The sequence below is a fragment of the Nicotiana tabacum genome, chromosome 14 (genome assembly GCF_000715075.1).
Source record: "Nicotiana tabacum cultivar K326 chromosome 14, ASM71507v2, whole genome shotgun sequence".
NCBI lineage: Eukaryota > Viridiplantae > Streptophyta > Magnoliopsida > Solanales > Solanaceae > Nicotiana > Nicotiana tabacum.
In genome coordinates, this window is record NC_134093.1 from 10,781,923 (window position 1) to 10,926,101 (window position 144,179).

Here is a 144,179-nt window from a genome sequence, read left to right on the forward strand (position 1 = left end):
TTCATGTGTGCAGTGTAACTGTTAAGGACATAGTGTCCTTAACTTTATGAGTGCTGTGTAAATATTAAGGACATGATGTCCTTAACTTCATAAATACTGTGTAAATATTAAGGACTAAGTGTCTTGTATTTGCACATTCCGTTGTTAAACTTTAGGACATCATGTCCTTAACTTCATATGTTCAGTGTAAATGTTAAGGACACGACGTCCTTAACTTCATGTGTGCAGTGTAAATGTTAAGAAAATAATGTCCTTAATTTGTATTTGCACCTTCTATTGTTAAACTTTAGGATCTCATGTCCTTAATTTCATATGTATAGTGTAAATGTTAAGGACATAGTGTCCTTAACTTTATGAGTGTTGTATAAATATTAAGGGTATGATGTCCTTAACTTCATATGTGTAGCATAAATATTAAAGACACGGTGTCCTTAACTTCATGTGTGCAGTGTAAATGTTAAGGACATTATGTAATATTTACACAACACTAATGAAGAAAGGGTAATAACGTCTTTTCGTATTAATTTTAATAGAGTAGTGGCTATTTGTGCTCAGCATTAAGAATACTAGATAAAAACTAAATACCATGTTAAAAAGTGGTTATCCCACGCCATTTCTTCTTTTAGTTTACGAGGCTCAACAATATGCGGGGCCTAAAGCTAAAGTTTAATATGAGGCCTAAATTTTTAAAAGAAAGTTATAAGATTGTTTTTATTTGAAATCTATTCTTCTAACTTTTTCAGATACAAAATTATTAATAATCTTTTTTATAATTAATTTTTTTAATAATTCCTTTTCAATTGATAATATAGCCAATTTATCATTTAATCTTTCTTGAGAAATCGTTGATCTTAGATAAGATTTTATAGAGCAATAGAAGTATAGAACTATTAGAAGCTTAAAAGTATTGTTGTGCACTTGAACTAATGAAATCTTGGAGAAAGAAGGTAAGTAAGAATATCAACGAGAAAAGACATAAAATATGTAGGGGTTTATGAAATATGAATAGATTGAAAATAAGAAAGAATGACTTGGACAAATTAAAAAAGAGAGTAAATTTTTTACACGTTATCTAATAAAAGAGTAAAAAGTAAAAAATTAAAACGTTAGGAAAACTATTCATCTACCCATTTTTAAGTACGTTATTTTATTACTTTATTTATATATCTAAAGAGTTTCTTTCTTTTCATAATAAAAAACTCTACTTTTGTATTAAAAGTACAAAATATTATTTTTTAAATACCTATAAACCTATTATTTTTTTAAAATGGGGCCCCAGGGGGCCTAAGGCATAAGCCTTACCTTCCATAACATTGGAGTCGGCCGTGCTTGATATATTTAACTGAATTTTTTAGAGAAGTGGTTTGGAGGGGTTTTTTTCTCTCTAATATATTCGCTATCTGAAGAGAAAAATTATCCCGACATTAGGTCGTTGTTTGTTGGAAATTTTACCTCCTATATCAAAGGTATACACCCTATTTATTATAAACCAAAATTATTTTAAAATATTATTTTTTATAGTTACCTTTTATATTTTATAACAAAATATGTATTTATGGTATATACTATCATTGAGGTATGAAATATGTTGTTTATGGTTTTCCTTTCTATTTCTTTCAATTTCAATTAACACAAGATTTTCTCTCATATTTCTTCTTCTCTATCTCTCTCTTTCTTTCAATTAACACACGACTCTCTCTCAAAATCCCAACAAAGATTTTCTTCTTTCTCTCTTTCTTCCTCTTCTCTCTCTGTTCGACCAGAATACCTGCTTAGTTTATACGCCGGATATTGCAATGGATTTGTACTGCTTAGTTTCTACGTCGGATATTTGCAATGGATTTGTACTGCAATATTAAAAAGAAAGAGACTGCACCTTTCTCTACGTCGGATATTGCAATGGATTTCTCTACACAGATAATGTAATATATTTTACGCCAGAGAAGATTTGAGGGCCGCGATTTTTGTTCGTCTCCATTTTTTGTTTTAATATAATGTATACAATATTTGGCTTGGCCGGAAAATGCCATATTCCTTCTTTGCTATTTAGTCATGTACAATGATACAAACACATTATATTATGTACAAATTTACTCAAATACATTATATTTTTGTATAAATATATTATTTTTTGCCTGTATTTATGTATTTTGAAGGTTTATATTTTTTTAATACAGCTGAATACACATGTATTCATGCATGAATACACGATATAAATATTAAAATACACTGAATACAAATATTAAAATAGAACAGAATATAAACAGTAAAATACAATAAAATATACTGAATACAAATAGAAATACAGTGAATATAACCAATGAAATATACTGAATACAACAGTAATAACATGTATTAGGAATAACTAAAACACTGTTAATACAAATTTATTTGAATACACTGAATATAAAATAGCGAAACAGTAAATACAAACATTGAATTAATGAATGCAATAGTAAAAAAATAGTGAAACACACTAAATACTAAAGTTAAATACAACAGTTATATACAACTGAAAAATTATTATAATTAATTGGGTTGATAATGAGGCATGTAAGAATTGATTTTGTTGAGTTATATTAGGAGTGTATCACGCTAATTGATATTATTTCCGTTATCAGACAGCTGGACATACTTATTTTTAAGGTGATTGTCGTTATTGTATTCATGAATACATGTCGCGAATACATTTGAATGCATGCGCGTACAACTGGACTGCCCTGATTTTAGTTGCTTTTTGCTGCTGTATTCATGAGTACAACAACGTGAATACACGTGAATGCATGCACGTACAACTAGACTGCCCTGATTTTAAGCGTTTTTTTGCTGTTGTATTCATGAATACAACCTCGCGAATACATGTGAATACATGTAAGTACAGCTAGACTGCCCTGATTTTAGGCGCTTTTTGCTGTTGTATTCATGAATACATCAGCGCGAATATATGTGAATACATGCGCGTACAGCTAGACTGCCATGATTTTAGGCGTTTTTTATTGTTGTATTCATGAATACAACCGCGCGAATACACTATCGTAATAACTGAATAGTAGTTATAGGAAGTAATTATGTATATAGTAGATATAAAAAGTTAATATTCACGAAAATAGTGATTTATGAAAATTACTCTCGTTTGTTTTAGCAACCTTAGGCATTTGTTTCAGTGACCGTAGGTCGCTATTTGTTTCCGTGATCTACTTTAATTGGGCTGTGGGTTAATTGGGCCTTTTGGACTTTGTGAATAACGTAGGGGTTATCAGGTGGCCCAATTTCAGGCTGCTACTTAGCCCATTCCCTCTCCCCTTTGTATTCTTTTCTTTTTTTGGGCTTATGATAGGATCATTTTGTAAAATATAGATACAAAAATGATAAAAGAACTAAATTCAATGGTAGGAATATATAAACAAATAAAATAATTCAACAGATGATAAAATGTAGTGTTATAATATGAGAATAGGACTATATTTTAATTTTATGAATATTTAATATGGAGAAGTGACTAAAATAAGAATATAATTAATTACGAGTTCTTGTTTGGAGAAGTAGGAAATAATTGTGATTGATTAATGGAAACAATAATATATTTATTGAGGAAGGTTAATATGTGCCTTCAATATTCGATTTGAAGTAAAAATGTTGATTTATTTAGAAAAGGTATAAGAATCTCATAACCAACCAAAAAGAAATAGCTTTTTGTGTACGGTCAAAACCGATTCTCAGTCATGATGACCGGTCGAGACAATGATGTTTCAATCGAAGGGTATCCACATGACAAGCTCGGACGAATTCCGAAGTAGGGACGTCGAGTTTCGCGCTATAAACGGCAAAACTCGATATCATTATCGAGCCCGTATTCGAATCGAACTACGGGGCAACACCGATCGATACGGGCCCCGAACATCGATGTCCCAAGGCAGAACCGAGCTCGGACCAAGACTGGGGGTTTGACCTAACACCGAGCTCGAGCCAGTGCCAAGCTCGCAGACAAGAGTCGTTATAACCGCACCGAGGGAGAGAATCTTGGCGAGAATCAAGGAAGAGACAAACCATCATGGGTCCTCCACTATATGTATTATTTTATAATATTGTTATAGATAAAGCAGTGATCCTTTACTATAAAAAGGGGGATAGACTGCAATAGAGGCAAGTTCTCCAAGATACATTAAGATTTCATTGTGCTTGTTTTTCTAACTCATTTCAGTCTTTCCGTCCATCATTCCCATTTTATAGCAAAAATATTTGTATTGTCATTTTGTATCAAAAGGATTCGCATACCCTTGAACCATATCTAAATTTAACATTATCCGATTTTTTGGATAAACAGTTTGGCACCCACCGTGGGGCTAAGGGTAACAGTGATTGTTTGATATAAATCTACAGCACACTCCAGCTTACAACTTCAAAATGGCTCTACCTATCGACCTCGAAGCCGGCCTTTAAAATGAAACCAATAACTTAGCGCCCGGGGCCGGAAAGCTACCTGACAACGGCAACGAGACTCGAATCGAAGAACCCAAAATTCGAGTCGAAGTACCGGAAAGAAGCGTTCAGGGCGGTGCTCGACCCATAGCCCGAGACACCTACAGCACGGGAGAAATCGGGGTCAGCTTGCGTATGATTTTTGAAATGTTACAAGCCCAACAAACATCAATAGCTCAGTTGCAGAGCCGAACTCATATGCAAATCGGGCCGAACTCCAATCCGCTTCTTCGAGAAGTCACCCCCAGAACGGAGCCTGCCGTAGTGAAATCAAACGAGCAGGAATCGGGGATCACTCCTGAAATTGCTAAATTGCTCGAGGAACTCACAAAACGAGTCGAAGCCAATGACAAAAAAATGAAAACATATAACGCTAGGGTCGATCAAATCCCGGGGGCTTCGCCAATGATAAAAGGGCTCGATTCGAAAAAATTCATACAAAAGCCTTTTCCTTCGAGCGCGGCCCCAAAACCAATCCCCAAAAAATTTCGTATGCCCGAAATTCCCAAATATAACGGTACGACCAATCCTAACGAACACGTCACCTCCTACACATGTGCCATAAAAGGCAACGATTTGGAGGATGATGAGATCGAATCAGTGTTGTTAAAAAAGTTTAGAGAGACCCTCGCAAATGGAGCAATGATCTGGTATCACAACTTACCACCAAATTCCATCGATTCTTTTGCCATGTTAGCAGATTCGTTCGTAAAAGCACATGCTGGTGCCATAAAGGTTGCAACAAGGAAATCAGATCTCTTCAAAGTAAAACGAAGGGGTAACGAAATGTTGAGGGAATTCGTATCCCGATTTCAAATGGAACGTATGGACTTGCCACCGGTCACAGACGATTGGGCCGTACAAGCTTTCACCCAAGGACTGAACGAGCTAAGTTCGACAGCATCACGTCGGCTGAAACAAAATTTGATCGAGTACCTAGCGATAACTTGGGCAGATGTACACAACCGGTACCAATCAAAAATCAACGTTGAAGATGATCAATTGGGAGCTCAGTATGGGCCTGTATGTCAGAACCACACAACCACTAAAAATCAGAGGAAAATCAATAGAGAACAAAGGTCGAACAGAGACCGATACCAACCGTACGACACAGATCGGATGAACAACGGTTCAGCACGTGATGCGGTTCGAAACAACCGAAGGACTGATCGGGGACAAAATTCTCGGGGACTTATGAGCAATAGAGGCTTTGATAAATATGACGATCCTATAGAAGTCCCTCGATTATCGGAGTATAACTTCAACATTGGTCATCCGCCATCGTATCGGCCATCGGACGCATCAAAGACACCAGATGGCCTCGACCCATGCAGACTGATCCTGCCCAAAGGAATCCTAATCATATGTGCGAATATCATGGCACCCATGGCCACAGAACGGAAGATTGCAGGCAACTAAGAGAGGAAGTGGCCCGCTTATTTAACAAAGGACACCTTCAGAAATTTCTGAGTGATAGGGCGAAGAACCATTTTAGGAGCAAGGAATTCGGTAAGCAAAACAAGCCAGAAGAACTGCAACACATCATTCACATGATCATCGGCGGCGTCGATGCCCCTCAGGGACCGATGCTTAAACGCACTAAAACATCGATTGTGAGGGAAAAGCGATCTCGAACTCAAGATTATACACCCATAGGGACTTTGTCCTTCAGTGATGAAGATACAGAGGGAATCATCCAACCCCATAATGATGCACTGGTAATATCCGTACTCATGAATAAAACTAAGATTAAGCGTGTGTTAATTGATCCAGGTAGCTCGGCCAATATCATTAGATCGAGGGTCGTAGAACAGCTCGGCCTGCAAGATCAGGTCGTACCCGCAACTCTAGTTCTAAACAGATTCAATATGGCATGTGAAACCACCAAAGGCGAGATTACCCTACCAATTAACGTGGCCGGAACCATCCTGGAAACGAAGTTTCACGTGATCGAAGGTGATATGAGATATAACGCCCTTTTCGGAAAGTCGTGGATCCACAACATGAGAGCCGTACCCTCGACCCTACACTAGGTCCTCAAATTCCCAACATCGGGAGGTGTCAAAATAGTGCACGGAGAACAACCGGCCACAAAGGAAATGTTCTCCGTAGAAGAAGCAAAATCAATATCCTCGTCTTCGCCGATAAAAGGATCAGGTTCAGAAGGAGACACAATCGGAGAGCAGAGCGCCAAATATCAATCACAAACATCGGCTTCGACCCAGCCAGGTAAGCAGAACATTGAAAAAGATGATGACGACCGATGGATCCCTCGATCCTTCATAACCCCCGATGATTTCGATGCCACCGAATCAACAATTGAGAAACTAGAGCAAATCATACTGATCGAACACTGGCCCAAACAAAAGGTATACCTGGGAACGGGTTTGAGCCTCAAACTCAGGAAGAAACTCATTCAATTTCTTATCAATAACATTGACTGTATTGCCTGGTCCCATTTAGATATAACAGGGATCCCGCCGGACATAACAACGCACCAGCTAAGCTTGAACCCTAGGTTCAGTCCAGTGAAGCAAAAAAGAAGGCCCCAGTCTGAGGAAAAGCACGCATTCATAAAGGACGTGGTAACCAAACTTCTCAAGATAGGGTCCATTCGGGAGGTAAAATACCCCGAATGGTTAGCCAACGTAGTTGTAGTACCTAAAAAAGGAAACAAACTTAGAATGTGTGTGGACTATAAGGATTTGAACAAAGCATGCCCCAAAGATTCTTTTCCACTGCCCAACATCGATCTCATGATCGATGCCACGGTCGGCCACGAGATCCTCACCTTTTCTCGACGCCTATTCAAGGTATAATCAAATTCAGATGAACCCGGACGACCGGGAAAAGACTTCATTTGTGACCCGACATGGATCATATTGTTATAACGTAATGCCCTTCGGGCTAAAAAATGCAGGAGCTACTTATCAACGCCTAGTAAACAGAATGTTCGAAGAACAAATAGGTAAAATAATGGAAGTCTATATTGATGACATGCTAGTTAAGTCCCTGTGCGCAGAGGACCATTTGGCCCATTTGCAGGAAACGTTCGAGATTCTGCGGAAATACAACATGAAGCTCAACCCCAAAAAATGTGCTTTCAGGGTCGATTCGGGCAAGTTCCTTGGCTTCATGGTGTCAAATCGGGGAATTGAGATTAACCCCTACAAAATCAAAGCCATCGAAGACATCACCATCGTGGACAGCGTGAAAGCTTTACAAAGGTTAACGGGAAGAATTGCAGCCTTAGGCCGGTTTATTTCTAGATCATCAGATCGAAGTCACAAATTTTTCTCCCTACTCAAAAAGAAGAACGACTTCGCATGGACACCGGAATGCCAACAAGCATTACAGGATTTGAAACGATATCCATCGAGCCCATCACTGCTTCACACTCCAAAAATCGACGAAAAAATATACTTGTACTTGGCGGTATCGGAAGTCGCCGTAAGTAGTGTCCTAGTCCGAGAAGATCAAGGTACGCAATTTCCCGTTTATTATGTAAGTCGGACCTTAGGAGAAGCGGAAACTAGGTATCCGCACTTATAAAAATTGGCACTTGCGCTGGTAAGCGCATCTAGAAAGTTAAGGTCGTACTTTCAATGTCACCCTATAAGCGTATTAACCACCTGCCCACTCCGTAATATTTTACATAGGCCTGAACTATCAGGCCGATTGGCCAAATGGGCCATCGAACTCAGTGGGTACGATATCGAATATCAACCCCGTACGGCCATCAAGTCTCAAATTTTGGCAGACTTCGTGGCCGACTTCACGCCAACCCTCATACCCGAAGTCGAAAAGGAACTCCATTTGAAATCGGGTATATCGTCCGGGGTATGGATCCTTTTTATGGACGGTGCTTCAAATATAAATGGGTCCGGGTTAGGCTTTGAAATCCCCCACGGGTAACATTATTAGGCAAGCTATTAAAATCATCAGATTAACTAACAACAAAGCCGAGTATGAAGCCATGATTGCAGGTCTCAAACTAGCTAGAAACTTGGGAGCAGAAGTCATTGAGGCGCATTGTGACTCTTTGCTGGTGGTGAGTCAAGTAAACAAAACCTTCGAAGTCCGAGAAGGTAGGATGCAAAGTTATTTGGACAAACTTCTTATCACTTTACACCATTTCAAACAATGGACCCTATGGCATGTTCCACGAGAATGGAATAATGAGGCCGATGCTCTTGCAAATTTGGGATCGTCGATCGAGGTAGATGATTTGAGCTCGGGGACTGTCGTTCAACTTTCAAGATCGGTAATCGAAGATGGGCACGCCGAAATATATTCTACTAGCTTAACCTGGGATTGGAGAAATAAGTACATTGAATACTTAAGAAACGAAAAGCTCCCTTCAGACCCTAAAGATTCCAGGGCCCTACGGACTAAAGGTGCTCGATTCACGTTGGCTGCGGACGGAATACTATATCGAAGAACATTCGATGGACCGATGGCGGTATGCGTGGGACCAAGAGATACCAATTACATCCCCCGGGAGGTACACGAGGGCACTTGTGGCAATCACTCTGGTGCCGACATATTAGTTCGAAAAGTGATCAGAGTGGGGTATTATTGGATCGATATAGGAAAGGATGCGAAAGAATTTGTTCGTAAATGTGACAAATGTCAAAGGTTTGCGCCAATGATCCATCAACCCGGAGAGCAACTTCACTCGGTCCTATCCCCATGGCCATTCATGAAATGGGGAATGGACATCGTCGACCCTCTGCCATCGACCCCAGGTAAAGCCAAATTTATTTTATTTATGACTGACTATTTTTCTAAATGGGTTGAAGCGCAAGCGTTCGAGAAAATAAGAGAAAAAGAAGTTATAGACTTTATTTGGGATCATATCATATGCCGATTCGGGATACCGCCGAAATAGTGTGCGACAATGGGAAGCAATTCGTTGGCAGAAAAATCACAAAATTCTTCGAAGATCATAAAATAAGGAGGATATTATCAACACCATACCACCCTAGTGGGAACGGTCAGGCCGAATCAACGAACAAGACTATTCTTCAAAACCTGAAGAAGAGATTGAACGACGCGAAGGAAAAATGGAGAGAAATCCTGCCCGAAGTCCTTTGGGCATACCGAACAACGTCAAAATCCAGTACGGGGGCGACCCCATTCTCCTTAGTATATGGTTCTGAAGCATTAATACCAGTCGAAGTCGGTGAACCTAGTCCCAGATTTTGATTCATGACGGAAGAATCAAATAACGAGGCTATGAACACCAGCCTTGAATTATCGGACGAAGGACGAGAAGCTGCCCTCATCCGATTGGCCGCCCAAAAGCAACGAATAGAAAGGTATTATAATCGAAGAACTAAACTTCGCCATTTTAAGCCCGGAGACTTAGTATTAAGAAAAGTCACCATCAATACTTGGAATACAAATAAAGGAAAATTAGGACCAAATTGGGAAGGACTATACCAGGTGCTCGAGAGCGTTGGAAAAGGAACATACGGGCTCGGCATCATAAACGGCAAATATCTATCAAGTAGTTGGAATGTATCACATCTAAAACGGTACTACTGCTAAGGTACGACCTTTCCGTATTCATCTAACTGACCCATGCAGAAGTCCGAACAAGAGCTGAAGAAGATCTTTCGCTTAAAAGCACGCGTTGCACTCTTTTCCCTTAGACCGGTTTTCTCCCAAATGGGTTTTTCGGCAAGTTTTTTAATGAGGCAACCATCGATCGTGCTGCACTTTTGACAATATCCGAGGCCTCTTTCCAACCGACCTCGAATACCGGGGGGGCATCAGGGCCCTCAAATACATCGAGTTCAGATGCAAGAAAGTCATCTCACAACAATAGGGTTCCAACAGGAAAAATTGTAAGAGCCAAATGGTCAAAATGAACCATGCTCATATAGATTGGCCCAAACATAAACACATGTGCAATGACTTGAGATTTATTGTGCAACCAGAATTAAGCCTACGGGCAACTTTCATTCCGAGTTCGAAATAATCACTCGAATATTAAGCGTACGGGCTACTTACATTACTTCGAGTTCGAATCATTCACTCGACTAAGCCTGCGGGCTATCTTTATTTCGAGTTCAAGCAAACACTCACTCGACCATTGCACCTACGAGCCACATTATCTCGAGTTCGAAACATTCACTCGACCATTACGCCTACGGGCTACTTACATTACTTCGAGTTCGAATCATTCACTCGACTATTAAGCCTACGTGCTACTGTTATTTTGAGTTCGAGCAAACACTCACTCGACCATTGTGCCTACGGGCCACATTACTTCGAGTTCGAATTATTCACTCGACTAAGCCTACGGGCTATCTTTATTTCGAGTTCGAGCAAACACTCACTCGACCATTGCGCCTACGGGCCACATTATCTCGAGTTCGAAACATTCACTCGACCATTACGCCTATGGGCTACTTACATTACTTCGAGTTTGAATCATTCACTCGACTATTAAGCCTACGGGCTACTGTTATTTCGAGTTCGAGCAAACACTCACTCGACCATTGCGCCTACGGGCCACATTACTTCGAGTTCAAATCATTCACTCGATTATTAAGCCTATGGGCTACTGTTATTCCGAGTTCGAACAAGCACCCACCGGACCATTGCGCCTACGGGCTACAATATTTCAAGTTCAAAACATTCACTCAATGGCTAATAAGCTACTCTTACTATGAGTTTACATTAACTCAACCAGTACATTACACCTACGGATTATGTTCCTTCAAATTTTGAATCATCGACTCAACAAGCAAACCCAGGGGCTACAAATCTGATCGATCAGAGAGATTACAAGGTCAACATTCGATCAAAAGTCTTCACAAAACAAAAACAAGTCGACCTCGTTATACATATATATACAAAAATTGCCTATGTGATGAAATTACAAACATGAAGAATTAGACATTAAGCTTCCAAATTAAGCTTCCTAGTCAAGCTCTTCCCCGTCCTCAGATCTGCTTTTGCTACCATCATCATCATCATCATCAGAGGCCAAGGCTTCAGCTTCTACTTCGAGCTCTTTTGCCTTTTTTACATATTCGGTAAGGTCGAAACCTCGAGCATGTATCTCCTCGAGGGTCTCCCTCTGAGACCTACACTTGGCAAGTTCGGCAACCCAATGAGCTCGAGTATCGGCGGTCTTCGCCGCTTCCCGGACCTCCATCTGAGCAGCCTCAGCATCAGCCCGATATACAACAATGGACTTATCCGCCAAGACTTTCGACGACTCAACCTCGGCCTTAGCCTCAACAAGTCATGTTTCAAGCTCCTCGATCTTCTTAGCTTGAACCGACCCCTTTTGCTTGGCACTTCGAAGTTGAACGTCGGCCGATAATAATTTTGTTAAAATGGTTTTTTTTTCCGCTGTCAGGCGGTCGAGGATCTCCTTCCACCGATTGCATTCAGCTCGGATTTGATCGACTTTTTCTCGAAGTAACCCGATCTTCTCGATCTTTTGCTGCAACCGAGACAACGAAGGGTTAACTTCCATGGTTGAGTCAGACCCATACTTTAACAGAACGAGGCTCACCTGCTTATCGAGCTCAACCCCTTCGTAACGGACCTTAGCCAAATCCACTTGGAGGTCCTTTATAGCCTCATCCTTTTGGCTGCAAAGAAGCCGCATGGCATCTCTCTCACCTGAGACCTTCCGGAGCTCGGCCTCACACTGGCTAAATCGACTCGAAACCTACTAATGGCATGCACAGTAAGAAACATGAGTCAAGTATGTAAAAGGACAAAGAAACCAAGTATGGAAGAATCATTACCCGAGTAACGAAACGCTGAGCCTCCTCTAATAAATGAGAAGTGTCACCAATATCACAACCATCTTCGACTCCAGTAAAACAATCCCTAAAAGGGTCCCCTACACCAGAGCCTTCGCCGATATCAGGAACCTTCAACTCTCAAGCTTCCTTCAACGCCTCCTCAGAAAAAGATGAAAGAGAAGGCGAATGACCCATTGTCATAGCCCCGAGCAAATCACTCAGAGTACTCCGGTCGAAACTCAGGTCTTCGGAAACAACCCCGGCAGTCACAGCCGCCATCGGCTCGGGAGCTCTGGCAACCTCGATGGCCTCCGTAGATTGGACTACCATAGCCGAGGAGCTATTTTCTCCTTCTTCTTCTTCTCTCAGTCGATGGACCGAGTCAATCGAAAGGGCAATTACTTTTCTCCTCACCCTTCGAGTTTTAGGCTTAGGGTCCTCTGACCGAGAGGAAGCTCTTCGCTTCTTATCTTCCCCCTGTTTAGGGACTTGGGACTGGTTTCCTTCTTCACCGCTCGAAGGCCTCAAAGCGGCATCCCTGGTTACGCCTGCACAAAAGGAAATCGGTAACGAATATAATGCAAAGAATACTTCGAAGGAAACAAAAAGCAAACCTCACCATGGTTCTTGGCCTCCCATCTGCCTTTTGCCAAATCGCGCCAAGCGCGCTCGACGTAAGAGGAGGTCGAGGCTAACTTTCGAACCCAGTCCTCGAGGTCAGGCACCGCTTGTGGAATCCAAGGGGCAACTGAACATCAGGGAAGGACATCAGAAAAAATCGGAAAAGGACATGAAAAGTGAACAAAAATCACTTACGGTCAAAATTCCATTCTTCAGGGAACAACATCTTCTCTTCCGGAATGAGATCACGGCTCCTCACTCGAATATAACGACCCATCCAACCCCGATCCTTGTCTTCATCGATGCTCGACATCAAAGCCTTCGATGCTCGACGATGGAGTCTGATTAGTCCTCGAAAGATCTGAGGCCGATACAGTCGTATGAGGTGGTTCAGAGAAAAATCTAACCCCCGGCTTTGATAGAGAAGAAACGCAACAAGATCATTATACGCCATAGAGAGGGATAAATTTGGTCAAGGGTGACTTGATACCTTTTGCAGAAATCAATAATCACCGGGTCGATGGGTCCCAGTGTGAAGGGATAAGTATAAATACTTAAAAATCCCTCTACGTAAGTGGTAACACTCTCATCGGAAGATGAAATTTACAACACGATCTCGGAACCCCAGTTGCAGTCTTTTCGGACGGCCTCGAGGTGATCCTCCATTATGGAGCACGTATACATCGATACGTGTTCACATCGATGCGAAACAGAGGAAGGATTCTCCACCTTAAAATCGGTCTTCAAAGTGCACGGGCCAGGAACATAGTCATGAACTGACGGCTCCACCGTCGCGTTATCATCAGACGGCCGTGAGAAATAAGCTTTCTCCTTCTGAGGTACGGTTTTGGAAGTTTTCGCCATTGATATGAAAGGAAAGAGTGTAAAGGAAGGTGAAGAAATAGACAACACCAAAATTATGGTATGGGCGGCCCCGTAGCAACGAAATAGAGAGGATAGATAAGAAAGTTTGGAAGAAGAGAAGGCGCAAAAGTGGTAAAGGTTGTATGGAAAGACTATTTATAGACTAAGGCATGACAGTTCGGTATCGGCGGTGGCTGACCACCGTCTGACACACATTAAATGCTTCGGTAAAATCGAGTCGATGGGACAAATATCACATACGTCAAGATCGGGTTCGATAGAAACGTCAGCATAAATTTGATCGAGCCGCATATCCTTTCTGAGAAACGAGGGGACTTTCTGTGTACGGTCAAAATCGATTCTCAGTCATAATGACCGGTCGAGGCAATGACGTTTCAATCGAAGGGTATCCACATGACAAGCTCGGACGAATTCCGAAGTAGGGACGTCGAGCTTCGCACTATAAACGACAAAACTCGATATCATTATCGAGCCCGTGTTCGAATCGAACTACGGGGCAACACTGATCGATATGGGCCCCGAATATCGATGCCACGAGGCAGAACCGAGCTCGGACCAAGACTGGGGGTTCGACCTAACACCGAGCTCGAGCCAGTGCCAAACTTGTAGACAAGAGCCGTTACAACCGCACCGAGGGAGAGAATCTTGGCGAGAATCAAGGAAGAGACAAACCATCATGGGTCCTCTACTATATGTATTATTTTATTATGTTATTATAGATAAAGTAGTGATCCTCTACTATAAAAAGGGGGATAGACTGCAATAGAGGTAAGTTCTCCAAGATACATTAAGATTTCATTGTACTTGTTTTTCTAACTCATTTCAGTCTTTCCGTCTATCATTCCCATTTTATAGCAAAAATACTTGTATTGTCATTTTGTCTTAAAAGAATTCGCATACCCTTAGAATCATATCTAAATTTAACGTTATCCGATTTTTCGGGTAAACACTTTTAAATTTGTAATACCTTGGCCTTTGGACATAATTTCGACTTATATGATTTTGAACTAAATATCTTATATGAATGATGTGAAACTTAGTCAAGTCCATGGAATTTAAGTAATCGCGAAAAAGAATGAACATAAAGCTATCATAAGTACCAATCATCATCTTAGTGTTGGATCGTGACACAATAAAAAATATATAGGCCCAAAATTTGTGACAAATTTTGATATGTTTGAATATGTTAGTTGTCTGTGGTCCTTCACTTGGTGATGGCGTAGTGGGAGAAAGAACCATGAGATTTTAAGTTCAAATTTCTACGGAAACAAAAAAATACTAAATAATTTATTTTCATTTGCTCAAAAAAGTTATCCTATATATCTGTTGATAGGAGATAGTTAAAAAATATCCGTTAAAATTAATCTCCGTGAACAAATTGGCGATGATGTGAAGTTCTTCATGCATGTTCAAGTTGTCGGCGACAATGAAGGCAAAAAATCGTACATGTAATGACAAGTAACCATTGATTAAAACAAACTAATGCGAGTTATTATAGCTAAATGAACTCGGGTTTGAGCATTGGCAATGAGAAATTATGGTATGAAGTAGGGTTGTTCATTTGGATCGGATATCCAAAATCCGAACCGATCTGCTCAATCTCGGATATTTAGATCGGATTTCGGATTATGTTTATTAAAATTTTAAATATTCGGATCAGATTCAAATTGGTATAATTTTAACCCGATCCGATCTGAAATCCGAAATTATTAGGGTATGTATAAATACTAAACTTTAATTTTGGATAGTTAGTACTTTCTTTATATTTTTCTTTAAGTTATTACCTTTACAATTGGTGGATTTAGCTATTTTGGCACCATAGTACCCTCATAAACATAAATTTTTCTTGATGTATTGCCTCTTTTATAAAAAAAATATACGTATGAGTTTGCAAATATTTTCTTAGAGATGTAATATTGATAAAAGGGATGAAAAGAAAAGAGATGTTTGCATTAGCACATAACACAGAAGAAACAGATAAGGCAAATGCATTAGCCGATTAGATTAGCAATAGCCTTAATAATACATATAATCCGATCTGAAATCCGAAATATTGATCCGATCCAAATTTTAAAATCCGATCCGATATTAATTCGGATCGGATTCGGATTGCATTTTGTAGAGTCCGAAATCCGAATCCAAAATGTGTTAAATCAAATCTTATCCATGCACAACCCTAGTATGAAGTGCTTTTCTCTTTAATATATCTATGGTGTCGAAAATATAAATTAATCGAGTCCCAAAACGGATAATGGACATCCGATGATAAATTAATTGCAATACCACAACAATTATTATTTGGGGATGTATTATGCATTTGTGATCAGCAAGAGGAATGAATTGTTATTTTGTTGTTTCATTTTTATTTTTCTAAAAACATTGAAAGAGACAAGTCAATGGACAACAACTACGAAAAATAAAAGAACCCAATCCGCTTTAAATTTCTTTATTTTTTTCCCTTTCTTTTTACTTTTGCTTTACTACTTTAAGATAATATTTTAATTCAACGCAATCAAGATGAGTGTTTAAGGTAGACTTGTGTCTAAAATAAATTCCGATCCCCCTGGAATGCTCGTTAATGTTCTCTTTGATTGTTTAAATTTTTACAATTTCTTTCGCAAACAAAAATGGAAATACAAAAAGAAAATTAATGAAAGTGAACGGACCACAACAATTAGATAATCCTATCACATGTCCAAAAAGAAAAAACAAGAAACCACATATCCGATGGGGAAAAAAAAAAACACGTCCAGATTAAATATGTTGAAGTTTCTAGTTTCACGAATGAAATATTAACACCTCAACATAATTTCTTCCTATATGTTCAAATCTTGGTGGACAGATACATTCGGTTTCTATATTCATTGAAGATAATAGATATCATGCGGAATTAGTCGAGGTACACGTAAGTTAACTCGAAAATCATAATTATAAAAAAAAATAAAAAAATACTAACATGATTGTATCAATCATTTATAGACACAGGGTTACGTTGCTCCTAAGGATCGTATACATTAAGGAACTACTATAATAGGTTTCAAACCACATATTATATTAATTTTAGATTTTTAAGATTGTAAAGTATTCCAGTAAGCTCCCCCACCATCCATTAAAAGAAACAAGAAAAAAAGTTGTGAGAGAAAAAGAAAAGGGACAAAGCAGAAGCAATATGGTAACAAAACGCCAAATATTGGAAAAGTTTGTCTAAAAGGGAAAAATTAATGGTGTATTAGCTTCAATAATTTTGTTTTCTCTTTATGCCAGTAAATGTCCAATTTTGCAATCATAACATCACTTTAGAATGAATATACGAGAGTGAGGAGCGTATTTACTTCACAATCACATATTTGTGAACTGCTTAATTAAAGAGTAATGGGTTCTAATAAAGGTAGTTGAATTTATGATATTAAAAAAAGAAGAAGGGAGAGAACGTCGTAATATGTATGCACTTTCAAAATCTAGCTATAATACTTTATATCAAACTATTGTTTACCCGTAAAATGGTACAGTTAAATTTGTAACGCGATTTATAGACAAGCGAATCGTTTCAATCGTAAAATGATAAATAAATTAAATAAAATGTAAGATTTAGCGTTGAAATCGAGATAAGACAACAGATAGCTTAGTTCCGGGAGCAGAGCTTCCGAAGGCACTAATACAAATATCAATAGACAAGAAATAATGTATTATTGAACTTTTGAATAATATATAACATAAGTTTGTCCGAAAATTTGTGTCCCTTACAATGGTAGTTGAAGTTACTATTTATAGTTACACCTAGGGAACAAGATCCTATGACCAAGCCCCTCTTAAATGACAATTACGGGGGCCATTGAAGAATGTGTAACGGCAGGCTATGAATGCCAAAATTCTCTATAACGGACAGTTTATTTAATATTGCAGAATATTCTCCATTGAATGCTATCGGCTGCAGTGACAGAGCCAAAATTTTCATTAAAGGAAGTCAAAATATAAAGAAATAAACTCACCAAGAAGTCAATGGGTGTCATTATATAGTATATATACATATTTTTTAAAAAATTACCGAGCTAAACAGTGTAATTTTCCGAAGAATCCGCCACTATTGTCTAACGAAACACTAGAAAATATTTCTCCGATCGGGTGGTAGGCATTCATTTGTCTTTATTAGCAATATTCCTTTCGAGGGCTTTCCGATACCAATCGAAATTGCTGCCCCGGTCTTGTTTTACACTTATCTCGCTTTCCGTCCATCTCCGGTTCCACGTGTCGCTCTATTATACGAGTATTTAATATGAACCGATTTTACCCTATACAATTATATAAATCGAAATTTACACCAAATCATATGGATTTAAAACATTTAAGTAATAGTTCGAAACAAAATTACATACTAATTAACTATGAGTAATTACAAAAGTTCACCTAAAGGTACATATTACATATTCGTCGATTTAATATAAATATTATAACTACGTAAATTTTTCTTATCAATTTGTAGATGTCATTATATGACATGGTAACATGACTTTGGACACTTAACACTTACCATTAGTCCTCTTTTTACAAAATCAAACCATACAATTGGAAATATTAGACCTTAAGATTTTGCAAAATCAAACATAAGTCATTCGTCAACCTTTGATTATGAATTATTCAGTTATTTGACCATGAAAACAAAGGGCCCCGCAAAGCTGAAATTTTTCTATTCAGTTAATTATCATTTGAATTAACGTTTGATCCAGTTTCGTATGTCAAACCATCTAGATGTTTATTATCTCCATAATGTAGCACTTTTATTTGATTTTATTTATTTTAAAAAGTTTTTCAAAAAATACTTCAAAAGGATATTCTGAAGGAAAAAAAGGTTGTCTCGTATTAGTTTTTTATATTTAAACCGATCTCTATGTTCGTGTGATGTATGCTATGTTCTTGCGATGCACGATGCAAGAAATATCTTGTGCCAAACATTAAAAAATGTATATCAAAAGTAATAAATTTTCACGTTCATATATATTCTAAAACTATTTGTTACTAAATATGTGTGAATTTCATAATCAATTAAAACAAAAAAAGAAGAATATATAAAAGTCATTCAATAATTGAATTAGAAGGATACGTGTTTTGGGGGAAAAGGAACTATTGGCCTAATCATAAAAAGGAACTAATGGCCTAATCATAATAATTTACTCATATTTTTGTTTAATCCTACATAAATTTATAGACTATTTTGGTATAAACAATAGAAAATAAAATTATAAGATAAAACCACCTCTTGATTTTGAAGTTAATAAAATTAGAAGGATACGTCTTTGGGGGAAAAGGAACTAATGGCCTAATCATAATAATTTACTCATACTTTTGTTTAATCCTACATAAATTTATAGACTATTTTGGTATAAACAATATAAGTTAAGACTACCTCTTGATTATAAGTTAATAAAATTAGAAGGATACGTCTTTGGGGGGAAAGGAACTAATGGCCTAATCATAATAATTTACTCATATTTTTGTTTAATACTGCATAAATTTATAGATTATTTTTGTATAAACAATAGAAAATAGAATTATAATTAAAGACTACCTCTTGATTTTGAAGCCGAAAAAAGGATGTTAATTATGTATTATCCACTTTTAAACTTATTCTAATTTTTTGTTTCTTTAAGATATTGTTAGGATGGCATTGGAATATTACGTTGTATTATGGCTTAAGAAATTCTTTTTTTTTTTCCAGTGACATTTAAGAAGTTCTATTATTAGTTGATAACAAACTCTTATATTTTAGGCACTATAACTTAATTCACATTATTTTATGTTTTTAAATTTTTGTATTATTAGTTGGTTTCAAACTCCTATATTTTAGGCACTAGTTGTTACCGTTTTTATCCCATATATTTTTTTTTTTTGAAGAAATAATTCAATTGTGAAGGGTATAAAAGTCGGTTAATATTTTAAAAATATTTTTGCCGTTCAACATTTAACGTTTCAACATTCGTACTTTTATAATAAATAATAAACTAGTCTTTATGTACGTTCGTTACACGTAAATTTTCAGTCAATTATATATAGTGAAAGAACAATGAATTAAACTTTAAGTAAATTATATACAAGAAGAGAGAGTAATAGTAAGGCAGTTGACATGACAAAATATAAGTAATAATTTTTTAAGTGCTGAAAATCAATGTCGTTACATTAACATATACTTGATTTCAAAATGATTGAATTTTATCTCAACCAGTAAAGATAATTTTATCTCTACCCAAAGTCAAGCTAATATAATTTAACATGAATACTTTTGAAAGGGCCCTCAATAGTTCATACATGGTGCAATTCGCCGGTCTCATAATTTAACATTAACATACTTTTGATATCAGCGTTTTGTTGGTCATTGATCGCCAAGTTTCACTTGGACTTCTAGTTCAAATAGAAGAAGAAAAGGAAATCCAAGTTTCTGTCGTAATTCAATCAAGTTTTAACTGTTGAAACAACAAAATGATGGGAAGATTGTGAGCTATATATATACATATACATATATACACACACACACACACACACACACATATATATATATATATATATATATATATATATATATATATATATAAAAGATGATTCGTGATTTCACGACACTCTGAAGAATCATGATAGATTTGTTCGGTAGGAAAAAAAGCATTTTAATTGGATTGAACATCCTAAATATTGTGTGTTAGTTTAAATGTTACAGTTATATCCAACATTAAAGTGCTTCATTTCAAAAAATAAATTAACTTTTAAAGGACATAAAAGTCGGTTAATATTTTAAGGATATTTTCGTCGTTCAACATTTAGCGTAAAACATTCGTGCTTTTATTATAATAATATAATATAATATATAGATAGATAAATATATATATATATTTTTACTACCGTTTGTATCTATTTTTGGGAATACCTTGTGGCTTTTTATTTTAGTTTTAATTTAATTTTTATCAAAACTATGTTTTGCAATAGGGTGGCAAAATCAATTTTGAGAAAAAAAATATATTTCTTAAACATTTACGATTACTTTTATCGTAATATTATATTTAGATACTTTTTAGTTATAGAAAATATTTTAAAAATAAACAGGATGCTGTTATTTCTAAAGGTTTCTCATGGTTTATATGGGACAGAATCTGGTTTATAGTTGGTTTAAGAAAGCGTTTAATTTTGACTTGTGGAAGACTAAGATCTAGTTGTTAATCAAAACGCCACTGGTTTTGAAACCTTTTAAAAAGAATAATTATTTTTATCAAACAGCTGTTAAATATAAATTAAATTTTTGCTTTCACATGCCGTGGCCGACACTTGACTTAAAAATTGGTATAGCTGTAATTGTCCCCTCATTTCCTTGGTCTTTCTTTTTATATATATTTAATCTACGTCATAGACATACTTTCTTTATGTAAATCATAATCAAATTATAAAATCTAATCTTAGTGGTTATAAACTAAAAGCGAAAATTATACATTATTAATATAATTAAGCAATAAAATTTATTTGAAAGATATCTGTTAGTTAGAGGTCCTTTGGTCGGAGGAATTGAGAATCTCAGTACACATTTATGTGTTATTTATCTCATATTTGATCCTCATTTTCGTTCCTATTATAACTAATATTGATATAAATTATATTATACTTTAATTTTACACCGACATCATCAGTCTCCGTAAAACAATCTCTCCATTATAATTGATGTATAGAGTATATGTAAACTACCGCCATATGTCTTTCAATTCGTGGACAAAGTTAAGTAAAAACCTATAGTGTAGGGATTAAACACAAAATTAATAATTACTGAATTATTTAGTGCATATGCTTTCCGTTGGCGAATATTCAGTTTATTGCATTAAAAATGAAATATATCGATGTATATATTATAAAAGTTTGTAATTTCACTTTTGTTTTTAGTTTTTAACAAAATTAAAAAATGACAATATGAACTCAATAATATTTTGTTCTTTTAGGTGCTTTTCCATAACGTTGATCTTTGTATAAGTTATTGCTTATTAAATCCTAATAAGAGGATTTAAAAAATGAAAACTAGCATAGTTACGCGCCTTACAAAATAAAGGAATCCTTCAACAATATATATATATATATATATATATATATATATATATATATATATATAACAAAATTTTTATTTTATCATATTTGTACAATATAATTTACAAAATAAGTGAATTCAATTGAACCTTTTTCAACACACTTAGTTCTGCCGAATCTAGTATAAAAAAAATACCGAATAACAGTATAAAATTATTCTTAAGATAAAATGTTAATCAAATGCAGTGTAAATAATACTGAATTTTATATAAAAATTCTTTTCTAATTGGAATAATCAAACGAAAACGTGATGTTTGGTTTTAGATTTTACCAAAAAAAAAATGGTTTTAGACATCAAACGCGATTAGATTTCTAGTGGTAAAAATATAACAAAATCGTAGAAAGGTCTAAAATGGATGGCCGTCAACCACTTCTTTTATGACTTTTTGGCCTACCCCTTGATTTCTTTTCAATTCAATCTTGATGGCCCCAAATCCTGGTCTCGTGCGGTACTCGACAAAGAATTTTGCTATCTTAGGACCTTTTCCCACTCAAGTTTCCCATTATTATTATTAGCGGCGATCGACCCAGACTTTTGTGCAAGCGGATTAAGACAAATATTAAAATTTATCTAACAGTAGAAGTAATATTACTAGATAAACAAACGAGTTTTACCCTCAGCTCTTTATGTTGTTTCATAACAAACCTCAACAAGTATTTGTATTTACTCTTTATTTTCTTTTGATGCCATGCTCCAAAAAAAAAAAAAAATCTATATATGTACCTTTTAAAATATAACCATTTGTTAAACTTCAATTTTTTAAAACTGTTTTACTTCACTCAAATCAATTCAACCTATACCAAAATACTAAGTAATCTACTTATTTATTAATTTTAACAAATTAACATGCGCTACAATATTTATTGTAACAATCTAATCAGTGCTAACAATTAATAGAACTAAAAACTAACATAAAATTAAAGATTTTAATAGTATAAGAATTTCAAATAATTAAACAAGAAACTGTAAGGAAGCAAGAACTAGGAATTGGTAAGGAAAACAGTACGAAATATTTGAAACATTCAAATTAAAAAAGGTGTAAATTTAAGACATAAGAATATTTGAAGAAATAATAAAAGATAATCACTATTGATAAATTGTACAATACCTTCAGCTGGGAACTTTTAAAATAGTAGTTCAGAAGAATTGAACGCAATAAGAGCAGTAAATCTAACCACTTTTAAAATAAGGAGAAAAAACCTGTAAAATTCTAAGAGCAGCAACTCAAACTCTGGACATTCAACTTAAGATGACCCTGCTTGAGCCATCACGCCAATTCTTTGGATGCATCAAGCGGGTTCAACTTGTTATTTTTATACGTAATTTGTTTCTCATAATTTTCACATAAAAATAATGTGGGTCCGCCCTTGATTATCCAATCACCAATTTTCTTGATCTTTCGATACTAGACATGCATCAATCCCATATATGGTCTTACGACTTTGGGAAAACTTGTATTTTGGTTTTAAAAAATATATATACATGGATTAAGCTTTGTTACTAACAATGATCCAAAAATTAAAATTGATACTAGTAAGTATTAAAATTGAGAAAAAAGAACTTGACTGTCTTACAATTCATCAAAATCAAGAAATCAATTTAAAAAATACAGAAATTCTTTTTTTTAAGAATTTAATTAAAAGTATATATTTATATTATATGCGTGATAATTCTTTCTTCTTCTCAATCATTATATAAAAAAAGGAAAAATATTTTGCCGAACTATTAATTTTATTGTTGGACATATGATTAGAATTTAGAGGGGATGGGGAAAAAATAAAAGAATATAGGGTCTTCCTAAAAAAAAAAAGAAGAAATAAAGTTGTTTTTATCAAGATTTCGACTTGTATTCTAGAATCTTAGGTACTTTATTTCTTGTTGGAATACCAAATGGTTGTTTCTTTATGTGACTAATAAGCTACATCGTATTTGAAGTCATTTAAATTAGTTACGAAATGTACAGTGAGTTCATGTGTAAAGATATAAATTATTTAGTTTGATTATTACTCTCCCGTCTCATATTATCTGTCATGATTCTCTTGTACATGCCCCTTTAAAAAAATAATTATCATGAGATTTTGATTACTTTAATTTACCCTTATTTATGTCTTAATATTTAATTTTTCTTTATTGATATTTGAACAAAGTTAGATGTTTGTAGTCTTCAAGTATAATTATTATTAAGAGAAAAGAAAAATCAATTTTGTGTTGAATTTCTAAAATGATAATTATTTTTAGTAACCATAACTGATAAGACGAGACGGATGGAGTAATAACTTGATTTGGTCAATTGGTTAATTTCCTTTTGAGCTAATTTTCATCCAGAAGAAAACTGGTAACTATCATTAATTAAATGGGTTCAATCAATGCATGCACGATTTTTCAAAGTAAAGAAGTTCAATTAGGTATCGAGAAATCGAGAAAATAAATATACATTCTAGTTCTAGAAGACGATACGCGTTGGCTATTATTGCCTAGGCATTTAAAACATTTATTCTTTAGGACATCTCCGACCTTTACCCTTATTTTGGTTTCCAAAATAGGGATTTTCTTATTTTGGGGATAACTTATTCCAACCATTCTCAAATTTTTCCCCCCAAAAGAGAATATTCTTTTTTTATATTCTTCTCTCTCTTCTATATTATATTATTATCTTTCATTCCAATTTTTATTTTTTAAATTTCATTAAACAAATTCCATCTTCTATTTTCATTAATTTGTAATTTCCATTAAAACAATTTCAAAGCGTTGTTGCAAAACTCCGAATGCACGTTCAACATTTTTTCGACATGATTCTTGTTTCATCGCAAAAATATTTCTTCTTTGCCGAACGTGGCTCACGAATAGTTTGCACAAGGGTTGACCATTTTGGATATATACCGTCAGCTAAATAATAACCCATATTATATTCTTGTCCTTGAATAACATAATGGGCGGGAGGAGCAGTACCTGCAACAAGATTGGAAAATAAATGTGATGACTCTAAAAATATTAATGTCATTATTGGTGCCAGACATACCAAAATATGCATGCCATATCCAAAGGTCATAATTAGCCACAACTTCAAGAATAATTATTGAGGATCCACTACGACCTGCATATTGTCCAGCTCATGCTGTTGGACAAATTTTTCATTTCCAATGCATGCAGTCTAGACTGCCTAGCATTCCTCGAAAGCCACATTGTTCACTGATGTGCAGAAGCCTTGCAACATCGTTAGGTGTTGGTGATCTCAAATACTGCTCGCCAGAAACCTCTACGACAACTCGGCAAAATCTCTTCAGGCTCTCAATTGCAGTCGACTCTCCAATTTTAATGATGAATGTGGATTCTATTGCCGATCCGACTCGTCGTGAATTTATGCGACAAGAACAATAACGAATAATGTATAAAAGAAGTCAACAATATTCACACTCACAACCACAACAATCCTCGGTCCCATTCACTCAATACTATAATGATTTTGGTGTATCTGGAAACGACATACCTCCCTACTAAGTTATTATGCTATTTACCATAGTTTCAATTTTTATGTATTTTAATTTACTGTATTTTCAATTTTTATGTATTTCCAATTTTAATGTATTTTCAATTTTCATTTTTCATTTTTAGCAACATCTAATATTTTATATTCGCACCATTCATTTTTTGAGATAATTATATATTTTTTGTACAATTATAACTTATAATAAAATTAACTTATAATTTTACATAAAAATAATAAATGCACGAAAATTAATTTATCAAAATTATACGCCAAAGCTAAGATGTAAAATTAATATTATAAAGATATTACATAAACATAATTAAGTATATATAAAGAGATAAATTAAAAGAGTTAAATAATAAAATAATAATAAAATATGCATGAATAGTGTACCCCATATTTGGAAGAACACTACTAATCCCCCATTTTGGGGGCAAAAATGGGGGAGGGTTGGAGCTTCATTATGGCAAAAGTTGCCCCCATTATGGAAAAATGAGGGAGGGTTGGAGATGACCTTAGCTAGAAATTTTCTCAACTTTTTATGTATGGATAATAAACCAAATTTAAAACGTTATGAGTTTTAATTTTGTTCCTTAATTATACAAATTGATTTTAAAAGGGAAATAACTTGTTCGTATTTTTGTTGCAAACGCCTTACAAATTCATTCCTCTTCTAAACTCATGAATATAATTTTAAGAAGATAGGTAAATTATTATGAGAACGAGTTGCCAAATTTGAGGAGAGATGCATAATTGACAACAAGATAATTTATGTTGAACTCCTAGTTTTTTTGTCAATTTCCTTACAAATTCCTCTCCTCATCTCCTAAAAAAGAAGAAGATAATTTTAAGCAAAATAGGTAAAAGATTATGAGAACGAATTACCAAATTTGAGGAGAGACACGTAATTGACGACAAGATAATTTAGTCGAAAAATTTCATTTAGTTTGACAAAGTAGAATGTCGTATATCAGGTTAATAATTTATTTAGTAAAATATTACTCCAAAGATAAGCATTAAGCATATAGAAAAATATAATAAATTATCATATGTCAAAGTATATTGTTACGTCCCACCTATTTATTCTTTAGTCCTTAAACTTTAGTGTTTCAAGGAAGTGTTATAATTTAAAGACGAATCCAAAATTTTCCTTTTAAAACATTTATCCAAACTAAAATGTTTTTGAGAATCAAGTTATAATTCACTGGTAAATTATTACTATTTCGTGTTCTATTTGTACAAGATTCAAGTCTTCCCTAATCATTCGATCTCTTTTTATTTTTCAATCTCTGATTTCCTTAATTATGTGAAAAAGGAAAAAAGTGGGTTTTCAAGCACAACAAAGCCGGTAATAAGCTTTACATAGTAATTATTGTTTTTTTTTTATTTAATTTTTTAAATTTTTATAGTAATTATTGTTACGGTTTGGAATTGACAGGAAATGTTATTTATTCATTACAGCAAATCATACATACCAAGGGATGTTATTATGGCTATGAGGAATGAAATAGAGCTTTTTATTTTTCCGCCAACCAAAATTGAGGTACCAATATATACTTTTAACTTTTTATTTTTACTTGGTCTTCCCAATATATACTTGTCATTAGAACATTAATTGTAGTATGTCTAGTGTTAGTAGTCAAGAACTCATACATTTAAAAGATGAAATTAATGAAAATGAGAATGTTTAGATTGATGTGTGCATATATTAGGAGACATAAAATTAGGAACGAAGATATACAATATAAGGTGGAGTGGCCTCCGTGGTGGACAAGATGAAAGAAGCGAGACTGAGATGGTAAGAGATGTAAAGAGCAGGGGCACAACTACCCAAGTGAGGAAGTGCGACGTATTGGCAATGATAGGCCTAAGGAGAAGTAGAGGTAGACCGAAGAATAATTGGCGGAGATGTGATTAGATATGACATGACACATCTTTAGCTGATCGAGGACATTATCCTAGATAAGAGAACATGGATGTCGAGTATTAAGGTAGAAAATAGGTAGTCCAAGCGATTTTTTTCTTTTCAGAGGGAGGTCGTGGCTCTAGTTTAGAACACCTTTTATTATTATTATTATTATTATTATTATTATTATTATTATTATTATTATTATTATTATTGTTATTATTATTATTATTATTATTAATTTTATTACTACTATTATTTTCTTTGATTTGATTATCTTACTATTTTTGCTACTAATACTTTTCTTTTTTCTAGTATTTTCATCATAACGTCTTTACTCTTGTATTTTTTAAACCTGTTTTAGAAATGTTCTTATTTAGCCGAGAGTCGAAAATAGCCTCTCTACCTCGCACATCTCACAAAATAATAAAGTATGCATACACGCTACCCTTTGTTATTCTATACTTGTGAATCACACTGAATATGCTATTATTATTGTATTAGAACCTCATTGTTATTCTACTATTTTAAGAGACAAATAATGAAGAATCATAACATCAATAGAGTTACGGTATATTGTCTATATGGTTTAGCGTTTGTTTTCTCTCATATTGAAATTCATGTCAAAATACTTGCTTTACTCTCCTAGCTAAGTTGTAAATCTTGTTCACTTTCTTTACTAAATATCCAATTAACAATATGGAAAGGATAATACAAAATTAACTCTTTTGGTAGAATTAGAGGAGAAAGAAAAATCAAAGTTTTAGGTAATCAATTTCACCGTCTTATCAAATATAATCACCAGTCTCTATATATCCCTCTTATAACACAAAGTGTTATCTAAATAAAATTTAGTTTAGCAAATTTTACATATGATGACATATATAGAAGTTAATAATTATTTTACATCTGCAAATTGAACTGGTACTTTCTAATCTTCCAATTTTATTTTATATCTAATGCACATATTTTAATAATATTTATATAATTTTTAAAAATTTATATTGATCTCATAAAATACATGTGTAACGTATCAAAAAACTATTATATACTTGTTGTTTGATTGAGAAATAAGTTATTCCATAATTAATGATCTCGAGACTAATTATTTTAGAATTATTATTTTACCTTTTCATAAGAATAAAAATAATATTATAATTTCACGATAATTAATTATATCACAATTTTATCCATTATTTCTAGTACAAAACCACCTGCGCTCATAATTTTTTTATCCAAAGCCATCGCAAATCAAAGAGTTCTCATATCACTATCCTTGTTGAATACTATTATTAAATTGAAAACTTCTCTCTCTCTCTGCAACTGTCCTTTCTCTTTCTCTTTCTCTATCTAGAAACTTTTGTTTCTCTCTCTACACATCAACAAAGAGTAAAATAGACAGAGAGAAGACCATTACATTAACCCCAGCCCCCAAAAAACTAGTCAGTATTTTTTCTTCTTTGATGATACACCTGGCAACTGTTTGACACAGTTTCAGAACTCCTGGTTTACACCTGTTGGATCCTCTCAATACTCAATACCCAAAAGAAAAATATATGCAATAAACCCAAGAAAAAGCCCCACCCCCCAAAAAATATTCTTTGATTAATTTCTATATACCCAGAATTGAATTTTGGGGAATCCCAAAAAATCCCACCTTTATAATACTACTGGGTTTATCATCATCTGGTCTAATTTTGGCTCTGTGTTTGTTTTTTCTGAGATTTTGGGATCAAACTGAATTTTGATCAAGTTTTGTAGTGTAGTTGAAGAGAAGATTAGTAGATTACTTATTTGTTGGGATTTTATTGGAAAACTTGAAGCCAAGTTTGGATTTCCCCCCCTTGTATTTGTTGGCTTAAGGCACTGTTTGGTAAATGGTTTTGAGGGCAAGTTGATTGGAGAAAGGTTTGGTCTTTTAGTGTTTTAAGGAGAATAAAAATGGTGAGTGGAACTTTGTTTCATTGTAGAAAGAACTCATGGCCACCTGAGGAATATATCAGTAAATCAACTTTACAATTGGTAAGTTCTAGCTAACTACCTTGTTAATTAGCTGGTAATATTATTTTTTGTAATGGACAAATTCTTTTTGTTGTTTATAGCCGACCTCAATTTGTTTAAGACTGAGTCGGAGTCGTAGTTGTTGCAACAAAATTTGTTGTTTTATGCCATGGAAAATAAGAACGGAGCCTTGCAGCAACAGTAAAGTGTGACTTATATGTTACAGGTTCGCCCCGTGCAAGCCGCCACTATTGCTTGCATTAGGGTGGGCAGTCTACATCATACCACGGTCTGCTCTTTTATGTTGTGTGAACGCGGGATGCCTTGTGCATCGGGCTGCTCTTTTATGCCATGGAAAATAATGAGACCAGTTGAATGTAATTGTGAATATATGCTGAACTTGAAAGCTAAAAAACATGCTTCACTATGCCAGGGAAAATGTTGTTAATGATGTTTGAAGTTGTTTTGAAGTTAATTGTTTTTCTTCCTTGTATGTCTTAATATTGGTCCTGCAACATAGTTCCAATTTTATCTCCTTTATTTTCGTGTTGTTTTATTTTGTTTGTTTGTTTTCATATTGTAGGGAGTTGCTTTTTGATCTTTCACTTTGATGATGTTCAATTTTTTAAAATAGTTTTAGTGATCTTGTGTTTTGCTTGCTGCAGTTTGATTTTGATAGTGCTGCACCACCATCTCAAGCTTGGAGAAGGAAACTAAATAGCCATGCTAGCAAGTTAAAAGAATTTAGTGTAACATTCACGGAGGCAATAAAAATGGTATGCATGTCTGTTTTAGGCTTTTACAACTATTGTCATATAGGAAAATTCCCCTGGATTTTGACTTGTTGCTTTGCCTTGTAATCTTTGTTTATTTTTTTTAGGTTCGGCTTGGTATACGTCTATGGTCATATGTAAGGGAAGAAGCATCCTATGGAAGGGTAACTTTCTTGATCTCATCTGCCTTATATAGATACAAGTATAATTTCATGCTTTGAATGAGTGCTGTAAAGTTAAGGGATTTCTGAAAGGTCCTACCATTCTCTTACATTTGCAGAAAGCTCCAATTGATCCCTTTACACGAGAACGCTGCAAACCATCAGCATCTCAGGGTGTTCCACTTGGAGGGATGGGGTTAGTGTATAGAGTATAAACTAGTGAACAGCTGTTCTGCCGTATTGGAATTCTTTTATTGATCTGATGAGATATCAAACTTATAACATCACAGGAGCGGCAGCATATCCAGAGGCTTCAGAGGCGAGTTCAAGCACTTCCAGATTCTTCCTGGAACATGTGAGACTTCTCCAATCATGGCCAATCAGTTCTCAGTAATGCTCTATCCCTCAACTCTATATTCTTTCAGTTCATATCTGTATTTGGATATTTTGATGCTGTTTTATGAACGAATGAGGAGCACTCGGTGTAAGCTCAAGATGTATGAGCTAGAGTTATACCGCTTTTATCTACAAACCACATCTTATATTTCACTAACAAAAGATTATCTTAGGACTAAAAGTAACATTGACACTTTAAACTTTATATTCTAATAACCTTTTCAACCACAAGATAGTGTAACCAACCTATGTTTGATTATTTATATAGAGAAAAGTAAATACTCATTGAAATAGTAGCTGAGTAACCTTCCAAAAAGTTACCACATGACCTCTGGTCAGAAATGTTTTGGTCACTGAATCTTGTCCAAAAATTTTCGGCCACGGGAAGCTTGTTGAGAGTGCCATCATTAATATCTTGGCGCAAAAGTTGCCGCTGGAACAATGGCCAGAATAGTGGCCAGAAGATATGATGAAAGGTGGCAGTGTTGCTGACTTGCTGGAATTGTCAATAGAGGTAAGAATAGCATAATTACGAAAAGAAGGAAAAACTTTGGCTGGACAGGCAATCAAGAGTTATAGCATGTGAGAAAATTAGAGGAGAGGAGACAAAAGATAACTCAATGATAGCGGAGTACAATACGCTATCCACATCTTATATTTACCTAATGAGGAACTAATTAATACTAAGTCTAACATTCTATGACACTATCAAATGGCTTTCAAAATAGCCCATCGTTGCTGGTGTTTTCCATAATCTTGATACTTTAAAAGTGAGTCAAATTTAGCCTTGTCATGGTTAACATAATGTTTTAGCACTCATAACGAAAAACATGGCAGATTGATAACTCGCTCGTAAGAATCATCATCCAAGAATTTCTACTAATTAAGCAGTTCTTGAACATTTAGCATATGCCTTATTTGAAGGTTGGCGTTTGAGTAGTTAATGAGCTGTAATGCTGCTCCCTTTTGACTTTTTAGAAATTGGCTAAAATTGGAGTAATAATGTTTATTGAGCGGTATTTGTTTTCTATGAGATTTTCCGTGGTGCGAGTGGCATCCAAAGTGCCTCATTGTTGTACGAACATATGTGAATTGAACGAATGCAACCACCTGTCTATCACTCTATCCTCATAGAGTAGTTGACTACACAGAAGAGGGGCTGGAAAAACAAAAATGAAAGAATTGTCCCCACTGATATAGACGAGAGTAGTGAGTCAGAAATCATGTTGCTTAGCTTGGAATCTTTCATCTTGAAGTTAGTACATGTGATGTCGGCAGGTACTATATATTGTTTTAAGATATACTGAAGGTGTAGAGATTATGGTGTTTTGTGTGTTAGTCGAACCAAAGACCAATCACAGTTTCATTATTGAATCAAATCCATATCGGGTTCAGAGGAATTTATGATAAAGCATTGTTGGAGATGAAGCGTTACAGAGCAATACACACTTGAAGGACACGATTCCATTGCAGATCTGTAAGTTGGGGCTAGCCGATCCAGCTGGCTTTCTAGAGCGAGTATATGCATTTGATAGAGTTAACAGTTCTGTATCGTGATATGCTGTCAAGTACCTCAAAAAAAAAAAAGTACTTGAAGCAGTTAGTTATAACAAGGCCTGTGATTTGTTGCTTGGGAAGACTGTTTTTTGTCTTGGATGTATGATTGAAGCACTTAATTTATCATGATTCTTCCTTTTTAATGCAGATTTTTATATCCCGGGATGGAGGAAACAAAAAGTATGCATCCGTTTTATCTCCGGGAGAACATGAAGGGCTAGGGTAAGGAACTAAGTTTCTGAGGAGTAATTTCAACTTCATCCTGACTGATAGTAGCCGACTGATAGTAGATTTCTTCATCTATTTTTTTGGGGGGTGGGGCGATGGGGGAGTGGAGGAGGGCGTTCTGAGAACACTTATGTTCCTTAACATCCATCTTCCTTCCGTTTCTGATATTTTTTATCCATTTCTTGCATTCATTAGCTAGATCACTGGAATCTTTGAACTAAAAGAAAAATCAACTTCCAAACTCGATCACATACCATATTTAGCAGAAAAAAAAAATGAATCTTCTGTTGAAATAAAGAGAAAGTTTAGCAGTTGATGGACCACCTTGCTGAAATTTGTCTCGAAGATAGAAAATGAAAAAAAGTCCCTTTGATGCCATACTGTTGGTAATTCAATTAAACTGGCACCTGTCGCTTTTGTGCTAATGCGTACAGGAGGTGTACTATGTTGAAACGAGGTGCGAATTGATTTGTTTATCATGAAGTAAATAAGCTTTACTCTGAAAAACCCTGACCTGATAGCTGAATTCCATTACATTTCAAGAGGGAATAGAAAAGGAGGGAAAGGTAAAATGAGAAGATTCTTATGTCTATATGGTCTTCCTCTTACAGGAAAGCAAGTGATCATGGTATATCGTCGTGGGGCTGGAATCTGAGTGGACAGCATTCTACATATCATGCACTCTTTCCTAGGGCTTGGACAGTATATGATGGTACTGTGCTACTCATCTAGAGTATTTCTTTATCTGATATGTTGACTCAGTTTCTATAGATTTCATTTTAATTTTTCCTTTCATATCCAGGTGAACCAGACCCAGAACTGAAAGTTTCTTGTCGGCAAATATCACCGTTCATCCCACATGACTACAGAGAGAGCAGCCTTCCTACATCTGTTTTTGTTTACACTGTATGCATACTTTAAAGTCCTGCTATATAACCTTTTTATGCTGCTTCTCGTTCTCTAGAATCATGTGATACTTTAATCTGATGAAGTAACTGTAATTCAATGACTTAGAAAATAAAATTGCCATTCTTATGATTCATGACTTCCCTTTGACCATAATATAATTCATACATCTATTGCATGATCACGAAGTGAAACACAATTGAGGATGCTAAATGCAACTTTGCAGCACGAGCTATCATCTATGAAGATCTTGTCTTGTGGTGGAATTAAAAGTCACGTTAATGGTTCATGCGGATCAATATTTTCATAAATGCTATCTTCAATACTCAGAATCGTAAATGCCAATTATCACTTTTTGCATTCTTTATTCACCATTAGCTGTTTCTCTTTGCAAGAAAGTCAATTGTGTCATTTGAGGAAAAGTAAACATATTTGTCTCTGTTGGGGGGGATCAGTAATCAGTAGGAGTATCCTGCTATTTCTACTGTTATCCCTGTGTTATTGTCTCAGAATTTCGTTGTCACTTTTTTGAGCTATTTTACAACCCGATTTGAGTGTTCGGTATGAACTAATTTTTACCAAATTGTAAATTGTCTACACCTCAATCTATTCTGAACTCTGCACAATTAGAGATCTTGTCTAACGACGTTCTTTATTGTTTGTAATAGACCATATTTTTTATTGGCGTAGACAAGTGATAGAGCTATAGAAAGTTCTATTTATGCATGATACCTGTGATGTGTATCAAGAACAGTTGATAAGATTTTATCTATTTTACAACAGCAGCAAACCTGGTAGTTTCCCACAAGTGGGGTCTGGGGAGGGTAAGATGTATGCAGCCTTACCCCTACCCCTGGAAGGGAAGACAGGTTGTATCCGATAGACCCTCGGCCAGAGAACGACAAGATTTTATCTATTTTATCAACAAAAAAAAAATCAAGATCAGTTGATAAGATGATGACAAGACTTCAACAAATATCTTCCAACATGCTGTTTTTGGACTTTTTTTGATCCATAAATTTTTTGTAAAATGCAAACATGCGTAACTCTAATGCAAAAAGTCATAATTCTTTTGGAAATTAATGAAGTGATGTTACCTAATGTCAGCATTAAATTTGATCTGAGGGACTTAATTAACTGCTCCTCTTGTGTGCTTATTAGCGTCTTTCTTTTGTTTCTTTGGTAGTTGGTGAACACTGGGAAGGAAAGGGCACAAGTTAGCCTTCTTCTTACATGGGCGGTAAGTGGTTCCACACTTCTGGTTGTTGCGAATTGCGATTATGTTCGATTCAGTAAAATACTATGGGATTATTCAATATTCAGTCACAATTATTTGTTTTATACAGAATTCAATTGGAGGTGTCTCACACCTATCAGGAGATCACGCGAACGAACCATTTATGTGAGTATTTATCATTCAATCTCTTTTAGCTTCCATATACTTGTGGTTTTGCAATTGATTTTCAACCCTTATTTATCTTACTTTTGACAGAGGTGAAGATGGAGTCTCTGGCGTACTCCTACATCACAAGCAAGTCATCAAACCTTATTAGCTAGATATGACGGTTGGTTTGCAGATGTTCCTTGGTATTTTCAGTTTTCTAGTTGGTGAAAGTCAAGGAAAGGTTGTGACTGGAGAAGTGAAAAAGGGCAATTGTGGATCTCTAAGATGTCAAAAGTTACAAACAACTTCCAGAGAGACACTAAATATGTCTTCTTTTATCCTGACGATTTGACTAGTCAATAAAATACAAGATCTAGGATTAAGTTGGAGAGTAGTGTTTCATAGTGCTATCAAAATATCCTTTATATTTCTGGGCTCTTAAGTCTTAATTGATCCCTTCTCTTGAGCTAAGAGCTGCTGTTAAAACAAGGGACAGGCCTAATTCTTTCAGCCATTATAGAATAGTCATCCATTATTCTTTTTTTAGTATAAACTTTTGACCATCAAAGAACACATATTGGTTTTGGACAATTTTCCTCTGTTTTACCCATACGAGATATGAGGGACTTCGAAACTTTTCTCATTTGAACATTTACTTTAATGAGACAGTTATCCACTGTGAGGTTTTGAAGCACGCGACCTGAACTCAAAGAGGCAAGGGGATGTCTGTGTACAGTATTAACTAATCCATATGACAGACTGACTTTTGAGTAGAGCAAAAGATTAAAATGATAACAAGCTTATATTTTCTTTCTGGTTTAGCAAGCTAGTGCTTTGTTATTGCTTATTACTGTACTGCCTTGATTTGGCGGCTTTCCCTCGGTGATGGTCTTGAGTTGCTTTTAATGAGGAGAAAAACATGGTATTAATTGCTAGTAACAATTATTGACCTTTCTGAGGGGTGTCCCTCTGGGGAAACTGACATCTTTGGTCATAACAAAAGGGAAAACGACTTTTATTCCATGCATCATGGTCGGGTTTTCCCCCCTCTTTTGTGGGCTCACTTTTGTAAGTTGAAATTTTGAGTGTCATGTTAACTCTTGTGTTGTTGGCTGGGCTGCAGGACAAAAGAAAATCCTCCTGTTACTTTCGCTGTAGCTGCATGCGAAACTCAGAATGTCAGCGTTACTGTTTTACCCTGTTTCGGCATGTCTGAGGGAAGCTGTGTAACAGCAAAGGATATGTGGGGTAAAATGGTTGAGGTAATAGCTTAAACTATTTTCTGATAGTTAAGACTTTTCGGTGCGTCATTGAACCTTGAACAGATGGTCCATTATCGTCCTTTTTATCGTATCTGGAGACAAGTCCTGCATCAGTCTATAGGGGTTTAAAATTTCTATCAACACTAGTTCTATTTGGCTTTATTATATATGTTTCTCATGATTGCCTTGTATGTTTTTTAAGGATGGGCATTTTGATCGAGAGAACTTCAGCAAAGGACCAAGCATGCCATCATCACCTGGGGAGACACATTGTGCTGCAGTTTCTGCAACCGCATGGGTTGAACCACATGGAAAATGTACCGTGGCATTTGCTGTTGCTTGGTCATCTCCTCAAGTTAAATTCATGAAAGGAAAGTCATATTATAGGTAATATTTCATATTATATAAATTGTGTTCCCATATTGTTAAAATTTAGAATTTTTGAGACTTCTGCATATTTACCTTTTGTCTAAATTCTAAAACATAAGTATTTTGATTATAAATGTGTTCAGCACAATTATCCTCGAAAATGTAAATCATAAGGAGGTGAATAGGCAACAAGAAAGGAATCTCTGTCATCATTATATCAGGAGTTCGTCATATTTTAGAGTCAAGTTTGTCAAGCTATTATCATATTTTAGAGCCGAGTTTGTTAAGCTATTAATTTTCCTTAAAGTCCTATATGTTAGGGGACACTTGTCTTATTCTTTTTCTTTCTTTTATTTTCCTTCTCCTTGGTGTGGGGGTTTGCTACAGGAGGTACACACGGTTCTATGGAACTTCTGAAAGGGCTGCTGTAGATTTGGTTCATCATTCTTTGACAAGTGAGTGTCTCCTTTTCTGCTTAGGCTCCTGTTTAATTTCTTAGTTGTGCTTACTAATTGATGGCGTTATTATTCTTTTACATTGATCAGATTATAAGCTGTGGGAAGAAGAAATTGAGAAATGGCAGAATCCTATCCTTAATGATGTTAGGCTACCAGAATGGTAAGTTTGAATGTTTTATAGAGTTTTTGCAATTGTTAAAATAGCATTATGCTTTTTTGCATTAGTTATCATCACGAGCATAAGCATAATTTGAGAACGGAAGGTTAAAATAAAATTAACATGAACAACTTTGCGATAAGATCTGTACGACTTACCAACACTGCATACATCCAATTACATAGAGTTTTTACCAAGATTTTATCACATAATATATTATATATACTCCTTGCTTTCTGTGTTCCTGCTTGTGGAAGATTCAAATAATTCCACATATGAGTGGTCCATTTGAAACAACTATATTGTGCGTAATTAAAGTAGTCCGGTAACATTTCATGATTTTCTTATAAACCACAGAACTAGTTGTTCATCAGTGTTATTTTGAAGTCAAACACGGTACATGAAGTGAGGTTGGAAAATACATGCTAGAGCCTATTATAGTGACCATTATTTTAGTCTTTCCTTTTGACACATGCCATTCGAGTGGTCAGACATGGAATGGGACAGGTGAAGAATGTGAAGGGAGAACCGCTGTTGCCTTTTCTTTTCTTATAATATTTTCCTGAATGTGAAGTGGCCCGAATGATAACAATTTTGAAGTTAGTTGTTTTGACAATTTACTTGTATTTTTAAATTGCTATTACTTTTATACTTTTTTCCTCTTGGAGTCCATGCAGACTTAGGGCTCAATGGAAGAAGAAAAAAGTATATAGGCGATACCGAATAGTTGGGAATATGTTTTAGTCATGTTAGTACATTTACTTTAGGTCCTAAGCTTTTTAGGAATTTTTTAGACTTGTCTGAGATTTATATGCCGGTAGAAAATGTTAAGGACTTCTAATACTTTTTATGTTTATTTGTATAAATTTGGCTCGAGTTTAAATGGATAAACATGATTACTGAGAATTGATATAGCAGACTCCAACTTGTTTGAGACTGAGGCTTAGTTATTGTATTACTTTTGTACTTTTCACTCTTTCTTCTAGCTATTGGTAGCTTGTTTACATTTACTGCCATTTACAAAGTTCATATTTCACTATTTTGTGTTTGTACGTTTTCATGAGTTGTAGGTGAATATTAGTATTTTATATGCTCTGTTCACATAGCGATCGAATGTATGTCTGGTGGAGTGCTGAACTATTACGACTTCTGAATTTTACAGGTACAAGTTTACACTGTTTAACGAGCTGTATTTTCTGGTGGCTGGTGGAACATTGTGGATTGGTATTCTTCTTTTCTTTCATTCTACAATATAAGCTTATTATTATCTTAATTTCTTGAATGAATCCCACATTATAAGTGCTATATTAAATCTCTCATTTTGCCGCTTGAAACGCCTATTGGTTCTGAATGGATGATTGGGTGTGTTTCCTAGTCTACACAGATGAGTAGAGGTTTTTGTGGGTTGAGGGAAGACACGTGATTGCTTCTGCTGCTCTCTTCTGTTATTCTTTTGAACCTTGAGTGGAATTCTTCCAAAGTCGGCAGCATCCTACTAAGTCTATAGTTTGTGGGACTCTAGGAGGAGTGGCCACGCGGTCTGAGTCTCTCAAAATTTTACTTGCAGAGTTGTAAGGAGGAGATGAAAATGTCCTGTGACTATTTTAGAGATCTTTATTATTTCATGGATAATCGGATAGTTATATCTTGGCAGTGGATAGGATTTTGTGGCATCTTCTTCGTCTCCTGTATTTTCCTCCACTACTTCAATCACTTCCCGTAGCGGGGTTACCAAAGTCTCAGGATATCATGCTTACCTTGAGTAGAAGGTCTCCATAGGAAGTCTCTAGATTCATAAATCTCTCTCTCTCTCAATATTCTAGTCTGTCCTTAAAATGTCACAACGTTATTTTACTCAGCTGAATCAGATATTTCAGTAGAAGCTCTAGCAGATTTGTATGAGTACGTACATCAAATAAACAATTTCATGTGAGAGAATTGGGTTTCATCACTCATCTGTTGCCTGGATATACTACCTGTTCAACATGTTGCTCTGGGAACAAAGAGTGGCTCATTATTCTTTTTAAATTCGTTAAATCATTAATTTGTTGATCTTGTCTTTACTCTCACTTTTGTAGACTCTGGTGTTCCTTCTTCAGACTCAGTTAGTACCAGAATAACGAGACCGAGCAATGAAGTCAAAGTAACTAAAGTCAAATCGAATTATAAAAATGGTGTACAAGTGGAACAGACGGCATATAATGGTTATGGGGAAGGCAACCATTTCTCAAGTTCTGATAAGATTTCAGAATCAATTATTACTGGCAGTGATGATGTGGGTAGGTTTCTATACTTGGAAGGTGTAGAATATATTATGTGGTGTACATATGATGTGCACTTCTATGCCTCTTTTGCACTTCTTGCTTTATTTCCTAAAATTGAGCTCAGCATCCAGCGGGAGTTTGCCAAAGCAGTCTTGTGTGAAGATGGAAGAAAAGTGAAGTTTCTGGCAGAGGGTAATTGGGGAATACGGAAGGCGAGGGGGGCTATTCCTCACGATCTTGGAATGCATGATCCTTGGCACGAAATGAATGCCTATAACATACATGATACTAGTAAATGGAAGGATCTAAATCCGAAATTTGTGCTTCAGGTCTATAGGGACTTTGCTGCAACGGGAGATTTCTCCTTTGCTACAGATGTCTGGCCTTCTGTATGTGCTGCAATTGAATATATGGATCAATTTGATCGTGACAATGATGGCCTAATTGAAAACGATGGTTTCCCTGATCAAACGTATGATACATGGACGGTTCATGGAATAAGTGCTTACTGTGGTGGTTTATGGCTAGCTGCACTTCAAGCTGCAGCTGCAATGGCCATGCACGTGGGTGACTACGCCTTTGCAGAAAAATGCAAAGGCAGATTGATAAAAGCCAAGACAGTGTTTGAGGCAAAATTGTGGAACGGCTCATATTTTAACTATGACAGTGGATCTAGTAGTAACAGTAAGTCGATTCAGGCCGATCAGCTTGCTGGACAGTGGTACATGGCATCATCCGGCTTGCCTGATCTCTTCGATGGCGTAAAGATCAAGAGTACTCTTCAAAAAATTTATGACTTCAATGTCATGAAAGTTCGTGGTGGCAGAATGGGTGCAGTAAATGGAATGCATCCAAATGGAAAGGTGGATGAGACTTGCATGCAATCCCGCGAGATATGGACTGGTGTCACGTATGGTTTGGCTGCCACCATGCTTCATGCTGGTATGGAGGAGCAGGCGTTCACTACAGCTGAAGGCATATTCATTGCAGGCTGGTCAGAGGATGGCTTTGGGTACGTTGCTATATCATTCTTCCCGTGTATCATTTGGTGAACTTTTACATGATAAATAGCTGGATGATATACAAGTAAAACATTAGGCAACTCCATGAGTTAATTTTGCTACTCCTCTTTATCAACATGACATCAGACTCAGACTCCTAAATGTTTGAAGCATGGGAGACACTACTTTTAAGTAGTACTATACATACTTTGCTTTAAGAATAGCAAGTGAACACACTGATAACAAGAAAGAGATCATACAGTACATATTTGATCGATTGGTTAGGCATAATTCTTGATTCATAACAGCATTATTTTTTGATAAATCCATAACATATCAAGTAATCCATCACATAAAACAACTACATTGCATTTTATCCGATCTTGTTGTGGAAATTGCCGGCACTCTCTCTTCTAATTTAACTGTGGCATATGCCCTTCTAGTGCATGCACTAAGTCTGGCCAAACAATGGAGAGATGTTGAAACCTAGGATATCTCTCACCAACAAATTATGTACAGTACACCATACCAATACCAAAAGTGCTTTTTTGATTGATAACCTTATATGTTAAATCCAGCAGCTGTGCAGAAGTAATTTCATTCATCAATACGTTTCTCTCCATACTGCAAATGTCCTTTAGCCTCCTAAAATGCTAAAGGACAGTGATGCCGGATGATATTTCTTTCCTTCATCACAACGCTCCAAAAGAATCAGGCCACCATACCTCCAATCTGTTTTGTCCCATGAACGGTGGAAATGTTGAAAATAAAAGGATTATCTCATTGGAAAATCCATTTTATTTTATCTACATTTAACCCTGGTTCAAACATCTTTTTGGTCTGTGACTTAATTAACTTGCCAACATATAAGCTAACAGTACAATTTGCTAGTTTGTGCTCTTTGCTTTAGGTTTCTTATGTGGCTTTATCTTTCCATTTTATCATGCAGATACTCATTTCAAACGCCTGAAGGTTGGACCATGGATGGACATTTTCGATCTCTGATATATATGAGGCCTCTCTCAATTTGGGGCATGCAGTGGGCGTTATCAATGCCTAAGACAATCCTTGATGCCCCTAAGATCAATATAATGGACAGAATTCAAGTGTCCCCCTATACTCCTCAGGAGACGGGCGTCCGCAAAATAGTCGAAAAAGCAAAATGTTCTATCTTTCGCTGTTCTTGCTAAGAGTTTTTAATCTTTTGTAGATATTCATTCCCTTACTTCCGTCTAGGGGAACAGCAAAGGTGGCTGTTCGACAAATCTCTTAACACAAAAGGCAATAAAGCAATCTCCAGTACTAGACTCTATATAGATATAATGACGAAAGTTAGTATGAGAATTTGGTTTTTGTTTATCAATGAGTATAACTTTTTAACAGACTCATTTCTTCTGTGTATATTGCACGATCAATGAAATTTTTTTGGTGCATTTGTACATAGGTAAAACTAAGTTTTACAGTACTGGACTGAGACGGGTTTAAATGGAGCAATATGGAGTCGCTTCGGGTTGAGGCATAGTTGTGTTTGTCTGGCGAAATCATTTGTTTTTTTTGTTATGTTGACGTGCATATGTTCTCAAATTTATGTAGTGATCTAAAATTTTGTCACCTATATTCTAGCATTAGGTCATTTCTAGCCAAGTATAAAAGACATATTATCGATTTAAAACGCTGATGGAAGATACTGCTAAGATTATACATCAAGTAAACACGCTAAGATTATACACCAAGTAAACACGTGTGATTTTGCTACGGCAGAAGTATACGGGCAGTTTAGCTTTGAAAAAACTCCTTAAGATCTATAAGAAAGATCTATAAGAGATGAAGTTTATAGTCAACTCCGTTTTTCAAATAACTTTTTTTCCAACATTTTGCTTCTTAGTCTTTTCTAGTGTTCTCAAATAACTTTTTTTTCCAACACTTTTATGTGGATAATGATGTAATATTAATATGATTGATAGTTTAGTTTATTAGAAATTGACGAGGCGAATTAGAAAAGGACAAATAATTTGTATGGCTGATTATTAGCCATGTCCCTTTGACTAAGGGGCGGATATAGAGCAAACTTTACGGGTTCCCGTGAATCCAGTAACTTTTGCATAAACTTTGTATTTGTACTAAAAAATTTATTAAAAGTATAAGAATATTTAGCTTGGAACTCGGTTCGTTGGTCCAGTTATCATGAAAATTAACTTGAGATTGTTATAGTAACTCATAAAATTAAAATTTTGGATTCGCATGTGTCTTTGAGTACATAAAGGGAAAATGTCCATATAATATCTTGCAGAATAGCAATCAAATTTAAACAACAATACCTTCCTTAAAAAGAAAAGAGAAATTATGGTCCCCCTTCACCTTTTCATACCCGACAGTTTTATGGTTTGGTAGTTGAATCCAAAGCAGCCGACTTAGTCTTTTTTTGGTACTCGTTTTGGACTAACTAATATGAATTTGTGAGGTAGAACGTCGATAAAGAGAAAAAATACTTTCTAACAAGAGCTTTTTCATTCATATAGTTCGAATTCGAGGGTTCTCATTAAGGATGAAATGGTTCTATCGTTTTCCTACAATCCTTTCAAAAAAAATGGAAGACGAATTTGGACTTATTATTGGTTCAAATTAATTATAAACATCAAAGATTAATTATAAATAGTTACTCTTAGTTTTTTAGTATTTTCATTTATATATTCCATAAAGATTTTGCTACGTATATGAACTTTCCTATCATTTTCATCTTTTTCTCTTTTCGTTTCTTACTCTTTCTTTTTCTATTCTTTCTATTTTGTTTCACTTAAGTTTCCACTTTTTTAGTACAAATATTTACTTTTTCAACACGAGACAACTAAGAAGACCATAATACCAAACTATTTTTTTTTAACTTCTTAGAACAATACAAACATGTACATATAATATTGTATGTACAACAAACACTTTAAGTGCATATTTTATTCTAACAAATATCACCACTCAGCTTCTGTGATGGCTAAGCATAACATGTATTCTATCAAAATCTCAAAAAAGAAAAAAATTTAGTCCACTAAAATTTGTTCAATTATTAAGTCCACTAAACTCCATATGTCCTCTAAAAAATTAGATATGAGAAGTTTCATTATAACAACCAATTAACCATAAACTAAACAGATGGAATAGTTGTATTTAATACTTCATTACATTTGTTAGAAATTTATTCAAAATGTAAAGTACTTGAAAATCTCGAAGCCAATGCGTATTAACTAAGAATAGAATACAATTAAATGAAAAGATGATGAATATAAAACATAATTAACTAATCAGTCCTCTCTTCTATCCATATTATTTGTCTTTTACAATTTTTCTACAATTCTTAAAGAAAGACATTTAATAGTCTTAATCATAAGACAATTTCTCTAAGTTACGTTTCACTCAATTAACACTACTAATTGGAGCACTAAGTGTAAATTTGAAAAATAAGGTACTATAATAAATGACTTTTTGTTTTCTTGCAATATTAAATATTTTAAACTAATTTTAATTTTGATAAAAAGACTAATATTTGGGACTAGAAACCGGAGTGAGTATTAAAGATTAGTTAATTTGATTGATATATTAGTTGGTTGTCATAAGACATGAAAGGAAATTAGTTTTTCAAAATCTATTACTCGCTCGTTCCTTCGAATTTATGTGAACCTGTTTGAATGAGCACAAAGTTTAAGAAAAAATAAATACTTTTAGAATTTATGGTTCTAAACAATTCAAAAAGGGGCCAGAGTATTTGTGTGATTATAAAAGTATGTTTAAGTAAAATTATTTCCAAATTTAGAATGATTATTCTTTTTGGAACGGATAAAAAAAAAAATACCACTAATCATCAATTCCGGTCTTTGCGTACTCCCTTAGCTGAACCGGTCAGTCCCGGTCCATCCGATTTTTATAAATCCCGATTCTCCTCTCCTTCACAGGTTTTCTACACTGCAGCAAAACAGCACTTACAATTAATTCTCTGTTGAGTTCTCCGGCAATCGTCAACCGGCGGCGAGTAAAAGTAATCTCATTCTCTCTCTAACGACTCGTAACTCCATGTTTTCAGCTTTCAGTGAAATCCTCTAATATTTTAGGTTTTTTTTTTTTTGCGTGTTTGAATTTGATTGTGAGAGAATTGATTTTAGGGTTGTCGAAAGGGAATTTGTTTTATGTTTTGTTTTACAGTTCTATTGTGATATTAAAAGGAAAATTATTGAATTTGGAAATAAAAATCATTTTATTTTTAGACTTTTCTTCAGTTGCATTTTGTTTGACGTAGTCACTGACAACTTTTTTCTTTGACTAAGATTATATTAATCGTTTTAATACATTTATTTTAATTTTCTAAACATCATATAAATGACTATTTATTTGTAGTATATATATTTTAATCCAACCCCAGCTATGCAATTCACACACGTCTTTTCTGAGTATATATAAACCTCTTGTTTTAGTTTCATAGGATCCTTGTACTATTTTCTTGAGCTGAAAGAAATCAACTTTACTGGTTACTATTTATTTCATACTCATTAAGGTATTGTGATTCTTTCTTCAGTTTGTTGCTAAGAATCTTGGTATGATATAAGAATTAAAGAGTCCCCTCCCGAGTAGTATAAATTGATCGCATTCAAGGGTGTGGCCTAGTGGTTAATGAAGTGGCATGAAAGCCATGAGTCTTAGGTTCGAATCCATCTGTCTAAGTCTGGGTGGACAGAGTTATGAGGTATTTGGAGAAAATAAAAAAGTAAAATCTAGTTACTGTTTTAAGGTGTTATTTTTTTGGGCTATTTACAAAAGTTTCTTCTTTATCAATTTAGGCATCTTTTGAGTTAATTGGTCAGTTCAAATATTGGGGTTTATGAGGCTTTGAATCGCTAAGTATTTTTTATTTTTTTATTTTTTTATTTTTTTTATTTTTTTTTGTTTGTAATTCTCATGTGCTTATCACAAGGGTTCCTCTTTTTTTTCCCCTTTCTCTTTCTGACATTTTCTTTGCTGCTAAACAAGATATGGAAGTAGTGGTGATGTTTTACTGTTCTGTGATAATAGTCCTTTGTCGGTTTTGTTTGTACAGACTTGTAATCATGGCTAGGAAGATGCTGATTGATGGAGAGTTGGACAAACCCGGTCAAGAAGAACAGCACTATGACTTTGATTTGTTCGTAATAGGCGCTGGAAGTGGTGGGGTTCGAGCTGGTCGATTTTCAGCCCAATATGGAGCTAAGGTATATAGTACTTCTGCAATTTGTTTATGGTTCATATTTTTCTAATTTAATGTTGTTTAGTAGTTAGTTCGAAACAATGAATCGGAGTCTTTGGGATCTTTCCATTCAACTGTAGCTTTAAGGTCACTTGAAATGGTTGAATTTTAATTGGTTTTGCTGATGGATATGGCAAATTGAAATATATGGTGAAGCTAATAAATGTTTGCCCCAGGGTTTATTTGTTGGTTATTTGGTCTTAGCGTCTTTATCATACATGAGCCATGAATTTCCATTCACATTATTGAAGAACAATGGCAAGCAGAATAAGTACCGAGTTATAATGATTTGTCCCCTTATTTATTGGTTTGAGTTTGCCTGAGCCGAGGATCTCTTGAAAACAATCTCTCTACCTGCACAAGGTAGGGGTAAGGTTTGGGTACACACTAATTTCCCCAATCCCATATATACCCTCCCCAGACCTCATATGTGGGACTGGGCATGTTGTTGTTGTTGTTGTTGTTATTGTTATTGGTTTCAGCGGTCTCTTCTGTACTAGCTTGACCTGATAATTGATGCCCATCATAAGTCATGACTATTCTATTCAGGTGGTATTTTAAGCTTCTCTTTGTGGAACTCACTTAAACAGAGCCTTAAGACTAGAATGATCTAGTCATAGATGGGTGGATGGAGAAACCAGTATAATCACATATTCATTAATTTAAGATGCAGCATCTTTAAGGTCTTATTCATCTGATGGCTTTAGCTGTTGGATTCCATTAACTGAAGCAATTTATAAGCAACATGCTTGATTAGAAATTTTGATGTTTTTATTTTCTCTCTTTCTCAAGGGTTGTGCTTTCAGTTGGTTCTGTTATATATGGTGATACATGTTTTTTCTTATTCCTTGGCAGTTCTTACCACACATGTTTACTTATCTGCTTTTAGTCCTTGAAAAGAACTCTTTCAGTTTTCCTTTTCTCAAGAATTTGATATTGGTGTTTGAAGGTTGCGATCTGTGAGCTTCCATTTCATCCTATCAGCTCTGAACTTAGTGGGGGAGTTGGTGGAACGTAAGTTTATCATGCTTTGGCTTATAGCCTTTTAAGTTGCAGACCATTTTGTGTTTATGGCTTTTTTTGTGTTAGTTATAACTACAATTGAAAATGGGCTCTCTTTCTTGTAGTCTGTATGTTGCCTGTTAAGAATAAAGATTGCTCCTCATAAAACAATAATTATCATGTGGTAGGAACATTTGGTAGCAGTATGAGAATATACTATCTCCCTTATCAAAAAAAATGAGAATATACTATCTTGAGTATCATCCATGCATATTTTTGAATTAAAAGAAATATTAGTGGACCAGCTTATTCTGCACAATAAAGTAATATCGTATGCCACTATGGGAACATTGAAGATGTTGTCTGTGAGGAATACAAAATTATCCATACTTAACACATACCAGTATAACTGTTACTTCTAAATTCTAATTAGGTACAAGTTTGTTTTATGGAAGTGACTTTTCAGAGTTTAGTTATGTATATAAGAAGGTTAAAAATTGCAGAACAAAATTCTACAATTTTTAATAAATATATCATTATATGTGACATTCATTGAGATTTTCATCTCTTGTTCCATCAATGTTAAGTAATGGAGCTCTGTGATAGAAGAGTTTGCAAGTTTTCCTATCAGCTATTAGATTCATTATTGAACCAAAGGGAAATCTATGTCAAGTTTCTTTAAGTTAGTCAATTGTTCTTGATAGTAAAACTTAAGTCCTACTTTCATTTTGTGCAGGTGTGTTATTCGTGGTTGTGTTCCTAAAAAGATTTTGGTTTATGGAGCAGCCTATGGGCCGGAGCTGGAGGTGAAACTTTACACCTACAAAATAGTTTGGCTTACAGAGCTACCTATTTCTATTTCTCCACCTCTTACCTTAGTTTGAGAACACATAGAGTGTATGGGATATGGGTAATTTGGTCCCTTAATGCTTTTGGGTGACCTGCAGGATGCAAGGAATTATGGATGGGAAGTGAATGAGAGAGTCAACTTCAACTGGAAGAAGCTTTTGCATAAGAAGGTAGTTTAAACTCCTTTGAGAACTGTAACTTTGTACGTGATGGACAGAGTCAGTACTTTATCTAAAATTCTGTTTTAGAACTTGTCATTTCTCTGAGGAAGTCCAGTGGAATAATTGTGGAAAGTTTGACCTCATCATATACAAGAAATTGAAAAAATTATTTTGATTGGAGTCAACATCATCTGGCAAAATAAAACACACAGTAGATAGCTTTTATACGGTATTCACTGTGGAGTCTATTATGTGGATGCCTCATCAAACTTATTTCTCTTACATGCAGAAACAGAAATTTCCACCTTTATACTAGCCCGTGTTTTCCTTTGAGTGATAATATAAATTCCAAAATACAAATTTTGCTAATGTTGTGTTGCAAACTTGCAGACCGAGGAGATTGTACGGTTAAATGGGATCTATAAGAGGCTACTTTCAAATGCAGGAGTTAAACTCTTTGAAGGTGAGGGAAGGGTGATAGGTCCAAATGAAGTTGAGGTAATTCAACTGGATGGCACCAAGATAAGCTATTCGGCGAAGCACATTCTAATTGCAACTGGTAGTAGGGCTCATCGTCCAGGAATTCCAGGACAGGTGAATCAGATTCTTCTAAAATTCACAATTATTGCTACAACCTGGTTGAATGGAGCTTAATCTTTCAGGAGCTTTGCTCCCTGGCATGCTCATTACATCTATGAAGAACTTGAATCTAGAATCTGTGTGAGATAACTTTAGTTGGAAGTTTAACAATCTGCTTGTTGATTATCTTGCTCCCTCCTCGGGCTCCTTCCTCCATGGTTTCTCTTCCATCTTTCTTTAAAAAATATAAGTTCCGTAGTTTCTCTTCTATCTTTTCTCTTTGCTATTTTGCTGATTGTATTATCTTGTCCCCTTCTTTTCCTTTGGTTATCTTGTTGCATCTAATTTGCTCTTTTCGATGTCTTTTACTATTGTCTTTCTTTATTGTTTACTATATGTTGTGCAAATAGGAGCTCGCCATAACTTCAGATGAAGCCTTGAGCTTGGAAGAGTTACCAAAGCGTGCTGTGATACTTGGCGGAGGGTTTGTACATATCCATATCTTTGTTTTATTGAATTCATTTCCATCGATGAATTAGGATGTGAAATATTATTTTTACTTACTTGGTCGCAGGTACATTGCTGTTGAGTTTGCTTCAATATGGCGAGGAATGGGTGCAACAGTGGATCTATGTTTCAGAAAGGAACTCCCACTGAGGTGAAAATATGTCTTATTGTTCATCATCTTTAATTCTATTTTTCTAAAAAGAGTAAGTGGGTTCTTATCGAAGTGAGACTACATTTCATTGAATAAACTGCACTATAATTATGTAAATCAAAGTTAAAAGAAAAATGCTATTCTAGTGAATCACTGTAAGACATGAAGTTTGGTGATTTCTGGTGATTATAATTTATAAATTTGTGACACCTCATGTGACATTGTTATGTTACCAAACTGAATTTGCAGAGGTTTTGATGATGAAATGCGAGCTGTAGTTGCAAGAAATCTAGAAGGCAGAGGAATCACTATGCATCCTTGCACGACATTGACTAAGGTACTTTGTTTCCATGGCTGTATAGAGGCTGAACAGCTTGTTTTTTGGTGCTAGTTCCACAAGGAATTATTGAATTTTTCTGCATATACATAAGGTTTTAGTCTTCACCAATTACAGTTTGATATGACAGGGAAAGAAGTAAGAGAGAAATTTTCATCCTCTTTGTCCAGTTTGAATTGGACTGGAAAAAAGCAGATAGTTTACATTGATTGGTTATCCGGCACGTTACTTTCTAATCGCACTAGCTATCCTCTACCTACCCCCATCCCACCCACCCCAAAACAAAGAAGGCACTACTTATCCTTTTATGTTATGTTCTACTCCATTTTACCTGTAAAAAGAAAGTTCTACTCTATTTACCCGAAGAAACGTTTTCTTGTTGATTTTCATTGCTATGATTTTATTGCATATGATTCAAGTAATTGCATTTCATATTTTCTAGCTCTAACTGCAATTTAATATTTCAGCTTGAAAAAACAGAGGATGGTATCAAAGTGCACACAGATCATGGTGAAGTGATAGTGGCAGATGTTGTGCTCTTTGCAACTGGTAATTTTATATCATGTATATAGTGAATAGAAGGGCTGAAGTCAGAAGATGGTGACCAAGTCCATTGGGTTGGTCAAAAATATATTTTGGCTGTCCAAGTATCCTCTCCTCAATCCTCACAAGTTAAACTCGCATCTGGGAATTAGGTTCAGCACTACCATCAAATATAAAAGTGATTCCCAGCCATTTTACCTCTGGTTTGATTGAAATTTCACGACCTATAACCAATATTTTGACATAAGTTCTGGAATATATTTTCCCTATTGTACAGAATAAAGCATCAAGAATGACAGAAAATAGCATTGCCTATAAATATTAAATATTGTTAATCCAGTCGCTTAGACTTGCAGTGGAATACAACTGGAAGTTCCACCTATTCTTTTCTCCCCTTTCTATATTCCTCTCTGTTGCCAAGACTAATATTGAACCATTTTCTAGTTACTTCAGTGCTTGTGTCTCTTAACATTGCCTTTTTATCCTTTTCTTAAAACTCCCTTTCTCTTTCGGAATATTCTAAGCAGCTCAGTACTATGTATTCCAGGCCGTCTCCCTAACACAAAAAGGTTGAATCTGGATGCTGTTGGTGTTGAGCTTGACAAGATGCAAGCCGTGAAGGTTATTAGAACATGCTTTATCCTATTTATCGAGTTCCCTAATTAGTTTCTTCATGAAAATCTATGAAATGATGATTGGTGGGGGATTGTGGGTTTTGTTAGATGTGGTCCACATATTTGCAAATGTGATACTGATTTGAGCTATAAAGTTGAACGTGAAGTTTCTCATTTTCAATGGCATAAGGTCATCTATTGAATGTGTTATGAGGAATGAGATCTGTTGAGGCACTTGCAGGACTTTAGGGTTAACTGAGTATAATTTATGTGAAGTGTTTAGTCTGGTGGTTTTATTCAGCTGGGTTACTTTTATGTTAATGTGCACCCCTGCTCAACCCGTCTGCTGATCCACCGCGCACATTGAAGAGTCTAAAACAAGGGGAAAAGTTGCATTATGAGTCTTTAAATGCTACTTCCTTTTTTCCAGTGTATGAAATTCTAACGTTAGTTGGTTTCCAATGCTAGTCACTATGCATGGTTCATGTCAGCCCGTCTGCTGATCCACCGCGCACGTTGAAGAGTCTAAAACAAGGGGAAAAGTTGCATTATGAGTCTTTAAATGCTACTTCCTTTTTTCCACTTTATGAAATTCTAACGTTAGTCGGTTTCCAATGCTAGTCACTATGCATGGTTGATGTGGTTTCTTAATTTCTCGCTTCTAAATTTTTGTCAAAAAAATTTCTTGCTTTTAAATTGATAATATTCATTATTTATATTCAGGACTAACTTAAGTTTATGAACAATTGCTTCTTTTTTTTTCAATCAAGAACAGTTGTTTTTTTTTATTTAGAATAATCTCATTGAGGCTGTCGAAAGAGTTTTAGTATACAAGTGGTATACTAAAGTAGAGAAATCGCAAAACAAATACTAACAATAAAAGAGTAGAGAACTTGCACATGAAAAAAGAGAGTAGAGAACTTGCACAAGAAAAAAGAGAGTAGAGAACTTGCACAAAGATATGGTTTTTTTTCAGATAACATCCAATTATTTATACTATCAGGAATCTTGTGGATGCACCAAAAATTAACTAGAAATAGAAGACATGCCTTCATCTTTACAGATCATTTTTCACACCTTCGAACACTCCCCTATTCCTTTCTGACTTTCTCTTCAAGGTGCCTAGAAAGAGCCAAATGGAGCTACATTCCCATGCTTTGCATCTTTTTTTCTATTTTGAGGGTTCAGCTGAACACCACATTCTCTACTGTAGCCAGCATTGCCCACTATATTTTGATAGATTCAAGACCGTCCGCCCCAACTGATTACCAACTTCGAAGTGTAGCAACTAATTCACGTCTTTAGTGCGTTTTCACATGTAGAAGATTGCCCCTCCCCTTTTATACTTCCAACCAAGTGAAAAACATACCTTGCTTGGCGCTCTATGAATCTATACTAGTTAAGATTGTTTTAAATTAACAAAAATCAATCGACCTATATCATCGAATCACGAATACACTCTTTCAGATAATATGATTTCGTTAATTTTCTCTAGCATCAGTTTTGTAAACATGCTTCTGTTTCATTCTGTAGTCAATATTTCCATTTTATTGATAACTGTTTAGCAAATTGCTGTATTTCCCAGTGAAGTAAAATATTTTTCATGTTATTGTCTTGAGAGATACCTCCATGTTCTGTTCCAGGTAGATGAGTACTCTCGCACCAATGTGCCTAGCATTTGGGCCATCGGTGATGTTACCAATCGCATGAATCTTACACCAGTTGCTTTGATGGAAGGAACCTGTTTTGCGGTAACTTTTTCTTATGCTCTTATCTGCTAAGTTTTTTTAGTTGACCTTAAGTTGGATTGTCGTGTTCGCTACGGTTGCGCTTGTTGTTGTCATCTGAAGGATAATTTGCTTACTTTTGTTGTGCTTCATGACTGCAGAAAACTGTTTTCGGCAGAAAACCTACCAAGCCTGACTACTCACATATCCCATGTGCGGTCTTCTGGTACCTGTTTGATTTCTTGACCCCCCCCCCCCCCCTCTTCCTAGTCCATTATTCTTTATCAGTATAATTCAAACTAGTATACTCTACTCCATCGGGGTAGGGGTAAGGTTTGCGTACACACTACCCTCCCCAGACCCCACTAGCGGGATTTCACTGGGTCGTTGTTGTTGTTGTATAATCAATTTGAAAACGATCTTCCATTATATAGTTGTTAGAGTTACCAAGTCTCTTTGAGCAAGTAAATAACTGTGACCATCCGTTCATAGAGAGCTGAGTTCTAGAGGGAAAAACATGACACCAAAGAAATTGCCTACTTGAATTCCATCTCATAGGACAGCTGATGTAAACATTCTCCAAAGAAATTGGCTTCTTGAGTTCAATCTCAAAGGAAAGCTTATGGAAACATTTTGTAAAATGGTTTGAGCACAGCAGAAGTGAGTACTTATTGGCGATCAAGTCTGTTAGAGTTTCTAACATAGGGAATAGCAGGTAGTTTATGTATGATTTTGGAGAATACTCAACTCATAAGTTAGCTTTTAGGGTTGAGTTAGACTTAAGATTCATTTTCTTTACATCATAACAAAGTCAGACCAATCCCTGTTATGTTTCCAGATGTTGCGCCCAAATTATGTTATCCACACTCCAGATGTCCAGTACTGAGCATATGAGGGTGTTAGAATATCTCACATAGGTTGAGGGAATGAGCTGTAGTCTCTTTATACAGTCCAGGACAATCCTCAAGTCATGAGCTAGTTTTTTGTGGTTGAGGTAGACCCAAAGTCCATTGTCTTTACAAAATTGATGTCAATTGATGAAAACCAGTCAACGAAGTTGATGATTCTAAGAAGACTGTGGGTGAATTCTTTTAGTGATACCAAATTATCTAGAGAAGAAAATTGACAATAAATACCAATAGTGGCAGTTACATTAGCTCGGAAGCGTCAGTGGATACTAGTTTTAATCAGTTCTCATTTTCTTTATCACGCTTTTGAAATTGGTTGCTTCAATGTTGTGAAGTAGGCCCTTACCTGGTAGAAAGTAGTTCTTTGTGGTTAATCACTAAGATTATAATCTCGTTTCATATTTTTTGTTGGACAGCATCCCGCCTCTTTCTGTTGTGGGGCTTGGCGAAGAACAGGCCATAGAGCAAGTAAATGGTGAAGTTTCAGTTTACACGTCAACATTCAATCCAATGAAGAACACCATTTCTGGGTACCCACCAAATTACTTTTTAATTTGCTGTCAGTAGGTTGCCCCGAATGAGTATCCATTAGAGTCCAATATGTTCAGCTAATTCTACTTCCTGGCGTTTAAATTGGTTCTTGTGTGCAAATAAGCTAAAGCTACAATGGTGACAGATTTTTCTTTTCAGTATCTTTTTAGTTGTTCAAAATGGTAATATCAGCATATGTTATGAGTACTGGATATTGGATAACTACAGGTTTCTTGTATGTCGCATTCATGTGATTGAACAACTGCAGTGTTGAATCTTGGAGCCGTGTTATGCATTAAATCTTGAGCAGTGTTTAATTAGGTTCTTCGACGGCATGATGTTTTGAATTTTACACTAATAAGAAGTACAACTGTGGCAACTAATTCCTAACATTCATGATGTCACAGACGACAAGAGAAGTCAGTAATGAAGCTTCTTGTTGAGGCCGAGACAGATAAAGTTTTGGGAGCATCCATGTGCGGTCCAGACGCACCAGAAATCATGCAGGCATGTATTTTCTGCGTCAATGCTGCATATAATTTGTTTGTACACTTACCTTTTCTATGTTTTTGGTAATTTCAACCTTGAATATTTCCTCTTTTATGAGTGCCAGGATGAGTTTCTCAACTGTGAATAATTTGAGTATTATGCCATGTAGTTGGTGTCATCTGAGTCTTCATGGCAGAATAAGACTGCTCAATTAATTCTCATCGTCGTCCAGGGTGGCATCCTTTTTGTTCCATAAAATTCTTGACAGCTTCCGTGTGACCTATAGGTCACGGGTTCGAGCCGTGGAATCAACCACTGATACTTGCATCAGGGTAGGCTGCCTACATCACACCCCTTGGGGTGCGGCCCTTCCCTGAACCCTGCGTGAATGCGGGATGATTCGTGCACCGGGCTGCCCTTTTTAAAAATTTTGACAGCTTCCATCATTAAGCGACCCTCAAACAATGTCCTTTTCTCCTGAAATCGCTCTCCCTTTTATGCTTCATAGTTCACATGTTTTTGCTGAATGTCCTACTTATAGATGTTGTGCCCCACTGCCTGTCATCTTTATATGCTATGCTTTCATGTTTTTGTTGATATGCATCCCGTGTGTGTTTTCATTCTTCCGCTCATCCTTTTTGTCCTCCAGGATGGTAAACCTCACCGCTGAAACCCCACATCCAGGTGTCCCAATAGTGGCTTACCCCACTTTGCTTCCTTAAGTGAACCTCTAAAACCTCATGGTTAGAGGTGGAGGGCCCTTAATATTAGGTTATCACTCACTTGTCTTCATTTTCCCTGCATCATTGCTTCCCTACATGCACTATGTGAGCAAGTTTTGCTACCTCTTTCTCCCACTATTGGCTCCAAAAAGGGAACATAAATCTTCAGTGATTTTTCTCCCCAGTGCCTAAGAAATTAGAATTGCTTTTTGATATGGAGATGGAAGAAGGGCGTCAATCTCGAAAAATGAAATATTTGATTTTTTTCTCTTCTTAATTTAAGTAAATAATAGAATCAAGTGACAATAGTGGCTTCTTCTGGGATGACAGATGAGCTTTAAATTTTCATCCTTAATGCCCCTCGTGGATTTCTTCCTTCTGCCATTACTCGAGGGTTTCTATATATTCATTCGCTTGACAAAATTTTTTTCTTCCTCTAACAGGGCATTGCCATTGCACTAAAGTGTGGAGCAACCAAGGAACAGTTTGACAGTACAGTAAGTCTTATATTATTGTTACGATATCTTCCTAAAAGACTACTAAGTTTTTACTAATAGAATTGTTGTAGAAGAAACAGAATCAATACTTGATTTCATAGAATCCGTCCAAGGCTAGAAGAGGGATATGTGTTTAGATTTTGCTCCCTCTATACGGATTTGTGAATAATATTTTTCACCTTTTCAAAAAAACTACTTCATAGAATGGTTGCCCTGTAGGCTGAATCCTCATCACTAAAGAATGGTGATATTGAGTTGTTTCGTGTTATTTTTGGTTTCAGTATTCTGTCTTCAATAACCAAGCTATATCATTTTCATTTATTTTCCTTCTGTTTATTACTCCAGGTGGGAATTCACCCTTCAGCTGCAGAAGAGTTTGTTACCATGCGTTCAGAGACGAGGCACGTCTCTTCAAACAAACCAAAGACAAATCTATGAAGATGTAAGATGTGATGAAACTATACTACCACATAGATGGACCTTTGAGGAAAAAAAAAAATACTTCGTGCAATATTTACATACATATGTACACGAAAAAGGGTAGTGAAAAATCTATTTAACCCTTCATAGTTTTTGCTACATGATGCAGTTTTTATTGGTTTAAAATATGTTAAAGAGGACCAACAGAGAATACTGGCAATAGTAACATCTGCATGTTGAACAAAACTAGTTTGGTTTTTGATAATTGTATTAGCAGTAAATTTTCACTTCGCAATGATTTGGTGACAATATTATAATATAATTTACGCCTTTAGTATCTCTATCATCTTCAATTTATAATTTTATCTTCTTGTGTACCTCTTCTGTTAATCACCAAAACTATTAAGGGTTTCTCTGTATTTTTATTATACACATTTATATGCGTGACACTATCATGAAATAAAATACAGTCAGACTTCGCTATAACATCCCCATATAACAATTATTTACTACAAAAGCTATATTCTTTTCAGAACCGATTTTTATGTTATAATATATATATCCTCTATAACAACACTTCACTATAGCAATAAAAAAATATTGAAACAAATGAGGTGGTTATAGAGAGGTTTGACTTGTCAATGTTGTTTTCTTTCTAGCCCCTCTTAAATATCCACGTATACAATTTATCTCTGGTCTATCTACCATCAAAGGTGAAGAATCAAAAGTAGAAAACTGAAATTGAGATGAATATACAACTGCACATATATATCCACTAAACTTGCATTATCTTTTTGCCTTCACAAACATCGCAAGTTACGAATCCATGACCTTCACAATAGGGACACTTCATTCCTTCATCTATCCATTCCATAAACTGCTAAAAAATTTCAAGATAAGTTTCTCAAGCAATATTGATAGAATTAAAAATAGCCATATAAACTACAGTTATGGAAAGGTTTCAGAGTCCTCTAACCTGTTCCTCAATATTTGGTTCACCGGTCCCATCACATTCTGCACAAAAATAGAAGTTAACAGAAGATGGCTTTAAAAGACGCGATTTTGCGCAAGGCGACCTCAAAGTTAGCCACGGGAACAGATGATCACAGACAATGACTAGCATTCCGATGTACCTCTGGTGAAAATTTAACAAGTTACAAATGTTCCTTGATTTGATCTTTCAACCGCTATAATTCTCATGGGGAAAACTTACATTAGTTTGCTATCACAAGAACAAAACAATGTATTCTGTATTGTGAGGATTCATCTACACTTGACTTGTTTTATGCTGGCTGTCCTACCTACTGGAAGATTTCCTCCTTTATCCAAGATTGATTGGCAATGTGAGCACTCACGTAGGCGGAGTTGCTACCACAATAATCAAGAAATTCCTTTTTTCATAAGTAGATCATTCTCACAGTGACTGTATTCACGTGTTTGCCATTGTTAACTACAATTTGGATTACTAATTATGAGAAACTCAGGCTTCGAAAAAGGATAATAATAACAATGATCTTTCTTTTACCCAAACAACGTGCATAGTAAGATAGGGCGGCATCATCAGAAGGTTTGACAATAATCCTCCCATTATTCCATTTTGAATAAAAAATTTCATGTTCTTCAAAAATTAGTACTAAAAAGTGCAAAGACGAGAAGGGACAGAGTATATACCCATGCATAACAGGCGACCTTCTCCGCGACAAGTAAGACACTTCGTGGTGGTACTGCCACCAGTAGTCTCCGCCGGTTTCCTACTTGTAGTAAGTCTGGAAGGTTCTTCCCATCGGTTCTCTCCAAGGAGAAAGACTCGATGATGTGACACCTCGGTTTCAGACACACTGTCTTCTTTCACAATTGTCTGCTGAACTTCCTCTATTTCCATGATAGATGCAACTGGGGCACCATTTGCACTAGTCTGAGGAGGAAAGGACAACATTGGATTATAAACCTTATTAGTCTGAGATTGCTTATGATTTTACAGGATGAATCTGAATTAAAACATTGGCAACTCACTATGATGATGTAGTTTCAGTAGAACTCAATCCATACGGGCAAAGAATGATAAACAAGAAAGAGCTGTCATGTTTATCATTGTGATCATGTGTATCCAAGTCTCGAATATGGTCACCTTATTTATGCTAATTACTCAATGACACTGTTTACCCTCAGTTCACATAGCCATTCACAACCATTTACTGAATAGGTTTCCCATTCACCACCACCCTTCCCCTCCCCGCCACACATAATGTATGCCGAATAAATAACAAAAAGTAAGTGGCTAGTATCTAAAAATTGCATTGAATGCATTCTCTGTTTTTTTTCAAATTCGCGTCATATGTTGATCAGAGAAAGAGGTTGCTAGACTGAAAAAAGAAGAAGAGAAAGTAAGCGGTGGAACTTAGAAAGAACAATTCTTCGCATGCAAGTTTATCAATGCCTCAGCTATTTCTAAAGTTCAAGAGCGCCAAATGTCCTTGAATTTAGCAACCTATTTGTTGGCAGGAGAGATTCGCTATCAAGTAATGCATACATCCATAATCATCTTTTGGTATTGACAATGTCAACCGCATTAGAATTAACTACAGTGGCAAAAAACTAGGTGCAACCAGTCCCTAATAATGATTAATTCGCCAAGCAGTTGTCATTTGTCAAAGGCAACAAATGGGTCAATTTCCTACCGTTTTAGAAAAATGCATAATTTTAGTCACAATGACTCGAATAATATGGATGCAACTACTGAATTTCATAGCTACATTTCTTTAGGATTTCCTGTGAATGACACATCAAGAAATAATCATGGAACAGTCTCATGGAAGAATGCTCATTCAAGACCAGACAGGGCCACGGCTTATACTCTACGATGATGTCAGATAAACCTCTTCACTTAGCCAAATTACAAAAAGAAAAGAAAAAGATAAACCAAATATCTGGGATTAAAAGAGGCTTCGACTTCAAAATTTGTAGGGAGCCAAAGATATCAGTATAGACCTCTGTTATGTTAGTTAGAAGGGATAACACACCTTTGCTTCAGTTCCATCTGGTTGTTTGGGATTTTCCCTCACTCCGTCAATATTTTGCACCATATATAATGTTTCAAGAAGTTCTGAAGTCATAATCCCATCTTCTGGGACACCAGATGAAGCCTGCCCAGGGGGATAGGAGAGAACATATGAATCATATGTATATTACACACAGCTAAGCCAAATATAATTTGAGACTTTCCTGAAAATAAGATGGAGCTTAGAACATACCTGCCAAGTTTTCACAGCACTCTCAGTCCCACTAGTGAAGCTGGAGAATTCCATATCTTCCTCACCGCAATAAAAACCCAATTTTAACAATTGTTCCTAAAAAGGAGAAGATGATTAGGTGACACACTAAATTAGAAGGATATAGAACCCACAAAGGAGAGAGATGGTTAAGTAAATAAAGCAAATCAAGAACTAATCCATGAAAATAAGCCATAACATATGTGTTTATGTGATCCAATGCCATCCAAGTTTCAGGAGTCCACAACACACAGAAAAACTAATATGAAGTTGACCACAGGGAATAAGGAAGTCGAATGTATGAAATTTTCTGTAATTGTCAATCCATTCACTTAAAAAAATAAACTCAAGTATAAATAGTGACTCCAGAACACAAGCAGTAATATTTCTCTCTACTGATCAAAATAAAAGGACAAGAGGCTATCCTCTGTGTCACATCCATGATACCTCAGTAAAATTAGCTTGATTAATCATAACACTGAAGAAGAGAGTCATAAAAATGCCAAAAGAAGGAAGTGACCATATGAAAATATTATGCTTTTGGTGTTGATGTATATCTGAGACAATAACACTTCTGGTTTTAGTTTCCTAATAATTAAGTTCATCTGGTCCTTATAATATCCTAGATATCAAAGGCCACCATTGAGGTATATATCTTGGACTACTTGGTGACACCGGTACAAGGACTACTACATGTTGATGAAGATCACATGACAGATAAGTGCTGCTGAAGGAAGAAAGAAAACCCAAGTATTGGGCAAATGAACAATTGGGCAGCAATGAAATGATGGAGCTTCTGTTATTGGAGGTATTTTAATGCAATGTTGAGATTGCCAAACAATTAAGCCAAGAAACAAAAATTAGTATGTTTAATAGTTTCGCAATTGTATTTTTGTCTCAAAGACTCCTACAACTGCTGAAAATCCATTATGAAGACACAGATTTATGGGTCAACCTGTAAATTTCAGGTGCCTGTATTGTGTTTCAGATATAATTTTCGCCAGTCCATCTATTCACTAGACTCTGCTGTGTAGCATGACATGAAACCAAAAACACCTTCCCACCCAACTCACCCTCCAGAAAAAATCGTTGCTAAATCTCCTTTTAAATTAATTACTCTATTTACACGTAGTTCTCATTACCTACAGGTTGCAAGTGACAGCTTCTTTAAGACTACAATCTATTTTGGCACTTGTTCTTTAAACGGATCCACGGTGTGGGATAATACTGGGTATGTTGTTGTTGTTGTTGTTCTTTAAACGGATCGACTGCATTAACGTAAGCCATACATCTACTATATGTCAAAATACAAAATAGAGCAAAGAATCAATCAAACAAGCAAGAGCAATGAATTCACTACTTTAATGTGATAAAAAAAAAATGGTAACTCTAAGTTAACAGACCTGCAGCAGTCGAACTTCATCTCCTTCAGATCCCTTTCTCAATGGCCGCCTCTTCTTGGCTTCTTTACCCTCTCTTTCTGATTCTTTAGGAACTTCCCTAATCACCTTCTCCTGCTCTATTGCTTCCTTAACTATAACCTCATTTTCTTTTGCTGCTTCTAAAATTAATGGCACAGATATCGACCCGCTTTCTGTAATCACATTAACGTTCTTTCCCAGCTCCCCCTCCTTTAGCAGCTAGAAAACCAAAGAGAAACACACAGGAAAAAAAGATTTCATGTATGCACTAACAGTAAAACTGTTCAAAAACATAAAAACATCAAGTTAAAAGAAAAAATATGCTCTCCAATGACTAGAAAATCTTTCATTTTGTTTTTATTTGTGTTTGTTTTCCTTAAATTCTCAAAGCAACGGTAACACATTTACCAAGATCCAAGCATCACTTGAAACCAAACAAGCAAATCATGAATAATTTACCAATAGATTGCCATTTTACTAATCTCAGAAATTCGTGAAATTGTAGAACTTTAGTTTAAAGAAGGTGAAATTTTTCCAAGTTGAATTTCTAAAAAAAGAAAACGAGAAAAAAAATTTAAAGCCTCAAATGCATAAAATTTGATACTAATAAAGTTTAATAAACATGATCACACTCTAAAGAGTATACTGCTGTTTATTTTTTTGGATCATGAAAATGATACCACTATACTAATTATCTAAAAAGAAGTTAATAGAGGCCTTTATTATTAGAGTTTAAGTTCTATATACTAACGGTAAATAATCAATTAGTCTCTTCATAATCATTAAATGGCAACTTGGTAAACATAGTAATTAACCTGCTATCACGTGTTAAAATTCACTGAGGTAAATAGTCAATTCTTTCAATGAAAAGATAACTAAGTCTAAATAATCAATTCTAATGAAGCAATAATCATGGTATAAATCCAGAATTATGATCGAAAGAGCTTTTAGTAAAATATTAAGTAAATCAGTTTTAATAATCCAACTGGCCCTAAATTGGATGGTGTGGATTAGTCAAATAGATCCAGATGTACCACACACCTGCAATAATTTAGCAATATTAGCAACAGTCTCAGTTACAGAAGTTTCTGGAAGAGAATTCATCCTATTCTCAACCTCCTTTAAACGGAGCTGTAAACTCTGAATTTGGAGCAACAAAGCTTCTCGTTCTGCTTCCCACCGTTTCTCTTCCCTTAACCACCGCGCCTCCTCCCTCAACCACCGCTGCTCCTCCCTTAACCACCGCGATTCCTCCCGTTCCGGCAAACTACTATAGCAAATGTGAGATACTGAGAGCGAAGTTGTTGAGGAGTACTGTGGGGAGAGAAATGAAGTTGAAGTGTGCGTTTGGTGTGAAAGTGAGAGGGATTTTGGTGTGTTGTTGTTCTGTGGGATAATGTGGAAACTCAGTGGTAGTGAAGATGCCATTGATGTACTGTTAGAGAACTTGAGATTTTTGTTCAGTTATTTTGTTAACGGTTTTTATAGGATAATGGGAAATTGTGCTATCATGCGCAGATCTAATCTTTTTCATTTTTTTCATTTTTTAAAATTCTTTATCATATATACACATTTTTGTAAAGTTATTTATATGTAATTTTTATAATCTAACTCAAACGTAGTGAAGCCATTAGCTATCGTGAAATGTATATTTTTAGCCGCTTCCAAAAAATATATTATATGAGTTGGGTCGTAATCTTTTTTTTGTTGTTAGTTTGTTCTTCTGTAGTAATCAGTTTAATTGGCAGATCAAACTAATAAAACTTTTCTTTTTAGCTAATTTAAAATGAGTTTGGTCATAATCTTTTTTTTTTTTGTATCAAGATAGATGGGTGAATCAGTTTAGACGAAATATAGATTATAACTCAACCTACCCAACTTAAGATTATATCAAACAAACCACACCAAAAAACTTTTATTTCATTTTTTCAAAGATTTACTAATTCATAAGTGTTGGCTGTTGGGTTAACTTGATTATTCACACTGCTTCTGGAGGTAGGAAAGAGAGAAAAAAGGGAAATAATTCATTTCCAGCTTCCTTTTTTTCATTTAATAAACTGAACAAGAAACCTCAATACACATTGGTTTCAATTCACTTCCTTTTGGTATCTTCCAGAGAGATAGAATGTCAACTATTGCTCGAGATTGAGCTTAAAAAACTTGTAAGTTCCATAGCTAATATACATGATTTCTGGAAAGAGACCGAGGGATGGTCAAAATTTAAAATCTTATTCATCAACAAAAATATTGAATCAGCCACTAGTTTCCATTATTTTGGTTTTGGTGTACAACTTCTTAAAACTTCATACCAAAATCTGAATGAATACACAATAGCAAAGACATAATAATCAGTTCCAAACCCCTTTTCACTACAACAGCCCACTACTCATTTGATTCCATGAAGAAGTCTCCATATATAAAGCTACAAACATCTAGTGTCGTGAAAACCCGGTAGGAAAAACCAGCTTTATTACAGCTATAAGGTGATCTTTGGCACTGGCAAAATAATTTAAATCACAGGAAATGAGAGAATCACAATTGTACAATATCATGGGCAGATTGCACCATTGATGTCCCGACGATTTAATGCAGCAGCTGTAAAATTCTAGTCGAGCTTTACGTTAGAATAGAGAAGGGTGTCCCTTGTGAGTGGCATGTTGAGGAGGAAGTAAATCTGCATTCAGTTAAAGATGCCATGAGATTGCAGAAAAATAAATGCATGGGGCAAATCAGAAAAGTACATGATAAGATGTTATGGAAGAAAGCTAAAATCCAACAACATCATCATCACGGTCTAATTTCTAGGGGAGATCTTATACTACAACAACTATGCCTCAGTCCCAAATAAATTGTGGTCGGCGATATGAATCCTCGTTTCTTTCTTTAAGTTCAACTCATATCATCATCATTACCAAAATAAAATATAAGTGAAACTTAAAAAACAAGTATATATATAGATAATAGTATTACTACTAATAATATTAGAAGTTCTCTACCAAGTCTAGAACCTATTCCATACTAGTAGGTATCACCTATCATGGATCTTTCTCTTCCAGTGCGCCCTATCTTTAGCTAGTGGTGAACTTATGCAAAGAAATAAAGGGGAAAGACCAAAAAACAGCTACTAAATTATCCCAGTCTAATACACCCATCCACAAAACATGTCTGAGTTCGAAGATTATCTCAGACAAAGGAAACTCAATATGCTTTCTAAGAAAAAGGAAATTGTTAATGCAATTGTTCAACAACTACGGGACTTGGAAGCTCATTGTGCAATAGCTCTTTCAATTGTGAAAATTGAAGCATTGAAATGCATTAGCGTTTGGTTAGTAAAAACTTACTCCCAATAGAGTGGCAATAAGAAGCAAGATCCCTGTAATCCATGCAACAGTTCGTCTAACCAATATAATTTCTTCAATAGCTGTTGTATTTGGTAAAGCTTTTGTTTCCTCCAGCCAGCGGGCAGTTGGCGGAGAAGTGAAAATGACATTGAATAATGGCTCTGCTACTGATGGTGCACCATTACAGACAATGACTCCAACAATTTGACCTGCACGCATAATACAGAGTTGCCTTCAAAACAGAACTCAATGTTATCTAATAACAAAAATCAGAAAGGAAGAACTAAAGGAAAGCATTCTTCTCTTAATTACTGCATATGTTTTTTCCATAAAAGAAGGGCAAGTTTTTCCCTTGAAAAGTAGCTTCCGGTGTTAAGAGTATCTTTTGCCAATGGTTAAAGTCAACTCTTGTAATCATAAATCAAATACGGAGATCAGAGATCAGTGAAGCCGCTAAAAACAATTAAATTTGTTAAAACCAGAGAATAAAGCCAACCTTTGTAGGCTTCAGTTAACGAATCAAACATCTTCGACATTACAATACTAAACAATTTGGTTCCTTTTGCAACACCTTCTGCTCCATAATGCTCTTTAAGAGCCTGTAAAAAAGCAAAAAGATCAATTGAGCTGGTATGACCAGTATAACAGGTTTCATGTTTGTCTCTTATGTATTTAAAACTGAGATCAAACAGCTCAGAGTACAACCAGTATGGAAATTAGAAGAAAAATAACTTCTTTTTTCCAGACAAATGACAGATAATAAAAGACATTATGATCATCTGCAGTTGGTGTCATCTTTCCTTTTGGAGGATAGGCTCATCTGCCACTAGTAGTGTGTAAATACTGATGGTTTCTCTGAATCAAAACAGAAGTACTTAACTTTTGAGAGACATTGGCCAAAACATCCAGTGATGCAGGTAATTGGAACTGAAGGTTATCATCAATAGTTAAGGAACAATCAGTACGTCAGACACTTTGTTAATATGATGTCCAGAACAGTGAGAGATCCAGAAATGAAGGAATAATAAGAGACAAAAGGGATGAAACTATACTAGGATGGTACCTCCCAAAAATGGAAAAGGAGAAGGATCAGATTAAAAGAGATGATTTCTTTTGAGCGGTCAGATTAAAAAACATGATCTTAAATCCAATGTTTAAGATAAAAGAGATGTATCATGTACTTGTGCTAAAGCTGAATTTGGAAAGGAAAAAAGAAAGAAAACGAGACTAGGTCTCGAAGAATTTGTAACCTTAAGTCCATCAAATTTTCCAGAAATTAGCTCAGAAGGACGGCGCACAGCTCCTGACAAATCTTGGTGCATCTCGATTGCTCTTTGAATCTTACGGGTGAGTGAAACAAGACTTGTTACAAGCTCCCGATCTGCTTCCTGTGCGACAAATGAAATGGACCATCACTAAATTTAGGCTGAACATGAAAGAAGACCAGAAAAGAAAAAATTCACGATACAGGCTGTTAAAACTCGAAAATACCTTTGACAATTGAAATTTCAAATTTGCATCATCCTCCAAGGGGATTGTCAGCTCTCCACTCACATATGAACCACTCAACCATGACGCCTACATACAGAAATCAAACTTCTCGTAAGTATAATGACCTTGAAGTTATTCAATGTTAGAAGATAATCGTGCAAGTGCTAACAAACACTAACAAAGTCACTTAGTTCTTTGTCTGAATATTCAGCATCTGCTTTTGGTTCATCCAATGAAAAAAGAGATACTTCATCTGCATCTGCAAAAATGTAATATTAAATTTTAAATAGACCAGTCTAATTCTCTTTTTACAAGTAATTAACATATCAATCTAATTAAACATAGTCATAAACTTATAACATGTATAAAGACAACTACCTGGAAGTTGAATATCAGCTTTATTTTCGTTTACAACATTGCTTCTTAAGGCATCAATAGAAACACCTATTACAAGACAGGACATAAATAAGCACAAATTAATATAATCACTAGATCAGAAGCAAAAAATCCAAGTAAGCATAGTAGAATATTCCACAAGTATGTTCTTTAGCTTAAAGATAGAGAGGTAGAGAGAGACAGAGAGAAGGGAACTCAGTAAGAATGTTAATCTACTATGAAATATAGTCATCCCAGCTTGCCTACCTTCAGCTCCTGTAACTTCTAGGATGAGGACATAACGTGGCCTATCAAATGGATTTGGTACGAGTACTTCATTCAACTGCGACCAATATGAATATCGATGATGTACAATTTGATTAATATTCAAAAGATTTGCTACTATAAGATTCAGCTTTCCTACCTTCAATGAACTAGAAGCTGAGAGAGCAACAGGAGGTGCAAAACCAAGCAAGACTGATATAGCAGCACCAACTTCGGAAAGAGCCATGGAACCAACCTGTGCCCGAAAGATAATCACACGGTTAGTCAATAAAAAAGGATCAAACTATGGAGTTATGAAAAAAGATGGAAGAGTAAATTTGCACAAAATATCTAGAGGAACTTGTGATTTCATATTTTCAAGCTATGTTGCTACGACTATCCGAAAATGTTGCCGGGTACGTCTCAGATCCTCCAAAAGTAGTGCATTTTTGGAGGTTCCGACATGGGTGCAGTAGCATTTTGGAAAGTCCGCGCAACATAGCTTTCAAGTTGCTTGGCGAAACAGAAAATGAGAACCCAATAATGCACTGCCTTAATGTTGTAAATAAATCCCTATTACCAGACCTGGAGTCTGAACATAATAATTGCAATAGAATACTAAAATATTAGTTGGAGAGGCTTCAGAATTTTTTTTCGGTTTGTATTTGATGTTTGTTTGTGGAAGAGGGGCCTTGGAGCAACGAGAAGTGCTCTGCGTTTCACCGAGTGAAAAGCATATGAATCTTGGGGCCAGTTTCTCCGACGAGGAGCTATCTACTTCGTCTTTCACCAAGCCCGCCTAGGCAGGAGCTTTCTGCCTCTGGGCTCCGCCTATTCTTTTTATTTTTTGTTGAGAAAGAAAACAGATTTTATAAGAACCACTCTGGGCTCCGCCCATTTGATGTTTATTTGTCTATGGATACATCACTATTCAATGCTCTCATGCCACATATATCAAGCATTAGGCTGCATTTGAAAGTAATTAAGCTATGAGCTATCTTAATAGTCAAGTCATTGACTTTAGTAGATTAATAACTGAAAGCTCCTATAGTTATGCTCTCAAGCCAACTTGTGTAACATTTTCTCCAACGAACATGATCCACAACATATTTCACGTTCGATTACTTGCAAAACTCTTTGCTGAATCTGAGAGAGATCACTAAACAGATAAATGAATCACCAATACATTATTTTTGTGTAAGTTGACTTGCAAATTCCAAGCGATCAATCAACCAATCAACTACACCACCTCAATTCCATAATACTTGGAGTCAACTATATGAATCATCTAAATCCGTCCTTCTCTATTCGGGCTAACACTGAATAATTTGTCTTAAAATTATCAAACCAACAAAGGTACAAACACTTTTTTACTCAATCTCAAGCTAGTTGACTTGCAATATTTTTAAACATTTAGCTCCAAAGCAGTAATTGCAAGTTGCTAAGCTTTCTATCCCTATACTTGCTATCAATTTCACTTCTTTAATTCTAATTACACCAACGGCCAACCCCACGTGCCCAAAAATGTGCACAACAATATTTTTCCTAAGTTTCCCCAATCTCAACATCTAAATACTACAAATTACTACCGTAACCAATCACTATAGAACAAAAAAGTACACAACTGAATACCTTAGAAGAAGCATCGGAGGAAGGAGAACGGAAGTAACGGTGAGACGGATTGTCGAGGAAAAACACCGAGGAGGATTCATCAGCAACCTGAGATCAAAAGTTTCAAACATTAAATTCAGAAATTTTACAATTTAATCGATCCAAATACAAAACGAAGAAAAACACTTACAGTAGAATGAAGGAAGAGAGAGAGAAGTATTAGAAAGGTGAATGTGCGTGAAGATTTTTTTGGATCCATTGCTTAGAGAGAGAAAGAGAAGAGAGAGAGAGATGGGGGGTTTGAATCTGATGAATCTGATCTATGTGGTTTTGGGAGGAAGAAGAAATTGAGATTGAAGGACATTTAGAATCACAATACGACGACGTACTAAAGTTGTAGCCAGGGTCCTTACAAATGACAACAGGTAGCCACTTTTAAGCATGCCTTTTAGAAAATTGATTTAAAGATTAGCCAATTCATTCAACTTCAAGATTTTAAATTAGCAGCTCAAACATTTAGGATACTAAGGACTTTTTTGGTACGAGGGATAAGGGATAATTAATTCTAAAATTAAATATGAGATAAATTTATTCCATATTTGGTTGGGATAAAATCACCATATAACTAATTCCAGGATTAGGTATTCCTAGATTGTAGTATTATTTTTATTCCTACGGGAGAATAGGATAATAATTCCGGAATAATTAATCTTGGGATAGCTTGTTTTCCAACAAACGACCCGTAAATCCTAAAGAAAAATTCAAAATACTTAGTCTTGAAGTTTAAGAGAAGTGATAAATTATGGATATATTTTAAATAGCAGACTTAAAAGAGTCTACTGGTGCACTTCGCCCTTTTTTTGGGATTATTTTTAGGGGTTTTGGCATGATATAACAACATACTCATATAATTGGCAGAAAATAACCCTAGTTATAGATATTGACATCAAATAGCCAATAAATATATATCACAATAATAATATGCATATCACAACTTTTTTTTCTTCTTTGTCTATATCAACATGTATATTAAAATTTTATTTTCATTCTTTGTATATCGATAATATAAAATTATATATATAGTTATTGCTGCCTTTATATCAATGTATATCACAATAAAAATATTGTATTATTTGTATATCACAGTGTATAGCACATCAGACATGTGTATACCAAAATAGATATCATAAGTTTATTTTTCTTCTTTATGTATATCAAAAATTAATTTTCTTTGTATACCAAAATATTATTTACTCCCGCAATTATATTTTAGAACTTGCTTAAACATGCTATATAAAAAAATCCTTTTTTGATCAATAATTAATAATTATATTATTTGTATATCACAGTGTATAACATAATAATAATGTGTATATCAAAAAAATTTATTAAAATTTTATTTTTCTTCTTTGTATAACACATTTCAGATTGAAAACTCAAGTTCAAGACGACTCCACATGTGTATCCCCTATTGTAACCCATGTATATCTCTATGTACATCAGTGATATCTCATGTATATTATGTGTGTCTGTGTATATCCATGAAAATTTGTGTTATATATACGATATACAATGTGATATACACGGGCGTCCATAAAAATTTTGTGTTGTATACATGATATACAAAGTGACATACACAGACGTCCTTAAAACTTGTGTATGATATACACTTATGTACACGATATACAACGTGATATACACATGTCGCAGTTGGATTTTTAGGTCTGATTTTTTATCTGAAACCAGTCTAAATTACTTCTAATCTTGCTCAAATTTTGTATATAGCCTTGTTTAGGCATTTTTAACTAATTTCAATCACACCCACTCATTCAATCCAAACAAAAAAAGGAAGAGAGAAGAAAAACGAAGTTGAAATATATATTTTCTCTCTTAGTTTTTGCTAATCTTGCTCAAATTTTGTATATAGCCTCGTTTAGGTATTTTCAACTAATTTTAATCACACACATTCATTCAATCCAACCAAAAAAAGAAGAAAGAAGAAAAACAAAGTTGAAATATATTTTTTCTCTCTTAGTTTTTGCTTCTGATTTTTTCTGATGTGAGATCAACCTTACCTTTTCATCCCACTGTTTTTTTTTTCCGTATAATTTGCAAGAATTTTTGCTAAACTATGAGAGAAAAGAAGAGATAGAAGAAGAAATACAAGGAGAGAAAAGGGGTGGGAAGCCAAAATAAGCGTGTAGTTTTTTTGAGAGAGAATATAAAAGAGAATAGTTTTTTTAAGATTTGGCTATATAATGCCAATTGTTTGGGGCTATATTTGCCATACCTAATATAAGGCTAAAAAAATTGTCAATTCATGTGTTGTTATAGGATGTCAATTTTTCTTTTTTTCTTTTTGGATTTAACCGGGACAGGCACAGTTTATACTTTGGCCATGTTTTAAAAGGTTTTATAAATATAACCTCTATATGTTGTTCACATACGGAAGAATAAAAAGTTACACTACCAGCTCCAGAAAACTAAAGTTTGGTTATAAATTAATATCTAGACAGTGGTCCAAAGTTTGGTCATACATTTGTTATAGGTAGTTTAAGTTCTTTTGCATGTTTAGACAATCGGTCTAAAGTTTCTAGAAAACTTGTTTGAAGTTAAAAAGTGTTGCAATTGAAGCACAAGTCTGAAGTTTCGATATTTCAAAATGGATATGAAATCCAGCTCTCTGTATCGTTTCTTCCAAGTTCCAAGCCAATTATGTTAAACACGTATAGCCTAGAGAGAAATTAAAGGTATCAAAATGCCCATAAGAAAGAATGTTACTACAAAATCACCCTTATTATATAGTTAATATCAAACTTCAGATCAAAACCAAAAAGAACGAGAATGAGGGAGGAGTAAGAAGAAATCACTTCAATTTACGTCGGCATTTTTTGCTGATATTCACTTGCATTACATGCACAAGTGCTAAACAAAAGAAATTAATGGCACTCCCAAATTCTGATGCTTTTAATAGACTTGCATAACTTTGCCAATGACTTGCTCCATTAATCAAATGATCAAAATGAGAAAGCGCACACAATGGACCAAGAGAACTTGGCCCAAATACAAGATAGCAGGCCCAAGAGTGCGGTAGTCCATTTCAGAAGCCCAAGATTGTACTCTCCTGACTAAAAAGTTTTGAGAAATATATAATTTTAGCCGCTCCCAAAATATAACCAAGAATATATGTATGTATGTATGTATGTATGTATCTAATATATATATATATATATATATATATATATAGATACATATATATACATATTTTATGTACTTTTTGGCTAGCTAATGCAATTAATTTCGCCCGGTCGATCGGTCAATTTCGTATTTTGTCCAAAAGTTTTTCCTATGTCCAAACTTAGGTAGGTGGCTTATTGAATTTGTAAACAACTAAATTAAGTATAAAATAAAAGTAAAAGAATATGATATTTAGGACTTGTTTTATGTGAATATTGTAAAATAATTCAAACCGAACAGGAGTTTAAAAGAAAAATGGTTGAAAGAAGAAGAATTAAAGCCCCAACACATCCAAATAGTGGAAACATCAATTATGTAAAAAGAATGGATTATTCCCCTCCCTTCGTATCTATTTTTTCTTCAATTTAAGTTTCAATTAGTTTTTAAAACTGAATGGTTGATTCCCCTTTGAACCCTTCATTTGATCGTTTTCCAATAAAACGATTGATGTTTTAATTTGAAGTGGGAGAAGAACCATGACGTTTCATGTTCAAATCTTAGCGGAGACCAGTAATATTAGGTGATTTCTCTCATCTGTCCAATTCTTGATAGACAGAGTTATCCGATACTTATGTTGCTGAAAACTGGAAAGCAACAAGTACCCGATAGAATAATGGAGGTGACACAAACTCACCTGGATAATTATAAAAAAATGTTTGATTTTTTCATTTTTTTTCCTGTTTTACAAGTTTAAGGTTGTAATTATCGGAAAATTAGTCATTAAAATCAATAAAGATTACTAGTTACTTAATTATTTTCAGAAATCAGAATGAAGCTGGAAGGGGAGCCTTGGAACAACAGTAAAGTTATCTCCACGTGACCTAGGCACGAGTTCGAGTCGTGGAAGCAGCCACTAATGTTTGCACTAGGATAGACTGTCTACATCACACCCGTGAGTCAGAGGCGGATCTAGGATTTAGATTCTGTGAGTTCAACTTTTAAGGTTTTTAGCATTATACTAATTGTATTTTTAAAATTATGGGTTCAGATCTACCATTTGTTGCAATTTTAATGAATTTTCACATATAAATGTGTACTCTCCACGGCGAAAGTACTGGGTTCAGATGAACTCAACGGCCATACTCTACATCCGCCTTGCCGTGAGTTGCGGCCTTTTCCGAACCCTGCATGAGTACTGTAAAATACTTTGTGTACCAAATTGTCCTTTAAAATGACTAAGCTCTTATACTTATGCCAAGAATGTGATAAAAAATTAAAGAAAATGTGTTGTCTCTTTCTTTTATCACTTTTAACAAAGAAAATAAATGCTTTATTACAAAAAAGTTACATGGAACTAGAAGAAAATCTTATCCACGTGTATATAGAGAATACATGTGAATGCGTATTCATAACGAGATTTTTTGCCAAGATTAATAAAATGTATGATAAAAGGATACATATACTTTAATTCGAGAAATTGACAGTATTAGCTATAAAGTTGTTTCGTACTTTTCTAAGGCCCAGAGAAATATTAAAAGGTTGTTTGTGAATTGTGATATATAAGACCCCACATGGATACATCTTTGTCATGGCCTTGTCCTCACCTAGCAATTCATATTTTTGTTTTTGGATCTTTCGAAACTCTAATTAAACCCCCTAAAAACTACTTATGAATGAAATTTAAATAGTCTAAAGTCTAAACTATTTGGATAGTAAAAACTTTCCTGTACCAAGGTATTTGTTAGGTTGGTATATAAATACTCGATGTAGGTAAATATTTATAAACTATTAAGAAGTGATCTTAAACTATTATCTTATAGTTTTATTCAACTTATAAACGTCATAAAATCAAACCTTATAGATCATTCGAAACAATTGTTATAGACAAGAGCAGAGGTAAAAGCTTTGCTACAGGTTCGATCGAACTCAATAACTTTTGCTCAAATAGTGTATTTGTATTATAAATTTATTAAATTTATAAAAATATCAAATTTAGAATTCAATTATTAATATTTAAAGTTGTTGTCATTCTAAGATCCAGACCCATAAAGTTAAAGTCTTGGCTCAATCTCTGATAGTATACTGATGTTGTTGTTTCCTTTTGTTTTCTACTTGTAATAGGTTAGTGTGTGCTTGAGCAAGGTAGTGTTTTTTCCATGTCATCCTATCGTCAATTTTGCATCGAAAGCTAAATAAACTCACAATGTTTGCGATCACAGAATACTGGAATTAATTAATTACTAATCTATATCTTTGTCGCAAAGTCATTTCTACCAAGTCATTTTTTCTTTTGCTTTCTAAGATATGATGTTGCTTTATTCCCCGTTGCTTTAACCTAATTGACTAATGTAAAGAATTTTATATTTATTCATAGATTATTGCTTTATACATACGTCCAGAATAAGTCGATGAATCTTTTTCAGACATGCATGGATTTCACACACACAAAAAACAAAAAAAGAGAGGAAGAAATTAAAAGCTAACCTGCGGCACTTTTGTATAATTATCAGGATGATGGAGCTAACCTATACAAAAGTTTTGCTTGACCAGTAGAAAAGTTTGACTAAGATGTAGGTTGATTTTCTATCCATCCCTATGGACAATGACTTCGTAACACTTATTGACTTGGTCCTAGGAATTATTTAATATATTAGGTAAATTTGAGGTAAACAATTTACTAAAGTAGTTACTAACGAATTATAGAAAATGAATACTACAATTTTATTTAATATTTCGTTCATTTGTATCTGTCACGATCCCAATTTCCCTCCGTAGGATGTCGTGATGGAACCTAGTCTCTAAGACTAAGTAAGCCTATCAATTATGCGGAATACAAAACTGAAACTCAAATCTCAATATATAAAAATAAATCAAACCGCGATTCAAATAGTTACAACTCCCAAAACCCGGTAGAAATAAGTCACAAGCTTCTAAGAATTTTTCTAAGTGTCTCTATACATCAGAGTCTAAAGAGAATAAGGAAAACAATATAATAAGGACAGAAGGAGACTCCGAGGTCTGCTTACGCTGGCAGATATATCTTAAAGTTTTCGCGTACGGCTAGTTCACGGATGCCTGGTCTGATAGGAAGTACCTGGGTAGAGTAGTGATGAGGTCAGGTCAGACCCTACTGGAATAATAAAAGAAAGAGAGAAAAGTTTAATAATATAATAATAATAATGACAATGGGGATAAAACAAGTAAGTAGTATGTCATAATTTAACTACACAGAATAAGGGCAATTAATATCTCGCGGAAGGAAAACAGAAATTTACAACTTTAAGAAAAACATCAAAATAACTAAAGGCAAATACAACCATAAAGAAATATCAACAAGGGCACTCCCGAGATACCGCCTCGTAGTCCCAAATCATAAATAAATTCACGATATCTCATTTCCTTATATCACTGCAGGAGCCTTCACATCTCTCTCTCTCTCTCTCTCTCTATATATATATATATATATATATATATATTAAAGGAATAAAGTTTGCATTATGATTAAGCCAAGTGGCTAGCTATTAAGAAGCCACTTGGCAAACTAAGAACAAAGAGATGATTAATTAATGAAATCAAAATGGAAACTAATTAATTCAAATTTTGATTTACATTCTCACACATACCTTTCTTCCCTTTAATAATTAATGGAAAGAAGGAGGAAAAATCGTTAATGCAAGTAATCTTTAATCCAAATCCACGACTTTTCTTAAGTAGATCAAATCAACTTTTACACTGTAAAATAAATGTAATAAATATATTAAATTGAAAGATAAGAAAATTTGAATAAAAATTAAATAACTCGAATCTATATTTATATTTATATTATATTAAAAGTTGGGTAGTGAAGCATATCTATATCTATATATATATATATATATATACACACACACACACACATTAAAGGAATAAAGTGTGCATTGTGGTTAAGTGTCACGACCCAAAATCCCACCACATGAGTCGTGATGACACCTAGTCTCTAAGACTAGGTAAGCCGATTTCCATTACATTTTTGAAGCTATTTTTTTTGGAAACTAATAACGAAAATAATTACAATATACAACCTCCCAAGACTCGTAGTACTGAGTCACGAACTCTAACTGAATACATGGAATAATCACGAGGACCGAATATACAATACTGTTTGATTACAAATTAACAGTACAATGAAATGAAAAGACTCCAAGGTACTGCGACGACCAAGCAGCTCTACCTTGAATCCTTACGATCCCGCTTTAACTCTGCTCAAGTTCGTTATCTTCAATACCTGGCTCTGCACAAAAATGTGCAGAAGTGTAGTATGAGTACGTTACGGTCGATACCCGGTAAGTATCAAAACTAACCTCAATGGAGTAGAGACGAGATACAATCAAGACACTCACTAGTCTAATAACCTGTGCAATATAATATACAAAATACTAGGAAACAGATAGCAATAAGGCCAGGATAAAACAACCAGTGGTATGCGCAGCAAGACAACAAGAATACCATAAATATCACTCAACAATTGATAAATACATGTACACCCAATTAATTCAAGTTTTTCAAATAAATATCCTTCACATATAATTCTTCCAACTAACTCTCTTTCAAATGTAGTTTTCTCAAATAATTATTTTTCAAATATAATTCTTTCAATAAATCTTTTCAAATATAATTTCCTCAAATAAATATCTTTCAAATACAATTCTTTCCTACAATTCGTTTTGAATAAAAATTCTTCCAAATAAATATTTTGAATATAATTCTTTCAATTAAAAAGTCACCATGTGACAACTCATTTCATAATCATAAAAATACAGATCTCAGCCCATTTTCATATTTTTCGTAAATACGGGTCTCAGCCCATTTTTCATATTTTCACGGCACCTCGTGCCCATAACTAAATCATCATATTTCCTCAGCACCTCGTGCCCTCATTTCATATCACAACTGCACGGACAATTCGCGTGCCAAATATCATTATCATTTTATCACAGCACCTCGTGCCCACATTTCATATCACAACTGCACGGACAATTCACGTGCCTATATCCCTATTTTATATCACAATTCACGGCACCTCGTGCCCACATTTTATTTTATAAACCGCCTGGCAATAGCCACAGGCTCCCAATTTCAACATAAATCAGATTATTATCAATTTACCAACAACAAAATAAATTGCACAAGGTATAAAAATAAACACAAGCAAATCACAACATCACATGAAAATCATCAACCCCACAACCCCACATCATCACATATCGTCCCTGACAATAGCCACCCTTATGGCTCCTATTGCCACCCTTATTACTCCTATAGCCATCCTTATCGCTCCGCCCAGACAATATCAATAGCCACCCTTATTGCTCCTATTGCCACCCTTATTGCTCCGCCTAGACAATATTCCAACAAACACAACCACAGTGAAATGCCACCCTTATATCTTCAAAATAATAATTAACACAACACAACAATTTACACGAAAAATTATCAGGCAACATAACAAATCAATTCATATCATAATTTGCCCAATGGCTACAAACAAAATTTTAATGATACAACCAAGTCAATTAATTTCACAACAAATAGCCGAAGACTCCACACAATGTGTATAACACCCAAAAAACAATCAACAGAGATAGAAATTACTCAACATAAATCAAAATCTTCATTAACTCCAAATTTTTAATAATTATATAAACATCTCTTCTTAAGCTCATTTAATTAATTATTTGCAGAGGAAAAAATCTAAAATAAAATTAAATTCCAATAATTATCAAACCCGTAAATTCACGGAATTTCATAAATAATCAAGCAACAATTACATCAAATTTTCATATAACAACAGATTCAACAACAAAGATTTAGGCATGACAAATAGATGACTAAATATATGCCAACAATTATCCAATTTACTACACAATATGCTCGAGACTTTAACTCAATAAAATTTGCACATATAAACCAAGTACGTACTCGTCACCTCGCGTAAATGGTTTTCAATTACACAAATTGCACATAAGACTCAATGCCTAAGGGGTAATTCCCCCACTCGAGGTTAAGCAAGACACTTACCTTTTTAAAGTTAGGCCGATATTTCAAAATAGCCTTCTTGCTTGAATTGACCTCCAGACAGCTCAAATCTATGCAAATCAGTTATATAACTTCATTAAAATTCATCGGAAACAAATTATGGATAATAAAATGTCGACTTAGAAATTTATTCCAAAAAGTCAATGCGGGACCTGCCTCTCGGAACCCGACATAATTTTTATGAAATCCGAACACCCATTCCGATACGAGTTCAACCATACCAATTTTATCGAATTCTAATAATAACTCAACCTCCAAATCTTAAATTTAAACCAAGAGGGTTTTCTAAATTTTTCAACTCAATTCACTAATTTAGTGATAAAAACAACAATAGATTCATGTAATTTTACCAAAATCAAGTTAGAAATTTTTACCCCAATGTTTTCCTTGAAAAACTCTCGAAATATCACTTCACCCGAGCTTCCTTGATCCAAAAATGGAAGAATGACACGAATTTGGACTTTATTCTGCTGCCCAGGAGTTTGTTCTTCGCGTTCGTGAGACTCCCCTCGCGTTCGCGATGAACAAATTCTTCAAAAGTCATTTTCAAACTCTTCTCAGACAGCCTCTAGTATAATAGTCATAACCTTTTGTACAAAATTCCAAATGACAAATGTTTATCTTTCTGAAAACTAGACACAAAGGGCTACAACTTTCAATTTTGGATCACTTCAAATTCCTTATAGACTGCGAGATATGAGTCTCTAAAGTCAGACGACGAACAACTAAATTGCCTTCTTCGCGAATGCGAAGAACAAAGTCCCAACGGCAAAATCCTTCTTCGTGAACGCGAGAGGCTCCTCGCGAACGCGAAGAACAACACCAGAACGAGCAACCAGCAGCATCAAAACACACAAACTTGGTCCGGAACCACCCCGAATCAAACCCGAGGCCCCCGGGACCCCGTCCAATCGTACCAACCAGTCCCAATATATAACACGAACCTTCTCGAGGCCTCAAATCAAATCAAACAACATCAAAGCCACGAATCATACCCCAATTCAAGCCTAATGAACTTTGAAATTTCAAATTTTATGTCTTGTGCCGAAACACATCAAATCAATCTGGAATGACTTTAAATTTTGCACACACATCATAATTGACATAACGAAGCTATTCCACTTTTCAGAATCGGATTCCGGCCCCGATATCAAAAAGTCAACCTCCCGGTCAAACTTTCCAAAAATTCATCTTTCGCCATTTCAAGCCAAATTCCTCTACAGACCTCCAAATAATTTTTCGGACACGCTCCTAAGTCCATAATCACCATACGGAGCTTTTGACATCATCAAAATTCCATTCCGGAGTCGTCTTCATACATTTCTAACTACGGTAAAAATTCTAAGACTTAAGCTTCCGTTTTGGGGGCCAAGTGTCTCAAATCACTCCAAATCATTCGGTAACTGAATTCAACCACGCACGCAAGTCAATACACATAATAAGAAGCTGCTTAGGGCCTTATGCTGCCAGACGGGGCTTAAATTCTTAAAACGATAAGTCGGGTCGTTACATTCTCCACCTCTTAAACAAACGTTCATCCTCGAACTTGCTAATAATTATTCTGAGGTTACCGAATTGATGATTTTTACTTTTACACATATACTCACGGTTGATTCCACGCTATCGCATTTGAAATAAACCCGACAACATCATTTCATTTGAGTTTATTTCTTTTATCCATATTTGTAAACTTTAAGATCAATTTCTTACACTCCAAACATTTCAAAAAGGTCCGATTTTCACAACAACGCATGGTATTAGTCTCAACTGGCTATAGCAACTCGTGCCTACGCACACATCAATTTTCTTCATAGTGTTGAAGTACTTCAAAACTTTCTCTGGGGTATTACATTCTTTCCCACTTAGGATCATTCGCCATCAAACACATAACATATTTATCTCTTCCTTTGCAAATCCCAATCCTCCAAATTTTTACTAACTCTCAAATTTTTCAGAAATTTTGGCAGAGTCTCCCATGTAATTGGGCATATCCACCTGCCAGAGTAACACTAAAATAATTCCTAACAACACATCCACAACCTAATAAAATACCACAAGGTATATGTCAATAACACCAATCTCGACATCACAAGCACTGTATTATCATAATGATATCATGACATGAAGCACATCATATGTATGCTCATCACCGCATCTCTGGTCATAAAAGCTGTTCATAATTAATTCCAGCATCATCAATTAATCTCATATTAACCATCACCTTATTTCGAATTTTCACAACACTGACAACAGAATGTGAGGCATGAAGACCTCATGATTGCTTACTCGGATTAATGAGTCACATTTAACACCACCTGGGCACTCATCTCATAAGTTAGAACTCAATGTTTACAACACAGAAATGGTTGAATATGCGCAGAAAAATATATAAGAATTATCAAATAAACCTAACAGGCATGACTCCTTATTAATACTATTGTACAATTAAATTTCACAAAGGAGAATTTTTTAAAATCTTAAATATTTTACCACAAGGACCTCGTCTTTACATAACTTCTACCGCGGCTTGCAACCCGGTTTAAATATTTCACATCATATAAAAATACGAGGATCTCATCCTCAACTCTGAATCACAAGTATGTTGCATATTGTGCCAAATGAAATTTTCAATTTTCTTTCTTTCTTCTTTTCAACATATTTCATAAATAATTTTCACAACATATAATGAACCCTCATACCGGTAGGGCATACAATTCATAAAAATTGGAATTAATTATTCCGAAACACATTAAACCCGCTGTAATGAATAATAAAAACTACTTTTGGGCTTATAGCCCTCAACGGTGTACCAAAAATAAAATGACATACACTGGCTCACATCTTTAAATCTCCCCACAGGGATAAACATATAAGTGGGTCACAAATTTACGAAGCTCACCCATAAGTGGAGCATAATAGGAGGACTCACCTAAATATTCAGAACCGAATCAAATTAAGAAAAAATATCCTTTTATAATAAAAATCAGGATCGTACCTGTAACGACACCATCTGGTGTATTGACCTCAGCCAAATCATAGTGATTAAATCAACGGGTCGGGCCTCCACCTCTTAGGCGCCCACTACCCGCCTGTCCTTCACCTCTAGCTGACTGTGCACGTGGAGTATCAACTGGAATAAAGCTTGTAGCTGAAGTGTTCTGTTGAAATCTACCCCTCCCAAGTCTGGGACAATTTCTCTTGATATGTTTAGTATCACCACTTTCATAACAACCCCTCTGTGGGGACGGCTGCTCATACTTAATCTCTGCCGGATAACTGGAATAACCACTGTAAGAATCACGTGTTGGTGGTGCATTAAAAGAACTTACTGTAGCACCCCGAATATTGTGAAATTATTTTTGTAACCCCGCTGGTACTAAAATGTAGAATTATTAAGGACGCGGAAATACCGCAAGCCCCAATATCATCCCATACAAATCTCACCTCTTAATCATATAAAAGTTTCGGAGAACCTTTCAATATCACATAAATACATCTCAGGCCCAAACTGAAATAGCACATGACCCATCAATCTGATCTTGATAGTGGACTCCCCTCACTTGGTGCGAAGCCATAGGACACATTCCGATGATCCACAATACTAACCTTATCGTTCGTAGGACACCAGTCATAAGATACCTCAAGTTATTTATTTGGCGCATGTCATCCTCGTGACAGTTAAATTCGCTTTCTCCAGTGCCTTGGCTGCTAGTATGTACCCTTCGCTAAATAGAAATCCCATACGAACTACATAGTCTCTAACACCACCAACTATCTTCATATCTACATCCACCTCGTGATCCTACCATGATTGTGACGATTAGGCAATTAATTAAACCTTCTTAAGATCATACTTATTAACCAGATGTCAGAACCTGCTGCACCCCCATGTGCACAATTGAATGATCTCTAAATACTTTCGCATCCTCGATATGGATGACACGTTGTAACAATGGTTGAACAACCCTGGCACCCATATAACCCCTCTGTAGTATCACAAACCGTTGGCGCATAGTTGATACTGAGTGCGCAATTTCATACACGAGTGAATGCAAAAGAACATAAGATATATGTTTTAAGCTAAATAAATGCCACACGATAAGGAATGAAAGAAGTGAATTTTTCCTACTAGCTTTGTAGCCTCTCGAAGATAAGTACAGACGTCTCCGTACCGATCCGCAAGACTCTACTAAACTCGTTCGTGACTCGTAGAACTTATGAACCTAGAGCTCTGATACCAACTTGTCACGACCGAAAATCCCACCACAGGAGTCGTGATGGAACCTAGTCTCTAAGACTAGGTAGGTCGTTTCCATTACATTTTTGAAGCCATTTTTTTTAAACTAACAACGTAATTAATTACAATATACAACCTCCCAAGACTGGTAGTACTGAGTCACGAACTCTAACTGAATACATGGAATGATCACGAGGACCGAATATACAATACTGTTTGATTACAAATTAATAGTACAATGAAATGAAAAGACTCTAAGGGACTGCGACGACCAAGCAGCTCTACCTTGAATCCTTACGATCCCGCTTTAACTCTGCTCAAGTCCGTTATCTTCAATACCTGGATCTGCACAAAAATGTGCAGAAGTGTAGAGTGAGCACACCACAGCGGGAAACACTTCTCCTAACCTCAATGGAGTAGAGACGAGGTACAGTCAAGACACTCACTAGTCTAATAACCTGTGCAATATAATATACAAAATACTAAAAAACAAATAGCAATAAGGCCAGAATAAAACAACCAGTGGTATGCGCAGCAAGACAACAAGAATACCATAAATATCACTTAACAACTGATAAATACATGTACGCCCAATTAATTCAAGTTTTTCAAATAAATATTCTTCACATATAATTCTTCCAACTAACTCTCTTTCAAATGTAGTTTTCTCAAATAATTATTTTTCAAATATAATTCTTTCAATAAATCTTTTCAAATATAATTTCCTCAAATAAATATCTTTCAAATACAATTCTTTCATATAATTCGTTTTGAATAAAAATCCTTCCAAATAAATATTTTGAATATAATTCTTTCAATTAAAAAGTCACCATGTGACAACTCATTTCATAATCATAAAAATACAGATCTCAGCCCATTTTCATATTTTTCGTAAACATGGGTCTCAGCCCATTTTTCATATTTCCACGGCACCTCGTGCCCATAACTAAATCATTATATTTCCCCAGCACCTCGTGCCCTCATTTCATATCACAACTGCACGGACAATTCACGTGCCAAATATCATTATCATTTCATCACAACACCTCGTGTCCACATTTCATATCATAACTACACGGATAATTCATATGCCAATATCCCTATTTCATATCACAATTCACGGCACCTCGTGCCCACATTTTATTTTATAAACCGCCTGGCAATAGCCACAGGCTCCCAATTTCAACATAAATCAGATTATTATCAATTTACCAACAACAAAATAAATTGCACAAGGTATAAAAATAAACACAAGCAAATCACAACATCACATGAAAATCATCAACCCCACAACCCCACATCATCACATATCGTCCCTGACAATAGCCACCCTTATGGCTCCTATTGCCACCCTTATTACTCCTATAGCCATCCTTATCGCTCCGCCCAGACAATATCAATAGCCACCCTTATTGCTCCTATTGCCACCCTTATTGCTCCGCCTAGACAATATTCCAACAAACACAACCACAGTGAAATGCCACCCTTATACCCACATAATATAAACGGTGAAATGCCACCCTTATATCTTCAAAATAATAATTAACATAACACAACAACTTACACGGAAAATTATCACGGCAATATAACAAATTAATTCATATCATAATTTGCCCAATGGCTATAACCAAAATTTCAAAGATATAACCAAATCAATTAATTTTACAACAAATAGCCGAAGGCTCTACACAATGTGTGCAACACCCAAAAAACAATCAACAGAGATAGAAATTACTCAACATAAAGCAAAGTCTTCATTAACTCCAAATTTTTAATAATTATATAAACATATCTTCTTAAGCTCATTTAATTAATTATTTGCTGGGAAAAAAATCTAAAATAAAATTAAATTCCAATAATTATCAAACCAGCAAATTCACGAAATTTCATAAATAATCAAGTAACAATTACATCAAATTGTGATATAACAACAGATTCAACAACAAGGATTTAGGCACGGCAAATAGATGATTAAATATATGCCAACAATTATCCAATTTACTACACAATATGCTCGAGACTTTAACTCCATAAAATTTGCACATATAAACCAAGTACGTACTCGTCACCTCGCGTAAATGATTTTCAATTACACAAATTGCACATAAGACTCAATGCCTAAGGGGTAATTCCCCGACTCGAGGTTAAGCAAGACACTTACCTTTTTGAAGTTAGGCCGATATTCCAAAATAACCTTCTTGCTTTAATTAACCTCCGGACAGCTCAAATCTATCCAAATCAGTTGTATAACTTCATTAAAATTCATCGGAAATAAATTCTGGATATTAAAACGTCGACTTAGAAATTTATTCCAAAAAGTCAATGCGGGAACCGCCTCTCGGAACCCGACATAATTTTCATGAAATTCGAACACCCATTCCGATACGAGTTCAATCATACCAATTTTATCGAATTCCAATAACAACTCGACCTCCAAATCATAAATTTAAACCAAGAGAGTTTTCTAAAATTTTTAACTCAATTCACTAATTTAGTGATAAAAACAACAATAGAATCATGTAATTTAACCAAAATCAAGTTAGGAATTCTTACCCCAATATTTTTCTTGAAAAACTCTCGAAAAATCGCTTCACCCGAGCTTCCTTGATCCAAATATGGAAGAATGACACGAATTTGGACTTTATTCTGCTGCTCAGGGGCTTGTTCTTCGCGTTCGCGAGACTCCCCTTGCGTTCGCGATAAACAAATTCTTCAAAAGTCATTTTCAAACTCTTCTCAGACAGCCTCTAGTATAATGGTCATAACCTTTTGTACAAAATTACAAATGACAAATGGTTTGCCTTTTTGAAAACTAGACACAAAGGAATACAACTTTTAATTTTGTATCATCTCCAAATTCCTTATAGATTGCGAGATATGAGCCTCTAAAGTGAGACGACAAACAACAAAATTTCCTTCTTCGCGAACGCGAGAACCTCTTCGCGAATGCGAAGAACAAAGTCCCAACAACATCAAAACACCCAAACTTGGTCCTGAACCACCCCGAATCAAACCCGAGGCCCCCGGGACCCCATCCAATTATATCGGCCAGTTCCAATACATAACACGAACCTGCTCGAGGCCTCAAATCAAATCAAACAACATCAAAGCCACGAATCATACCCCAATTCAAGCCTAATGAACTTTGAAATTTTAAATTCTATATCTTCTACCGAAACACATCAAATTAATCTGGAATGACTTTAAATTTTGTACACATGTCATAATTGACATAACGAAGCTATTTTAATTTTCAGAATCGGATTTCGGCCCCGATATCAAAAAGATCAACCCCCGGTCAAACTTCCCAAAAATGCATCTTTCGCCATTTCAAGCCAAATTCTTCTACAGACCTCCAAATAATTTTTCGGATACGCTCCTAAGTCCATAATCACCATACGGAGCTATTGACATCATCAAAATTCTATTCCGTAGTCGTCTTCACACAGTTTCGACTACATTAAAATTCCTAGACTTAAGCTTCCATTTTGGGGGCCAAATGTCCCAAATCACTCCAAATCATCCGGTAACTGAATTCAACCACGCACGCAAGTCAATACACATAATAAGAAGATGCTCAGGGCCTTATACCGCCAGACGGGGCTTAAATTCTTAAAACGACAAGTCGGGTCATTACATTAAGCCAAATGGCTAGCTATTAAGAAGCCACTTGGCAAACTAAGAACAAAGAGATGATTAATTATTGAAATCAAAATGGAAACAAATTAATTCAAATTTTGATTTACATTCTCACACATACCTTTCTTCCCTTTAATAATTAATGGAAAGAAGGAGGAATAATAGTTAATGCAAGTAATCTTTAATCCAAATCCACGACTTTTCTTAAGTAGTTCAAATCAAGTTTTACACTGTAAAATAAATGTAATAAATATATTAAATTGAAAGATAAGAAAATTTGAAAAAAAATTAAATAATTCGAATCTATATGTGATTAAGCCAAGTGGCAAGCTAAAATGAAGCCACTTAACAATTTTAGGACAACATTAATAATTTGAATTATAAATAAAAACATAATTAAAGGAAGTAGTAGTTGAATAAGAATTATTTTTTAATTATGATAGGAAATATATTTGACGTTTGTGACTAATCAAAATCTATATTATATTATTAAATATAGATTTTAATTTGAAAAATAAATAACATAGAGTAGTATAATTTAGTTAAATTTTTTGTATAATTCAGTTATGGTAGGGACGTTTGTGACTAATCAATTAAAGATTGATGAAGTATTCTTTATTTAGTACAAGCTTTGTATCTGATCATATTTGTGTACAATATACATTACTGTAGGTATCTTTAATTAAAACTTTGTGTGTAATTCAGTCATTTTGATTAGTATCTCTTTTGAGAAAGAATCAATAAAATTTTATATGTTACACATTCCTTTTAAGTTGAAATAATAATTCTTTATTTAGTACAAGCTTTGTATCTGACCTTATTTGTGTACAATATACATTATTGTAGGTATCTTTAATTAATTTTTTGTGTATAATTCAATTATAGTAGGTATCCTTTTTTGAGAAAGAATCAATTAAATTTTCATTTTTGTATCCTACACATTCCTTTTAAGTTGAAATAATAATTCTTTATTTTGTATGAGCTTTGTATCTAACCTTATTTGTGTACAATATACATTACTGTAGGCATCTTTAATTAAACTTTGTGTATAATTCAGTTATGGTAGGTATACTTTTTTGAGAAAGAATCAATTAAATTTTCGTTGTGTATCTTCCACATTCCTTTTAAGTTGAAATAATAATTCTTTATTTGAAAAATAAATAATAAAAAGTAGTACAAGCTTTGTTGTATCTAACTTTATTTGTGTACATTATGGATAATCGTAGGTATTGTTTTACAAGGACATAATCAAAATACACCTTTCGATACTTACACATATCTTTTTTATAAAAATTAGGTTTTCAAAAAACTAAGGTTCCGACTCCTTTTATAGTCTTTCCTTAGAAATTTTTATTTCAACAACTTTTGCTTAGGTTTGGCTTCTCTACATTGCTTAGGATTTAGCTTCCGCACAAATAAATTGTGCCCACTTCAAAATATGGCTTCAAATTATAACTATATTCAACGAAATATTAATGTCCAAAATGAGTTGGAATATTAAGGTTCGTGTTGTTAGATTATGGCACGTTCCATACCGCGAGAAACCAGAAAATTCTAACTCAATTGAATTAATTATTCAAGATAAAAAAGTACATACTCTTTTACCTGGTATTATTTTTTCTGGTCTTTCGAGTTGTGATGTATTTTCTTCAAGTTATGCGCCTAATTAATTCAAAATTAATTTTTACTTTTTGTAATGATTCTAACTTTTAAATTTGTTCATGTTGACATATATTTTTCATGATAAATATGTTTTTCATTATGATTATATGACATGCATATTTGATTGTATATAGAAAAGTACTTCAACAGAGAATACACAATATTTCAGCTTCTAATTTTTTTCTACGTAGCAGGTGTTGTTGGCTTGCTTAAATTTTTGGTGTATATCTTTTGTTTTCTCATCTCTTATACGGAATGAACTATGAAACTGGAATTATTGGCATAGTCTACTCATACTTGTTGATGCATTACTATGTTGTGGCTTTTTTTACCAACATAACAATACATAATCTTTGTATAACCATGAACCGTTACTAACTTAAATTTCTTTTTAAAATTTTGTTTGAGGGAGATCGAATTCATGAAACTATATTCTGGAGTTCCAAATCACTTTATTACTCTAAATGTTGGTGTTCCTGTAATGTTACTGGGAAATATTGATCAATCATCGGGATTATGCAATGGTACAAGGTTGATCATCACATGACTTTAAAATCGGGTTATTGAAGTGTTTATTCCAAGAATGATGTTGACTCCATCTGGTGCGAGAATATGTAATGACCCGATCGGTTGTTTTGAGAGTAATAGCCCCGATCCCCTATTTACTGCTTCTCCCATATCTATTTATTCTATTGTGACTTGCCAGGAGGTTTCGTTTTGATTTTTTGGAGTGTTTTGGGACACTTAGTTCCTAAATGGAGGTTTAAGTCTTAAGATTTTGACCGTAGTCGGAACTGTATGAAGACAACTCTGGAATGGAGTTTCGTCGGTTCCTTATTTCCGTTGAGTGATTTTGGACTTAGGAGCGTGTACGAATTGTGTTTTGGAGGTCTGTAGCTTATTTAAGCTTGAAATGGCGAAAGTCGAATTTTTGGAGTTTTGGACCCCGTAGTGAAATTTTTGATATCGGAGTCGGAATCTAATTCCGAAAGTTAAAGTAGGTCCGTAATATTAAATATAACTTGTGTGCAAAATTTGGGGTCAATCAGACGTGGTTTAGTTGGTTTCGGCATCAGTTGTCGAATTTGGAAGTTTCAAGCTCTTTAAGTTTGAATCAGAGGATGATTTGTGATTTTAGCATTGTTTTATGTGGTTTGAGGACTCGACTAAGTTCGTATAGTATTTTAGGATTGGTTGGTATATTTAGTTGAGGTCCCGGGGGCCTCGGTGAGTTTCAAATGGTTAACGGACTTGGAATGAAAGTTGAAAAATTTCTGAAGTTTGGTCTTTTGCTGTATGATCGCACCTGCGAGGGTATTAGCCGCATGTGCGGAAGGTTGATCGCAGGTGTGGAAGGGGTAAAGATTAGTAGAGGTCCCAGGTGCGATGGTTTCTCCGCACCTGCGATAGCGCAGATGCGGACCAGTGGTCGTAGAAGCGAAGGCAGCCAAGGTTAGTCGTTTTCGCGGGTGCGCCCACATTTTCGCACCAGCAGGCGCGCAGGTGCGAGCCCAGGCTTCGCAGGTGCGGAAATGCCTGGGCAATGTTTAAAACCAAAGGGCTTCGTGATTTTTGTTATTTTGAACTTTGCAAACTCAGTTTAGGGCGATTTTTGAGAGCATTTTCGAGGCATTTCTTGAGGTAAGTCCCTTGTGCTTATTTTTGATCAATAATCTTGCTTCCCCATTTATTTTTCTACCTAGTTAGTGTGTATTTAAGGTGAAATTTGGGAGTTTGAGGCTAGGGATTTGGAAAATTTGATTTGTGGATTTGAAGGACCATTTGGTGTCGGATTTTAGTAAATTTAATATGGTTAGACTCGTGAGTGAATGGGCTTTCGGATTTGGTTAGACCCGGGTCGACTTTTTAGGACGAATTTCGGAATTTTTATTAATAATCTTGATTTCATTAATTATATTTGTCTATTATAGTTGTATTTATGATATGTAATTATTTTGGCTAGATTTGGATTATTCAGAGTCGAATATTCGCGGAAAAGGAATTGTTACCGATTGATTGAGCTTGGTTCGAGGTAAGTGGCTTGCCTAACCTTCTGTGGGGGAATTCTCCTTAGGATTTGCACTGTTTTTGATATATGAGCGTCGTGTACGTGAGGTGATGAGTATGTACACGGGCTAATTGTGTAAAAACCCGAATTTTCTACTATGCAATAACCTGATTTCTTTCTTATTTGAGTTTCATCAGCATGTGTAGTATCCTGCTAGATTAGAATAGCATGCCTACTTGCCCTAACTGTTTACCTAAACTACGTGCAGCATGTTTAGTGAATTTACTTGTCCTTCCTTAACTGGTACTTAGGTTGAACTGTAGAATTTGGTGCCGTAACTATTGAATTTTATTGTTTAGCTGCATATTTACTTTGGGACTACGGAACGGTATTTCGGGAGATCCCCCTGTACTGCATATTTACTTTGGGACTACGGAACGGTATCTCGGGAGATCCCCCTGTACTGTATATTTACTTTGGTACTACAGAACGGTATTTCGAGAGATCCCCCTGCACATTTACGTTTGAGACTATGAGACGGTATCTCGAGAGATCCCCTGTTGTTGTTTCAATGTACTGAGCTGTTGACTTGCTATGATTTCATTCTTTATTAAATTTCAGTACTTACTTTACTGCAATATTTCATTCTGTCTTAGTTTATTTTATATATACCAGTAGGGCCCTGACCTGATCTCGTCACTACTCGATCGAGGTTAGGCTTGGCACTTACTGGATACCGTTGTGGTGTACTTATGCTATTCTTATGCACATATTTTGTGTGCAGATCCAGGTACTTCTTATCAGCCCCGCTACTAGCTGAGAGTGATTGTTGCTGTACATAGACTTCAAGGTATATCTGCCGCGTCCGCAGACCTCGGAGTCCCCCTCTATTCCCTCCTATGTCATTTACCTTTCTTACTTCTGTTATTAGACTCTGGTGTATAGAGATACTAGTTTCCTTCTGTAGCTTGTAACTTATGATGTTCCGGGTTTTGGGATTTCTGTGTATTTTTGAATAGTTGATTATTGCACATGCCAGGCGGCATGGTACCCAATTATGTTGTTACTTTTACAGTTAGTTGTTATATTTATGTTTTTATTTTATTATTCCGCAAAATGTTAGGCTTACCTAGTCGTAGAAACTAGGTGTCGTCACAACGTCATACGGAGGAAAAATTTGGGTCGTGACAGAATACCTTTTAAGCTCTAGCGACGATAATTTTCAATTGTGGTATTTTTTGTCATGACAATTAATAAAAGTCAAGGTCAGTCACTGTCTCATATGGGGTTATTTTTGAAAAAATCAGTGTTTACACATGGACAATTGTATGTCGCTCTTTTACGAGTGACAAGTAGAAAATGGTTAAAGATTTTAGTTTATGATGACGATGGACAAATAACAAATGAAGCGAGAAATTTAGTGTACAAAGAAGTTTTTCATAATTTGATTTAATACGTTATTAAATGGATTTTCATTTAATTATTATTATCTCCTGTTCCTTGGGCTTATGTATCATTTAATTATTATGTATCCGTTTTTTTTTTTCAATTGTTAGAAATATGATACTGCAAAAATTGTTTCATAGATGTCTTTGTTTTCTTGCTTTTCTGAAAGGTGGAGATGAACCTAATGTGGCAACAAAAGGAACTAAGGAAATTTTGCAAGGAAAAGGGAATTCACATCACTAATTATTCTCCCTTGGGTACAAATAATACAATTTGGGGTGACAACAGAGTTGTGAAATGTGATATTCTAACTGAAATTGCCAAATTCAAAGGAAAGCCCATTGCCCGGGTTTTTAATTTTAAAGTGCCTCAGAATGTTGAAATTAGATTCTTTTCCTTTTGAAAATCAATGTTCAAATTAGATAATCTTCAAAAAAACGTATGTACTCATTTGTTCTTCTCCTGGTGAATGTGCTCATTCTACTGTATCTCATCAGGGAGTGCGGGTTGGCACATAAAAGTATTATATTTGTATTGGATGAGTTTGGCCTTTTTACCCAGGTAAAATTCTCATACAGTGAAGAAACAATATGAGAAAATATGTCAAGTTTTCAAGATTGGATATCTCTGCAATTTGCAGGGTAAATAACGATTACTCCATAGTTTGCTAGATGCAACGTAGTCCGTACCATCACAAGCTGTTGTCATTGGTGTGAGTTGCAGATTGGTATGTTTTTTAGTTTTAGCATTATTATTTTTTGACGTACGTTCTATTTCTCTATGAACCATACATGCTCCAACATCATTGTCCATATGTGCTAAAAAGTTTACTAGCATAGTTAAGAAAAGTAATCAATGCCACGTAGAAGGTGGTGGATAACCAAAGAGATTTCTCATGTTTTTAAACTGACTTTGCACAAGGAAATTCAAGGAAAATGTTCCCTTATGTACATGCTTCATATCAAGCAAATTGTATAGCATCATTATTTTACGTGAAACATTCATATCAACCAAATTGAATAGTATCATTATTTTTCATGGAACATTCAAAATATTTTTAATGTTTGGTTGTAAAGATGTTATTAACACTAACAAATTAAACTTTATGGTGTAGATCATTCTTTTTAATTATCCGCACATCGCGCGGGTACTGATACTAGTTTAATTTTTAAAGAAAATATTTTTTTCGAAATAGCATCATGCGTTTTAGCCACCCTTATCATACCGCATGACTTATAGTAGTTCCCTACTATCCACGCGTATCAATCCATCCTTATCTCACCGCATGTGTTTCAACACCCAGACCTTATACCACCACATGCGTATCAATATCACAATATATCACAATTTGCACCTCAAGTGCCCAAATATTTCAACTTGCCAAAATAAATCAACCACAATAATATTTTTCACAATAAGGAGCTCACGACTCAATCACAATGAGTATAAAAATCTCACAAAATATTCGGCAATAAATAACTCAGCAAAACTAATATTTCACAATTTTTTTAGCACGCTGCCTCAATACCAAATTTAAAAATGTCAAATACTTCATATTAATAATAATTTAATTAAGAAATTCAACTTTCAAATATTGAGCACAGAATAAAAGAAACAGAGTTTCAACTAAACAGGTAAAATAATTAGCAGAAAAAATGTCAGGCAAATTTCAAACAAATATAAAAATAGATCAATGATGATGAATATAACAGAATAAAATAATTTAATTAATATGCAATAGTGATCTACACAATTTAAAGACATAACCTTCCACATTTAGTCAGTGTACACACTCGTCACCTCATGTATACGACTTTCAAGACATCACAATTACCACATCAATACTAATCCTAAGGGAAATTTCCCCCACACAAGCTTAGACAAGTCACTTACTTCGAACCGGGTAATTCTTTACTCCGCTATGCGTTTGCCTCGTGAGTTGGCCTCTGAAAGCCTCATATCTAGTCACAATTAATTCGATTCAATCAATACAAATTATTGGAATTTATTCCATATGAAAATATAAATTTTCCAACAAAATCTGAAATTTAACTCAAAAATCGCTTGTGGGGCCCACATCTCGGAACTCGATAAAAGTTATAAAATATGAACGTCCATTCAATCACGAGTCCAACCATACCAAAATTACTAAATTCCGACATCAACTTGACCCTTAAATCTTCAATCTAAACTAAGAGGGTTTTCACAATTTTTCAACTCAAATTACCAATTAAATATTAAAAACAATTATGAATTCGGGTAATTTGACCAATATTGAGTTAAAAATACTTACCCCATTATTTTTCTTGAAAATCTCTCGAACATCGCCTCGTCCCGAGCTCCAATTCGTCAAAAATGAAAAATGGGACGAAGTCCTATTTTCAGAACTTAAACTTTATGTCCAGGCATTCCTTCTTAGCGAACGCGACAAGTCCCTCGCGTTCGCGAAGTACAAAATTGTGCTGCCTAAAATTTACTTTTCGCGAACGCGATGGCAACCTCGCGAACGCGATACCTTGCCAAACTTGGCCTTCGCGAATGCGATCTCCTCTTCGGGAACGCGAAGCTTAAATGCCTATTATCCCAGCCTGGCCTCGCCCTTCTACGCGAACGCGACGCCTTCACGCATTTGCGATGAACACTGCCATCACCCTTCGCGAACGCGGTCCCTTCTTTGCGAACACGAAGAACAAATTCTTTCCTGCCCCAGTTCCCCTTCGCGAATGCGATACCTCTCTCACGAACGCGAAGAAGGAAACCAGAGCTGGACACTAGAAATTCTTCAGTTGTTCTCCAAGTCCAAAATCGATCCGTTAACATTTTGAAACTCACCGGAGGCCCCCGGGACCTCAACCAAATACTCCAACAAGTACTTAAACATCATACGAACTTAGTAAAAACCTCAAATCAAATCAAACAACGCTAAAACCACGAATCATACCCCAATTCAAGCTTAATAAAACTTACGAATTTCTAACTTCTACATTCGATCCCGAAACCTATCAAATCAAGTCCGATTGACCTCAAATTTTGCACACAAGTCATAAATGACATAACGGACCTATTCAAATTTCCAGAATTGGATTCCGACCCTGATATCAAAAAGTTAACTCCTCGGTCAAACTTTCAAACTTAAATTCCTATTTTAGCCATTTCAAGCCTAATTTAACTACGGACTTCTAAATAAAATTCCGGACACGCTCCTAAGTCCAAAATAACCATACAAAGCTATTGGAATCATCAAAACTCTATTCCGGGGTCGTTTACACATAAGTCAATATCCGGTCAACCTTTTCAACTTAAATTTTCAACCTTGAGACTAAGTGTCTTGATTCATTCGAAATCTCTCCGGACTCGAACTAACTACCCCGGCAAATCATAATACAGCTATAAAGTACAGAATGAGCAGTAAGTGGGAGAATAGGGCTACAACTCTCAAAATAACCGGCCTGGTCATTATATCCTCCCCCTCTTAAATAAATGTTCGTCCTAGAACGAGTTTAGAATTATACCTGAAGTGGTGAAAAGATGAGGATAACAGTTACGCATGTCATGCTCGGTCTCCTAAGTCGCCTCCTCGACCAGATGACCCCTCCACTGTACTTTTACTGAAGCAATGCTCTTCGATCTTAGCTTTCTAACCTGTCTGTCCAAAATGGCCACTGGTTCCTCAACATAAGATAGATCCTTGTCCAACTGGACTGAGCTGAAGTCTAACACATGAGACGGATCGCCGTAATACTTCTGGAGCATGAAAACATGGAACACTGGATGAACTGCAGAGAGACTAGGTGGTAGTGCAAGTCTGTAAGCCACCTCTCCAACTCTCTCGAGAATCTCAAAAGGTCCGATATATCTCGGGTTCAACTTGCCCTTCTTTCCGAACCTTATAACACCCTTCATAGGCGAAACCCGGAGCAAGACCCGCTCATCAACCATGAATGCAACATCACAAACCTTCCGATCCGCATAACTCTTCTGTATAGATTGGGCCGTACGAAGTCAATCCTGAATCAACTTAACCTTTTCCAAAGCATCCTGAACCAGGTCTGTACCCAATAGTCTAGTCTCGGCTGATTCGAACCAACCCACTGGAGACCGACACCGCCTACCATACAGGGCCTTATACGGGGCCATATGAATGCTTGACTTGTAGCTGTTGTTGTAAGCAAACTCCGCAAGTAGCAAGAATTGATCCCAAGCACCCCCAAAATCCATCACACACGCACGAAGCATATTCTCCAATATCTGAATAGTACGCTCGGACTGTCCATCCGTCTGAGGGTGAAATGTTGTACTCAACTCCATACGAGTACCCAACTCTCGCTGTACGGCTCTCCAGAACCGTGATATAAATTGTGTACCCCTGTCAGAGATGATAGATACCGGTACGCCATGAAGCCTGGCAATCTCGCGAATGTAAACCTGAGCCAGCTTCTCCGAAGAGTAAGTAGTAACCATAGGAATGAAATGAGCTGACTTGGTCAATCTATCCACAATCACCCAAAGTGCATCGAACTTCCTCTGAGTCTGTGGGAGCCCAACAATGAAATCCATAGTGATCCGCTCCCATTTCCATTCTGGAATCTCTAACTTTTGAAGCAATCCACCCGGTCGCGGATGCTCATACTTCACCTGCTGACAATTTAGGCACCAAGCTACATACTCCACTAGGTCTTTCTTCATCCGCCTTCACCAATAGTGTTGTCTTAAGTCCTGATACATCTTTGCAGCACCCGGATGAATGGAGTACCGCGAACTGTGAGCCTTTTGGAGAATCAACTCACGCAAGTCATCTATATTGGGTACACAAAGCTTGCCCTACATCCGTAATATACCATCATATCCAATAGTGACTTTCTTGGCATCACCGTGCTGAACTGTGTCCTTAAGGACAAGCAGATGAGGGTCATCATACTGACGCTCTCTGATACGATCATAAAGAGAAGACTGAGAAACCACACAAGCCAAAACTCGGCTCGACTCGGAAATATCCAGTCTAACAAACTGGTTGGCCAAGGTCTGAACATCCAAGGCTAAAGGCTTCTCTGCTATTGGTAGATAGGCTAAGCTGCCCAAACTCTCCGCCTTATGACTCAAGGCATCGGCCACTACATTGGCCTTCTCGGGATGATAAAGAATGGTGATGTCATAATCCTTAAGCAACTCCAACTACCTCCTCTGCCGCAAGTTAAGATCCTTCTGTTTAAACAGATGTTGTAGACTCCGGTGATCAATGTAGACCTCATAATGGACACCGTACAAATAATGCCTCCAAATCTTCAAGGCGTGAACAATAGCTGCTAACTCAAGTTCGTGGACCGGATAATTCTTCTCATGTACCTTTAACTGTCTGGACGCATAGGTAATCACCCTACCGTCTTGCATCAACACTGCGCCGAGACCAATGCGCGACGCATCACAATACACAGTATAATACCCTGGACCTGTAGGCAATACTAAAACTGGGGCTGTAGTCAAAGTTGTCTTGAGCTTTTGAAAGCTCTCCTCACATTCCTCGGTCCACCTGAACGGAGCACCCTTCTGAGTCAATTTGGTCATAGGTGCAACAATAGAAGATAAACCCTCTAAAAATCGGCGATAATACCCCGCCAAGCCAAGAAAACTACGGATCTTAGTAGCTGATGACGATATGGGCTAACTCTGCACTCCTTCAATTTTCTTCGGATCTACCTGGATCCCCTTGGTCGTTACCACATGACCCAAAAATCCTACTGAATCAAGCCAGAATTCACACTTAAATTTTGCATACAATTTCTTTTCTCTCAAAGTCTGAAGCACGGTCCTCAGGTGCTGCTCATAATCCTCCCGACTCCGGGAATACACCAGAATATCGTCAATAAACACAATGACAAAAGAATCAAGATAGGGCTGAAATACACTATCCATTAAGTGCATAAATACTGCTGGGGCGTTGGTCAGCCCAAATGACATTACGAGGAACTCATATTGACCATACCAAGTCCTGAAAGCAGTCTTCGGGATATCTGGCTCCCGAATCTTCAGTTGATGATAGCCTGAACGCAAGTCGATCTTAGAGAACACTCTGGAACCCTGAAGCTGGTCAAATAGGTCATCAATACGAGGCAATGGATACCTGTTCTTCACTGTAACCTTGTTCAACTGGCAGTAATCAATACACATCTGCATAGAACCATCTTTCTTCTTCACAAATAAGACAGGAGCACCCCAAGGCGATACATTGGGACAAAAAAACCCCTTATCAAGCAGTTCCTGTAACTGCTCTTTTAATTCTTTCAATTCTGTTGGGGCCATACGATATGGTAGAATAGAAATGGGCTGGGTGCCCGGTAACAAATCAATGCCAAAGTCAATATCTCTGTCGGGTGGCATACCCGGAATATCCGCTAGAAATACATCAGGAAAATCCCTTACTACATGAACTGACTCCACGGTAGGAGTATCAATACTAATATCTCTCAAATAGGACAGATACGCATCACACCCCTTCTCAACCATTCGTTGAGCCTTAAGAAATGAAACAACCCTGCTAGGAACATAATCCAAGGTACCTCTCCACTCTAGCCGCAGTAGACCTGGCATAGCCACCGTCACTGTCTTGACGTAATAATCAAGGATAGCATGATAGGGCGAAAACCAGTCCATGCCCAAAATAATATCAAAATTCACCATACTGAGCAATCATAAATCAGCTCTGCTCTCAAAACTACTGATAACAATCAAACACGACCGATACACGCGGTCAACAATAATAGAATCACCCACGAGTGTAGATACATAAATAGAAGAACTCAAAGAATCACGGGATACGCTCAAATACGAGGCAAAATAAAATGACACATAAGAATAAGTGGAGCCTGGATCAAATAAGACTGATGCATCCCTATGACAGACCTGAGCAATACATGTGATAACAGAATCGGATGCAACTGCCTCTGTCCTAGTAGGAAGGGCACAGTATTTGGCCTGGCCTCCCCCTTTAGGGCGACCTCTACCTGTCCGACCTCCACCTCTAGCTAGATGTGCAGGTGGAGTGGCAATTGGTGCAGTAATCATGGCCTTAGAAGCCTGAGGGCCCTGTGGAATAGGTTGGGCCTGGGAAATTTGTGGAAGAATACCCCTTCTAAGTCTGGGGCAATCCCTCATAATATGACGAGTGTCACCACACTCAAAATAAGCCCTCGGAGGATGTGGCCGCTGGGACTGGCTCGGACCTGATTGGCTGGACTGACCGCTGAAAGCACCCTATGCAGGAGGTACAATAGACACTGGCAGTGCATAATATAGAACTTGAGGTCTGGGAGTAGCCGGAATACCGCTGGAATTTGGAAGTGCTAAATGAATAGGATGGCTCACATAGCCTCTACCATGACGGGCTGCAGCTGGGGCACGATAATTGTTATATGTGCCAGAATCTTGAGGTCTCGTAGCATCCCTCTCTTCTATCTCCTGGATCCACGTACCCTCCAATCTCCTAGCAATTGACACCACCTTCTGGTATGCGATGTCCATCTCCAGCTCTCGGGCCATGCTGAATCTGACACTAGGGTGGAGCCCCTCAATAAATCGACGAACCCGCTCTCGAATAGTACCAACCAATGCTGGTGCATGCCTAGCCAAATCACTAAATCAGAACGCATACTCGCAACTGCTCAAACTCCGCGCGCCATGCATCTTTGAGACTCTGAGGAACATACTCCCTCAAGAACATATCTAAAAACTGAGTCCAAATGAGTGAAGGTGCCTCAGCCGGACTATCCAACTCGTATGCTCGCCACCACTGGTAGGCCGTCCCTCTAAGTTGGAATGCCGTGAAAGAAACCCCGCTAGAATCCACAATACCCATAGTACGGAGGATACAGTAACATTCCTCAAGAAAACCCTGAGCATCCTTTAAAGCCAAACCGCTGAAAGTGGGAGGGTGGTACTTCTTGTACCTCTCGAGCCTGAGTTGCTCCCCTCCGAAATTGTTTCTCTAGCCTCAGGCTTTAGGGCGACCTCTACCTGTCCGACCTCCACCTCTAGCTAGATGTGCAGGTGGAGTGGCAATTGGTGCAGTAATCATGGCCTTAGAAGCCTGAGGGCCCTGTGGAATAGGTTGGGCCTGGGAAATTTGTGGAAGAACACCCCTTCTAAGTCTGGGGCAATCCCTCATAATATGATGAGTGTCACCACACTCAAAATAAGCCCTCGGAGGATGTGGCCGCTGGGACTGGCTCGGACCTGATCGGCTGGACTGACCGCTGAAAGCACCCCATGCAGGAGGTACAATAGACACTGGCAGTGCATAATATAGAACTTGAGGTCTGGGAGTAGCCGGAATACCGCTGGAATTTGGAAGTGCTAAATGAATAGGATGGCTCACATAGCCTCTACCATGACGGGCTGCAGCTGGGGCACGAGAATTGTTATATGTGCCAGAATCTTGAGGTCTCGTAGCATCCCTCTCTTCTATCTCCTGGATCCACATACCCTCCAATCTCCTAGCAATTGACACCACCTTCTGGTATGCGATGTCCATCTCCAGCTCTCGGGCCATGCTGAATCTGACACTAGGATGGAGCCCCTCAATAAATCGACGAACCCGCTCTCGAATAGTACCAACCAATGCTGGTGCATGCCTAGCCAAATCACTAAATCAGAACGCATACTCGCAACTGCTCAAACTCCGCGCGCCATGCATCTTTGAGACTCTGAGGAACATACTCCCTCAAGAACATATCTAAAAACTGAGTCCAAATGAGTGAAGGTGCCTCAGCCGGACTATCCAACTCGTATGCTCGCCACCACTGGTAGGCCGTCCCTCTAAGTTGGAATGCCGTGAAAGAAACCCTGCTAGAATCCACAATACCCATAGTACGGAGGATACAGTGACATTCCTCAAGAAAACCCTGAGCATCCTCTAAAGCCAAACCGCTGAAAGTGGGGGGGGGTGGTACTTCTTGTACCTCTCGAGCCTGAGTTGCTCCCCCTCCGAAACTGCTGCCCTAGCCTCGGGCCGTACTGGGACAACTGGCTGCACTTGTATAAATTCTGGAGCATAGTCAACCTGGGCCCATGGCTCTGGGGTACGGGAGGCGGAAGTCTGTGCTCCTCCCCTGGCCTGAGATGTGGCAGGAGCAAGTGGAATCAACCTTGCCTGAGCTAGAGTGCCAAACATGCTCAAAAACTGAGTAAGAGTCTCCTAAAGTGCACGGGTAGTAATAGGTGTCTCAGGTACCTGCTGTCCAACTGGAGCTACAGGTGGTTCCTCTACAGCAGCTCGTGCAGGTGCTCTGGCTGCACCACGTGGTCTTCCTCGGCCTCTGGCTCGGTCTCTGCCCCGGCCCCGGCCCCGGCCTCTTGCGGCTCTAACAAGGGGCGTGAGTGTCTGTTCATCGGATCCAGTTGTGCGTGTCCTCACCATCTGTGAGAGAATAGAAAGACAAGAGTTTATAATTTCGAAGTCAACAATGCACACGATAAGGAATCAATGAAATGGACATTTGCCTAATAGTTCCATAGCCTCCCGAAGATAAGTACACACGTCTTCGTACCGATCCGCGAGACTTTACTAAACCTGCTTGTGACTCATAACACCTATGAACCTAGAGCTCTGATACTAACTTGTCACGACCACAATTTCCCTCCGTAGGATGTCGTGATGACACCTAGTCTCTAAGACTAGGTAAGCCTATCAATTATGCGGAATACAAAACTGAAACTCAAATCTTAACATGAAAAAATTAATCAAACTGCGATTCAAATAGTTACAACTCCCTAAATCCGGTAGAAATAAGTCAAAAGCTTCTAAATTTTTTTCTAAGCGTCTCTATACATTAGAGTCTAAAGAGAATAAGGAAAACAACATAATAAGGATAGAAGGGGACTCTGAGGTCTGCGGACGCTGGCAGATATACCTTGAAGTCTCCGCGTACGGCAAGTTCACGGATGCCTGATCTAATAGGAAGTACCTGGATCTGCACAAAAAGATGTGCAGAAGCGTAGTATGAGTACACCACAACGGTACCCAGTAAGTGCCAAGCATAACCTCGGTAGAGTAGTGATGAGGTCAGGTCAGGCCCTAATGGAATAATAAAAGACAGGGAAAAACGTTTAACAATATAATAATAATAATAATGACAATGGAGATAAATCAAGTAATTAGTATGTCATAATTTAACTACACAGAATAAGGGCAATTAACACTTCGCGAAAGGAAAACAGAAATTTACAACTTTAAGGAAAACATCAAAATAACCAAAGGCAAATGCAGCCATAAAAAAATATCAACAAGGGCAATCCCGAGGTACCGCCTCGTAGTCCCAAATCATAAATAAATTCACAATATCTCATTTTCTTATATCACTGCGGGAGCCTTCACATTTAATTTTTAAAGAAAATATTTTTTTCCGAAATAGCATTTCGCGTTTTAGCCATCCTTATCACACCACATGACTTCTAGTAGTTCCCCTACTAGCCACGCGTATCAAGCCACCCTTATCTCACCGCATGCGTTTCAACACCCAGACCTTATACTACCGCATGCGTATCAATATCACAATATATCATAATTTGTACCTCAAGTGCCCAAATATTTTAACTTGCCAAAATAAATCAACAACAATAATATTTTCCACAATAAGGAGCTCACGGCTCAATCACAATAAGTATAAAAATCTCACAAAATATTCGGGAATGAATAACTCAACAAAAATAATATTTCACAATTTCTTTAGCACGTTGCCTCAATACCAAATTTAAAAATGTCAAATACTTCATATTAATAATAATTCAATTAAGAAATTCAACTTTCAAATATTGAGCACAGAATAAAAGAAATAAAGTTTCAACTAAACAAGTAAAGCAATTAGCAGAAAAAATGTCAGGCAAATTTCAAAAAAAAAATAAAAATAGATCAATGATGATGAATATAACATGATAAAATAATTTAATTAATATGCAACAGTGATCTTCACAATTTAAAGACATAACCTTCCACATTTAGTCAGTGTACACACTCGTCACCTCGCGTACACGACTTTCAACACATCACAATTACCACATCAATACCGATCCTAAGGGAAATTTCCCCCCACAAGGTTAGACAAGTCACTTACCTCGAACCGGGTAATTCCTTACTCCGCTATGCCTTTGCCTCGTGAATTGGCCTCCAAAAGCCTCGTATCTAGTCGCAATTAATTCGATTCAATTAATATAAATTATTGAAATTTATTCCATATGAAAATACAATATTTTCAACAAAATCCAAAATTTAACTCAAAAATTGCCCGTGGGGCCCACGTCTTGGAACCCGATAAAAGTTACAAAATATGAATGCCCATTCAACCACGAATCCAACCATACCAAAATTACTAAATTCCGACATCAACTCCACCCTCAAATCTTCAATCTAAACTAAGAGGGTTTTCACAATTTTTCAACTCAAATCACCAATTAAATATTAAAAGCAACCATGGATTTAGGTAATTTGACCAATATTGAGTTAAGAATACTTACCCCGTTGTTTTCCTTGAAAATCTCCCGAAAATCGCCTCTTTTCGAGCTTCAATTCGTCAAAAATGAAAAATGGGACGAACAGAACTTAAACTTTCTGTCTAGGCATTCCTTCTTCGCGAACGCGACAAGTCCCTCGCGTTCGCGAAGCACAAAATTATGGTGCCCAAAATTTACTCTTTGCCAACGTGAAGGCAACCTCGCAAACGCGATGCCTTTCCAAACTTGGCCTTCACGAATGTGATCTCCTCTTCGCGAACGCGAAGTTTAAATGCCCATTATCCCAGCCTGGCCTCGCCTTTCTACGCGAACGCTAATGCCTTCACGCGTTCGCGATGAATGCTGCCATCACCCTTCACGAATGCGGTCCCTTCTTCGCGAAGAAAAAATTCTCGCCTGCCCCAGCTCCCCTTCGCGAACACGAAACCTCTCTCGTGAACGCGAAGAAGGAAACCAGAGCTCGACACCAGAAATTCTTCAGCTGTTCTCCAAGTCCAAAATGGGTCCGTTAACCTTCCGAAACTCACCCGAGGCCCCCGGAACCTCAACCAAATACTCCAATAAGTCCTAAAACATCATACGAACTTAGTCAAAATCTCAAATCACATCAAACAATGCTAAAACCACGAATCATACCCCAATTCAAGCTTAATGAAACTTAAGAATTTTCAACTTCTACATTCGATGCCGAAACCTATCAAATCAAGTTCGATTGACCTCAAATTTTGTACACAATTCATAAATGACATAACGGAACTATTCAAATTTTTAGAATCGGATTCCTACCCCGATATCAAAAAGTCAACTCCCCGGTCAAACTTCCAAACTTAAATTCCTATTTTAGCCATTTCAAGTCTAATTTAGTTACGAACTTCCAAATAAAATCCGGGCACGCTCCTAAGTCCAAAATTACCATACAGAGCTATTGAAATCATCAAAACTGTATTTCGAGGTCGTTTATACATAAGTCAATATCCGGTCAATCTTTTCAACTTAAGTTTTCAACCTTGAGACTAAGGACCCATTTGGCCATAGATTTTGCCAAAATAAACTTGGATTTTATTTGGCAAACACATGTTTGGCCATAGATTTTGCCTACATTTTGGCCAATCCCAAATCCCAAAACCAGCTCAATAGCTGATTTTGGGCCAAAATATCACTATTGTATTTTTTAAAAATTGCCCCAAACTTTTGTATTTTATAAAAGAGCCCACCATTTATTATTTTGTAACGATGTTGCTTCGTCTTCTCGGTCATCTGATAGTGTATCATATAGTTCATTATAAAAATGATAATTTTGTATCAAATTTATTTATGTTCAAGACTATGATTTGCGATAATATAATGAATGTTATTGATAATGGTACTTTTGAGTATTTGTGATAGTTTTTAAAACTTGTGGGTATAAGTCATATTTTATATTTTTTCAAACCAAACTTCACCCAAAACAGACGTCCAAACACATTTTTATCTTCAAACCAAACTTCACCCAAATCAGATTTTTCAGAATAAATTTGGGAATCTATGGCCAAACGCTAGCTAAGTGTCTTGATTCATTCCGAAATCTCCCCGGATTCGAACTGACTACCCCGACAAATCATAATACAACTATAAAGTACAAAATAAGCAGTAAGTAGGGGAATGAGATTACAACTCTCAAAACGACCGGCCGTGTCGTTACAGTATCTCCTACAAAATTCACATACACTTTAGGTATTTTAATGTGAAAAAATTAGTGATGTGACTTTATTTTTATAATGAATAAAATTTAGTAACCACCATTACATTAACCCTCAATAATATTTCTAAAAGCACGAAAATTAGATAAGTCTACTATGGACCCAAGCTAGCTAGATCCTCTGCTTCACCAATTGAAATATGGAAAATGGAATTTAATGAAGAAAAAGAGAGGCAAAATAAAGACAAAACTGCAAAAAGTAGTTTTATAATACAAAGATTTTTTTGTGGAAATTAAATTCCATGTTTTCACATAACAATCACACGTTAGTTTGTTCTTTTTCAGTTGAATAAGAAATCTCCTCGAGTCCTTATCAACTTACTATTTTTACTATTATATAGTTATTGAGTGCCTCTATCAGCAGGCATGGAGTCGCAATATGTGCTTTCATATTTTTTTTGAACTAGCTTTAGGGTACGTGCTTTGCACGTGTACCCTATCTGAGTAAATATATTTAAAATAATTGTATAAATATTATATTAAAATTATATTTGAATTATAAATAAAAATTTACATAATTTAAATTAAAAATTTATATACAATTCAAATAGTGAACGATTTAATGCATAAAATTTAATTAATTAAAAACTTCAAAATATAAGGGAAATGTTAAATAACGATAATGAGTATATAATTACCGATTGACACGCAATTTATATTCCATTAATCAAAATATAATAGAAAAAATATTATGTTAAGAAAAAGCGTTCCTTTCCATTATAAAGTATTGTCCACCCTTCTTTTACTTGTCATTAAAAAAATTTCTTAAATTGAATTTATTTTTAATTTATTTTAGTTCTTAGATTTTAAATTGATACAACATCTAGGGTCAGACTTCCTAATATTTGGTAAGAGAATATTTAAGTCAAATCGTTTTTAATATTTAGCTTAGAGTTATTGCTTAAATCTTTGGTGTTAGAATTAATGAAATTTATAAGGAAAGAATTTATATAGCTAAAATCTTTCTTTATTTTAAATTCTTCGATATAGAAGTTTGTATATAGTTCGAATAAGGAGTGATTTAATATTTAAAATTTAATTAATTTTGAAGCCCTAAATATTAAAACAATAATTAAATAATTATTCTTAAATATAAAGAAAATAATTAAATGTCTATTTCTAAATATTAGGTAGATAATAACTAAATAAATATTTCTAAATATTAGGATAATAATTAAAAAATTATTTTGTCTAATCTGAACTCTAGTTTTAAATGGTAAAAAAGGCAAACGACATTTCGTTAAGGGCTTTTGTGCTTTTAATATAGTATATATGTGTATTTTACAGGTAGCATATATATTATTATTATATGTAAAAAAAAACTACTTGTCATAGATTTTTAACTAATCTGATTATATGATACTACAATAATTATTTGATTGAAGTATACACTCGTATTACAATTATATTCACTTGTGGGTGTGCGAGAGGTTCTTAGCAGTAGAAGGGTCTAAAATATCGATGATTTCAATTTCTTGTTTCCTACTTTGAGGAGGAGTGATGGGAATGATCAACTGTTAATTAGAAGATTTGCAGTCAAAATAACAATTTGATAGATAGTCGAGAGTTTTTCCTAATTGTTCCGATAGTACTAGTATTATTCTTATATTTTTGTGTTCCTAGATCTTTGTTATTCCATATTGTGTTAATACTCTTACCAGTATTTTTAGTAGTATTATTGTATTTTTTATTTTTAGATCTTTGTTATTACGCATAGTGTCTTTGTTTTTTTTTTTTTTTTGTTGTTATTGTTGGTTGCTTTCTGTTTAGTGTTTCTTAAGCCGATGATCTATCGGAAATACTGCGTCTCTACCTTCACAAGGTATAGAGGGGTAAGCCTGCGTACACACTATCCTCCCCAGACCCCAGTACTTGTGGGATTACACTGAGTTTGTTGTTGTTGTTGTTGTTGTTGTACAATCCTAATTCTCGACCTCTACACCTTTCTATTGAGGGTCATGTCCTCGGTAAGCTGAAGCAATGCCATGTCGTGCATAATCACCTCTCCCCAATATTTTTTTTGGCCTACCTCTACCCTTCCTCAGACCCGCCATGGTCAACCTTTCACACCTCTTAACCGGGGTATCGATGTCTCTTCTCATCACGTTCCTAAACCATCTCAGCCTTGATTCCCGCAATTTATCTTCCACAGGGGCCACTCCCACCTTGTACCTAATAACTTCATTCCTAATCTTATCTTTTCTGGTATGCCCACACATCCATCTCAACATCCTCATTTAAGATTCGCAGTCAAAATTTTCAATAAAAAATTATCTTAAAAGTGTGTCTTCGATTACCCTCATAAATTAAGAATGTAAAACAGTACTCCCTCCGGTCCACTTTAATTGATTTTTTAGCCTTTATTTTGTGGTCCATAATATTTAATTATTTTTCAAATATCAAGAAGAAATTATCTTCTTTTTTCCAAAGTTGCCCTGGGAGTAAAGAGCCTAGGAGTATTTATTATATTTTTAATGAATAAATTAAGATTAATATGGTCAATTTTATTGTTAATTAATACTAAAAGGTGGATTTCTTAATATGTGTAAAAATGGCCAAAAAATCAATTAAAATAGACCGAAAGGGGGCAATAATCTCAAAGTTAAAACTCGTTCTTTTGGGACCTAATAGTTAAATCTTGGAAAATGCATACTAAAGTACATCTTGAAAATTATGTCCAGATAAAGATAAAGGCCTAGAAGCCTTGAGGTCCAAGTCAAAAACCCAATAGATTGAATGAGTCTTCTTACTGCACAAAAAGAAGAAAGAAAAGAGATTAATTAAGTGCGCACAATTACCCCCATTTCTATCCAAGACAGTTCAGTTAAATTTGATGTGTTTAATTTTTATATTCTTAGCATTGTATTTAGTATGTTTTAAGATTATAAACAATTTAATAATAATTAATATTTTAATTAACAGTTGAGCTCATAAAATGAGATGTATTCGCCGGTGACACCACCAGTCAAATAAAATGCAAAATAGAAAAAAAGGGAGAAAATAAATAAAAGAGAAAGGAAAGAGAACTAACATGCACATAGGTCTTGAGTGATGAGTGTGAAAATGGTTTAAGGTAAACTAATCCATGAAATCTGGAAATAAAGAGCGACATGATTTTCTTGGCTGTATACTATAATGGATATCACTAACAGGTTTATTATCTTAAATCAATTTACGGCGTTGATTTGACTAATGTTACAATGATATCCTTGACATGATTTTTGGAGCTTTAATTGAATCTTCATTAACATTTATGTTTTTTTTTTTTTTGGTTAAAAGCATTCTCTCAAAAAAGTTAAAATATATATATATATATATATATATATATATATATATATATATATATATATATATATATATATATAGGGACGAAGCCACCTTTTGTTAAGGGTGGTCAATTGACCATCCTTTGTCGAATTACGAAAAATTATACTGTATATATATGTAAAATACAGTATTGATTTTAGATGTATATAATATATATTGAATACCCTTTGTCGGGATTTTTTTTAATTCTTTCAAATTTAAATATCCTTGGGTAAACTTTTCTGATTTATATATATATATATATATATATATATATATATATATATATATAGAGAGAGAGAGAGAGAGAGAGAGAGAGAGAGAGAGAGAGAGAGAGAGAGAGAGAGAGAGAATTTTATAGAATTAGCCGAGAAAAAAAAATATTTTGGAAAATGATTTTCATTCAAAGTAAAGAAAAAGTCATTTTTCCCGTTTGTAAATAGCCAAACATAAGGGAATGACTTCCTCATATGTGCAACAGTTTCTTAGAAAAATGATTTCTGTCATACAAATTTGCTAGTAGCTTTTACCAAATTGTTACATCTACAGAGGTGACCCAGAATTTGAAAGTATCGATAACACCACCGGTAAATAAAAAAATTTGAAAAAATGCTAGAATGCAAATTGAACCCAAGCAGCAAATTAAAAGTAAAGTTGTGTCTTCCCCTCCTAAATCGACTAATACAGCTGCATAAACTTTGAACCTTAAATATATAAATATATATACAAATAATTTTCCCCGACATGTGTGTAGATATCCGTCGACGACATGTAATAGTGTAAAAAATTCTTTACGGTAACGATTTATCGTGTACAACTTAAACCGAAGTAAAAATAGAAAAATTTTAAATGTCCCAAGATTTAATTACAAGAATAGCCTTAACGTACAAGTTTGCATGTGTTTCTGTTAAAGATAAGTGCAGGTGGGGGGACCTAATGCATACAATCAAGGCGACAGGTGCAGAAAGCAATGGAGACTTTCTTTTGTTTCTTTTGGCCAACCTTTAATTTTATATAATAATTATTATAATAATCAAATGTGATAAGGCTCTAAATCAGCTGTAATTTTAAATGGATTTGTATGTGTCAAAAATGAGATATCTTATGCAAGAGTCCAAGCTACAAAAAGCCCCACCCCACCATTTTTTTCTATTCTACCCTCACCCTCTTTTCATTGACTTGTTCTATATTATCTTTACTTTCCAACAAAATTACTTTACCATATTAGACAAGTAGATCTTTTGTTCCCTTGAATGGACAACCTAGTCCTAGTGTCAAAGATTTTGAGACTAGGTTTTAGTGACCATTTTAATTGCCTACAAATAAATCCTTAATATTGAAAGTCTTATCAACAATAAATAGGATTTGTAGTGAAATATCATATAAAAGTTGCAGTGTCATGCATGATTTTGATTTATTACAGTTGCAAGTAAAAGTTGCTGCATCAGTTTTTACTGATTTGTAGCAGTCCGGTGCATAATGCATTTTATATTCATGCCGGATCCAGGGAAGAGCCGCACCTTAAAGGTGTGATGTAGCTAATCTATTCGAATACAAGCATTAGTGGCTACTTCCACGACTCGAAACCAAATTACAATAATTGTTAATACCGTTAAAAGAATTTGTAGTGAAATATCATAACTTGAACCACAGTGTTATGGTTTTGACTCTCATGAGTGAAGTTATCTTTATTGTGGCCTTTCCTGCTCCTATCCTATATATGTGAGCTGCACTAAAAGAAACAAATTGCATTTTGTTTAAGGGTTAAATGCATACGGTCGTACTTTTCTATAATAATATCCCTATATAACAGTTATTTACTATAAAGTTAAGTTTTTCTTTGAACCGATTCTTATGTTATGTTATAACATATATTTTCTATAACAACATTTTACTATAGTAGCCAAAAAATATTAGAACAAACGAGGCTGTTATAGAGAGGTTTAACTGTACAACTTTTATTACATCAATTGGTTACTGCTCCACTATCTGAGCACTAATGTTCTTGTTATGTCTAGTAACTACATTTTGTTACGTAATTTACTTGTACTTTGAAGAAATAAGTGTGTAATTATGGCCAATATTTTGGCTAATGGAGTCCATCTCACATAAGCATAAACATCTTTGCAAAGTGTAGACTTTGTTGGCAATATTCTTTGGGACCCAAAAATATTGCATTGTGTGTTGGATATCATTTGCACAAGTTGTATCTCTTCTTTTACACCTAAGAGGCCAAGACTTTTTTGCCTTTAAAAGGGAAGGTCATTAGTTCATTTTAGACACACCAACAAGACTTTGAGTCTTCATTTCTTGTTTCTTCCTTTCTTCCTTTATTAAGAGTGTTTTGTATGAGAGTTAAGTGTTGAGAAGTACTTGTGTGAACCCTTTCTTTGGAGTGATCTTGTGAGGTTATTCCCTTAGGGTATTTGGGATTAATTAGAGTATTTACTCTAATTTTGTACTCTTATTGGTATAGTAAAATTGCTCCTCTCCGCTTGTAGACGTAGGTCACTTTGACCGAACCACATTAAATTGTGTCTTCTTTATATATTTTAATTGTCGTTGTTATCAACTTCAATTGTCTTTGTTATTGTCATTATACCGTTGTTTGGCTAAATTTCGCACTACTCGGGTTCCCGATCCTAACAAATTTGTATTAGAGCCGGATCTAACAGGGTTAGTTTCAATAGCCAAAATGACTCTAACAAAGACCTATGTTGAGAAATTTGACCGAAGTGCAAATTTCGGAATGTGGCAATTAAAGATGGAAGCTATACTAATTCAGGATGGCTTAGACTTGGCGTTGCAAGGAAATGAGAAGAAGCCGGATAAAATGACGGATGAGAAATTTGCCATCATAGACAAAAAGGCAAAAACATGTATCATTTTAAATCTCTCAAATGAGGTTTTACGTGAAGTTTCTGTAGAAATCACAGCTAAAGGCATGTGAAAAAAAATTGAAAACCTTATATATGAGGAGGACAGTGGAAAATAGACTTTACTTAAAGCAGAAACTTTATACAATTCGTATGGGTGAAGGCACCTCTATTCTCTCTCATCTTGACACCTTTAATTCCATTCTTATGGATTTGAGTAATATGGATGCTGAAATTAAAGATGAGGATTAAGCCGTGTTACTGCTTTGTTCTCTACCCCCATCTTTTAAGCATATAAGAGATACTATGCTTTATGCAAAGGATAATATCTCTTATAAGGATATTAAATCTATCTTAAAATCAAAAGAACATATAAATAGTAATATTACTAGGGAAGCTAGTGGAACTCAAGTGGAAGTTAGCTTGTTTGTTAGGGGCAAATCCGACTCCATATCCAGATATAATAATTTAGAGTGTCGCTATTGTCATAAGAAATGTCACAATAACTCCGAATGCTATAAGCTGAAAAATAAAGAAAAGTATAAGAAAAGGAAAAATGAGCACAAAAATACTGACACTGCCGAAGCAAGTGTAGTTGCTGATGAGACTGAGGGAACTTGTTTATAGCAACTAATAATAATTTCAAATCTAACAATGAGTGAATTTTAGATTCGGGTTGTTCTTATCATATGTGTCACAATCGATATTTATTTACCACATATGAATCTATTGGAGGTGGAGTTGTCTTGATGGGCAACAATGCTGCCTACAAAGTTCTTGAAAAAGGTACAGTCCGAATCAAAATGCACGATGGTGTGGTAAGAATTCTCACTGATGCTAGACATGTTCCTGACTTGAAGAAAAATCTCATCTCTTTGGACACTCTAGAATCTCTTGGGTGCAAGTACACAAGTGAAGGTGAAGTTCTGAAAGTTTCTCATGACGCTCTTATGATCATGAAAGCACACAAATCTGGTTCGTTGTATACTTTATTGGGCTCCATTGTTATAGGCCCTATTACAGTTTCGGTATCAGACAACTTATCTGATTTTGATGGCATTAAATTTTGACATATGCCCATTGGGGCTTTTGCGGAGAAGGTGGAGAAAATTTACTATATCAGCCAAAATTAGGCCAAGATGGAGATTTGTAATTATGGCCAATATTTTGGCTAATGGAGTCCATCTTACATAAGCATAAGTATCTTTGCAAAGTGTAGACTTTGTTGGCAATATTTTTTGGGACCCAAAAATATTGCATTGTGTGTTGGACATCATTTATACAAGTTATATCTCTTCTTTTATACCTAAGAGACCAAGACTTTTTTGCCTATAAACGGGAAAGGTCATTAGTTCATTTTAGACACACCAACAAGACTTGAGTCTTCATTTCTTGTTTCTTCCTTTCTTCCTTTACTAAGAGTATTTTGTATGAGAGTTAAGTGTTGGGAAGCACTTGTGTGAACCCTTTCTTTGGAGTGATCTTGTGAGATTATTCCCTTAGGGTATTTGGGATTAATTAGAGTATTTACTCTAATTTTGTACTCTCTTTTATACTCTTATTGGTATAGTAAAATTGCTCCTCTCCGCTTGTGGACGTAGGTCACTTTGACCGAACCACGTTAAATTGGTGTCTTCTTTATATGTTTTAATTGTCATTGTTATCAACTTCAATTGTCTTTGTTATTGTCATTATACCGTTGTTTGGCTAAATTTCGCACTACCCGGGTTCCCGATCCTAACAAAGTGAAAATTGAATGTTAAGGATAAAAAGATACAAAATATTCTACCTTCATAAATTACATTTCTATTTTGAGTGTCGTTGGTTCGTCAATAATTTTCCTCACGGCAATAATAATATACTATATATTATACTATTAGAAACCATTTTAGGGAGAAATACCACAAAATGAAGTTATCTCTCAAAGAGGCAACTGCACTAAAAAAAAAGGAAGCTTAAATTTAGGAAAATTATTGAAATGTTAAACTAGTATTCAGCGCCATATAAAAGGTTGCAAAAATCACCATCAATGTGACTTGTTGGTGAGATAATGGAGCTGTACATAGATTTCTTCAGACGTCATTTAATTAAAAGTTTTGTCAACCAAATCCCTTTAATCTTTAGACTATAATAATCCAATTAATTACATCCTCAATGTGTAATTGACTTTAATTTCTCATAAGGGCATCACATGTATGAAAACTTAACCTTACTTCATATGTATTAGACGAAAATACTAATGTTTTAATTTAGACGACACATTTCGCTTATCGAGAGTTAATTTGACTAAATTTTGAAGTTAAATTAAATTAGTCTAATTTAATATTTTAAAATTAAAATTTGGATATTCAAAAACTACACAAAAAGTACTATAAGTTGTAATTTTTCTCATGTTAACATGATAATAAAATATATTTTAAAATATTGGTCAAATTTCACAGTTTAACTCTCGATAAGCGAAACGTGTCATCTAAATTAAAACAAAAAGAGTAATTGATACGTATATATATTTAAGTATTGGTGGACATAGTTACTCAATAAATGTACTGATAAGAGATAGCAAATACCTGGTGGAATAATTGAGTTGTGTGTGAGGTGCTTCGGATACCATTATTATAAAAGAAAAAGAGGGGCAAAATGGGAAAATGAAAGAGAAAGTCATGCTTCACAGGATTTCCCATATTTATATCCATCTATTTTGATGAGAAAACATTGCAACTCTTGATAGCCATAACATTACTTTATGGTTTGAAATTGAGAAGCTAAAGTTTCTTCTCATATATAGTAAGAATAACATAAAATTTTCTATTTCCTATTTCTTGGATTTTTTGTCCTTTAGCATTTCCATCTTGGTGTTCCATTTGGTTCATGGATATTGATCTCCCTAGGGTTATTGGGGGGTGGTTCTTTTTCTTTGTTATTCAACTTCTTTTTTCATGGCAAAAACAACACTATCACAATCTCTCTTTCTTCTCCTCTTCCTTGGGCTATTCTTAATAATTTCAACTACTAGCCCTATCAATTCTCAAGCTTCTTCCTTAGCAACAAATGGAAGAGTTATCCTAGAAAATTCTCCAACTAGCAAGGAATCCGCCATGCAAGTTCATTCTAAGCAATCACCTGTCAGTACTACCACTGCCACGACCAAGACCAAGACCACGACCATGACCATGACCACGACTGCGACTGCTTTCACGGTCAATGCCGGTGAGACCGGGACGGCGAGTCAACAATATGGTGCGGCTGCTCATGAAGTTCCTAGTGGTGCAAATCCAGAGTCCAACAGATGAATTGTTTGCATCTTGCTTATCTTATTGCAAAAAGAGGTGTTAGTAGAACTTGTTAGTATTAATATTGTTATGATAATTATTATTCTTTTCTTTTCCTTCTCTTCTTGCTTGTGTTGTATGTGAAGAGTGTGTTAGTTTCTTCTTTGTTGCGTCACAAAAATTAATTGATGTATGTTATACACGAGAAAATTATTGGTTTATTCTCTTATGTTTCTACTACTCCATATTAATGTTTAATAAATAAAAGTGGATATATTTTGTAAACTTGTCTTACTTATGCATAAAATTTCAAGATTCATTTACCCCCCACCCCCCTTCCCCTTCTTTTTATCAATGTTATGAAGGAAAAATGATGTAATCTTGTTAGATTTTCAGATGTGAGATTGCAACAAAAGCCATTATTTTCCGTCACTAATTGTATTTCTTAATTTCTTTCTTCCTTGTCCTTAATCTTTTTCTTCTTCTTGTAAATTGCATAAAGATATATAATTAAACAATTCAAGTTTGCTGCTCTTTGTTTTTGTTGATCTTTCTTTTTCTTTTGAAAATTTGAATGTATATGTGAACACAAAGGATGTTTGATGTAACTTCATTTCTTGTGATTCTTGATTTCATGAATCAGGCAAAATGCAGTGATTCAGTGGTGTCAGATCCCTTTGCTACAGTAATGTTTTTTTACTTTAAGTTCTTGTTTTTTTGCCTCCTTGAAATATAATGTTTTATTGAGTTTTGTCTGCGTCTTGTCAAAGAAGTGGCCCCTATATAGAAAAGCAGTCTATAATAAAGGAAAAGGTTTGAGTTGATATGAACTAAAATATAACATATATATATATATATATATATATATATATATAGTGTGAATTCAAATTATTGGTGGTTCTTGTTGAAGAAGTTTAGGTTATGACTGGAAGATGTAATTAGAGATACAAATTCTAGGTTATTTTCACACGGACAAATTATTGGAAGTTCAAAACTATTGAGTTCAGAACATTAATCCATTAATACACTTTGTCGTAAATAATTCTGAGAGGAATTTTATGATTAATATTTGATTATAACATATTAAGATTGTCTTCGTGTTATGTCGTTTCTAAGTAGAGGCGGAGCCAGATTTTGAAGTTTATGAGTTCTGAAGTTGCCACTGAACCCGTAGCTTGGTTTAGTTATTTGGTTCGGTTAAATATTTATACATATTAATGAATTCTTTAATACAAATATATGATCTAAGCAAAAATTACTGGATCGTACGACCCTTACCGAATATAGTTCTGCCATTATTTCTAAGATCTTAAAATAGTCTAAACGAACCATAATTCACTCTTTGTCAAGCTTCGAACTATTTGTAGCTTAATCTTGAAGATATGCATGGCTTTTTAACATAGCCAAAAAAGAAGACTACTGTAACCTTTTTTTTCATTTTCATGTTTGGTATGGTCTTTGTGAGGTCCCAATTAGAATGGATGAGCCATCTATATCAAACTGAGCATTTACTATGGTATTTTACAAGACAAATAGATAACGCCAAAATTTAGTCTGGAAAATAGCATTAGATATTAGAAATATTACTATTGGACTATTCTTAAACTATTTTTCCAAAACTTTTTCCTAGAAAAGTTTTCTGGAGAAAGTTTTTATTAATTTTAAAAAGTTGTTTGGAACATTGTTTTGGTAAAGACGTTTTGCTCTCCTCAACTATCACATAGTAGTTTAACCTAAAAAGAAAATGAAAAAAAGTAATTATTTCTTTTTCATGTTTGAGACGTGGTGGGCAAAGTTTCAAATACCTTGTCACGGCCTAGACCACGAAAGACATCTCAATAGTTGAATTATGAGCTCGTCCTAATATGTCCTAATATGGCTGCTAACTTTCTCCTCCAATTTCGATATTGAATTTGTTCAGAAAAAGCAATCTCAACAAAAATGTTTGGAATGCCTTTAGAAATCAATTTGGGATTAAAGACTTTGGAGGGGGAATTAGACATGCTATGCTTGGACAGTGGTTTGCTAACTTTCAAAATCCTATCCAAAAATTTATGCTACAGTTATATTCCCTTTCTAATTAATTGGCATTTGGAAGACAAGATGCTGAAAAAAAGTATGATCAAGAAAGAATCTACATCCCTAAGGTAGTCCATACAATAAGGCATTTAACAGTAGATAATTTCACGACAGGCGATAAGGTTTCATTAAAGTTCACCCCTTCAACTTGTGTATCCCCTCGAATAACAAGCCTAGCTTTGTATCTCTCTACACTACCATCAGCCTTATACAGTCATACCTCTCTATAACAACATCCCTATATAACAACATCCCCTATAAAAGCGAGTTATTCTCGGAACCGAATATTATATTATGTTATAATATATGTCCTCTATAACAACACTTCACTATAACAACCAAAATATTTCGGAACAAATGAGGCTGTTATAGAGAGGTTTGACTGTATGTCTAAACTTAATATTGATGGATGCTCTAAAGGTAATTCAGGTAAAAGTGGTGGTGGAGGCGTTATTAGGGGACACCAAGGGGAGGTGATAGCTGCATTTGCAACTCCTTTTGGTATTGAAAGTAATAATGCTGCAGAATCTCTGTTGGGACCAAACACACTCACGCAAGTATACGTGGTCGTCAAGTAATAGAGTACTGAATAGAGTATCGTTCCCATGAGGACTTATGATTAACTTTTGACTAATTCAAACTCAAATAGCTTATCAATTCAATCGATTTCTTATAAAATAGATAATTGTCTAATTTACTACCTAAAGACTATCAAGTAATGGAATACCAGAAATCAACACAACACTTAAATAGTTTTAAATAACAATCAATGGGAGATAATATTCCAGGGTCACGGGTTATTTAACAATCATGTTGCATTCTTAGCTTAAAATAACTAATTGATTTATCTGGATTGTTGGTTCACAGGGTTGATATTACTCATAAGAGTCTGTCGAGCCCTTACTAGCCTATTCAAGCTAACTTAATACCTATATGTCTATGGAATTAAACTTAACAAGAACGCATGTACAATTCCTGTATTGCAACCGAGCAAGGCAATTAGGTATATGTCTATCCCAATTGCGAATCCTTTCCCCTATGCCCTGGTTTAAGAACTTGCTCTATTTAATTCTATATGCAATCTAGAGTTCCCACTTTCGAGTTCAACTCTAGATTCGTAGATAGTATTTCACTGTTAGCTACTCGGCAAAATAATTGAAAACAGAATTAAATAAACAACCCAATATGATAAAATCAATTTCGTCAATTTACACTTCAAACATCAACATTCATGTATACCCATGACCCTAGAACAATAGGGTTCTTAGCCACTCATATTCAGGCAATCATCAAAAATTCACAAGAGTGCATAAGAATCAATAAAAGAAAGAGAGAATAGGAACTCAAGACGAATTCTGTGGTTTTAGAACTTTTTTGTGCCTTTTTCCTCTTCTCCAATATGTTAGATAACCTAAAGGAGGCGTTTTTGGCTTATATATTGCGTACAAAAGTCGTGGGCCAAAGCTCTCCTCTTCCTAGTCCAAATCGGCTTCAGGGATTGATGCTAAGGTGGATGCGACGCATCCACCTCGTCCTCCATTTCAGTTTTGCCCACGAAGGTGGATGCGACGCATCCACCTTGTCCTCTATTTCTCAGCTTTGCATGCGAGGATGGATGCGACGCATCCACCCCTAGTTCCTCCATCTCAGCTTTGCCCAGGTGCGGATGCTATGGCGGATGCTATGGGCTGACTTCACTGCTAAGGGTGCACGAAATCAGATCTTTTTCTAGATTGGATGCGACGCATCTAATCTCTCTTCCTCTACCTAGAGCACCTTTTCTTCATATTTTTGCACTCCAAATACCCTAATTTACCACACACAACTCAATTAGTCATAAAACCAATAATTAAACCATGTTGGGCATTTTAAAGATCAAATAACATCAAGAAGCGGTTAAAACATGGGTAAAGTAATATCAACACATATCGAAATATGCCAAACATCACTACCCCACACTTAAGCCTTTGTTCGTCCTCGAACAAACCATCCTATAGTAGACGAAACAAAATTAAGCTCTTATCATTCAAAGCACGCTGCACCTATGACCATGGTTATTTGTAACAATTAGGCTCTAGACTATGCATCACACACACTTCCCTTTACTTATGCCCTTCTTTAAACATATTCGAACAAAGACAACATGCTCACAACAATCCTAACCTCAAAAACCGACTCAATATCACAATGCACTCATGGCTTGAACAACCAACATCATAGAGAAGTCTAATAATGTTACCTATCCCTCGTGAAACCATGTGCCCTCACAACAAGAACAAGAGAGCGAGTTCAATCCACACATTCGAATCTCATGATCAAATATATTTTAATGACTCACATATATCAAAGAAAATCGCTCACTCTCACAGAGAAGTCACATGCATGCAATTGGTACCATAGGCTTGCCCTTAATGTAAATCTCTACTAATGTAAGCTCGCTCGATCTAAAATCAATTAGGACTTTTTCATGGTTGTAATGTGGGCTAAGGGAAAGGTAGGATATATTTTAGGAATAGTGACTCAACCTCCTAAGCACTTTAACACATCATCAAATAACTTAAGCGCAAATTCTTCAACATCACTTCAATTTCACAAATAATATCACCCCAACAATATTTCCTCTTTCTTTAAGCACTACTTTAATTCATACCCACTAGCAAGAACAAGACAACAATTTATTCATCTATATTTTTCTTTCTTTTTTTCCAGATTTTTCTCTTCTTTTTTTTTTCTTCTAATTTCCGCTAGTGGTGTATTATTTTACAAAATAAGTGCACCCTTCTTTCTTTCATTGGTTCCACTCAAAAGTCACCCTACACTTAGTCCCTTCTTACTTCTTTTAGTACTCATCTAACAATTAAAGTGCTTTAAGAGGTAAAAGGATCAAAACAATGTCAATTAAGAATAAAAAGGGTATAGGCTTGTAATGTGGGTACCAAATAAAAAGGTCTACAGGCTCAAAAGGGTTACTAGGGATAGATTTTATTTGTGATAAGTAATAAGCTCAAAAAGATCAAAGAAAGCCTAAAATCATTTTTCAAACCGAGCATCACCTAAAATTTCGCTTCAACTCACATACCGGGCAAGTTCTAGACACAAGTACAATACATGGGCAACACAAAAATCTCACCACACATGGCACATGACTCACTAAGGACGGCCCCATTCCGACTCTCAAACAATGTAAGTATTCACGGAGCCACAAGATATTTAGTATTAAGCGCAAAGTGAACACAAGTCAAGAAAATGAGAATTAGGTGCCATAAAACATGCTATCCAATTTATAAAGGCTTCATGATCAATTTTAAAACATAGGAAAGGCACTACACATGCCAAAGCCTGAACATGCTACTATCAAACAAGTCAAGAGCCCCTATGAATCTCATATTTCTTCCTCTATTTATTTTCTAAACTCTAATCTATTCTCAAAGGAAAGAAAGAAATTTTTTTTTTTAATACCCGGTTCAAAATACATCCCATGGAAAAGAACCGATGCACAAAGAAAAACCACAGGGGATTATTACTCCTACACAAAAATTTTACTAATTACTCAAGGCTACTACGTCAATCTCCTAATACTAAACTAATTTCAAGAATCAACTGAGAGTTACTCCATATAGATAAATTTGCTACTATTACATGCCATTAATCCTTACAGCCCCCAACAATCAAATTGTAACAGTTTAGTATATTCATCCATACAAAAAAAAATATGAATACCCTCCACCCCACACTTAGAACTGTGCGTTGTCCCCAATGCACAAAAATAAGGTAAAGTAGGGTGAAAAGAAACTCCCTCAAGTCAAGGTGGAAGGCTCATCCGCAGTCTGTGGAAGAGCATCGGCATCCATGGCATTCATCAAGACCCCCTCCGGCCTTGCAACATCATCCTCACGTATAGGGAGGGCTGTCATTGTCCTATCATCACCGACTGGAGCTGATTCTGTAGCAGGTGGTACATCGACCTCAGTAGGCCTGGTGTGTGGAGCCTCAGGGACTATAGGGGGAACAGGAGTGGATGGTCCGGCAGTGGACGATGCAATTAGCTGTGAGATGTCTATATCTGCACGTTGAACCAGAGCTCTGAGGAGTAATGATATCTCCCTCATCATCATTGCCTGCTCAGTCTGGACTCGGCTTAGATCCGCACGAGTCTGACTCAACTCATCCCTGGTGGCACTCAACTCGACACGAGTCGCTATCAACTCAGCCCTGTTCTCTTGCATATCTGCTTGCATCTGCTCAAATAACTGTTGAATGGTGAGCTTAGAAGACCTTCCCTTGTTCGGCTCTAGAACATGAGTGACATCGTATGGTCCTGGAGCTTTAGCCTCAATGTCGTCATTCTCCTTGTCCCATAGTACTCCCATCTCTGTCAAGAAAGCCGATAGGGTATTTGCAAAGAACAGCCTCCACTTGTAATTCATCCTGGTGCGCTGCATTTGATCATGCATGATGGCTCCTAAGTTGAGCGGTATCCCCTCCAATAAAGCATACAATACTAGTGCGCGGTGACGAGGGACATCAGTTTTGTGTTAGCATGGCATCAGGCGGTTGCATATGAAATTTAGAGCCACACGTGCTAACGCACTCATGAATTCCTTGACTATAGAATGGTACTCCATACTCCCATGCTTCCAATCTGCATCCTTCCTGGTAGGGCATAGGACAGACTTAATGTGTGCATAATCTGGTGTTTTGCATATGGAGTCAAACCTATCTGTTAGTGTGTGTGGCACCCCTAAGAAATTATTCAGAGCTTCAGCTGACACATTAATATCTACCCCTCTTACTCTCACAATGTTGCCCCTGGCGTGACGCCAATTGGCGTAAAGCTCTCTAACAATAGTGAGGTTGGCTTTGCCGTGACCCTTCAAGATGGGTCCCCATTGTTGCACCTCGCGAATTGATTTCAGAAACTCTGGGTACTTTTTCTTAAGTGTTCCGATGTTGATCGGCTTTTCTGGAATGTACTTCTTTGAACCCAGTATCTTATTATAGGCTCGGAATGCCTTCTCATTAACAAAGTTCTTCTCCCAAGCAACTCGGTCTATGGGTTCACCCTCATCTTCATCACTCATGTCGACATGTAGAAGGTCATTATCCGAATCGGATTCGGATTCAGATTCTGTAGTAATCTTCTCCTTTCCCTTATCAGTCGGATCACTCTTTTTGGAGGCTTTTCTCTGGTATGTCACAGGCTCTCTTATCTCTATCCCTTTGCTTGGTGGATTTAATGATGTTTTTGTAATACCCTTCTTCACTGTCCTCCTGACTAATGGTTCCTCTTCTTCTTGCTCTGAATCATCACTTAACTGCCTAGGCTGCAGTTCCTTTTCCTTCTCCATCCGCTTCCTTTTTTTCTGTGGATTTGGGGCACCTGCTGCCTTTCCGGTAGGCTTTTTGGGCAGTTGCTTGTTATTATCTTGGTCTTGTTGCTTGGACGGTTTACTCGTTGCTCCCATTTTATGAACCTAATTACCTGCAATGCAAAGAAATCAACAATTAGTGTATAAAACAGTGAAGTTCAGCTCTAAAACAGTTGCAACAGCTTGCACTTCCAATTATTCGCAGAGTCATGCCATTCAATACTTCATGAAACTATAGCTCATGGCTATATAGATATCATTATGCCCAACATGAGGTTTATCCGAGCGACGCTCACTAACCATGTTCAATTGCACATAGCACCTCACTCGACCCCACACTTATTCTCACGACATATCGTTACGCATAGCGCTCACACAATGTAAATCGAGTAACACTTTATAGTTCAAGATGTCTAGCATGTGCCGGATGTTCAATTCATTTAGACAATATATCATAGGCTCAAAACATTGCTGTACACAATCAACACAAATAACCTCACACTTATACACAAGCATATACCAATGTTGCTCGGTTACTCAGACTTCACCGGCGCCCAAATTTACCTCACGGTCAATTCATCGAACATGTGATATGCAACAGTTGTGCCTAGTTCATTCTATCAGTTGGGTGATGCGACTACCCTCCCCAAAATTAACGAGATGAAGGGAATTATAGTTTATCATCTCGCAACCATTACAACTAACAAGAACGACAGCCCTAAACCTCAGGCTTTTTCAGTCCCTCTCTTAATCACATGTGTGATATTTGAAATTGGCAAAACCTAACTTGTTGCTACCATTGAGAGAGGGAAGAGAGGAGAATTAGGAGAGAAGAAAAAGAAAGAACGAAGAAGATGATGCGTACCTGTCGCGTTTGGATGCGTCGCAATTGGGATTAAAGAAAGAACGAGGAAGACGAGCTTTTTTATGTTAGGGTGTCGTGTTTGTTTTTATGTTTGAATTTTGTTTTTGGCCTAAGATGTGTTAAAATATAGCACTTACCTGTGCGTGCGAGCTTGGACGCGACGCATCCCCTCTGCTTTCTCCAAAAATTGGTTGGACGCGACGCGGACGCGATAGACAGACTTCACTGCCTTGAGCAATTGGTCCGTCAATTTTTTTTCATGCTGAGGGGGATGCGACGCATCCCCTCTGCTTTCCCATATCTGGATCCCCTTTTTTTTGGACGCGACGTGTCCTAAGCGACTTCTCTGAAATTTTATTTTTATTTTTTTTTATTTTTTATATACATACAAGATCTAATTCCTACAAAACAATGAACTAACTAACTTGGGTGGCCTCCCAAGAAGCGCCTGATTTAACGTCGCGGCACGACGCAACACGTTCTTCATGCCTCCACTAAATCCATCGAGGTCTTGTGACGTGCAATGTCACCACCCCAATAGTGTTTTACTCTCTGGCCATTTACCAAGAATGTCGCATTGGAACCTGTATCACGCAATTCTACCGCACCATGAGGTTTCACACTAACCACTTCAAACGGACCCGACCATCGAGATTTAAGCTTTCCTGGAAAAAGCTTTAGCCTTGAATTAAACAAGAGAACTTCTTGACCTGGCTCAAACTCACGATGTTGGATGTGCTTATCATGCCACCTTTTGGTCTTTTCTTTATACAATTTGGCATTTTCATACGCATGCAATCGAAACTCATCAAGCTCGTTGAGTTGTAGCAATCTCTTCTTACCGGCCAAGTCCATCTCCATATTTAGCTTTTTAATCGCCCAATATGCTTTGTGTTCAAGCTCGACGGGCAAATGGCATGCCTTCCCATAAACCAACCTGTACGGAGAAGTACCTATGGAGGTCTTGTATGCAGTGCGATACGCCCATAATGCGTCATCTAGCTTCCCGGCCCAGTCCTTTCTATTCCCACTTACTGTTTTTTCCAAAATCTGCTTTACCTCTCTGTCGGAAACTTCTACTTGACCACTCGTTTGGGGATGATAGGCAGTGGAAACCTTGTGCTTAACTCCATATTTTGCAAGAATATTGTTCAGCAATTTGTTACAAAAGTGAGTTCCCCCGTCGCTTATCAACACTCTTGGAGTCCCAAAACGTGTGAAGATGTGCTTCTTTACAAAGCTTATCACTACCTTTGCGTCGTTAGTAGGAAGAGCAATGACCTCCACCCACTTAGAAACATAGTTGACCGCCACCAAGATGTACCTGTGTCCATTAGAATATGGGAATGGTCCCATGAAATCAATCCCTCAAACATCAAAAAGCTCTACTGCCAGAATATTTTGCAAGGGCATCTCGTGTTTCCTCGTGATAGTTCCGGTTCTTTGGCATCTATCACAATTTTTAACAAAGGCATGTGCATCCTTAAACAATTTTGGCCAATAGAAACCTGATTGTAGCACTTTTTGGGCGGTTCTATCCCCGCCGTGATGACCTCCATATGGCGAAGCATGGCAGTCATGCAGTATAGCATTCATCTCTTCCTCAGGAATACACCTTCTCACCAACTGATCTGCGCACTGCCTATATAAGAATGGCTCATCCCACATGTAGCGCCTTACATCATGTAAGAATCTTCTTCTATTGTCAGGTGTCAATTCTAGTGGTGTCACCCCACTTGCAATAAAATTCACATAATCTGCATACCATGGGGCTTCACCTGAGGTGACTGCTAATAATTGCTCATCAGGAAATGTTTCTTTGATTGACCCTCCTTCAGCTACATGGTTCCGACTTTCTAATCTGGACAAATGATCAGCCACTTGATTTTCTGTCCCTTTTCGATCTCGGATCTCTAAGTCAAATTCTTGCAAGAGGAGGACCCAACGAATCAGCCTCGGCTTGGCGTCTTTCTTTTCAAACAAGTATCTGATAGCTGAATGATCTGTGTAGACGATGACTTTGGTTCCCACTAGATAGGATCTGAACTTGTCAAACGCCCACACCACTGCAAGCAACTCCTTTTCAGTAACTGTATAATTCATCTGAGCTGGATTCATAGTTTTGCTCGCATAATAAATGGAGTGAAAGATTTTATCCCTCCTTTGCCCCAAAACCGCTCCGATTGCTATGTCACTTGCATCGCACATCAACTCAAATGGTTGTGCCCAATCTAGGCCAATGATAATTGGTGCAGTCACTAATCTTCCCTTCAGCTCCTCAAATGCTTTCAGACATGCATTATCCAACTTGAAGGTGACATCTTTCTCTAGAAGCCTGCACAAAGGAGAAGAAATTTTCGAAAAATCTTTAATGAAACGACGATAAAAACCTGCATGACCCAAGAAACTGCGAATGCCTTTGACGGATGTCGGTGGGGGCAATTTCTCAATCGTCTCCACCTTTGCTTTATCCACCTGTAGACCATCTTTTGACACCTTGTGCCCCAAAACTATACCTTCACGTACCATGAAATGGCACTTTTCCCAGTTTAACACCAAGTTCGTCTCTTCACACCTAGCAAGCACTTTATCAAGGTTCATCAAGCAATTATCAAAAGAACATCCAAACACAGAAAAATCGTCCATGAATACTTCTACAAATCTTTCAACCATGTCAGTAAAAATAGCCATCATACACCTTTGAAAAGTCGCAGGTGCATTACAAAGACCGAAGGGCATTCTCTTGAACGCATACGTGCCATAAGGACATGTAAATATAGTTTTCTCTTGGTCCTATGGGGCTATAGCAATCTGATTATACCCCGAATAACCGTCCAGGAAACAGTAGTATTCCTGGCCAGCTAACCTATCAAGCATTTGGTCAATAAAGGGAAGGGGAAAGTGGTCTTTCCGGGTGGCATTGTTCAATTTTCTATAATCTATGCAAATTCTCCATCCAGTGACAGTTCTTGTAGGAATTAAGTCATTATTTTCATTAACTACTACAGTCATCCCCCTTTCTTCGGCACACATTGAACGGGGCTTACCCATTTACTATCAGAGATTGGAAATACTATACCTGCATCAAGCCACTTAATCACTTCTTTTCTTACCACTTCTTTCATGATTGGATTTAGTCGGCGTTGATGCTCTACACTTGGCTTGTGTCCGTCCTCCATGAGGATTTTGTGCATGCAGAAAGCTGGACTAATGCCTTTAATGTCAGACATTGTCCACCCAATTGCTCGCTTGTGCTCACGTAGCACCCTTAATAGCTTTTCTTCCTGCAATTTAGACAAGTGAGAAGAAACAATAACAGGTAAAGTGTCAGAACTACCCAAATAAGCATATTGAAGGTAAGGGGGTAGGGGTTTAAGCTCCAATTTTGGAGCTTCTTCAATTGACGGCTTTGGAGGGGGCCACTTGGCCTATTCAGGGGCTCAAACGGGTGTATTCCTTGCATGTAAGCACATGATGCATCTAGGATATGCATCATTTTTTCAACCTCATCATCAATCATCAAGCTATCAAACAACATGATTGCTTTTTCTAGAGAGTCCTCTAGATATACACTCGTGTCGAGAAGTTGCGCATCCACCTCCACAACAGATATCATAGAGAGCTCCTCATAGTGGCGGGGAAGTTGGATTGCTTTGTAGACATTGAAGACTGCTTCCTCGTTGTCCACCCTCATAATCATTTTCCCTTCCCTCACTTTAATTATTGCATCACCAGTAGCCAAGAGAGGTCGTCCCAATATGATTGGAACTTGTTCATCAGCCTCGAAATCTAGAATAATGAAGTCAGCTGGGAAGATAAATTTCCCAATTTGCAGCAACACATCTTCAATCACTCCTTCGGGGTAGGCTATGGACCTATCAGCTAATTGCAACATCACCGTGGTTGGTCTCGGAGCTCCCAGACCCAATTGCTTAAACAAGGACAAAGGCATCAGATTTATGCTTGCACCCAAATCACAAAGAGCACGACCCACATCAATATTACCGATTCGCACTGGAATGGTGAAGCTGCCAGGATCCTTAAGCTTTTGGGGAAGCTTGTTTTGGACCCTTGATGTGCACTCCTCAGTAAGCACAACCGTCTCGAACTCAGTCAATTTCCTCTTGTGAGCCACTATATCTTTAATGTACTTAGCATACTTTGGAATTTCACGAAGTACATCCACTAATGGAATATTTAATTGAACCTGACTCAACATAGAGAGAAATTTGTTGAACATGCGATCGTCATTCTTTTTCTGCAATCTCTGGGGGAAAGGTGGTGGTGGCCTTGTAGCCTCCATTCGCTCTAAACTTGCATCATTTTCCTTTGACTCGTGTATTGCCTTAGGTGTCAGCTCCCCTTCAGGTATAGGTTTTTCCTTTCTCTTATTTGGCACTTCCTCTAGTTCCCTCCCGTTTCTAAGTGTAACTGCATTAACTTGAGGGTTCTTCTCTGTATCACTGGGAAGAGAGCCTGTAGGTCTAGTATTTTGATTTGCTGCTAACTGCCCCATTTGCCTCTCAAGATTTCTGAAATCGGTCCTGAGCTGTTGATTGTCTAGCAACAACTTTTTCAGCAAGTCATTCGTACTCTCTTCTCTTTGTTGGGGTGGCTTCTGAGGCTGATTAAAATTTCCTTGAGGCCTATACTGATTCTGATTCTGTTGATTTCCGCCCCATGAGAAGTTAGGATGATTCCTCCAATTTGGATTGTAAGTGTTCCCATATTGTGCATGTTGATTCATAGAGCCTCTGTTTTGTTGCCCCACATAGTATATAGATTCAGGATTCGTGGGGCACATGTCACTCATATGACTGTCACCACATATTTCGCAACAAATAGACATCTGTTGTACATGTTGCATTTGTTGTGTTGTCATTCGGTTCATCTGATTTGCCAGCTTTGCAATATCTGCTCTCATGGCTGAGAAGTCATCAAGCTCAATCAACCCGGCTGACTTCTGTTTAATTGCTCTTCTTGCATCCCTATCTCCTTGCCAATTATGGTCATTGGCAGTGAAGTTATTTAGCAAGAGTTGTATTTCACTATACGGCCTCGCCATGCAACTACCCCCACAAGCTGAGTCAAGATTCATCTTTGATACTTCATCTAACCCATCAACAAAAGTGTGACCCAATACCTCATCAGTCTGACAATGATGCGGGCAGTCTCTGAGTAGCTTCTTGTATCTTTCCCAAGCTTGACGAAGTGTCTCGCCATCCCATTGTTGGAACCCAAGAATTTGGCTTCTCAGCGATTTTGTCTTCTTAGTAGGGAAAAACATGATTAGAAATTTTCTTGCTAAATCATCCCAAGTGTGGATTGAGTTTGCGGGCTCCTTTTGCAACCATTCCTTAGCTTCCCCCAACAGTGAAAAGGGAAATAGTGTCAGCCTGACATAGTCCTTGGAAACGTTCGGATAATTGTAAGTGTCCGTAATTTCCAAGAAGTTCTGAATGTGCCTCTGCGGGTCCTCATGAGATAGACCCACATATTGTCCCGTGGACTGAATCAGCTGTACCATGTACTGTTTGAGTTCAAAATGCCCAGTGATATCAGGCTTCGACTTCCTTTCTCACTCTATGAAGTGTTCATTCAATTTCTGGATCAAAAGGAAGTAGGTTGTTTGCACTTCTACTCCTCCGCATTCAAGAGAAGAGCCTGTGAATACAAACAAGGCAAACTGAAAATTAAAACTTGAACAAATAAGTAATAACAGCTTAACTCAGTCAAGTAGCTAATTTCTAGGTCCCCGGCAACGGCGCCAAAAACTTGTTGGGACCAAACACACTCACGCAAGTATACGTGGTCGTCAAGTAATAGAGTAGTGAATAGAGTATCGTTCCCACGAGGACTTATGATTAACTTTTGACTAATTCAAACTCAAATAGCTTATCAATTCAATCGATTCCTTATAAAATAGATAATTGTCTAATTTACTACCTAAAGACTATGAAGTAATGGAATACCAGAAATCAACACAACACTTAAATAGTTTTCAATAACAATCAATGGGAGATAATATTCCAGGGTCATGGGTTATTTAACAATCATGTTGCATTCTTAACTTAAAAATAACTAATTGATTTATCTGGATTGTTGGTTCACAGGGTTGATATTACTTATAAGAGTCTGCCGAGCCCTTACTAGCCTATTCAAGCTAGCTTAATACCTATATGTCTATGGAATTAAACTTAACAAGAGCGCATGTACAATTCCTGTATTGAAACCGAGCAAGGCAATTAGGTATATGTCTATCCCAATTGCGAATCCTTTCCCCTATGCCCGAGTTTAAGAACTTGCTCTATTTAATTCTATATGCAATCTAGAGTTCCCACTTTTGAGTTCAACTCTAGATTCGTAGATAGTATTTCACTGTTAGCTACTCGGCAAAATAATTGAAAACAGAATTAAATAAACAACCCAATATGATAAAATCAATTTCGTCAATTTACACTTCAAACATCAACATTCATGTATACCCATGACCCTAGAACAATAGGGTTCTTAGCCACTCATATTCAGGCAATCATCAAAAATTCACAAGAGTGCATAAGAATCAATAAAAGAAAGAGAGAATAGGAACTCAAGACGAATTCTGTGGTTTTAGAACTTTTTTGTGCCTTTTTCCTCTTCTCCAATATGTTAGATAACCTAAAGGAGGCATTTTTGGCTTATATATTGCGTACAAAAGTCGTGGGCCAAAGCTCTCCTCTTCCTAGTCCAAATCGGCTTCAGGGATTGATGCTAAGGTGGATGCGACACATCCACCTCGTCCTCCATTTCAGTTTTGCCCACGAAGGTGGATGTGACGCATCCACCCTGTCCTCTATTTCTCAGCTTTGCATGCGAGGGTGGATGCGACGCATCCACCCCTAGTTCCTCCATCTCAGCTTTGCCCAGGTGCGGATGCTATGGCGGATGCTATGGGCTGACTTCACTGCTAAGGGTGCGCGAAATCTGATCTTTTTCTAGATTGGATGCGACGCATCCAATCTCTCTTCCTCTACCTAGATCACTTTTCTTCATATTTTTGCACTCCAAACACCCTAATTCACCACACACAACTCAATTAGTCATAAAACCAATAAGTAAACCATGTTGGGTATTTTAAAGATCAGATAACATCAAGAAGCGGTTAAAATATGGGTAAAGTAACATCAACACATATCGAAATATGCCAAACATCAATCTCTAGCTTTGTGTGTTGGTCTTAAATGGTGCGATGATCCAAGCATTAACAAGATCTGTGTTAAATTAGATTCCTTGTTGGTGGTCAACTGGGTTAATGAAAAGATAAAATCTCCTTAGAATTTAAGCCACAACATAGAGGATAATCGGAAAATCATGATAAACTTTGAGGCTTTTCACGTCACACATTGCTATAGAGAGTGTAATAGAGTCGCGGATGCACTAGCTAAAGTGTTGGGAAGAAACCCCCTACAGAAATAATATTCAAAGTAATAAAAGCGGAATAATAATGTAGTACCGAGATATGGTAATTAACAAGAATTAAAGAGTGACAACAACACCAAAATTTTTACGTGGAAAACCCTTTTGAATAAGGGAAAAAACTACGGCCCTTAGACGAGCAACTGATATCACTATAGTAAGAAATTTTACACTTTGTAGATCCGAGTAAAATACTCCAAAAACTACTACAACACTCAAAAGAAATAACCCTCTTTTGATATTCCCACCTCACTACAATATCGCTCACTCTCTATTTTTCTCACAGACTATTTTCTTATACCCTGTCTGTAAAACCTCACTCTTTCTTTCTCTCTTTGTTGGTGTATAAAAATGAGAGCCGAAGCTCTCCTTTTATAGCCGAAGCCTCACTCTCTAAAATATACTATATTTGACAATTTGCACACACTTTTCCTTATTTTTCTTCAATGTTGACAATTCAACAAAGTTGGCTACCAAACCAAAGAAATTCTCAGCCAAATATTTTCCTTAGGCACATGCCTATTACTTTGGTTTTTGAATGAGATGGACCCCATCAATCTCCCCATACAGTCTCATTCATCTAGAGGAGGTAGCACTGTCTTCTAGTTTGAGTGCATGCCGACAAGTTCTTTGCATAGCTCGAACTTGTCTCTTGGTACCACCTTAGTCAACATATTAGCAGGATTTTCACTCGTGTGAATCTTTTTGACTTATAAAGATTCATTCTCCACCTGCTCACGAATCCAATGATATCTCACATCTATATGTTTTGCTCTTGCATGGTACATGGAGTTCTTGCTCAAGTCTATTGCACTTTAACTGTCACAATAGATGATATACTCCTTTTGATGCAATTCCAGCTCTTTAAGAAACCGCTTGAGCCATACCATCTCCTTGCCAGCTTCTGTAGCGGTAATGTACTCTGCTTCAGTTGTTGAAAGTGTAACACACTTCTGCAATTTAGACTGCCATGATATAGCTCCCCCTGAAAAAGCAAATAGATATCTAATAGTGGATTTTCTATTATCAGTATCAACGGCCATATCAGCATCCGTGTAGCCCTTCAAGATTGGATCAGATCCTCCAAAACACAAGCAATCTCCTACGGTACCTCTTAGGTACCTGAGTATCCACTTGACTGCTTCCCAATGTTCTTTTCCAGGATTTTCAAGGAATCTGCTAACAACACCAACTGTATGAGAAATATCAGGTCTGGTGCATACCATTGCATATATCAAGCTTCCGACTACTGAAGAATAAGGAACTCTAGCCATATTCCCTTTCTCCTCCACTGTTGTAGGACATATCTTCTTGCTCAACTTTAGATGACTAGCAAGAGGTGTGCTGACTGGCTTAATTAGCATTCTTTATGTTGAAGCGTTCCAGTACATGTTCAATGTACTACTCTTAAGACAACCACAACTTTCTGCTTGTTCGCTCTCGAACTATCTTCATACCCAGAATTTGTTGTGCTGGGCCCAATTCCTTTATATCAAATGACTTGGACAAACCCCCCTTCAACTTTGATCAGCCCCTTGTCTTTTCCTACAATTAATATGTCATCCACATACAACAACAATATAATAAAGTTATTCTCAGAAAATCTTTTAAAGTATACACATGGATCAGAATAGGTCTTTATGTATATTTGACTTTTCATAAATGATTCAAACTTCATGTACCTCTGCCTTGGTGTCTGATTCAATCCATAAAGACTCTTATTCAATTTTCACACTATGTGTTTCTTTCCAGCTACTTCAAATCCTTCTGGTTGCTCCATATAAATCTATTCTTCCAAATATCCATGAAGAAATGTAGTTTTCACATCCAACTACTCTACTTCAAGATCTAGGCTAGCTACTAAGCTCAAAGTTGTTTGAACAGAAGTCATTTTGACAACATGTGAGAAAATTTTGTCAAAATCAATACCTTTTTTCTGTTCGAAGCTTTTAACCACCAATCGAGCTTTGTATCTGACCAACTTGCCATTTCCATCTTTCTTGAGTTTAAAGACCCACTTACATTTGAGTGGTATTTTACCCTTTGAAAGTTCAACCAGCTTGTACGTGCCATTTTTTTGCAGAGATTCCATCTCTTCTTGTATGGCTTTCATCCACTGGTTCTTTTCTGTGTGGGAAAACACCTCTTTAAGACTTTGTGGTCCCCCCTCATCACCCACGAGGACATGATCTGTGGAAGGGTACCTGCATGACTCTACCCTTGGCCTTTCTGATCTCCTCAGAGGTTGAAGTTGTTCTTCTCCCTGAGTGGGGTGCTCCACTTGCTCGACATCATCATCAAGTTGCCCCCCTTGCTCAATAACCTCACCAGGTTGCTCCCCCTGCTCGGCAACCTCACCGGTCCTACTTTATACACCTGTGGGATTGTTAGAAGTAGAAGGAATAGTAACAAGGTTAGGAATTATACCATTCTTGGACTTCTCTGGCATATTATCAGAAGTTCCAACTTCACTTTCTCGGAAGACTACATCTCTGCTTCTGATGACCTTCTTCTTTACAAGATCCCACAATCTGTATCCGAACTCTTCATTTCCATATCCGAAGAATAGATTTATCATCCAACTTTGTTCTATGCTCATTTGGTACATGTGCAAAAGCTCTGCAACCGAACATATTCAGATGCGAGTAGGACACCTCCTTGTTAGTCCAAACTCTCTCTGGGATGTCAAAGGCCAACGAAACTGATGGACTCCTATTGATGAGGTAACAGGCTGTCTGAATTGCTTCACCCCAGAATCACTTAGGTAGTTTAGCCATTTGGGCATTCTTCTCACCTTCTCCAAAATGGTTGGTGCGGTTCATCCTTTTGGCTACTCCATTATGTTGTGGGATTCCAGGAACTATCTTTTCATGTCTGATCCCATGGCTCGAACAATAATCTTCAAATTCCCTTGAAGTGTACTCACCTCCATTGTCACTTCGGAGACACTTTAGCTTTTGTCCTCTCTTTCTTTCAACCAGAGCATGAAACTTCTGGAAAACTTGAAACACCTTATCTTTGATTTTCAAAATATAAACCCATAAGTTTCGTGAAGCATCATCAATAAAAGTAATAAAATATTTGTTACTGCCCAGCGATTTAATTTCCATTGGATCATAAACATCAGAATATACTAAATTAAGCATATTTAATTTTGTTTCAGACGATGTTTGAAATGAGACTCCATGTTACTTATAAAATAAACAAAAGTCACAAGGTTTTACCGTTGTACCTTTGGCATAAGAAATGAGTGATTTCCTGGCAAGAATCTGCATCCCTTCTCGCTCATATGACCCATTCTTTTGTGCCACAAATCTACAGAAATCTTATCTTGTTCCGCATTCAATTCACCTTGGCATATTTCTGCATTTGTCCTGTACAACATGCCACGAGCAACTCCTTTTGCAATCACCAATGATCCCTTGGTGAGTCTCCACTTTTTATTTGTAAAATAGTTCTCGTATCCATCTCGGTCTAAAGAAATTCCTAAGATCAAGGTCATCTACAAATCAGGTACATGTCGCATGTCCTTTAGAATCAATGTGTATCCGATATTTGTCTTGATACAAATGTCATAGATCCCCGCAATCTTTGAGTAACTTGTGTTACCCATTCTCACAGTGCCGAAATCACCTGCTACATATCTACAAAAAAGATATCTTACCGGTGTGGCATGGTAAGATGCTGCTGTATCAACCACCCATTCCGACTCTGGACCTGACAGGTGCATGCATTCCTCATCCTCATTGATAAAGAGGATAATATTATCATTGTTTTACACCATGGCGGCTGTGTTGTCGTCGTTCTTATTGCCACTGCTTTCACCTTTGCCCTTCCTTGGCTTTGGGAAATCTCTTTTGAAGTGACCTGGTTGATAACAATTGTAGCAATTTCTGGCTCTTGATTTGGATCAGTTCTTAGACTTCCAACGATCTCCGGATCTACCATAGTTGCACGAATTCCTTTGATAACTCCTGCCTCTACCTTCTGTGATGAGAGCATGTCCTTGATTTTTAGGCTTCTTTCTCATCTTCTCATTGAGTAGAAGAGGCGATGTAACATCTTTCAACTCAATGGTAGTCTTACCATGCAGGATGGTGGTTGCCAGATTATCGTACGAAAATGGCAACGAGTTTAACAACAAGATGACTTTATCTTCTTCCTCGATTTTCACTCCGAGATTGGCGAGCTGTATGATTAGTCCGTTAAACACATTTGAATGTGACAAAAAATTCGTACCTTCACTTATGTGTAGGGCGTATAGCTTCTTCTTCAAGTACAATTTATTTGTTAGTATTTTGGACATGTATAGGCTTTCCAACCTTGTCCAAATGCCACATGCGGTGTCTTCATCAATGATGTTATTTACCACATCATCTGATAAGTGCAACCTGATTGCACTAGCAGTCCTTTCATCCAAGTCAGCCCAATCCTCAGCTTTCATAGTATGAGGCTTTTGGGCATCAACATTTAGTACCTTGTGTAATCCTTGTTGGATGAGCAGACCCCTCATTCTTCTTTGCCATGTTGAGAAACCATTATCTTCGTTGAATTTTGCTACCTCATACTTTACTCCGGATATTTGTTTTTCACCGAGTAGTACTACCGATATTGACTAGTACTTCTGTGAGCGAGAAGAACATATGCTTTGATACCAGTTATTGGGAATAAACCCCCTTCAGAAATAATATTCACAATAATAAAAGCAGAGTATTAACGTAGCACCGAGATATGATAATTAATAAGAATAAAAGAGTGACAACGACACCAAGATTTTTACGCGGAAAACCCTTTTGAATAAGGGAAAAAACTATGGCTCCGAGATGAGCAACTGATATCACTATAGCAAAATTTTTTACACTTTGTAGGTCCGAGTAAAATACTCCAAAGATCACTACAACACTCAAAAGAAATAACCCTATTTTGATACTTTCACCTCACTACAATATCTATCACTCTCTATTTTTCTCACACACTATTTTCTTATACCCTGTCTGTGAAATCTCACTCTTTCTTTCTCTCTTTGTCGGTGTGTAGAAATGAGAGCCGAAGCTCTCCTTTTATAGCCGAAGCCTCACTCTCTAAAGCCTATTATATTTGACAATTTGCACACACTTTTTCTCCTTTTTCTTTAATATTGACAATTCAACAAAGTTGGCTATCAAACCAAAAAAATTCCCAGCCAGATATTTTTCTTAGGCACATGCCTATTACTTTGACTTTGAATGAGATAGACCCCATCATAAAGAAGGATCAGAAAGAACCAGTACTAAATGGTATTTCTCTGCTCATGATCTCCCAAGTCAAGCCAGAGGTCTATGCTTTATGGATAAGGATCAATTAGCAAGCTTCACAATATGAGCCTTCAAGACTACTTTTGTATCTGATGCTAGTGACTAATTAAGCTAACTATGCTGTTAATTGTCGTATTAGGTGTAGCATTAACATGCATTATGGAGGGAGCTTCTTTGTTGTTTATTGTATACTCTCCACTTTGTATTATATTTTATATCATTAATTTTTTGCAAGCTTACTGTAAAGAGTTAGGCGTGTCCAACTCTTATCCATATTATGAGGAGGTTAAGTTTTATGTCCCCTCATTCATGTTTTCAGCTTTTGGTTATTGATCTACATAGTAGGGGTCGATGTCAAATCCCCCGTCATCACAAGACGACTTTAATTTTAAAGAAGAAATGTAACCTTGGTAGTAACAAGTGTCTGATAAAAAATTTAATAAAAAATTAAGGTACACACAAATTAATCAGAACTCCACTATTGGCCAACTATACTTAAACTAGAAGTACGTTTGTGGAAAGTTGTTTTAAACAAACACACTCTAGTTTTTCCAAACTTTTCAAGATTGCAAAGCTCAAACGAGACACCAAACAAGAGAGCCCTAATTATCTTCCTTGAGAGAAAGAGAAGCTATTTTTTCTGCTTCTCCAAAATTGTTTCTGCTTTTACTCAAAAAGTACTTTTTTCTCTTCTAAAAGTTTGGCCAAATACTTCAACTTTGGAAAAAAAGTACTTCTTTGAAAAAAAAAGTGCTTTTAACCTTGGAGAAGCTTGGCCAAACAGACTATTAGTATGCTTTATTCAAATAATCAAAATTTTGGATTTTGAGCAAGAAAATAAAAGTAAAACATTGATGTAAACATATGCGACTCTAAGATTTAGAGTCAGTAAATTCTAAGCAGACACCTTGAAGGCACTAGATGATAGGGAAGAGGTGGGATATGATAAATCAACGAGAACTTTGGGCAAAGACCACTTTTATCCCGCGATCGAAATGATTTATATGTGATAGCTGCAAAATTGTAAAAAAATTATATATTGCTTTGTATATAACATATAAAAATGTGTATATATATATATATATGTTGGGATTTTAAGTTTGTGTAGCTTAAAGAGGGTGAATGAGAAATGGAGGAAAAATGAAATATTTGAGTTTTCCTTGGCAAAGGGACATTGTCTCATATCGGAGGAAGAAAACGCTTTTGATGGGTATATATATAATTGCTCTTCTTCTAGCTCTTCAAGAGTTAAGAATAAGACAAGCCTCGCGCCGTCGTCGTTATCGCTCGCTCGGCTTCGGCTTCGGCTTCGGATTCGGATTCGGATTTGGTCAATGATTGATTAATATTTTTGGACAAAATTCCTTTCAGTTATTTAATTAATTAATTAAATAATTAACAAAAAGTTCAATCCGTAATAACCCATGACCTGCGACCCGGTTCGGTCAGGCCCGTTTTCTTTCCCGAATTATTTTAAATATATTTTCCCATAATATTTCAAACAACCCTATTCCAACAGCCATGGCTGTTTCTGAAAGGTTGCAAACCTTTTCAGAAACAATGCCAGCAACTCTATAAATAGAGTTTGAATCCCAGAATCTTTCCTTACGAAATTTTCTGAGCTTCTTCTTCTTCTTCTTCTTCTTCTTCGCTGTTCACCGGCGTTTTGGTACCAACACTCAGGTGAGTTAAATCATTCTATCCTGGGAGGATATATTCCAGCACTTGTACTTGAGGGAAATAATTTTCTTAAGGACACACTGTGTATTCAGTGGGCTCGATTTATTCCTATACTATTTTTTCCAGAATTTATTTCGTTAAACAAGTATTACTAACTTTCTGTTTTATTTTTTCAGAAAGTTTAATTGTTTATTACAGCAATACAGAATTATAACATTCTTAAGAAAATTATTTTATTATATTCTATATTTTGTTTGTGAAGATTAAAACCTGTGTGGTTTTCTACTCCTTCTGAATTTTACTATTCTGATTTGAAGATATAAAAAACTTCATCAGAGTATTAAAATTCATAAAACGATTTGAAGAACATAAAAACTTCATCGTTTTTCTGTGAAATAGTATATAAAAACTTCAATTTTATTTATTATACATACTATTTTTGTTAATAACAGTATTGTTTACTGTTCTGATTTTGCCATTAATTGAATTCTTCTGTTGTTTACAGTGAGAAATGGCAATTGATAACGGAAATTGTTTTGCGACTATTGCGGCAACGACGATAGCCTCGTCAAACCGGACTGCTGTTTCACCGGCAGAGAAATCGGGGAAATTTTTCGAAGTCAACTTTAAAGGATGGCAGCAAAGGGTGTTCTTCTGGCTTACCACACTTGGTATGCAGAAATTCACTAGTGAAGAAACTCCAATGCCTGCTGCAGACATGCCGGACAACGAGAAATTCATGATTGGTGAGGCGTGGAAGCAGGCAGATTTGCTTTGCAAAAGCTATATCTTAAGCGCTTTAGAGGATGACTTATACAATGTGTACAGTACGATGAATACTTCGAAAGAATTATGGGATGCACTTGAGAAGAAGTACAAGACTGAAGATGCATGCTTGAAGAAGTTCGTGGTTGCCAAGTTTCTAGACTATAAAATGATAGACAGTAAAACTATTGGAACCCAAGTTCAGGAGCTTCAACTTATTTTTCATGACCTTATTGCTGAAGGTATGGTCGTGAATGAAGCATTTTAAGTGGCTGCAATGATTGAAAAATTGCCTCCTTCGTGGAGAGATTTCAAGAACTATCTTAAGCACAAGCGCAAAGAAATAAAGTTGGAAGATCTTGTGATTCGTCTCAAGATTGAGGAAGACAACAAAACAGCCGAGAAGAAGTCTCGTGGAAATTCAACGATCATGGGAGCTAATATCATTGAGGAGACTGCTCCAAAAAGTAAGAAGAGAAAGAGGTCTTCTGGACAGACTAAGGAGTAGAACAAAAAGAAATTCAAGGGCAGCTGCTACAATTATGGAAAAACTGGTCACAAAGCCCCTGATTATCGTCTCCCGAAAAAGTATAAGAAGAAGGGACATGCCAACATAGTGGAAAAGAATGATGACATTGATGATCTGTGTGCAATGCTTTCGGAATGCAACCTAGTTAAAAATCCGAAGGAGTGGTGGATTGACTCTAGAGCCACTCGACATGTTTGTGCTGTCAAGGAAGCATTTGCGACTTACTCTACTGCTGGTCCCGAAGAAGAGCTTTCCATGGGAAATACTGCAACAGCCAAGATTGAAGGTTATGGGAAGATATTCCTGAAGATGACTTCCGGCAAGGTGTTAACGCTCAACAACGTTCTTCATGTTCCTACTATTAGGAAGAATTTAGTTTCTACTTATTTGCTTGTTAAGAATGGATTCAAATGTGTATTTGTTTATGATAAAGTTGTTGTAAGCAAGAATAAAATGTATGTTGAAAAGGGCTACCTCACAGAGGGCCTCTTCAAACTAAATGTAATGATTGTTGACAGTATGAATAAAATTATAGCTTCTTCTTATTTATTGGAGTCAAATGATTTATGGCATATTCGTTTAGGACATGTCAATTACAAAACCTTGAGGAAGTTAATTAATTTAGAAGTGTTACTTAATTCGAGTGTAATAAATCAAAATGTCAAATATGTGTTGAGTCTAAGTTTGTAAAACATCCTTATGTCTATTGAAAGGAATTCAAATCCTTTAAACTTAATTCATACTGACATTTGTGATATGAAGTCGACACCATCTCGAGTTGGGAAAAAGTATTTTATTACTTTTATTGACGATTGCACTCGATATTGTTATATTTATTTGCTTAATAGTAAGGATGAAGCAATTGAAGCATTTAAGCAATACAAGAATAAAGTGGAGAATCAATTGAATAAAAAGATCAAAATGATTAGAAGTGATAGGGGTGGAGAATATGAATTTTCATTTGCAGAAATATGTTTGGAATATGGAATTATCCATCAAACTACTGCACCTTACACACCTCAATCTAATGAATTGCGAGGGGTGGAGAATATGAATTTTCATTTGCAGAAATATGTTTGGAATATGGAATTATCCATCAAACTACTGCACCTTACACACCTCAATCCAATGGAATTGCGGAAAGGAAAAATCGGACATTAAAGAAAATGATGAATTCTTTATTAATAAGTTCTAGATTACCGCAAAGTTTGTAGGGCAAAACTATCCTTACAGCTAACCGAATACTCAACAGAGTACCCCACAACAAAACACAATCTATTCCATATGAAAAATGAAAAGGAAGAAAACCCAACTTGAAATATTTCAAAGTGTGGGGGGTGTCTAGCAAAGGTACAACTTCCTTTACCTAAAAGGGTTAAAATCGGACCAAAAACTGTTGATTGCGTTTTTATTGGATATGCTACAAACAGTAAAACATGTCGATTTTTGGTTCATAAATCCGATAATTCCGAAATTCACGTTAATACGGTAATGGAATCAGATAATGCTGAATTCTTTGAAAGCATCTATCCATATAAAACTGAATGTGAGTCGTTAAGTGAAAGACCTAAACGACCTCGGGAAGAACCAAAGGAAAATACTCCAAGTATAGAATATCCAAGGCGTAGCAAACGTCAAAGAACATCTACTTCTTTTGGACCAGATTTTGTGACATTCTTGCTTGAAAATGAGCCTCAAACTTTTAAAGCAGTTATGTCATCTTCTGATTCAGCGTTTTGGAAAGAGGCAGTCAATAGTGAGATTCAATCAATTTTGGATAACCATACATGGGAATTGGTAGATCTTCCTCCGGGAAATAAGCTTTTAGGTTCGAAATGGATCTTTAAACGGAAAGTGAAAGCTGATGGCACTATTAACAAATATAAGGCAAGACTTGTTGTCAAATGTTATAGACAAAAGGAAGGCCTTGATTACTTTGACACTTACTCGCAGTAACGAGGATAACATCTATTAGGGTGTTAGTGGCACTAGCGGCCGTGTATGGTCTTGGAATCCATTAAATGGATGTTAAAATAACTTTCTTAAATGGGGAATTCGAGGAAGAGATTTACATAGAACAACCTGAGGGTTTTGTGATAACTGGTAAAGAAAAGAAAGTATGCAAACTTGTTAAGTCGCTTTATGGACTTAAACAAGCACCTAAACAATGGCATGCCAAATTTGACCAAACAATGTTGGCGAGTGGGTTTAAAATCAACGAGTGCGACAAATGTGTTTACATTAAAAACACTCCAGGTCATGAAGTCATTGTTTGTTTATATGTTGATGAAATGTTGATAATGAGAAAAAACATGGCAGATATAAATGCTACTAAGCGCATGTTGGCTAGCAAATTCGATATGAAAGATTTAGGAGTTGCTGATGTGATCTTAGGAATCAGAATTCACAAGACTCCACAAGGTCTAGCATTATCACAGTCTCACTACATTGAAAAGGTACTTGACAAGTTCAAGTATTTGGATTTCAAAATTGCCAAGACTCCAATTGACGTGAGTTATGCACTTCAAAAGAATGAAGGTGAAAATGACTCACAACTGGATTATGCAAGAGTATTGGGAAGTTTGATGTATATCATGAACTGTACATGACCAGATATAGCATGTGCTATTAGTAAACTGAGTCGGTTTACAAGTAATCCCAATCACATACATTGGATGGAAATGAAACGAGTTTTGGGGTACCTCAAACATACCCAAAATTACGCTTTGCATTATAACAAATATCCCTCCGTGATTGAGGGATATAGTGATGCAAATTGGATCACTGGATCATCTGAAGTTAAAATCCATGAGTGGATATGTTTTCACAATTGGGGGTGGAGCAGTGTCTTGGAAATCATCCAAACAAATGTGCATCGCCCGTTCTACAATGGAATCTGAATTCATAGCTTTAGATAAGGTCGGTGAAGAAGCTGAATGGCTCCGGAATTTCTTGGAAGATATTCCATTTTGGCCCAAACCTTTGGCACCTATTTGTATACATTGTGATAGTCAAGCGGCAATAGGCAGGGCAGGGAGCGTTATGTATAACGGAAAATCTCGTCATATACGACGGAGACACAATACCGTTAGACAACTACTCTCTAGTGGTGTTATCACAATTGACTACATAAAGTCAAGAGATAACGTGTCAGATCCACTTACAAAAGGCCTATCTAGAGAGGCAGTTGAAAGATCATCAAAGAGAATGGGGTTAAGGTCTAGGACAAGTCATCTTGACGGTAACTCTACCTAGCAGACTGGAGATCCCACGATCTAGGTTCAAAGAGATCAAACAAAGTTATGAATGACGGTTCAACATTGTCAAATAACTCAACCCATTCTCGTGATGAAGACAATGTTCAGAAATCGAGGTAAAACATTAAGAATTTTTGATGAGTCAACAAAGCTTAAAGGTTTTTAATGATTTGCTAAGTCTACAGGATTACACGTTTAGAAATCACCTATATGAGTATGAAGTATAAGCCGCTTCAAGGGGAATGAAAGTAAAGGCCCATTTTCTAAGCACTCATGAAACCAGGCAGTGTTCATGGCTGAAACGAACACAACCGTGAGAACCATAGATGGTTAAGGATTGATTGTGTGACTTATGTTGTCTAGGTATACAGCAAAGCTCGACGGTTCAAAGATATCAAATCTATCGATCGACCGAGTATATCCGATATAAGTTCACTACGAAAAGTTCAAAGGGAAACCTACTTATCCAGATGCAATTAATTCTTGCATGTAAAACACACACGCGTCCGTGCATTCCTTTATTTTATAGCCATTCCCCATTCATGTGGGGGATTGTTGGAATTTTAAGCTTGTGTAGCTTAAAGAAGGTGAATGAGAAATGGAGGAAAAATAAAATTTTTGAATTTCCCTTGGTAAAGGGACATTGTCCCATATCGGAGGAAGAAAAGGCTTTTGATGGGTATATATATAATTGCTCTTCTTCTAGCTCTTAAAGAGTTAAGAAGAAGGAAAGCCTCGCGCCGTCGTCATCGCTCGCTCGCTCGGCTCGGCTTCGGATTCGGATTCGGTCAAAGATCGATTGATTGATTAATCTTTTTGGACAAAATTTCTTTCAATTAATTAATTAATTAATTAAATAATTAACGAAAAATTCAATCCGGAATAACCCGTGACCTGGTTCGGTCAGCCCGTTTTCTTTCTCGGATTATTTTAAATATATTTTCCCGCAATATTTCAAACAACCCTGTTCCAATAGCCATGGCTATTTCTGAAAGGTTGCAAACCTTTTAATCTTTCCTTACGAAATTTTCTAAGCTTCTTCTTCTTCTTCTTCTGCACAAAAATTCCAGTGTGTTTTACAGCCTTCGAATGGCTCGCTGTTCACCGGTGTTTTGGTACCAACACTCCGGTGAGTTAAATCGTTCTATCCTGGGAGGATATATTCCAGCACCTCGGGTACTTGAGGGGAATAATTTTCTTAAGAACACACTGTGTATTCAGTGGGCTCGAGTTATTCCTATACTATTTTTTCCAAAATTTATTTCGTTAAACAAGTATTACTAACTTTCTGTTTTATTTTTTCAGAAAGTTTAATTATTTATTACAGCAATACAAAATTATAACTATATATATATATTTTCAGGTATTATTTCAAGAGCGGCTATACGATATCATATTTCCTAATATTTTTCTGACAGAATTAACATTATAATGGTTTACAGATGTCTGCGAATGGAATTATAGGTGCAATTGCCAAGTACCACCAAGAGAGCACACCAAAGTAGGTAACAGGCATAATATACTTGATGGTGTGATCCATTGCTTATGCACCTTCCAAATCTACGCCATGATTGTCTTCGACAACTCGGAAAGTATATATGTACGTAGCCAGCACAAGGCGTGCCCGAGGTGGCTCCGATCATGCATCAAGTTCTTCAGCGAATTGACATATTTTATATCGGTGGCGTTCCCATTTTTGGGAAATCTGGCAGCCTTTGTTGGTGGCATAACGTTGCCATTGACTCTGGTTTACCCTTGCTTCATGTGGATTTCCGTCAGGAAGCCCGACACGAAAAGCTTCATGTGGCGTTTCAACATGTTTCTTGGGTGTTTGGGCACATTGACGAGTGTCGTACAAGTGACTGGTGCATTATGAAATCTGGTGGTTGATGGATTGGACACCAACTTCTTTAGCCCTTAGTGAATAATAGTGTCGGAGGAAATAAAAAAGACAGATTCCTAACAGAGATATAGTTGTGTTTACCTTAAAAATTGAGTAACGATTAAACTTATATTGTGATTTTAAGGATATATGATATGAACCAGCACCAATTGATAAACAACGAATTAAATAGATAAATTGGACAATAAAATAAATCAAACTGGTCCGCAAACAATACCTCGACCTCGATTCGAGATAGTCGATCTCGAGATTTGTTAATAAGAACAATTGAGGATGCAACAAACAACGATGAACAGTAAGTAAAATAAAGAAAGCAGTGTATATGTATATTCTTTTCAGTGAATAATCATCCTCTTTCTACAAGTGAATGAGATCCTTCTTTATATAATAGAGGAATCCTAAATAAGGTACAACTCTAATAACGGAAATAGATCCCATGATTGACACTAATAACCGCTTTGATTTGATCTGTTCCAGGATTTTCGCCGTGATCTTCGACCGATTACTGACATCTTGCCATTTTGTTATTACGCCTTACTCGAAGTCAGTCATGCTTCATCTCGATTATTGCTGGCCTCGATCTCAATGAACACTTCGATCTCCAGGCTTGATATTCTATCTTCGAGCTCGAGCCTGATCTATTATGAGGTTACCATCGAGGCAACTCCCCAGCCACCGAAATCGGGTATGCCCGATTTTGACCGTGTACATATAGTCCCCTCATTTTTTGGAGTGTAACGAGAAGAAGCGAATTCGAGACTTCGATTTAATACCTCAATCAATTATGATATCAACATCGTGATGTAAGCGACATAAGCGATTGAAGCATCGCGTCTGCACAGTTCCCAAGGTCATTAATTAACGCCAGTTGATGGTCGACCACCAGTGCTTTCAAACCGTCAAAGTGGCTATTATAAATAGGCCACCTTCATAATCTTCTCAAACCTTACTTTCAAACTTCTTCTAATCTTCAAAAGCTCTTCTATCTTCTTCAAGTTCATCAATTTTGCCGGTTTCCGTTTGCCAATCTCTTATTAAAACATAAATTCCGTCTTCTTCTTCCTTAAACCTCATATAGCAATGGCAAAAATATCAAAGACCGTTCCTTACGAAGAAAAGGCCTCCTCATCGCTGCCGTCCGATGACAAAACACCGGTGGAGCCACGTATCAAAGAATGCATCCCCGGGCCATGTGAACTTACTTCCGACTTTAAAGTCAAAAAACTCTCTTCGGTTCCTGGCCGATGTGAGCCCATGTCTAGATACATCTGTTCGATATCCGAAGGCGATCTCGAGCAGGTGAAAAAGGACTGTCATTGGGAGAATAAAGAGGTGGTGATTCCTACCCCCGGAGAGGTCATCACCACTCATATGAAAGGGTTCTTAAGTTTGTATACTTACCTTTTCACACTGGGTTCCGTCGATCCTGTCATAATCAACTTCTGCCGCCAATACCGGGTAACCCTAGGCCAGATCTACCTCTCTTTTTGCCGCATTGTCATTTTGCTCAGATTCTTCTCGAGAAAGATCGAGGGGATGTATTTCACCCTCGATCATCTCATTAGGCTATACATCCTCGTCTTTATCGGGGCGTACTGATAAGGCTTCAACACAGGGACACGAAGGTGCTATTCTCGAGCATAGACGAGGACAAGGACCGGGGATGGATGTGCCGGTTTGTCCGAGTCAGGACCTTTGATTTAATCCCTGCCGAGAAGATGCCATTCCCCGAAGAATAGAACATGAAGTGTAAGTAGAACTTCACCGATAACGTTTGATTACTTGTTATGTTTCCTTTACCTCTTCTCATCTATATTCTTCTTTATGGTGCAGCTCCCCCTGGTTTCCTAGTGCAGTCCCGGGCCTTGCAGGTTGGGTTCAACAATTGGTTTCAACCTCTTCGTATGCTGAGCGCTCGTGGCGTGATTTGGCCAAGGGTCGATATGAGGCAAAAAATCATGGTAAGTTCCCTTGTCCGTGTTTGATGCTTTCCTTTGAAATACTTCCTTTTAACTTGATTTCTACTCATACAGATCTTGGAGATAGTGTCGTTATAAGGCCGCCTCTCCTCAGGGAAGAGGAGGTCCCGAAGCCGACCAAAGATAAAAAAAGGAGAAGGGCCTCGCCACCAGATACCCCAAAGCCCAAGAAAAGTAGGGCTCGAAAGTCGAAGACTGATCTCGCCGTTCTGCCTGCCGATGTAGTCCAAACGCTACTAGATGAAGACGAGGAGGGAGAAGATGTCGACTACCTACTGGTGGCTCGGAAGAGGGAGGGCATCAAAGTTTTGAGAATTGCTGAGCCGGTGACGGTCGAGGAGGTTTAGCCGCGGACCGAGGTGATCTCGAAGAAAGGTCCGAGCAAAGTCCCCGATTCATCGGGTGTTGACGATGCCTCCTGCCGTGATGAGCAACCGGTGGGTGTGCTCGAAGGGTCTAGTTCTGAGGCCCTTCAAAGAGAAGAAAATATCCCAAGTGACTCGCTTGGGGAAATTAACACTGATGATTCGCCGCCCGACCCCATGTTCTCTGAGGGGAAGTTTCGGGATGCCCGGTCCATGGGGACACCTGATGTGGGGACCGCCCTCGAATGGGATGATATATTTTGCGGCTGCTTCGCGGGGGTCGATGATGTTTCTGACCTGGACGCATCACTCATTTGGATGAGGCTCAACGGCTTCTAAACCAAGTGAGTTTTACTTGTGGTCGATGATGTTACCATGCTTACGTTTGTTCTTATTTCTCTAAGTATGATTTTCTTCTTTCTGCACAGGCTACGGCGCTCCATCGAGAAGCGTCCTCC

General features: G+C 36.3%; 4 protein-coding genes across 8 annotated transcripts; 2 read left to right on the top strand and 2 right to left on the bottom strand.

Moving 5' to 3' along the window:
- The first annotated feature begins 28,475 nt into the window (after window positions 1-28,475).
- Window positions 28,476-41,627, top strand: LOC107777104 (uncharacterized). Its single transcript, XM_075229305.1, has 18 exons — window positions 28,476-29,282; window positions 29,927-30,037; window positions 30,142-30,198; window positions 30,315-30,391; window positions 30,486-30,585; window positions 32,297-32,370; window positions 32,988-33,088; window positions 33,179-33,282; window positions 34,469-34,522; window positions 34,629-34,684; window positions 34,775-34,813; window positions 35,790-35,928; window positions 36,131-36,315; window positions 36,685-36,752; window positions 36,843-36,915; window positions 38,075-38,136; window positions 38,991-40,188; window positions 41,127-41,627. The coding sequence occupies exons 1-18, from the start codon at window positions 29,202-29,204 to the stop codon at window positions 41,365-41,367; spliced, it is 2,820 nt and encodes a 939-aa protein (XP_075085406.1). The 5' UTR covers window positions 28,476-29,201; the 3' UTR covers window positions 41,368-41,627.
- Window positions 41,628-44,063: 2,436 nt separating this feature from the next.
- Window positions 44,064-55,814, top strand: LOC107777121 (glutathione reductase, chloroplastic). Of its 3 annotated transcripts, none has more exons than XM_016597116.2 (17): window positions 44,064-44,201; window positions 45,255-45,405; window positions 46,390-46,454; window positions 47,179-47,248; window positions 47,390-47,461; window positions 47,843-48,046; window positions 48,442-48,515; window positions 48,606-48,689; window positions 48,939-49,026; window positions 49,494-49,575; window positions 50,117-50,190; window positions 51,827-51,934; window positions 52,072-52,136; window positions 53,235-53,348; window positions 53,757-53,856; window positions 55,004-55,057; window positions 55,403-55,814. In XM_016597116.2, the coding sequence occupies exons 2-17, from the start codon at window positions 45,265-45,267 to the stop codon at window positions 55,493-55,495; spliced, it is 1,488 nt and encodes a 495-aa protein (XP_016452602.1). In that variant the 5' UTR covers window positions 44,064-44,201; window positions 45,255-45,264; the 3' UTR covers window positions 55,496-55,814. The 3 variants fall into 3 exon arrangements, with proteins under 3 accessions (XP_016452602.1, XP_016452607.1, XP_016452597.1); XM_016597121.2 differs by lacking the exon at window positions 44,064-44,201 and adding an exon at window positions 44,579-44,714; XM_016597111.2 differs by lacking the exon at window positions 44,064-44,201 and adding an exon at window positions 44,880-44,903.
- A 168-nt stretch (window positions 55,815-55,982) lies between these two features.
- On the bottom strand, window positions 55,983-61,651 carry LOC107777139 (protein disulfide isomerase pTAC5, chloroplastic). Of its 3 annotated transcripts, none has more exons than XM_016597129.2 (7): window positions 61,209-61,651; window positions 60,150-60,386; window positions 58,729-58,824; window positions 58,498-58,620; window positions 57,149-57,392; window positions 56,454-56,491; window positions 55,983-56,357 (listed from the first exon to the last, which is right to left on the bottom strand). In XM_016597129.2, the coding sequence occupies exons 1-7, from the start codon at window positions 61,593-61,595 to the stop codon at window positions 56,253-56,255; spliced, it is 1,230 nt and encodes a 409-aa protein (XP_016452615.1). In that variant the 5' UTR covers window positions 61,596-61,651; the 3' UTR covers window positions 55,983-56,252. The 3 variants fall into 3 exon arrangements, with proteins under 3 accessions (XP_016452615.1, XP_016452623.1, XP_016452628.1); XM_016597137.2 differs by having other exon boundaries at window positions 55,983-56,354; window positions 61,209-61,649; XM_016597142.2 differs by lacking the exons at window positions 55,983-56,357; window positions 56,454-56,491 and adding an exon at window positions 56,492-56,612.
- A 726-nt stretch (window positions 61,652-62,377) lies between these two features.
- Window positions 62,378-67,596, bottom strand: LOC107777163 (uncharacterized). The gene is made up of 11 exons (XM_016597153.2): window positions 67,440-67,596; window positions 67,271-67,357; window positions 65,799-65,894; window positions 65,642-65,717; window positions 65,378-65,443; window positions 65,179-65,258; window positions 65,000-65,086; window positions 64,759-64,896; window positions 64,005-64,107; window positions 63,509-63,717; window positions 62,378-62,841 (listed from the first exon to the last, which is right to left on the bottom strand). The coding sequence occupies exons 1-11, from the start codon at window positions 67,506-67,508 to the stop codon at window positions 62,773-62,775; spliced, it is 1,080 nt and encodes a 359-aa protein (XP_016452639.2). The 5' UTR covers window positions 67,509-67,596; the 3' UTR covers window positions 62,378-62,772.
- Window positions 67,597-144,179: the final 76,583 nt, after the last annotated feature.

Bases quoted from the DNA above. Each gene is read 5' to 3' on its own strand.
- LOC107777104 (XM_075229305.1), top strand. From the start codon at position 29,202: ATGGTGAGTGGAACTTTGTTTCATTGTAGAAAGAACTCATGGCCACCT. The intron at 36,316-36,684 runs GTAATATTTCAT...GGTTTGCTACAG, and splicing joins AAAGGAAAGTCATATTATAG to GAGGTACACACGGTTCTATG. The intron at 40,189-41,126 runs GTACGTTGCTAT...TTTATCATGCAG, and splicing joins TGGTCAGAGGATGGCTTTGG to ATACTCATTTCAAACGCCTG.
- LOC107777121 (XM_016597111.2), top strand. The intron at 48,516-48,605 runs GTTTGTACATAT...ACTTGGTCGCAG, and splicing joins GCTGTGATACTTGGCGGAGG to GTACATTGCTGTTGAGTTTG. The intron at 55,058-55,402 runs GTAAGTCTTATA...TTATTACTCCAG, and splicing joins AGGAACAGTTTGACAGTACA to GTGGGAATTCACCCTTCAGC.
- LOC107777139 (XM_016597129.2), bottom strand. From the start codon at position 61,595: ATGGCATCTTCACTACCACTGAGTTTCCACATTATCCCACAGAACAAC. The intron at 58,825-60,149 runs GTCTGTTAACTT...TCTCCTTTTTAG, and splicing joins ATGAAGTTCGACTGCTGCAG to GAACAATTGTTAAAATTGGG. The intron at 56,358-56,453 runs GTTAGAGGACTC...GAAATTTTTTAG, and splicing joins AACCAAATATTGAGGAACAG to CAGTTTATGGAATGGATAGA.
- LOC107777163 (XM_016597153.2), bottom strand. From the start codon at position 67,508: ATGGATCCAAAAAAATCTTCACGCACATTCACCTTTCTAATACTTCTC. The intron at 67,358-67,439 runs GTAAGTGTTTTT...TTTTGATCTCAG, and splicing joins CTCTCTTCCTTCATTCTACT to GTTGCTGATGAATCCTCCTC. The intron at 65,444-65,641 runs GTAGGCAAGCTG...GTCTTGTAATAG, and splicing joins AGAAGTTACAGGAGCTGAAG to GTGTTTCTATTGATGCCTTA.